This window comes from Brassica rapa, chromosome A08, assembly GCF_000309985.2.
Source record: "Brassica rapa cultivar Chiifu-401-42 chromosome A08, CAAS_Brap_v3.01, whole genome shotgun sequence".
In the NCBI taxonomy this organism is placed as follows: domain Eukaryota; kingdom Viridiplantae; phylum Streptophyta; class Magnoliopsida; order Brassicales; family Brassicaceae; genus Brassica; species Brassica rapa.
In genome coordinates this window covers 8,542,268-8,650,153 of record NC_024802.2, presented here as the reverse complement: position 1 = coordinate 8,650,153, position 107,886 = coordinate 8,542,268, and the positions used below count along the sequence as shown (strand labels likewise).

The 107,886-nt window shown below is 34.6% G+C and overlaps 14 protein-coding genes and 2 long non-coding RNA genes across 22 annotated transcripts; 11 read left to right on the top strand and 5 right to left on the bottom strand.

Moving 5' to 3' along the window:
* The first annotated feature begins 1,178 nt into the window (after positions 1-1,178).
* Positions 1,179-2,631, top strand: LOC103833792. 2 transcript variants are annotated; one of them, XM_033276588.1, is made up of 4 exons: positions 1,179-1,456; positions 1,760-1,960; positions 2,058-2,184; positions 2,258-2,631. In XM_033276588.1, the coding sequence occupies exons 2-4, from the start codon at positions 1,785-1,787 to the stop codon at positions 2,336-2,338; spliced, it is 384 nt and encodes a 127-aa protein (XP_033132479.1). In that variant the 5' UTR covers positions 1,179-1,456; positions 1,760-1,784; the 3' UTR covers positions 2,339-2,631. The 2 variants fall into 2 exon arrangements, with proteins under 2 accessions (XP_033132479.1, XP_009108101.1); XM_009109853.3 differs by having other exon boundaries at positions 1,227-1,456; positions 2,281-2,628.
* Positions 2,632-10,213: 7,582 nt separating this feature from the next.
* Positions 10,214-11,519, top strand: LOC103833791 (xyloglucan endotransglucosylase/hydrolase protein 15). The gene is made up of 3 exons (XM_009109852.3): positions 10,214-10,603; positions 10,678-10,871; positions 10,977-11,519. Exons 1-3 carry the CDS (start codon positions 10,328-10,330, stop codon positions 11,374-11,376), a joined length of 870 nt encoding a protein of 289 aa, XP_009108100.1. The 5' UTR covers positions 10,214-10,327; the 3' UTR covers positions 11,377-11,519.
* A 7,491-nt stretch (positions 11,520-19,010) lies between these two features.
* LOC103833790 (COP9 signalosome complex subunit 8) lies at positions 19,011-20,312 on the top strand. 2 transcript variants are annotated; one of them, XM_033276401.1, is made up of 6 exons: positions 19,011-19,089; positions 19,126-19,215; positions 19,295-19,374; positions 19,461-19,642; positions 19,722-19,829; positions 19,974-20,125. In XM_033276401.1, the coding sequence occupies exons 2-6, from the start codon at positions 19,132-19,134 to the stop codon at positions 20,111-20,113; spliced, it is 594 nt and encodes a 197-aa protein (XP_033132292.1). In that variant the 5' UTR covers positions 19,011-19,089; positions 19,126-19,131; the 3' UTR covers positions 20,114-20,125. The 2 variants fall into 2 exon arrangements, with proteins under 2 accessions (XP_033132292.1, XP_009108099.1); XM_009109851.3 differs by having other exon boundaries at positions 19,021-19,215; positions 19,974-20,312.
* Positions 20,313-20,521: 209 nt separating this feature from the next.
* LOC103833789 (UDP-glycosyltransferase 75C1) lies at positions 20,522-22,439 on the top strand. Its single transcript, XM_009109850.3, has one exon. The coding sequence runs from the start codon at positions 20,890-20,892 to the stop codon at positions 22,252-22,254; it is 1,365 nt and encodes a 454-aa protein (XP_009108098.1). The 5' UTR covers positions 20,522-20,889; the 3' UTR covers positions 22,255-22,439.
* A 5,404-nt stretch (positions 22,440-27,843) lies between these two features.
* Positions 27,844-32,251, bottom strand: LOC117127095. Its single transcript, XM_033276364.1, has 4 exons — positions 29,135-32,251; positions 28,956-29,055; positions 28,478-28,861; positions 27,844-28,391 (listed from the first exon to the last, which is right to left on the bottom strand). The coding sequence occupies exons 1-4, from the start codon at positions 31,720-31,722 to the stop codon at positions 28,122-28,124; spliced, it is 3,342 nt and encodes a 1,113-aa protein (XP_033132255.1). The 5' UTR covers positions 31,723-32,251; the 3' UTR covers positions 27,844-28,121.
* Positions 32,252-32,321: 70 nt separating this feature from the next.
* Positions 32,322-36,122, bottom strand: LOC117127099 (protein PELOTA 1-like). Its single transcript, XM_033276385.1, has one exon. The coding sequence runs from the start codon at positions 35,433-35,435 to the stop codon at positions 34,176-34,178; it is 1,260 nt and encodes a 419-aa protein (XP_033132276.1). The 5' UTR covers positions 35,436-36,122; the 3' UTR covers positions 32,322-34,175.
* Positions 36,123-43,428: 7,306 nt separating this feature from the next.
* On the bottom strand, positions 43,429-47,555 carry LOC103833781 (protein PELOTA 1). Its single transcript, XM_009109843.3, has one exon. It carries the CDS (start codon positions 46,275-46,277, stop codon positions 45,018-45,020), a length of 1,260 nt encoding a protein of 419 aa, XP_009108091.1. The 5' UTR covers positions 46,278-47,555; the 3' UTR covers positions 43,429-45,017.
* A 277-nt stretch (positions 47,556-47,832) lies between these two features.
* Positions 47,833-49,394, bottom strand: LOC103833788. Its single transcript, XM_009109849.3, has 2 exons — positions 49,157-49,394; positions 47,833-48,750 (listed from the first exon to the last, which is right to left on the bottom strand). The coding sequence occupies exons 1-2, from the start codon at positions 49,269-49,271 to the stop codon at positions 48,404-48,406; spliced, it is 462 nt and encodes a 153-aa protein (XP_009108097.1). The 5' UTR covers positions 49,272-49,394; the 3' UTR covers positions 47,833-48,403.
* A 540-nt stretch (positions 49,395-49,934) lies between these two features.
* Positions 49,935-52,022, top strand: LOC103833780 (probable glucan endo-1,3-beta-glucosidase A6). Its single transcript, XM_009109842.3, has 3 exons — positions 49,935-50,146; positions 50,241-51,596; positions 51,733-52,022. The coding sequence occupies exons 1-3, from the start codon at positions 50,101-50,103 to the stop codon at positions 51,768-51,770; spliced, it is 1,440 nt and encodes a 479-aa protein (XP_009108090.1). The 5' UTR covers positions 49,935-50,100; the 3' UTR covers positions 51,771-52,022.
* A 1,360-nt stretch (positions 52,023-53,382) lies between these two features.
* LOC103833779 (pentatricopeptide repeat-containing protein At4g14050, mitochondrial) lies at positions 53,383-55,452 on the top strand. 2 transcript variants are annotated; one of them, XM_018654001.2, is made up of 2 exons: positions 53,628-53,806; positions 53,881-55,452. In XM_018654001.2, the coding sequence occupies exons 1-2, from the start codon at positions 53,628-53,630 to the stop codon at positions 55,379-55,381; spliced, it is 1,680 nt and encodes a 559-aa protein (XP_018509517.1). In that variant the 3' UTR covers positions 55,382-55,452. The 2 variants fall into 2 exon arrangements, with proteins under 2 accessions (XP_009108089.1, XP_018509517.1); XM_009109841.3 differs by having other exon boundaries at positions 53,383-55,452.
* Positions 55,453-56,250: 798 nt separating this feature from the next.
* LOC103833778 (selenium-binding protein 2) lies at positions 56,251-58,738 on the top strand. Its single transcript, XM_033276380.1, has 7 exons — positions 56,251-56,524; positions 56,835-57,030; positions 57,124-57,583; positions 57,672-57,779; positions 57,872-58,144; positions 58,216-58,535; positions 58,599-58,738. The coding sequence occupies exons 1-6, from the start codon at positions 56,380-56,382 to the stop codon at positions 58,495-58,497; spliced, it is 1,464 nt and encodes a 487-aa protein (XP_033132271.1). The 5' UTR covers positions 56,251-56,379; the 3' UTR covers positions 58,498-58,535; positions 58,599-58,738.
* Positions 58,739-74,208: 15,470 nt separating this feature from the next.
* On the top strand, positions 74,209-81,417 carry LOC103833777 (selenium-binding protein 1). 3 transcript variants are annotated; one of them, XM_033276378.1, is made up of 7 exons: positions 74,209-75,963; positions 76,864-77,059; positions 77,147-77,374; positions 80,083-80,326; positions 80,457-80,564; positions 80,638-80,910; positions 81,003-81,417. In XM_033276378.1, the coding sequence occupies exons 1-7, from the start codon at positions 75,822-75,824 to the stop codon at positions 81,282-81,284; spliced, it is 1,473 nt and encodes a 490-aa protein (XP_033132269.1). In that variant the 5' UTR covers positions 74,209-75,821; the 3' UTR covers positions 81,285-81,417. The 3 variants fall into 3 exon arrangements, with proteins under 3 accessions (XP_033132269.1, XP_009108087.2, XP_033132270.1); XM_009109839.3 differs by having other exon boundaries at positions 75,465-75,963; positions 80,095-80,326; XM_033276379.1 differs by lacking the exon at positions 80,083-80,326 and having other exon boundaries at positions 75,484-75,963; positions 80,462-80,564.
* A 602-nt stretch (positions 81,418-82,019) lies between these two features.
* Positions 82,020-83,199, top strand: LOC103833787 (selenium-binding protein 2). The gene is made up of 5 exons (XM_033278039.1): positions 82,020-82,451; positions 82,540-82,647; positions 82,741-82,835; positions 82,954-83,014; positions 83,086-83,199. Exons 1-5 carry the CDS (start codon positions 82,020-82,022, stop codon positions 83,197-83,199), a joined length of 810 nt encoding a protein of 269 aa, XP_033133930.1.
* A 1,307-nt stretch (positions 83,200-84,506) lies between these two features.
* Positions 84,507-87,086, top strand: LOC103833776 (selenium-binding protein 1). The gene is made up of 7 exons (XM_009109838.3): positions 84,507-84,766; positions 85,112-85,307; positions 85,386-85,613; positions 85,718-85,949; positions 86,034-86,141; positions 86,211-86,483; positions 86,571-87,086. Exons 1-7 carry the CDS (start codon positions 84,622-84,624, stop codon positions 86,850-86,852), a joined length of 1,464 nt encoding a protein of 487 aa, XP_009108086.1. The 5' UTR covers positions 84,507-84,621; the 3' UTR covers positions 86,853-87,086.
* A 3,486-nt stretch (positions 87,087-90,572) lies between these two features.
* On the top strand, positions 90,573-94,994 carry LOC103833772. Of its 2 annotated transcripts, XR_626281.3 has the most exons (6): positions 90,573-91,300; positions 91,392-91,591; positions 91,678-91,767; positions 92,267-92,381; positions 92,457-92,538; positions 92,622-94,993. It is a non-coding gene; the product is annotated as an uncharacterized LOC103833772 (long non-coding RNA). The 2 variants fall into 2 exon arrangements; XR_626280.3 differs by having other exon boundaries at positions 90,584-91,300; positions 92,457-94,994.
* Positions 92,905-96,627, bottom strand: LOC117127110. The gene is made up of 2 exons (XR_004449892.1): positions 94,854-96,627; positions 92,905-94,019 (listed from the first exon to the last, which is right to left on the bottom strand). It is a non-coding gene; the product is annotated as an uncharacterized LOC117127110 (long non-coding RNA).
* Between the last annotated feature and the right edge of the window lie 11,259 nt (positions 96,628-107,886).

The window sequence follows — 107,886 nt, the reverse complement described above, 5'->3', positions numbered from 1 at the left end:
TTTATGCTAAATTTTGATATGTCCCTTCAAAGCTGAATTTTATTTTACCAAAATCTTTTATGCTTATTCATTTTAGATAATATATTATTGTATATACAAAATTCTAATATATTTTAATTTTAGACACATTTTATATTTTTAACATAAATAGTTTATATTTATGAAAATAAAATTTATAAATGTATCAATTTAATATACTTTTATCATATTTAGTTCAATATGATAATTGTATTTTAACATTATAATTAAAAAATAGATAAAATAGGATAGAATTTAATTTTTTTCATTTTATGAAGAATAATTAAATATATATTAATGCATAATAATAGTTCACTGCTAATTATGAAATTAGTGAAAATAGTTACATAAATTTTTTGAAAATTAAGATATTGTTAAAATATTTTTCAACATATTTATTAGAATTTTTAAAATATAATATAATATATATATACATATATATATATATATTTATATTTCAATTGAAAAGATATGACGATCATAGTAGTTACAGAGATTTTATATTATTGGCTTTAATTAAAAACAAGTAAATGTTTATACATGTATTATATAGTTTGATAATCTTATCCCGTCTTACCAACATATTATATTTTTATTTTTGAACATAAATATTTTATACTTATGAAACTAAAGTATATATATTTATCAATTTAATACAATTCTATCATACTTAACCCAATATAATAAAAAATTTTAATATGATTAATTATTATTATTATATAATTAATAGATAAAAATAAAATAGAATTGAATTTTTATTTATAAACGATAACTGAATATATTAATGTTTAATAATATTTCAAAAATAATTTCAAAGATAGTGGAAATATTTAACTATAATCTTTGAAAATTAAGATCTTGTTAAAATCTTCTTAAACAGATTTGTTAAAAAAATTAAATAAATATATTTATATTTAAAATGTAAAGATATCAAAAGATATTATGATTAAAATAGTTCAAAGATTTTCTATATTATTAATTTTAATATAATAATTTAATAAAATTTCTAAATGATGGTCCAAATTAAAAAAAAAAAAACATGAAATAAGTCATGATTTTTATTTGAATAAATAAGACGACAATATAATACGAAAATATTAACGCAATACAATTTTCACAAAATCCATTAGAGCAGAAAAGGAAACCGGGTTCGCATCACGTGACACTGATGTTTGATTGTATGAACTGAACGGTTATTTTATTGCTGGGTCAATGAACGAATCGAACATTGCGTTTTAGACTGTAAACCGGATCGGATATGCGGAATAACCGGTCCAGTCCAGTTCATAAACTTCTCCAGCCGCCTTGATCTCTCTGTTTTGCGATCGTGACTCTCAGGTCTTCTGAGGCTGTATGTAATAGCTTCGATCTCTAATTCATATTCTCCTGTCGAACTCTCTTCTTCTCTCTCTCTCTCGAGTCGCCAAGCCGTCCATAGGTATGCAAGTTTCTTAGTTTTAGGGCTTTTGCTTTTGATTCAATAGATGCTTTGTCCGACTTTCCAATGTCTGATTGGATTTTGCCATTGAGTCTCTCAGTTTCTGAAATTTGTTTCTTTTGTTGTGATTGACCAAAGCTGAAGTCAGTTAATCTGGTGTGTAGGTAATAACATTACATTTGTGTTGGATTAGGCTTTCATAATTAAACATTTAGGCAAATCAACACAAAGTATTATCTCCGCTCAATGCAAACTCTTCTTTATTATTATAGATGTCTTAAACTCTTTGAGTTTCACTTGCAGTCGTTTTCTTTGAGGCAATACAAAGATGACAACAATTGAAACAGGTCCAAAAACTACTCAAAAGCCATCTCCTCCTTCTACTCTCAAGCAGCCATCGTTTAAAAGGTGGGGAAGGAGACACCCTTTTGTACGATACGGACTTCCCATGATCTCTCTCACTGTTTTTGGAGCCCTTGGTCTCAGCCAACTCCTCCAAGGCAGGTCCGAGTTTTGTCTTCTTTTTTCATGACTAAGCTATATAATCTCTCTGAAACTAAAGAATTCTCCACATGATTGGTGTTTTATTTGGTTAGTTCAGTAAGGACATCGCAAAGGTGAAAGACGACCAGGAATGGGAGATTATTGAGACCAGAAAGGCTCTTTCTAGAACAGGGCCTGTCGATGCTTACAAACCTAAAAACACTTCCATCGAAGACGAGCTCAAGGTTGGTTACTTTTTATTTAACGCATAAAAGAAAAAAAAAAAGCTTTGATGAAGAAGACTTTAAATCTTGACAGGCGTTTGTTTACTCACCGTGCAGGCTATGCAAGGGAAGGTGGACATTAACTCGTACGAGTACAAGAAAATTCCAAAGCTAAACGAAGGCAAGTCCACTTAGATGTGTTTCTGTTTTAGCTTTTTAAAGAACTCTTCACATAAACTCTGTGTTAGTTTTGACCTTGCCTAAACCATTAACAGAGATGGGTTGATAATAATATTTGGTTGGGTTCATCTACAACGTCTGGATAACTATTACTTCTCTGCATGTATTCTTTTTATATACCAACTGCTTCTCTAACACTTGATTGTGAATTCATATTAGTTTAGGGTATTGTATAAGCTCGTGCTACTTCATAATGAATATATCAAAAAGACTAAACTTTTTATAGTATTTGACATGTTGAGTGCATTTTCTAATACCATGATACGATATGTTATGTCATGAACCATGATAACATATTACTTGTGTTAGTAATGTAATTTTTCTAAACCAAGATGTAAAGGGATCGTCTTAACTCTTAAACCTCAAATTGTCCCGTCTTCAATCTTATAGCCATTTCTTCTTCTTAAGAGTATTCATGCGCCTACCAGTAAGTAAGCATCACATCATTAATCTTATATACGACAATTTTTTTGATACAGAACATAAAATGTTTAAATAATACAATTGAAGATAAAGATTAGAAAAATTCTTTATGATAGTTTTTTTTAATTTTTTGACACAAAATAGCACTCGAGAAAAATGACCAAATTTTTTTTTTAATAAAAAGTAAAAATATATTTATATTCTAGGGTTAACTAATTTAAACTTGGAGTTTAGAGTTAAAAGGCTGAAGTTTTGATGATATGGTTTCAAATTTTAAAAAATATATATTAAAAATTTCAAAAAAAAAAAAGATGTTTTGCTCATTTTTTTTATTAAAAGCTATTTTGTGACAAAATTTTTGAAAAAAATGATTTGAGAGAATAGTCCCGAAGATTATGTAGTAGAAATCAAAAGTTTATTTTCAACGCTTCAGATCATTGTCTTTGTAAGCAAGACTTTTTATAAATAAAAAGTGAAACTAATGCTGCACAAATGCCATATTGAAATCTAAGTTCTAGAGTATATATATTCATAGAACAATATAAAACAAAACACAAGCTTCTGTGGTCTCATTTTGAAAAGCTAACATCGATTGCTCTTTATAATCGGTTTTCTGGAACTAAACTGAATTACTAACGTCCCGATTCCTGGCATATGATAAAAAGTTTAATATAATTGATTTTGTTATCTATGTTACTAAAATGCGTTTATTTTTTTGTCACACATTTGTTCTAAACTTCAAAGTTAAGCGCGTTTGAGCTAAAATAGTATAAAAATAGGTCAACTATATCGAAGTGAGCCGTGATATCGCGCAAGTGAAGCCAAAATACAAAGAAAGTTCATGTGATGATTGCACGTGAGAAATCATATATCATTGTGGATCATAAAACTCACACTAGGTATTATTTGGTAGTGATGTTAGTGATGTTTGTAAGAGATTAGGAAATACAATAATGTGGACAATGATATCCCCGTAACATAACGATGTAATCTGATTTTGATTGACAAAAATGGACTTTATTGATAAGGATTGAATTAATACAATGATAACAAAGAGATCCGGTTACAACAACTAAAAACTAAGAACAAAATATCGAGAATGAGAGAGTGAGAGATCGAAGTCGAGGGTAATGTGTTTAAGCTCTAAGGTTTTGAATGTGCGCTTCTCTTCTCTTCTCTCCCTTTATGATCGCTCCATTTTCCTTGTATATTAGCGAGATCTTCTCACGATGTTAACGGCTCCGAAAGCTTTGATCCTATATTTTAGGAGAATATTTTTCTTAAACCGATTTCATTCCTTCATGCAAGCTGTCGACCTCCCTTCCTGCGACCCTGCGACCACTTATCTGTCTAACGTGAGCGAACTCCGTGTTAATAACAGTGGGCCGGGTCTTTGTCTGAGTGGTTTATATTGTAGCTATTTGCTCCTATATTTCAGTTTCATGGAAATAAAATTGAGATTATTGGCTTACATGACCCTAAGTCCACTTCATATTAGCGGCATGCCTACACCCAAATCCTTTACTTTTCCTTCCCCAACTTACCCCTACTAGCCTCACGGCCCCTACGTAATAGACTTCTGATTTCTGTCAGAAATTGGACTTCAAAGGGAGGAATAAAATGTAATATGATGAGCATTGGTGTCCATTGTGTAGCTCGAGAACATGCGGCCGTCTGATGGGTTCCATGAAAAAGGCAACTGTCTGACACCTCTATTACACCTCTTCATCTTTAATTATATTTTTATTACATTTCTCTTTCTCATTCGAATCTCAATCTAAATTTTCCTCGGAACCCAATTTTCCGTCTAGAATGTTTGCCGCCGGTGAAAAACCCTTCGGTGAACAAGTGACATACATTCTCTGGAGTAACAACATACATTCATGAGAGTCAACACCAGTTTAGTTTTCCAAAGAATACTCACTCATGAAAAGAAACTCTTTGGTTTACTACTTCAAGTTCAGACAAGTGAACGTTAACTACACAATGTACCAACTCTTCTCTTATGTTTTAAAATCTACTTATCTTCACGATAGATTCATGAAGTATTGTTGATTGCTTCCATGTGCTTACAACTGCTGGTGATGGCATTTGCGGAAATAACTTTATCCTTTAGGACAGTGATGCAAAAGTATAGATAAAATGAAACCGTTAATATTTCAGTTTATTAGTTCATCAGTTATTTAGTTTAGATTAGTCAGCTTCCAGGTATTATTTTCATTTACATTGGCTGGTTGTTATCGATTGTTAGGTTGTATCTCAAATTTTAAACCATCAAGCTAGTTTGGGTATATGTGTACATGTTAAATTTCTCTTATACACGCTAAGTTTTCTGATATTAATATGGTAGACTGGTCGGTTATCCCAATAATGCTTGGCTATTTATCATCGTTATATCTTCTCTTACCAGTTAACATAATATAACAGTAGCTAACCCACTTGCTTAACCCTTCATCATTGTATGCAACTGTTATGGGTTTTTGTGGTAATGATCAACTACATTAGCCGACACACCGTTGAAGCCTTTTACTGTCTCACGGTGCATAGGAGCTCATCAATCTCCACTTTATTCTATGCAGCCGTCATGATTGTGCTCCTTCTTGAATCATATCCCATGCATTTGCATGGCATCGATGGGTGTAAAGCATAACCAACCCTGTTCTACCTAAAGCAGCGAAGCAGTTGCTAGTCAAGTTCTTCAGGAACTTGAATCTTCAATCTTAGCAACATTTTCCTACCTAATTTAAACTCTATGACCATGTACTCTTGCAATCTGTTATTTGGCACTCTTTAAATAAAGGTTGCGTATGCATGTATCTTGATTATTTTAAAATGTTGCTAGGTTACGTTGGACCTTCCTCGTAATTATATTTTTATTGGACTATTAATAATTGAATTTAAACAATAGATGATCTATTAGATTTATAGATATTATAAATTAAATAGATATAATTTAATGTTGTAATACTATACCTCTATATACTAAATATTTAAATATTTGTCGATGTTAATTTTTAAAATTATAAAGATTTTTTTAAATAACAAAAATAATATTATCTAACAATGATTAATCTTTACTACCTTAAACGAATGAAAACAAATTTTAAACTATCTAGTTTATTTTAAAAATTAAACAAAAACTAAATGTTTAATTATTTACTCGATAATATAAATCTATGAAGCGAAAAGTTTAATTTTTAAAAAACTTTATAAATTTGTGAAATGTTACACTATCTTTGAATATGACAATAAAATTATATTTTACTAATGTTTATATATATAGTTACGATTTTAATAATGAAATAATAATCCGAATATATATATATATATAATAAGAAGATACAAATACATGTAAAAGTTTGAAACAATTTATTCAATAAAAAAATATACAGTAAACTTATTATGTTTTAAAAATTGATAAACACATATATATTATAATATATACCAATTTAGAATTGAAAATAAAATATTTATATAAAAATAAATAAAAATAAAAATCTGTGCGGTTGCACAGATCGAGATCTAGTTATCTCTATTTATTTTACTAGGCATTTATAGAATATGTGTAAAGTAAATCAATATAGCTAAATGTATGCGGAGGTCCAATCAGTTATTTCACGTCTAGGCAATCTTTCGATTTGGACCTCCACTTTGAGTATGTAGCTCATTGTCTCAATAAAATTTTACACACTTCGTAAGCTTAAACTTATGGTCATCATAGGCTCTTTTTCGACTGGAAAATATAAATATTTTTGAACGAGTAGAATACGAATACTATAAGCTGAGTCGTTTCAGACTATTGGCAAGCTGATTATATTTGATTTCATTACTAAACGTACATTTATTTAGTAGAATATGCATTGGTAAGTCTTATAAAATCAATAAATCCCTATATTTATAACTAAATAGTTATAGTATAATGATAAGAAGAAGAATATGGGGCAAAACATAAATATGTTAATATTAAAAAAAAACATAAATATGTAGGTTTTAGATTTTTATTCTGCAAAAAAAAAAAAACTAAACTGGTACTACGTAGCCAGACGAAGATGAAATGCCTCACTCAAAAAAACACAGACTCAGATTAGTTCATCGATAATAACCCTCTACCAAATTAGTTGGACTTTGATCTTATATAGTTTCAAGTTAATTAAAATTCATAATATTTATAGATAATTAAAATTTTAATATAAATTTGATAACTATAACCCTGTTCAATTATTCTATCTGAACATATTGGATCCGATCCTGATAAAAAAAATATTATTGGTAGAATATATTATATATTACATAAATCATTTAATTATAATCTATTAATATGAATGAGATATAAATTTTTTTAAATAATAATAAAATTGAATTATTACAAGGAAATTATATTCAATATAACATTTGAAATTTTATTTAAGAAAATAATGATTGTTAGATAATTTAAATTCATTATGAAAATTGAGATTTGAATTAAAACATTTTAAAATCTTATCTAAAACAATAACTTAGATTTTGATATTGTAATTGATAAATTCTACCAAAATACGTCAAATTTACTATTTGGTATATTTCTAATAACAGTTTTGTTTTGCTAAATATTTCTAATAGTGATTTCAAAATACATTTGAAACTCATAGAATCAATAACACTAATTTTAAATATTTTACATTTTTTATTTTTAACGATTAAAAGTTTGGTGAAATAAGGCCAATAACAATACTTTAAATATACAATGTCTTTGTATAACATCGGTGATCCCAAAAATAATAATATTTGATGTGATCATGTATCTCTCTATTATACATACACATACTATGCGAATGACTTGCCAATTCCATGAATCTGCATGCATTTGGAGCTGAGAAGGTTTGATTGGACCACACCACCATATCCATATTCCTCTACTTGCCAGCTATCTATTCATTTATTTATTTCAGGAACCATATACTTTTAAAATTCCACAAAATCTTTTTCAATAACCAGAATGTGTTGCCTCTTTAAATGCACACATTCAAACAAAATCCACCGGTCATGCATGAAATTTTATATGCTCTAATGAATTAATACTCGCCTACAATTTACAATTTATCAATGGCTTCCCAGCTCGAATCGAAAGCATGAGGTATCGTGTTTTTTTTTTTTGTGTATACTTGATGTTTATTCAACAAACCTATGAAATGTTAGCTACTAAAGTGAAAAAATAGACTGCTAAACGGAAAAGTAAAAAAAAACGGAAATTTAAATAAATGTTGATTAAGGCCATATATAAGACGCTAGTTGTGTTTCCTTTTGTATTTTCTCAATACATTTGTTTTGAAATGTGAAGTGGGTATCGTTCTATTCTTGAATATACAATCAGCCTTATGACATTAACATGCTTAGCAAAAAAAACCAGCCTTATGAGAAGTTTTACTTGATGGGCATGCCCATGCGGGCTGGAAGATAGAGACCGAAGACAACCTTACGGCACAGTCACACGTGAAGAAGGTACGAGGGAAGTGATACGTGGCAAAACTTAGACAGAAAATAAACCAAAGTACAGAGAGACGCCATTTCCATGCCAGCTTGTCACTCCCATTATTTATTTGCCTTCTAGTTTTGTCCACTTTCTCATTTCATTATAACCTTTTTATAAGAAAAGAGAGAGTTCAATACAGAACAATGGGTTTGATTGATTTCAATTATAATGCATGGGAAAGCTCTACCAATCTGCAGAATGGAAAATCCGTAATTAGAGCCTGAAACAAGAGGCAGGACCTAATCATTTATGGTTCTCCATAAACATTTGTCCTCGTTTATCACTATACACAATGATTTATTATCCCCTTCCTTAAATAAAATATTTATTTGGGATTTGTAGATGTATCCGAAATACGAACTAAATTCAAATCGAACAATATGAATCTGCATCCGATCCGAGTTTTAAAAGTGCTTAGAAGTATTTTGTGTATATCGATACCCAGTAGAATTCAAAACTAAAAAAACTGAATCTGAAAATCAAAATTAGTATCCACAATAAGTAATTTAAATAAGAATATTTCACATATTCAGTTTTATAATCATTTTGATCCAATATGTCAAAATCTAAATCTAAAGAAGTATTAAACAAATCTAAAAGAGCATGGATCCAAAATATGTCTCATACAAAGTTACAAAATTATCCGAAACTGAAGAAGTATTAGTTGAATCCGACCAAAATATAGACTAATATACACAACTTGAATGGAACGTATGAGATTGAGCACAAAAATTAAAAAATAGGAAAATCTCGAAGACTCGATATATATCCAAGTGGCATGTTATTCCTACTAAACTTTCAAATTTTATGTAATTATAAATTTTCCTCTATAATTAAAAGAAAGATGTTATAAAAAGTTTTTGTGAGGTTAATATTTAAATTTCAATTAATGCATGTTATTATTTTAATATTAAAATACATATTATAATGTGAAATATGATTTGTAGAATTTTATTGGAAAATAAATAAAATTATAAAATAATTAAAACTAAACCATAAAAACAAGCAATATTATTGTGTAAAAATCTAAAATATCATTTTAATACAGAAAGAATTTAAAAGACAACGGTTTTGGTGATCCATTTCAATGTAGATTAAAAGAAAAAAGGTAAAAAAAAATATAAAAGACAAATGCAACGGTGGCTCGAGGTTTAATTGGTGAAGCAGAAGAGCTGGCAACAGCTTTCCACTGAGTGGTTACGTCGTACTCACCAGTCTAGTCACCAAGTACTTTCACATAATTTTTTTGTTGTCTTTCTTTTAGACAGCTTTCATTCTCTCTATTTTCTTTACATTATCAAAACTCCATTCATATCTTACTAGTAGGCTTTCACTAGATTACAGGAAATGCTAACGATGACTTTAAATAATGCAATAAACATTTGAAGAAGCCCTCAAAGAACTCCATAAGTAACTGGAATGGTTTCAAGTGTATCCTCAAACTCAGTCAATTCATTCACATGTACAAAATTTGCCCAACACTATGGTAGGTCAGTGGTTGATTAGTTCCCATTTTGAAGTCGTATGTGCAGCGTTCATGTATAATTTGTATAAGAAACATATCTAAAAAAATGACATGACATTTCAGAATATGAGATTCTTTATTCGCAATTGTGTAATTGATATGTAAACTTTGGGCTAACCGGTTGAGTTTACTACTACTCCACATGAAAATCCGTCATGGGACTTAATCAATACTTCTCATAAATTAGATCCATAGAAGAATAATGGACTTTGCATTAAACATTTGTAACAGTGAAATATAATATATTGAAAAAGATCAAAAATAAATCATAGAGTATATGTTTAAAAAAAAACGAACTGTGGTGAAGTTTAGCTTCCCGAGACTTCTGCAGGCTCCAGCTATATATATTCATATCCCCCTTCTCAAAAACCATCTCACACCAAAACATAAAGCTCCCATCATCTTATTTACTTTCAAATCTTACTAAATACACCCCCTCAACTTTCATTTCTACTATCAAAACCCAAATGGGTCAAAGCTCGAGCTTCACCACCGTCATGGTGGCTGTTCTGCTGGTAATGATGTTCGGTTCAGCCTACTCAGGCAACTTCTTCAATGAGTTCGACCTCACGTGGGGTGACCACAGGGGGAAAATCTTCAACGGAGGAAACATGTTGTCTCTGTCTCTGGACCGGGTTTCCGGGTCGGGGTTCAAATCCAAGAAAGAGTATCTATTCGGACGTATCGATATGCAGCTTAAACTCGTCGCCGGTAACTCAGCCGGCACCGTCACTACTTACTACGTACGTTCTCGAAACTTACACTGTTACAAAAATTTGAATAAATTCTTTCTAAATGTTGTCAATAAAATTTGCAGTTGTCGTCACAAGGAGCAACGCATGATGAGATAGATTTCGAGTTTCTAGGGAATGAGACAGGTAAGCCTTATGTTCTTCACACCAATGTCTTTGCTCAAGGGAAAGGCAACAGAGAACAACAGTTCTATCTCTGGTTCGACCCAACCAAGAACTTCCACACTTACTCTATTGTCTGGAGACCACAACACATCATGTAAAGATTCCATCCATCTCTCACTTCAACACTTTGTTTCTAGATGCAATGACACTACAAAAGAGATCTTGACTTTTTGTTGTTGTTGCTCTTCTCTCTGTGCAGATTCTTGGTGGACAATTTGCCTATAAGAGTGTTCAACAATGCAGAGAAGCTTGGTGTTCCTTTCCCAAAGAACCAACCAATGAGGATCTACTCGAGTCTGTGGAATGCAGATGATTGGGCTACAAGAGGCGGTCTGGTAAAAACTGACTGGTCCAAGGCTCCTTTCACAGCTTACTACAGAGGATTCAACGCTGCGGCTTGCACTGTCTCTTCAGGATGTGATCCCAAATTCAAGACTTCTTTAAGTGATAGTGAATTGCAAACGGCAAATGAGCTCAATGCATATGGCAGGAGGAGACTCAGATGGGTGCAGAAATACTTCATGATCTATAATTATTGCTCTGATCTCAAAAGGTTCCCTAGAGGATTCCCTCCTGAGTGCAGGAGGTCAAGAGTCTAATGAAAAACAATAAACATCCCATATGATTATGTGTCTGCTTGTTGCAGTTTCCTCTCTTTGATTCTAAATATTTGTTTCTTTTTTTGCTATGTTTCCATTGTACATTCTCGAGGTCAATAAATCTATTTCCTGCTTTTAAAATATAAACAACCGAATCTAACGCTTCAAATTACGAAGACACAAAGATCACAAACAAACATATGTAGTAAACATTTTAACAACCACTTCTTGTTATATGCAACTTGCTAAAATATGATCGCAAAGGGCTCTATTGACATGTGATACTTAGGGAATGAGCAGCTCTGCAATTCAGAGGTGCAATGTACTACTTAGGGATAGTATTCAAACTCATATCACAAATTAGATTTCTGGTTTCGAATTAAACTAGACAAGTAAGTAGTAAGCAAGTAACTAGCAGTAAGCGATTAAGAAATACGCTATACTAAAGGAAATTCACAAGTAAATCAAAATTGTAGAGAAATTAACTGTTAAGGGTTTATGAAGAATAATTATAGATCTCAAAGAACTAAAATCAAATCAATTAACTTTGGTTGCGGAAAGATTATATATTTATATAGTGTATATATATCCTAAATTTTTAACCAGTTAAGATAAGCATTAAGATCATGTTAAGTTCAATAAATCCCTAAACAATTTTTTTTCGCAAATATATATTTAGCTCATTCATGATTAATTCATGCAATCAATAACACTTTTGTTTCTACCAATTATCTCCTATGATCTAGATTTCAGGTTGTCAATCCAAATCTAGCAATAAGAACAACCAAAATATAAAATAACTCTACCAATTCAGTCTAACAATGCATCATTTCTTTGAAACCCTAAATCTAACATTCCAATGAAACACAAATCATAATCGGAATAAACTGTATTAATAAATAAAAGTAAAAAATTAAAGAGGCTGATTTTTTTCGGGAAAAATGCCAATTTCAACCCCAACAATTTCAGTCGTGCCAAATACAACCTGAACAAATATGCCAAATACAACTTCAACTCAATTATAATTCAAAAAAACTATCCGAATTTCTTAAAACGTGCATAAATCTACATTGACTCTAACATGAGTTTGTCAATCGTTAACAAGCTAAAACTACGTCTTTTTCATCCCGAAATGAACATATTTTTTTAAAAAAAATTAGATCAAAATAACGTCGTTTTAGCTTGTCAACGGTTGACTAACTTCTGGTAGAGTCAATGTAGATTTATGCATATTTTAAGAAGTTCAGGTAGTTTTTTTGAATTATAATTGAGTTGAGGTCGTATGTGGCACTGACTATTTATTCGGGTTGTATTTGGCACGACCGAAATTGTTGGGTTGAAATTGACACTTTTCCCGATTTTTTTCTCTAAAGAAGTTCTTACTTGTCTTTCTAAAGATCTATAAGATAAAATAAAGCGTAGCCTAAACAACAGTTTTTATAATAGTTAATATAGGTTAAAAAATGTCTGAGACTCATTTGTAAATAGTGATGTTCGTTTGGCAGACACAACTACCTGGAGCTGCGGCTATATTTTACATAAAGCTTGTTCGTTTGATTGACGCCGGTACATGCGGCTGTGGCGATAAAATTTGAACGCTGATTTTAAAAGCGTATGCGACTAAAATTCTGTGTTCTGCGTTAGAAACGTAATTTACACATTTGCCCTCAAAATATTTCATTATTTAACCCTAATTCCTAAATTAGACGCAGCCTCTTCTCCATCGACGCAGCATCTTCTCCATCGTTGCAGCCTTCGATCTCTCTCATCTCAGATTTTTGGGTTATCCTCTCAGGCTCTCACTCTCGAGTCTCGACCTATGGAAGTTGTATCTCTCTCGATGACCCTCTCAAGCTCACTCTCTCGATGACCCTATCAAGTTCACTCTCTCGAGTCTCAACCCTCTCAAGCTCACTCTCTCGATGACCCTCTGAAGCTCACTCTCCCGACGACCCTCTCAAGCTCACTCTCTCGAGTTTTGAGGTATGATGTTTGATGGGTTTCTTTGATTTGTTGAACTTGTAAGGTCTTATGGGTTGTTTCTGTTTTTGTTGATGCTTAGGTTTGTGTAAAGCCGTTGAGAAGCCTCTCCAGATTGATCAGACTGCCGTTGTTCCTCTCAAGCTTCCTCAGACTGCCGATGTTCTTCTCCAGCTTGCTCAAACTGCCGCTGTTCCTCTCCAGCTTTCTCAGTCTGCTGCTGTTCTCGAGGTCTGTTGTTTTGTAGGAACTGATGAACTCTTTAAGATCATTGACTGATTTTGTGTTATGATGTGTCTTTAAACTAGAATATGTTGTATTTGAGATTCAGATGTTTGTTGGTTTCTCTGATTTGCGATTTTTTTATGTTTTAAGGTTTGATTTTTGATGGGTTTTCTTGTTTGATCTGTTAATATTTATGGCTTCTAATTGACTTCTTCATTGGTACATCTTTGCTTCTTTAAATTCTTCTGAGTTCTTACTGACTTACCTATTTCAATTGTTTAGTTTACTAGCTTGTCACTTCTTTTACTTACTTAATTTGTGAAATGTCTTTGTACTTTAGATAGTAATGAAGACAAGTATTCATTGGTTCTATTTGGTAAATATTTGTTTGTTTATGCTTTATGGTCTGTGTCCTGCTTTGTTTTTATAATTGTTTGTTGCTACATTCCCTGAGACACTTGAGGCAGTTGTGATTAAGCTTTGGTTGGTTTTAGTTGGTAAACAGATTATGTCTTTGTTCATTTTTTATGATTTAATGATTAATTTGGCACTAAGTTTGGTGTGTTTTAGAATTGGCTTCTTAAGAAAACTAGGTTTGTTTTCAACTTTAGATGGAGGAGAGAAAAAAAAGAAATAGAACGAGTACATCAATGAATAAAATATGGAAACATAACACCATGGAGGCGTTTGAAGAGAGGTTTAATAGAGGATATCCCAATTGGAAGATTTACCAGAACAAGTAAGACAACTGTAGGAAAAAATACACCAAGTTTAAGAAGATGACTCACAATAGAAATGGCTTGGGTTTGATAAGATGGAAAGGATTGAGATGTCAGATAATTGGTGGAATGAACGCGAAAAGGTCAATTTCACTTATCTCTCTTATGTGTATTTTTAGACCTGCTATACTTCCTCTGTGCAAGTTTAGTTCAAGTGTTCCAGCTCTTATTACATAGTACTGATTGAATTGTCTTCTTTGTTTGATTTTTCTGCTATTGTGATGCTCTGATTTGTCTTCACATTTGTTACTTATGCTTTATTAATTGCAACTGCTCACTTTTCAGTGTTGTTAGTTTAAGAGATGATGAAATAAAGCTTTATATAACTGTTTTGAATTAGTTCCAGTTGCTTAAAAATGGGAACACAGTAATAGTGAGATGTTTAGGCTTTGTCTACTACTGATGCTACTGACTTACTTCTGTTTCTTTTTGTTATATAGGAGTGGTATGGGCTTAGAAAATCCGTATGCAAAGAGATTGCTAATATGGATATGTTTGAAGAGAAACTTTATGGTGTGGTAGTAATTGGACCTGAAAGAAGGAACGCTCAACATGGAGAAGCAAGTTTGAATTCTAGAGTGGGTAGAGATGATGGTGACGAAGCTGATTCTGTTGATATTCCAGCAACAGAGACTCAAGCACTCGAGACATAAACTTAGCCACAAGCTCAGACAGAAACTCAGAAACAAACTCAAGCTAGAAGTTCAAGAGCAAAAAAAAACGTAAATAGAAATATATGTCTGTAGACGCTTGTGTAAAACGGACTGAACCTCTTGAGGTGAAGAATAGGATAGCGGAACGGATGTCGGAGCGTGAACATGCCACTACTGTTGAGAATGTGTGTTAGAGATATAGAATGCATTGCCTAGAGTGAGACATTGGTCTCTATTGCCCGAAGCAGCAATTGGACTTTTTATAGATAGTGAAGGGAGCCGAAGGGGCATTATAACGTTTAAAATAGCTGAAGATAAGATTAAGTTTCTAGAGCTTAGGACCAAGATAAACGTGATAATTAACTAGTTTGTGAGTTTGAGTTAGTTGGAGTCTAAACCCTTTTGTGATCTTGGCCTGATCTTGTTTGCACTTGATGGAACTTGTTGGAACTTTTGGCATCTTTGTATGAAACTATGCCTTGCTGGAACTAGTATGGAACTTGTTGGAATTTTTGGTATCGCTATATAGTTTGTGATTTTATGAAACTATGCATTTTGTGGCTTGATCTTTGATTCATTTTTATAGTTTATATAAATATGTCTTGATCCTTGTTTATAATTGTTTTTATGGTTTGTTGATGCCATTGAACTGTCTTTATATATTGTGTGTAACTAATGTTTTGGTGTTGTGTTAAAACAAATATGTCTTGTGTAATAATATATATATGATGTGTAACTAATGTTTTGATGTTGTGTTAAAACGAATATGTCTTATGACTTCACTGTCTTAGTAATCCTTGTATTGTTGGTGTTATGTTTTGACACTCAATATTTTTATAGTGTGTGCATGTTATAGCATTTTGATAATCTGTTTTTGATGATGATGTATTCAATGTTTTGTAGATGGTTGAAAGATTGATACTGGAAGATGAGGATGGTGATTATGATGATGAACTTGGCTTGTTTGATGTCGTTAATACTGAGAGATTGAGTCATAGAACAGATCAAAGAGCATGATTGCGTCATGTTCAACAACTTATGTATGAATCTGATCAGCAATGTTATAACATTTTTCGAATGAATCAACGAACTTTTAAAGCTTTGTGTAAGATGCTAACTGAGCGATATGGATTACAAGAGTCTCACAATGTCTACATTGAGGAATTTTTTGTGATGTTTCTTGAGGTGGTTGATCAGGATAAGACTATGAGGGATATAGATGAAAGGTATCACGGTCATTGGATACTGTAAAAAGAAAGCTTGAAGATCTCTTAAGTGATCTTCTCAAGTTTGCAGAGGATGCACAAAACCACAATAAGACGAGTTTGCAAGAGTAAATCATGTTTTGAAGAATGATGATCGATATTGGCCTTATTTCAAAGATTGTATTGGAGCACTTGATGGAACTCATGTGTCGTTCCTCCAAGTCAAAATGCAAAAGCATATAAATGAAGAAAGTAAGATCCTACGATGAATGTTCTTGCTATATATAACTTTGATATAAATTTCATATATGCATATCTCGGTGTACCTGGTAGAGCACATGATACAAAGGTCTTTACTCATTGTGCGAGAAATGAGGCTTCTTTCCCACATCCTCCTCCTGGAAAGTATTATCTAGTTGACCGCGGATATCTGACCAGGATAGGGTATCTTGGTCCGCATCGTAGTATGCGATATCATCTTGGTCAGTTTGCTAGAGGAGGATCACCAGTTAGTGCCCAGGAGTTGTTTAACCAAAAGCATTAAGGTCTAAGATCACTGTTTGAGAGGACATTTCGAGTATGGAAAGCAAAATGGAAGATTTTGAATCGTAAGCATCAAAATATGGTCTGGTCAAATGGATTAAGTTGGTAACATCGATAATGGCTCTACACAACTTCATATGTGATTCACATCGGAAAGATTGTAATTTTGTGCAATGTCAAAGTGATGATGATGGAGTAGGAGAAGGAGAAGAAGGTGATAATGATGGCGATGAAGAAGAAGGTGATAATGATGATGGTGGTGGTGGTGGACATATCGTATATGAGTCGACCGGTGATAAGAACATCACAAATGAATATAGTAGATACAGTTTACCGTATTAAATATTTTAGTTAATGACTTGGTTTTTATTTGCTTATAACTTTGACTATCATTTAATATTTGCTTTATTTATTTAAGACTTATGTATTATTTAGCTTTTGTTTTGAGATAAATATTTTGATATATTATTTTTGTTTAAATTTAGCTTATGTTTTATGACAAAAATGTTGTTATATTTATATATTTGACAAAAAAAATATTATTAATTATTATAATATTTTATGGATGTAAATATATTTAAACTACATAGTATTTAGAGAAACACTTTTAGATAGTTTTAAAAAAATTTTTGTCACAAATATAGCCCATAAGAATCAAAATGACCAAAATGTTTTATTAAATAGATAAATATACATTTATACCCCTATGGTTAACTAATCTAGACATTAGGGTTTAGTGTTTAAGGGGTGGAGTTTTGGGGTAGGGTTTAAAATTTTTTAAAATTAAATTTTTTTTAATAGTCTCAGAAAAGATTTTCGAATTTAATAAAAAATAAAAATATAAATAAAAATATTTTGGAAAAAAACGTTTTTAAAAAATGAAATTTGAAACCATATAATTTGAACCTATAAAAATATTATTTTTTAATTTATATTTATATATCTAGGGTATAAGAGTTTTTTGCTTCTTTACTAAAACCTATTTTGGTCATTTTTTCATTGAATGTTCTTTTTGTGACAAAAACTTAAAAATGGTCTGTTTGAAAGAATTATCCTATTATTTATTTAAATACAGTTATAAAAATAAATTATGAATTAAATGAAAATAGCCGCAACTTTTGACAAACGAACAACACTTAGCCTACTTCCAGCGTCAGCATTAACATACGTCTATGAAACGAACAACAATCTGTGGTTGCGACTGCTTTTGCAAAACGAACAATAACCAAACGAATATAACGCAACTTCAGCCGCAGCGGCTGCTAAATGAACATCACTAATAAAGAAAATTTCTAGGTCAAATTGTAATTCTTGAAACTTTACTAAAACACATCAGGTTTACTTGCTCACACAGGGTGTCGACCGACACCAATGCTAGTGTCGATGGACACCGGCTTCAAGTACTTGCTTTTCTTGATCTTTTGAACATCAGTTTTTTTCAAGTTCCAAAGTGTTCCAAATTAGAGTTTCGATTTCGAAATACGTGGATTTAGGTTTTGGGAATAAGATTTAGAATTTAAAATCTAAAGTATTAAATTAATAATAATAATTTTAATAAAATATTTTTGGAAAAGGGGTGTAAGGAAAAAAGTTCGAAAACAAAAATTTTGAAAAAGGTTTTGAGTATTCTTTTTCCAAAATAAATAAAAAAATCGTTTTGTAATATTTATTTGTTTATTGAAAATGGGTACAAATGGTTTTTACCTTTTTAATGAAATAGTATTTTCATCTTTGTAGGCTCGGTCATAAAAACATTTTAAGTTTTTTTGGGGAGATTTGTCAATAAAACTAGAGCCTGATGATGAGGTACTGAAGATGGTTTTGCATACAGAGCTCCCTTTTCCTTGAAATCCGATTTATGGATTCTGAATCATAGATAGATAGATAATGTTAGAGATATTTAGTGCTAGGAAAGCTTATTTCAGAAGAAACTAGAGTTGGATGAGAATACAAATAGAAAAGCCTAATGATATTGAGAATGTCGAGCCATATATTTCTTTTGATATCTCTGATGACCTTTGCAAGTTGGTCATGATTCATGTGTTTCTCCAAGAAGGTGTCCATCAATGCCAGCTCGTATGGTTTCTCTTGCTTCTGTTGAACCAGGATCATGACCCGACACAGCAAGAATTGGTATATGCAAACCGTATTTTCTATACCCACGCCATGGTATTGGTTCAACTTTTTGGCGTGGTTTAAATTGAATTAGGATCGGTTTAAACTAACCGTATTGAAAAGGTTTTGAATAAATAAAACCTATAACCGCAGAACAAATTGTCTTTTTTTTTTTTTCCTTACAGTGAGTTTGTGAAGAACTATCGATCGTCCCCCCCCCCCCCCCCCTCGCCAATCTCCAAGAGTAAACCAGTAATGGATCTCTCTCCTGTTACCGATGCTTTAGCCGTCAAATCCTTTGATAAAATCGCCGACATCTGCGATACTCTCATGCTTCAGGTCCCAATTTTTTCTCTCGTTATCACTGTTTCTTTGGTGTTCGCTAGGGTTTCAATGATAATCCTTCCTTCAATGATAGGTTGCTGCCGAAGGAATCTCATTCCATGATGACTGGCCTTACGCAATCCATCTTCTCGGTTACTTCTACCTTGACGATTGGTCTGTTTAAATTAATTTCCTTCTTTGTTTATATTGTTTTTTTTTGTGTGTTATTGTGCTTGTTTGGATGATAAAAAATAATGCAGTGATAGTGCACGTTTCCTATGGAAAACAATACCTGCAAGTGTGAAGGAGAGCAAGCCTGAAGTTGCTGCTGCTTGGAGGATTGGTCAGAAGCTCTGGACACGTGACTATGCTGGTGTACATGAAGCTATCCGGGGTTTTGATTGGAGTCAAGATGCTAAAGATATGGTTGCTGCTTTCTCAGGTATGTATTATGATGATACCATTAGCTATCTTGAACTAAGCTGACAAACTTATGTAGCTGTGTTTGGTTTTGTTTGAAGATGTTTACACAAAAAGGATGTTTCAGCTTTTGTTGTCTGCCTACTCCACAATTACCATCCGTGATTTGGCTCTTTTCCTAGGGATGGCAGAAGATGATGCCACTACTTGTAAGCTTTCTTTTTCTGAAATTTCCTCGGCCTCATCAGTTCTACTTTGGGACAATACTCGCAATGTCATAGCTTAGATCAACCATCTTTGTTTCGGAATGAGAAATCTATAAGTGTATTTTTGTATGTTGGATATGTACACAGATGTTGTGGAGAAAGGATGGACAGTGGATGCAGCATCTCAAATGGTGACTGTGAAGAAGCAAGCGATTAAAAGAGAGCAAAAGGTGGATTCATCAAAGCTGCAACGCTTGACAGAGTATGTGTTCCACCTTGAGCACTAAACTCTCCTATTTGAGAGGGTTTTCAGATAGCGGAAAACTAAAAAGACCGAACTAGATTCTGTTTCAAAGTGACGGCTCTAGTAGTTTCAGTTTTTTTTTTTTTATTATGGGAGATTTATTTCAAAAGTTTGTAATCTCTGTTTTAGTACTGATATGATGAGCTGATTTCGGTGTTAAATTGATCTTCCGCATGCTAAAAGTAGAATCATCACAAAGACACTTCTCATCTTCCGGTCATACGAAGAGAATTAAATAACGACGCTGTTTATTAGGCGTTTTAGATTTGGTGAATTAGAAAACTAAAAAAAATCTATCCCCAAACAACACAGCACTACTTTCAGTTTTTGGAGAATTCACTTCACTAGTTGTAAATTTAACATGGTTTATCAAAATTAACACTAGATACAGTTTTTGTATTGAAGTAATCTCCCGTTGAAGTAATTAGGTCTGTTATAGTACACAATGGTCTGGTTGGTGGGTGTGGAGGTTGAGATATTATTTATATATACCTTCTTCTTACTTGTCGCGTCGGTTGGCTCTTTTACTCATCGTTCGTCAGAAAGAGACTTTTCTCAACCACCGGTTGTGTCGGAGACAGAACAGTGTAAAGATGATCAATTAGTTAGTCATAATCCTTTACCGTTTTTTATACTTAATCATTGATTAACTATATATCATTGTTTTGCTATAAATAGAGTGTGAATGTTTTAGTTATCTATAAAAGCCTTTCGTGTGTTCATTCCCCTTAAAACTTCGACATCCTCAAAACACTAAAAATGGCCAACTCGGTTAACGGTTGTAGTCATCGTCCTCACTACTTGATTGTAACTTTCCCAGCCCAAGGCCACATAAACCCCGCGCTGAAACTAGCCAACCGCCTCATCCACCACGGAGCAACCATCACATACGCGACCACAATCTCAGCCCTCCGTCGTATGGGCGAGCCACCTTCCACCGAAGGCTTGTCCTACGCTTGGTTCTCCGACGGATTCGACGAAGGTCCCAAGTCCTTCGAGGACCAGAAGAACTACATGTCCGAGTTCAAACGTCGTGGCTCAGACGCCCTGAGTGACCTCATCAGAGCCAACCTCGACGGAAACGCCGCCAAACACCCAATTACCGGCGTTATCTACTCGGTGCTCGTCCCTTGGGCTTCTACCGTAGCGCGTGAGTTTCACCTCCCGACCACGCTTCTCTGGATTGAGCCCGCCACTGTACTCGACATCTACTACTACTACTTCAACGCCTCTCACAGCCACCTCTTCGACAAAGAACCGATTAAACTACCGAAACTGCCACCCTTCTCCACCCGAGACCTCCCTTCGTTTCTCCAGCCGTCGAATGTGTTACCGTCCGCTCTTGTAACGCTGAGAGAACACATCGAAGCTCTGGACTCGGAGTCGAACCCCAAAGTCTTGGTGAACACTTTCTCCGAACTGGAACCGGACGCGTTAACCTCCGTCAAGAAACTCAGAATGATTCCGGTCGGACCGTTGGTTTCCTCTTCCGACGATGGTAAAGCCGATCTTTTCAGATCATCGGACGAGGACTACATCAAGTGGCTAGACTCGAAGGCCGAGAAGTCGGTGATTTACGTGTCCTTAGGCTCGCACGGGGACGGTTTGTGGGAGAAACACATGGAGGCGCTCACTAGCGGCGTGTTGGCCACGGGAAGACCGTTCTTATGGGTCGTGAAGGAGACGAAAGCTGAAGAGAAGAAGAGTTGTTTCGTGGACTTGATCAGAGGAGATGATAAAGGTCTGGTGGTGGGGTGGTGCTCTCAGACCGCGGTTCTGGCGCATCCCTCGGTGGGGTGTTTTGTGACTCATTGCGGTTGGAACTCGACTCTCGAGAGCTTAGAGAACGGTGTTCCCGTGGTGGCGTTTCCGCAGTTCGCGGATCAGTGCACGACTGCTAAGCTTGTGGAGGATGTGTGGGGGATCGGAGTGAGAGTGAAGGAAGGGGAGGAAGGACACGTGGATGGAGATGAGTTGAGGCGGTGTCTGGAGAAGGTGATGGGAGATGGGGAAGACGCGGAGGAGATGAGAAGGAATGCGGCGAGGTGGAAGACGCTGGCCGTTGATGCGGCGGCGGAAGGTGGACCCTCGGATTTGAATCTCAAGGGATTTATGGAAGGGTGATTTGCTTCTTTTTTAGTTTTATGTAAGATTAATAAAGAGTTCAAGAACTATGTGTTGAGAGATGAGGAGTGAAGATATGGTCTTTCTTCATTCTTCTCCAACTTTTCTATCACCGCAAATTTCAGTTTCTATCTTTTAAACGTTTTATATTATCTTATATATTAAAACAGAAGTCACAACTTTGATTCATGTATGATTTTTTTAAAAATGGACCCTCACTAGAAATTAGTTAATTCATTTATTACTAATAATATAGATTTATAATATATCATTCCTAATATAACATCCACTCCTAAAAATCCGGATGGGTTAACAACCTCACCTTGATTCATGTGTGATATTTTTATTCGGATCATTATTTAAAATTTGTATTAAATATATTTCTTTAATGCTAATATATAATCTTTTAACTACTTAAATCATAATATAATTTGATATCTTTTAATTTAAATATATATATATATAGATATATATATATATATATATATTTAATTTTCTTAACAAATGTGTTGAAAAACATTATAACAATATTTTAATTATCAAAAATTGTATTGTATATAAATATTTTCACTAATTTTGTAATTAGTAATGAACTTAATGTTATTATACATTAATATATATATATATATATATATATATATACTCAGTTATATTTTATAAAATGAAAAAAAATATATCAAATTTTACTATTTTATATTTATATCTATCATTTTAAAATAAAACATTGTATTTAACTAAATATGATAAAATTATTTTAAACTGATAAATTAATATATTTTATTTTCCAAACATTAAAAATTTATGCTAGAAATATAATATGTTAGTAGAACGGGTTAATTCATGTATAAATTTAACTTATCTTAAACTTTTATATATATATATATATAGTTATTATCTTAAATGAATAAACATAAAAAAATATTGATAAAGAAAATCTAGCGCTTTGAATTACGGATCAGGATCATAATAATTAAATAAAAATAATTTTAAAATATAATAATAAAAAATACCAAATATATGTGATGATTTAAAATAATCAATTAACTTACAGCATGAAAACTATCAAATTGTTATATATTCAAATTATTATATATAAACATTTAAATATATAAGTAACTTTATAAATATATTTTAATTATGTAAAATATATATAAAAACATGAAAATTAGTACCCGCACGGTTGTGCGGGTCCAAATCTAGTAGTGTTTAAAAAAGAAAAACCTTGAATTATAATTTATTAAGTAAAATGTAAAACCAATATTGCAAAAAGATTTACAGAAACCTGAAAAAGAAGAATGTATCAGTATGGACCCGGTTCGGTAGAAACGAACCAACCAATTTAAAACGGTAATATCACACTTCAAGAACTCTATTTCCTCCGACCGGCACTAAGATTTTGAGAACCGTAGATGATTTAGTAATAATTTTAATTCACAAAATTTTTGAGTCATAAACCAATGTTTGGCTGAATTATGCCCATGACCGATCCTGATTTCATTGTGTTTTTCTTGAAAATACCATCCTCCCAAAAGACGCCATGGAGATACTTGTAGCTTCATAAGTCAAACAAACTCTCAGCACATGTTACTCCACCTTTTCGAACTACATACTGTTGAGGATTCATCCTGTAATTTTGGCTTAACTCAATAATCATCTCAAGCCTAAACGAATCTAATCAATCACAGAGTCAAACAAAAAAAAATATAAACACACGAGATTTTGTTTATCCGGTGTTCACCGCACTTCTCCAATGTGGTGAAGCCGCTATACATCACCGGGGAGAGAAACGGTTTCTCAACCAATCCACTACAATCAATGTGATTACATAATGCATCACCAGAGGTTCACTCTTCTTCTTCCACTACAAGAAAACAAAGAGATTCTGATGGCCAAAATCGTCGGAAGTTCGTCGGAAAAGGCCTATTCCGACGCATTTCTGACGAAGGCGTTCGTCGGTATCATTTCGTCGGAAAAAAAGAATTCGTCGGAATTTCGTCAGAATTTCCGACGACTTTCTGACGAATACCGAGAAATAACATTCTGACGAACTTCCGACAATATTCCGATGCGGACACACGAGACTAGAGTTCATCGGAAAAACTATATACCGACGGAGACGGATCCTCCGAAGATTCCGACGAACTAAGTTCTCGGTAAATACCGACGGAGTCTGATTCGTCGGTAAATACCGACGGAGTATGACTCGTCGGTAAATACCGACGGATTACGATTCGTCGGTAAATTCCGACGACTCACCATTCGTCGGTATGTTCCGACGAATCATAGTCCGTCGGTATTTACCGACGAGTCATACTCCGTCGGTATTTACCGAGAACTTAGTTCGTCGGAAAATGTCAATTTTAATAATACGAATTAATTTTGCATTTTTATATATATTTTTTATATGAAAAATTAATTAATAAATAAATAAAATCTGAAATTTAAAACTAATAATATTATAGAATTTAAATTCATACAAACCGAAATAGAAAAAAAACATTCAGAAAATTTAAAATTCATGCAAAACGAAAGAAAAAAACATTCAGACAGTTTTAAAAAGCTGAAAAAAACTAAGAACTCGAAGACATCAAACGATCTAGCTTCTGCATTATCTCGGCGTTGAACTTCTTCTGGGATGCCAGCTCAGCAAGGATAGTGGCATTCTCCGAACGGATAGTGGCATTCTCCGAAAGGATAGTGGTGTTCTGCTCCTCCAATGCCCCAATCCGTTCATCTTTGTCATGTAGCTCCTCGAGAATCATGGGATCGGCATACGGAGCTTGCGAAGAAGACGCCGGATACGAAGAAGCACGGCGGGCCAACCCAACTAAACGGCCTCCTTTCCTTTTAGGAACCGCCTACAAAAATATTTAAAGTTAGTAAATATAGACAAATTAGTAATCGACATTATAAAAAAATATATTAATAAAAAAAATTACCTTTTCAACCATCTCATTTATTTGCAATAGGGACAAGTTGGTTGAAGCTCCCGTAGAATCGCCGTCATCAGAGAGAGGCTGAGATTGAGTTGCTATTTCAGCTTCCACCAAATCAACGACACCTTTGATCACGGGATCCTGAATTTGACCTGTCTTCTTGTTAGTGTGAGCCACCTTAATGAGTTGGAGACGATCAACGGGATTACCGTCATTTTCTTCGATCTAAAAAACCGCCATTATTAGCCAAGGAATATATAAAATATTTATTTAAAAAATATAAAGATAAATAATTAAAAAAAACTTACAAGTTCATCTTCCTTAGTAGACATAGAGCAAGCGCCGAGGTTGTGCACATACATACCTTTCCCGCCACGATCGCTCTTCCGGTTCTTGGAGTTCCTAGAAGACGTCTCTGCAGTTTCTTCCTTCTCCCAATGAGCTATCAACTGCTCCCACACCGTCCCGTTGATGAACCGTGGCCTCTTGTTCTTCTGCCAAACTGTCTTCCACGCGTTTATCTGCTTCGTATAAGAGTCCATGGCTTTTTCGTTGAATTTCTTACGGACTGTTTCCGTGAGATCGGAGTGCCAGTTGAACTCTTGCTACAAAACAAACATAATTTAATAAGTAAATATATTTTAAAAAATGTAAATACTTTAAAAAAATGAAGAGTTTACCGCAAACTGACGAAACCACAACTCTCGTTCTTCGAAAGGAATCACACTCCACTTTGAATATCCAAAACGAAGCATGGAGTACATCATCTGGTTGATGCTCCTGCTAATGCCATTTTTCGACTTGGTGAACCTTTAAAAAAAATACAAGTTAGTTAACAAGTTAATTAATGGAAAAAAACATAATACTACAAATTAAAAAAAATACTAACCAAGTGCTATGTCCTCGTCGTGGGTTGGGATGGAGAACCGGGAGATGCTCTCGACCTGGTTGTTGAACCAATAGATCAACTGGCATGACCCCCGGATCCTGTTGAGCAGCAGCGGGAGGGGCAGCGGGAGCTGGAGCGGGAATATATGCGGGAACCGAGTTTTGTTCGTGAGACGATCCCGATGCACGGGAACTGCTCACCGAACTACGTCGAAGACGGGCTGCGGGGCGGGGTACATCCTCGGACCTAAAAAAAAATTAATTTATCAAAAATCTTTTCAAACCATTTCTATTTTTAATGTTTTCATTTATATATTTACAAAAGGTTTTATAAACGTTTAAAAAAAACAACTAAATTTTTTATTATACATGATTTATATATATATTGTATACAAAATTATAAATTTTTATAATTACAGAAACAACTAAATTTTTTAAAAAACGTTTTATTATACATAGTTTATTACTGGAAATTTGTAAAAAATTATTAAAATTTTAAAATTTTTTATTATACATGATTTATATATATATATATGTATACAAAATTATAAATTTTTATAATTATAGAAAAATGTTGTTAAATATTTTTAAAATTTTTAAAAAACGTTTTATTATACATAGTTTATTACTGGAAATTTGTAAAAAATTATTAAAATTTTAAAATTTTTTATTATACATGATTTATATATATATATGTATACAAAATTATAAATTTTTATAATTATAGAAAAATGTTGTTAAATATTTTTAAAATTTTTTAAAAACGTTTTATTATACATAGTTTATTATTGGAAACTTGAAAAACGTTTTTAAAAATCAAAAAACGTTTTAAAAACAGGAAAACGTTTTGAATTTTAACAAAAACACAAAATAATTCCAAAAAAAAACTTAAACAACAATCCAAACAACAATCCTAACTTATATATCCTAAACTATCCATTCAATCCTAAAATTTTCAATCAAACAACCTAAAATCCGAGATCTAACTTCCAAAACCCTAAAAAATTGGGATAAAACAAGGTTGGGATGATTCTTACATGATTTGGGGTTTGGGGAAGATGATTGGGGGCCGGAATGGGGGCCGCCGGTGATGGGGGCTCGAGAACGGCCGGAATCGCCGTGAAAGGGAGAGAAATCGCGGAGAGAATTGAGAGAGAGCCGGAGGCGGAAATAACGAAGAAGGAAGAAGATGAGTAATTATATTTAACAATTCCGACGGATACGGGTTCGTCAGTATTCCGTCGGTATCATTAAATATATATCAATTGGCGGTCCGCGAAAATTTCACGCGGTTTGGTTTTCCCGGGTAAATTACAATTCCGACGGAATTAAGTTCGTCAGTATATTCCGACGGAATACTGACGACTCATTCCGACGGAATACTGACGACTTAGTGTTTAAGGGTTGGTTACAAGTTTCTAAAAGCAAAATCCAAATCTTTGATAATATATATAGTATTTTCATAAAGATTTAACAGTAGAAATGTTTTGATAACACGAATTTATACAACAACATTTTTTGTAGTGTAAGATTAGATGAATGTGATTGTATAAGTATATGAGTGTTAAGATGAGATGTTATGAAAACATGTGATATGCATACATAAATATTTTTATGAATTGTTATATTTGAACGGTTGCGATCTAATACTATACTAAACACTTATTATGTATTATTTTCATAGTTTTGGCATATAAATTTATAGATTTTTATGTTGGAAATGTTTTAAAAACACATGTCCTCGGTAATTCGTCGCAATATACCGACGACATCCCGACGAACTAACAGAGTTCGTCGTAATGTCGTCGGTATGTTGCGACGAATTACCGAGGACTTTTTAAAAACACATGTCCTCGGTAATTCGTCGCACTGTACCGACGACATTCCGACGAACTCGGTTAGTTCGTCGGGATGTCGTCGGTATATTGCGACGAATTACCGAGGACATCTCCAGACTTTCATGAAACTCTTTATCGTCGCTATCTCGTCGGTATTTTGCGATGGATTTCCGACGGACCAAATGGAAAAAAAAAAAAAAAAAAACTAATCCGAATCTTCTGAATCTTCATCAAACTCCCCAACCTCAGCTTCTGGTTCCGAATGTACAACAGCATCAAGTCCAAACTCAGTCAAATCCTCAACGAGTTCAACATTTGCCAAATCTTCAACTGCCTGGGCGTTGCTGGTAGACTCTGGTTGCAATGGTTCATCATCATCAGAAGTTCCATCCACTCGTCCTCTTGGGTTGATTTGCGTTACAGTGACCCATGGATCATCTCTGTACGTCACCCGAGGGTAACTGATGTAACATACCTATACATATCAATTATACAAATATTAGTAAAATATATAGCATTAATTAATTGTATTGGAAAAAAATTATGAATAGATTGACATACCTGATCAGCTTGCGAACCAAGAATGAAGGGATCATAGTATTGAAGTTTCCGCCGCGAATGAACTGATGTAACACCAAACGCATCAATCTTCACTCCTCTATCTGGGGTGGTGTCATACCAATCACAATAGAATACTACACAACGCAATCCAACCATTCCAGGAAATTGGATTTCCAATATTTCTTTTATGTTGCCGTAGTAGACATCGTCACCGGAAGAAGATGAAACACCAGCATCATATGTTGTCTTAGAATGACCTTTCCTTGTGAATGCATATCCTCGCGTACAAAATTTTGGATATGATTTGACCACATAGTTTGGTCCCTGCACAAATTCGCGTATCCAATCATCGAACACAAAACCTCTGGCCAAACCATCATTCACCTACAAATTAAAAACATATATGAGTGAAAAGTTAATTAGTTTATATTAAATTTAAACTACTCATTTGCATAGGGTAATATGATATATGACTCACATAACTACGAAGCCACACAGCAAATCCGTTATCTCTAAGTTGTTGAAGCTCATCTTCTGTTGCATGCCTGTGAGTCATACGCAACTCCGCCATATATACACTATATACAAAAATATTATCAATATGAAATAAATTTATTGAATATTAATCTAACAATGTAAATGAAAAAATATTTTTACCTCTCATATTGTAGAACATCTTCACAGTTGGTGAGCAAATATGTTTGCAAATGAGCGTGCTCAGTGTCCGTAAGTCTGCGCTTCGTGAATTTTCCGCTAAGTCGTCCTATTTCCTTGAACATGCTTGGGACAGTAACATGATATGTTGCTCTCTCCCCTCTGTCATCATGCCGAGCAGGTCTTCGGTGTTTTGTATGCACTTCTGGTGGAAAATAATTTTCAGCAAAGATTGCAGTTTCTTCATTGATCACCTGTGCCACTATAGATCCTTCCACCCTGCTTTGATTTTTGACCATCTTCTTCAGATGATGCATATAACGCTCAAAAATATACATCCATCTGTACTGCACAGGACCACCAAGTTCCAATTCTCTTGCGAGATGAATAGCAAGATGTTCCATTACATCAAAGAATGATGGAGGAAATATCTTCTCAAGGTTGCACATGCTGACTGGTGCGTTTGTCTTCAAATTATTAATACCCTCTTCAGTCACTACTCTGCTGCATAAGTCGCGGAAGAAAACACTTATCCCTGCAATTGCTTCATGAACATTACGTGGCAATAATGCTGAAAAAGCAAACGGGAGGAGGCGCTGCATAATTACATGACAATCATGACTCTTCAAGCCACTAAACTTTCCTTCGCTTCTATCAACGCAGTTCCCCAAATTTGATGCATATCCGTCAGGAAATTTCACTTTATCTGTAATCCAATCAAAGAACTCTTCTTTTCTAGCACCATCCAGCCGATAAATGGGAAAAGGGGCCGTACCGTTCTCATCAACGTGAAGTTCAGAACGATCACAGATATCGACTAAATCCAACCTTGACTTCAAATTATCCTTCGTTTTACCTTGGATGTTAAGGACTGTGTTCATCAGATTGTCGAAGAAGTTCTTCTCAATATGCATGACATCTAAATTATGCCGCAATAGATGAGTCTTCCAATATGGCAGATCCCAGAAAATACTCTTTTTGTGCCAGTTATGTAGCTCTCCAACCGCACTGACTCGAATGTTTTCATGTCCACCTACATCTGGCGTCCTTTCTGCATCAAAATCCCTAAACTGCTTCAACAAATTTTCCCCACTAACTTCCTCAGGTGGACCATCAAACACCTGCTTGTTCTTCGTAAACGAAGTCTTACTCCTGCGGTATGGATGATCAGGTGGAAGAAATCGTCTGTGACAGTCAAACCAACACGTTTTCCTTCCGTTCTTTAGTTGGAAAGCATCGGTGTCATCTTGACAATATGGACATGATAGCCTCCCATGTGTTGTCCATCCAGATAACATACCATATGCTGGAAAGTCACTTATTGTCCACATAAGTACTGCCCGCATCTGAAAGTTTTCTTTGCACGAAACATCGTATGTCTCAAAACCATGCGCCCATAGTTGTTGCAACTCATATATCAGTGGTTGAAGAAACACATCTAGTGATCTTTTAGGATGATCTGGACCGGGGACGAGAATTGAGAGAAACAAAAACTCTCGTCGCATGCACAAGCTCGGCGGTAAGTTGTACGGGGTCACGATAACTGGCCATAGAGAATACTGTCTTCCATGCTTTCCAAACGGGCTGAAACCATCAGTAGATAATCCAAGATAAACATTTCTTCTCTCTTCCGCAAATTCTGGATATGTTGACTGGAAATGTTTCCAAGCCTTCGCATCTGAAGGATGTCTAATCTCACCATTTGTGGAATGCTCTGCATGCCATCTCATTGCTTTTGCTGTGCGCTCACACTGATACAACCTCTTCAATCTTTCCGTCAAAGGCAAATACCACATTCTTTTGAACGGGATCGGAACTCTTCCCCTCGTCTCCTGATAACGAGGTTTCCCACAAAATTTGCATACATTTCGTGTCTCATCCGCTCTCCAGTAGATCATGCAGTTGTCAATACATACATCTATCACTTCGTACGGTAGTTGAAGACCGGCTACAAGTTTCTGAACCTCGTAGTATGAACCCGGTGCAAGGTTATCCTCAGGTAGAATACCTTTGACAAAATCAGTAATCGCATCCATGCATTCTTCAGCCAAATTATAGTCTGTCTTAATACCCATTAATCTAGTTGCAGATGATAAGACTGAATGACCATCTCTACAATTTTGATACAAAGGTTGTTTTCCTGCATCTAACATATCAAAAAATCTCCTAGATTCGGGATTTGGTTCTTCCCCTCTATAATGATCATGTACCATCTGCTCAGTACCTACACCATAATCTATATCCGTTCTAGGTTCTTCTAACCTAATATCAGGCTGAAGTTCACTAACAGGCTGAGGTTCGCTAGTACTACCATATTCATAACCAGTTTCCCCATGAAGGTACCAAACTTTATAATTACGTGAAAACCCTTTCATATACAAATGAGTCCAAACATCAAATTCTTTTATAACCTTATTATTATTGCAAGTAGAGCAGGGACATCTTAACATACCACTTTTTGCATCCGGTTGCTGTTGAACAAGCCTCATGAATTCTCCAATTCCTTGAACGTATTCTTCCGTAAGCAAATTAGTGTTGGGATCCAAATGAGGTTTATCCATCCACGAACGATAATAAGCTCCTGAAGACATGATTTTCACGGAATTGTTATGACTAAAGAGAAAGAAGAGAGAATGAGGTGTGAATGAGATGAATGAGGAGGGGTTGCATTTATAGGAAATTGCTTACGGATATCCGACGACTTTCCGACGGAATACCGACAGATATTAAGCATTCCGTCGGAATTCCGTCAGTATTTTCCAATCTCGAACGGCTATAAAACGGTCATATTTATTTGTCGGCAACGGTCACTTGGTTCGTCGGAAATTCGTCGGAAAATACCGACGGAATACCGACGACCGTAACGGTTATATCTTTTCATCGGCATATCGTCGGAAATTTGACGGAATATTCCGACGACTTTTCGACGACTACAACGGTTATATTGTTTATCGGAATATCGTCGAAAAGTCGTCGGAATATTCCGACGACCCATGTTTTCTCGGAAATTCGTCGGAATTAGCCGACGGAATTCCGACGACTTCAGATTTTTTGTTTTCGTCGGAAATCGGTCAGAATTCCGTCCAAAGTGTCCGACGGCTGTGTCGTCCGTCGGAATCTCCGTCGGAATTCGGCGTGTTTTCTCGTCCTCTCTCGGTTATATCCCTAACCCGAGGTACAATTAGAATCGAGGAAGAAGAACAAGTCTGTGAGTCTAGATACACTAAGACATATGTTCAGTGCTATAGTTATTATACGATAATTTCTAGTTGTTCCTCGTAGAGCAGGTCCTAAATTTTGGAGACCATATTCAAAATTATATATTCGGTTACTGTATTTCTTACTTAGACTTGGTGTTTTTATTTCAATAATAGTTAAGTTCACCCATTTACTAAACTCAGTTACCTTCAACACTTCCTTTTAATTGTGGTTTGGTCTAATTCCAAACTCTTTGTACTTTGCTTTAAACCATTCATGGTGAACCTTTCTTTGTACTTTATTATACGTCTATATGCATCTCTCTTGATACAATATAACCGCTTCAAAATATGTTACTTTTGTTTATGGGTTTGTCTACAAGTTTCCATGTTATAGTCCTATCTATCATCTGAACTTCTTCACTTATAGCATTACTCCTTGTGATACGATCCTGGTCAGCTCGATTAGTTCCAAACTGCATGGAGTCCAGTGAAAGGATTAGCTAAGCTAAAAGGACGGTTTCAAAGTCTTATTGGGATGATCATGAGGTTCCGGACCGAGATAGAGAAATGAATCTTGATACGGCTTGGAAACGACTTGAACAAGAAAGCTGCCAACCAATTGGACGAGTTTGAGAGGACGAGCTGATTGAATCATCGACGGTGAACTGGACGAACTTGCGCATGGAGATAAAGGTGCAACCAACGGGACGTAAACAGAGAGGAGATGAGGAGCAACATGTTTGAGCTCAGTCTGACCTATGGATATCAGTTTCCTCGTGCAAGCGGGCTTGAGGAACAAACCAATCAAGTCAAGAAGGTGCCGGATCAGACTAGAATTGAAGATGGACAAAACAAGATTCTTTCGGCCCAAAAAGAGGATAATCTCGTTCTACTTATTTCCTTGGTTGGACCAACAATATGTGCATGTCTCAATGCTTATCAGGAAGAATTTCAACACTTTGTTCAAGTTATGGACGAGCGCCTAGGAAGAATTTGGCTGAAAAAGACCTTATCGGTCCATGAAGATAAATGATCGACCACCATGGCCCATCCATAGTCTAACCACGTCCTTAAGTGTATTAGACTTTATTTTTGATGTATTTGGGTTCTATTTGATGTAGATTTAGTTGGTTTTGGTTTTGGAGTTTTTTTTTTGTAATAGAATTTGGACTTTCTAAACCCATTATGAGTCGGTTGGTGCTCTTAAACCAATTAGCAATAGGAAAATAAAAGTAAAAACAGTTCTAAGACATTAGATTTATTTTAAGAGGCAAATGGGTCTCTTACATTATATTCTAAGACAAAGTCCAATACCATCCACCACTTATTTGTAGGTTTCCGTTTATCCTATTCTTTTTTGGTTTTAGTGTTTAAATTTTTTAATATGACAAAAATCTGATTAAACTGACCTACACCAAACTGAAATAAGGAATATAGTTTGATTTTAGTTATAAACGTTATTTCCAGTAACCATTATACTTATATGATTTAGTTAAATACAGTATTATAAAGTGGTGTATCTATATGTAAACTAGATAATTTTCAAAATATTTTTTTCAACAATATCGTGCGAGCGAAACCAAAACATAGTTATATATCATGGAGATTGTATCAAGTAAACAAATCTTTTGAATCTCTAAGCACTGTTCGTCCACAAAATGAGAAAACATTTGGAACTCAAGAACTGAATGAATCAAATTCAAATCAATTTAAGCCATAACAGAAACGGTTTCAATATAATATCTAATTTTGTAAAACAGAATTAAAAAAAATTCGAGCTAGATCAAACTCCCTTATTCTAGTACTATAACTAGGCCTATTGTTTTCTAAAATCGAGAATATCGTTACATCTCAACGTCATCGAGACCTGGTAAAGGGAACCTGAGAAGAGCTGCAATTCCAGTATGCATTTCCAGTTGTTCACCTGAAACATGCATCGAAGAAAATATAAAAGCCTCTCCTCCTAATTTTTTCACCGACTCCACAAAATCCACATACTTCTTCCTTTCTTTCACGTCAGAATTTTTGAACAGCTCATCTGTAATGAGAAGTGTTTGGATTGCCTTTTGTTCATGAGCAAACTCCACTTGCTTCGGTCCGTAGCATGCCCGATATGGATCCTTTTCGAACATGGTGAAGAAATCCCTGAGAGCGTTCACCTCTTTCGATGCTTTTGTATCTTGGATCATCTTCATCACTTTGGGGTCACTCAGAACCTCTCCAAGGCTATGCCTATATCCGGAGTTTGCATGCACCAGAAGTATACGTGATTTGTTCTCAGTAATAGGTTTCAACTGTCTTCTCTCTGCTTCCAACAACAAGTGGCGATGAAACTGATCCTTTGTAAAGCCAGGACTTGCGATCACTACACACCGAACGACATTGAAGTCAACGTGTTTCACAAAGGCACGCACAACGTTCTCAAAGAATTTCTTCAACGCAGCCTCGTAACCAGCATGCTTACGATTAGGAATTGATGTTTCTATTGGTGCACCCACACTTTTGCCGACAAGGAAGATTTGTGCATGTCCTTCTTGCATTAGAACTACAGCTAAATCAGAACTGGAATTATGATGTTTTGCCTGGTTGAGTGTATCAATAGCCATTGAGTCCCATATTTTTTTCCTCAATAGGAAACGTCGTTTCAGCACGAGCTCCAAACTATGGTATGCACCAAGCGGTACGTGCTCGTTCTCAAGGATATTCGTCCCAAGTATGCGCAAAACACCACCGTCTTTGTCATAGTTTACCTCCTCAACTTGTACTTCTAGCTTCAGTGTCAGACGTTCAGACACTAGAGGTTTAGAGTCGTCAAGCTCAGCGTCTAAACGATTTTTAGAGTCACCACGTTTTTTAGAGCCTACAGGTTTTTTGGAGTCAACACGTTGATCAGAGTCAGAGTCTTCACGTTTAGAGTCAACACGTTCAGAGTCTACACGTTTAGAATTTCCTCTCTCTCTCAGAACCTTTCTCGATGTGACAGCCATTACACTATCGCCGGGGGCAATCAAGTTATAAGTAAACCAGAGATCATCCGAGTCCTCTGCCATCAGTTTAGCGCTTCCTGGTCCATCACGAACAAAATCCCTGCGGAGGATTCTCATATTTCAAGCTTTTTTTTTTCAAAACCAAGGAGCCTCGAGTGAAACTTTTGTTTTTGTAAAAGCAAATTATAATCTCTTTATATAGAGAGCATTCTTTAGGTTTTTTTTTTCCTGCTCCTGCTCAGTTTTGGTGTTTTCCTTCTCCGGCTTAGTTTGGTCAAAGAAAAAGGAAATTCCGTTTTCACTTTTTGTTTTCATTGGATAAATATTTCAATTTTTTTTTGTTTTCAAATAAAAACATGTAAAGTACAAAAAATTAAACGGTTCATAATAACCATAATCCCATCCAGTCTTCTATCCCACTTCAAACCCGGTTCAAAAATCTGTCCCAAATCAAAATTTTACAATTGAATTTATTATTTATTTTCTATACATTTTCCAATAAATATCAACCAATAGTATTCAACCAATTCAAATATTTTCAATTAATGTTTCTTAAAAGTATACAACTTTTTAACATTATTTACTAAAAGTATCTTAAAATTTTAGAAAATCTATCATTTTGGAACAAAAAATAAATGTAGAAAATCCTACTTTTAGGAACAGAGGGAGTATTTATCATTTTTATTTATATGTGAATTTTTGTATATTAAATTATATATAACAAATTTTAAATTTTGAATTTTTTTTTATATTTTTAGTTTGATGTAAGTATTTCTATTATATGTAACACAATTAACTAACAAAATATGAAGAATCAAGTACGAGATTTTAGAGTTATGTAAAAAAAAATATAATTATGTATAGAACATAAATTATCTTAGTTTAAAAGATCGGAATCTCATCTCGAATAAATTCAAGAAAAGAAAAAGTACTCCAATAACCTATTTAAAATATAAAACCCCCTTTTCAAAAAAAAAGCGTACTTAATAATATTTTTTTACGTGTAATAGTTGAAAACTGACAATTGAATATCGATCTAGAATATTATTTTAATATATTTAATGGTAAAATGTTAATTGTAATAAACAAATTTTGAATTTTGTAATATTATATGAATTAGAAGTCTTTAAAATCTAAAATCTATTTTATTAACATAATATATTTTTTATTCATTAATTATTTTGACGTTACAAAATATTTGCTTTAGTTTTATTTGTATATTAATTTTTTAATAATTTAATTTCTTTTTAAGTAATTTTAAAATCATCAAGAATGTAATATATTTAAAATTATTTATTTAAATATATCCAAATATGATGTCTCTTTTTTATGTGTGTTTGCTTCTCTAATTTTACTTGTTTTAGTTAAGTATCACTACAAGAAAACGTATCAGTAACAACGAAAATTTACGACGAAAATATTTCCTCGTAAATTTGCAAGGTGTTTACAACGCAATTACGACGAGACCAAAATTTGTCGTAAACTCCATGGAACTTTACGACGAAACTGTTTCATCGTAAAGTCCAGGTAAGTTTACGACGAAAGTACGTGGAAAGCGAAAATAGTCGTAAACGTTACATTGACATTACAACGAATCATGTTACCGTTATATTTAGGTGAAAACGTGACTTCAATGTGCTTTAACTTACCTAAACTCGTTGTAAAGTCGTTATAAATATTATGTTAAAACCTTGTAAAATCCATGTAAAACATTTCTTGTAAAATCGTTGTTATATTTCAACTATCCAACTCGAAAATTTCTCTATATATATGTCATTTCGCAAAACTCTCTTCCTCACAACACACAACTCTCTTCCTCACAACACACAAACGAAAAAAAAATCAGCAAAAAAAAAATTTCAAAAAAAAATGGTCGGTGGCGGTAGTATTTACGAGTTACAGAGTTGGATGTATTTGCACAAAGATTCCGACGGGAGGGTGACGAACGCATTTCTGAACGGGCTAGAGACATTTATGCACCAGGCGGGCTGTACACCGATCACACATGAAAGCGGTAAGATGTTCTGCCCCTGTCGAAAATGCAAGAATTCAAAATTTGCACGTAGTGAAACTGTATGGAATCATTTAGTAAACGGAGGATTTACACCACAGTACTACATTTGGTATCAACATGGAGAGGGTTATGGGGGAAATGAAGCTAGTAGTAGTAATAATAATTTTGAGGATGCTCATCATAATGAAGAACCGAATCATGTGCATAATGAATATAATTATCATCAAGAGGAGCAGATGGTAGATCATGATAGGGTTCAAGATATGATTAGTGATGCATTTTTAGAAACAACTACAACAATAGCTGATGGAACTGGAAATGTAGAAGAACCTAATTTAGATGTAAAAAGGTTTTATGAAATGCTAGATGCTGTAAATCAACCAATCTACACTGGTTGTAGAGAAGGTCTCTCTAAATTGTCTCTAGCAGCTAGGATGATGAATATTAAAACGGATCATAATTTACCTGAGAATTGCATGGATGCATGGGCGGAGTTGTTTAAAGAGTATTTGCCAGAAGACAACGTGTCTGCTGAATCTTATTATGAGATTCAAAAATTGGTTTATAGTCTTGGGTTACCTTCGGAGATGATTAATGTTTGCATCGACAACTGCATGATCTACTGGAAGGAAGATGACAAGTTAGAAGAGTGTCGATTCTGCAAAAAACCACGATTCAAACCGCAAGGCCGTGGGAGGAATAGGGTACCGTACAAAAAGATGTGGTACCTACCAATTACAGACAGATTTAAAAGATTATATCAATCTGAGAGGACTGTTGCGTCGATGAGGTGGCATGCTGAACATGTCCAGAGAGATGGTGAGGTTGCACATCCATCAGACGCAAGAGCGTGGAAACATTTCAACAAGGTACACGCAGATTTTGCTACAAATATTTTGAATGTCTATTTTGGGTTATGCGCCGATGGATTTAGTCCATTTGGAATGTCTGGTAGACAATATTTTTTGTGGCCGGTCATTCTTACGCCGTACAATTTACCGCCGGATATGTGCATGGAACAATAATTTCTATTTTTGACCATATTAATCCCTGGGTCGAAGCATCCAAAACGGTCTCTTGATGTTTTTCTTCAACCGTTGATAGAAGAGCTAAAGCAATTGTGGTCAGAAGGGTTGAGGACGTACGATTGTTCCTTGAAAAACAATTTTACGATGCGAGCACTTCTGCTGTGGACGATAAGTGATTTCCCTGCTTATGGGATGTTGTCTGGCTGGACAACACATGGAAGATTATCTTGTCCGTATTGTCTTGGATCGACGGATGCTTTTCAACAGAAGAATGGTAGAAAGAGTTGTTGGTTTGATTGTCATTGTCGCTTTCTTCCACTTGCCCATCCGTACAGAAGAAATAAGACATTGTTTCGGCACAAAAAAATTGTCAGAGACAGTCCTCGTCCATATCTCACCGGCCAGCAGATCGAAGCGGACATTGATTATTACGGAGCTTAGGTAACATTTAAGGTTGGAGGAAATTGGCATGTTCCTGGAAATATGCCTGATGGGTATGGTGTCTCTCACAATTGGCATAAGAAGAGTATATTTTGGGAGCTACCCTATTGGAAGGATCTTCTCTTACGCCACAATCTGGATGTCATGCATATTGAGAAGAACTTTTCGTAAAACATCATGAATACATTACTTAACGTCCCTGGGAAAACAAAAGATAATAAAAAGTCAAGGATGGACTTACCTGATATTTGCTCAAGAAGTGAGTTACATATCAAGAGCAATGGAAACGTTATTGTTCTCATCTTTCGGTTGTCATCAGAAGCCAAAACAACCTTGTTTGACTGATTGCATCGGAAGTTAAGTTTCTTGATCGTTATGTTTCAAATCTGTCAAGATGTGTTGAACGAGGTCAAAAGTTCTCCGGAATGAAGAGTCATGATTGTCATCTGTTTATGCAATGACTGCTTCCATTTGCTTTTGCCGAGCTCCTTCCAGCAAATGTCCATGAAGCACTTGCAGGAAATTATAAATTTATAATATATATACATATGTTATGAAATGTTATTAATTTGATTGCTTTTGCAATATACAGTCATCGGAGCATTTTTCAGAGATCTTAGCATACGTACGTTCAAGGAAGAAGTCATCGAACAACTTCATCAGAACATTCTGATCATATTGTGCAACCTGGAGAAGATATTTCCTCCTTAAATTTTTGACGTCATGGAGCATCTAGTTGTCCACCTACCGTATGAAGCATTGCTTCGTGGACCTGTTCACAACGGATGCATGTATCCGTATGAGCGACAGATGAAACATTTGAAGGGGAAAGCAAGAAATCTTGCAAAGGTAGAAGGTTCAATAGTTGTGGGGAGTTTGACACCCGAAACATCTAACTTCAAATCATACTACTTTGCTCCAACTGTTCGTACGAGAAAAAAAGTTCCTAGAAGATATGATGATGGTGGAGTACCGACATCATATCCAATTGATGGTGTTCCTGACATTTTCTGCGAAATTAGACGGTTTGGTGGTAAAACGAAAGAAGTATGGTGGTCATGTGAAGAGGATAAACATAGTGCTCACACTTATATTCTGCTCAACTGCGAGGATGCAATGACCCGTTACTTTAAAAGGTAAATATTTTTGTGAATGTTAATTATATGTATTGAAGTTAATTATGTATGACGATTATTTGTTTAATTTGCAGCATGTTTGTATCTCAAGTTGAAGAAGCAATACCAGAAATATCTGCGACTGATGTGGACACACGTAAAGATAAGCACTTTGTCAAGTGGTTAAAATCACAGGTACGTAATATATCTCATACATTGATTAATTAAGTAAGTGTTTTGATACTTTAATATTAATTATGAAAATCTGCTTTTTGTAGGTTGATTATGACGACCCATATTATCCCGTATGGTTTCACGAATTGGTTCAAGGTCCAGTTGCAAAGGTCACCACATCACCTATGTATTTCACACGAGGATTTACCTTTCACACATACGAGTATGGGAGACATCGGGCAACGAGTAACTATGGAATATGTGTGAAAGGTGAAACAGACTTTTAAGGGATATTGCAGGAGATTATTGAAGTGGAATTTCCAGGGTTATTGAAGCTAAAATGCATCCTCTTCAAATGTGAATGGTTCGATCCTGTTGTGAACCGAGGGATTCGGTATAACAAATTTGGTGTTGTGGATGTCGATTATGGGAAAAGATACAACAAATTTGAGCCTTTCATTTTAGCTTCACAAGCCGAGCAAGTTAGCTTCCTTCCTTATCTTCGGCTTCGAACTTCCGGGATAAACTCGGTAGCTGCTATCAAAATTACACCTCGTGGATGCATTATCGCTGGAGAAAAACCACCCTTGCAAGAAGAAGACGCTATCACTGAAGTTGAGGTACCAGAACAACCAACTGATGAAATCCTTTTGATCGACCCGCCAAACTTTCAATATGAAGATATTCCCGAAGATGCGACAGATGAAGCACGTAAAGACGAGTTCGAGAGAAGCGACGATGATGATTGTAATGATAGTGATGAGAACGAAAACGATTTAGAGTGATGTAATATTGATGAGAAAGAAAACGATTTAGAGTGATGTAATATATGTAACAAATGTTGTATTTCTCTATTGTAACGTATGTTTAAAGAAATATTATTTTTTTACCATCTTAATGTATGTGTAACAAATGTTGTTTTATATAATTTTTCATCTTTAATTTTTAAATTTTTATTTGGAGTTTTAGGGTTTAAGTTGGAGAAAGAGTAAGAAGTAGTAAAGAATAAGATATGATGTTAGATGATATGTGACTTTGGGGTTTAGGGATTTCATTCTCGGTGTTTAGGGTTAAGCGTCGTAAAATCCTTGTAAAAATAACACGGGCGTGGTAATTTTGTCGTAAATGAAAAAAGACGGATCTGGTAAATTCGTCGTAAATGAGAAAACGCGGGCCTGGTAAATTCGTCGTAAATGGAAAACCCTGGTAAACCTATTCAACGTAATTTTGTCGTAAACCGAAAAACACGGGCCTGGTAATTTCGTCGTAAATCGGAAAACACGGACCTGGTAGCTTCGTCGTAAATGGAAAAACGCGGGCCTGGTAAATTCGTCGTAATATTACGTCGCGTTTACGATGAATCGTTATCTATATAATGAGACGCCGAGAGCGAGGCTACCTCGTTCATTCCTCCCAAACTCCTTTGCTCTCCCTCTAAGGTAAACTCTCTTCTCTTTTTTTTTTTTTAAAGATAGTTTATGTGATTAATTAGTTAGGTAATTAGTTTAGGTTAGGTAATTAGTTTAGGTGATTAGTTAGGTGACGGAATACTAGTTTAGGTGATTAGTTAGGTAACGGAATAATTTTTTAATTATGTCGTAATTGATTTAATTTTTTTTATTTTTTTTAGATGGCTCCTAGGAGGAAATCAGCAGCACCTACTTATGTCCAGTTGTTTGGTGATGGTTCCGGTACATCTTCTTCCGGTCCATCATCTTCCGATGCAGTTCCAGACTCTCAGCCTTCTCAGTGAGTTGCTTGGAGTCCTCCTCCTCCACCGCATATGCCTCCACCTCCTCTTCCAGCAGCTGCACCTCAGCATGTCCCAGAAGGTGCAGTTCATCCGGATTTGCGTGTGCCTTCATATGCCCCATTCGCGAGATATACGGTGGAGGATTTGCTTGCCCAGCCTGGTCGGGAGGGTTTGGATGTTCTAGACCCCGATAGACCCCGAGGAACGTATTGGTAAGTTATTAATTTTTATTACATTAAAATTTAAATTATTTTTATTTTCTAACGGTTATATTTTTTTTTTCAGGTTTGGGGCTAACAACTGTGTTAGCCAGAGCGTTTCAAAGACGATTAAGGGTTATTACGACGGGGCATATCCGAACTGGAGCAAGACACCAAATCACGTTAAGATCACTTGGTTTTAATGTTTTGCGGTAAGATTTTTAAATTTAATTAAATTTTCACTTTTAAATATATATATATTTTTTAAATATTTATTATTAATTATAATTTCTTCAAAATTTTTGTGTTTCAGCAAAAGTGGCATTGGTCTTTTGGAATCACCGAGAGGGTGAAGGCGGAATTCGTTGCAAAGGCAAAGATCCGCCTCTGCAACACAGTCTCCGATTGGAAGGACAAGTGGGAGATCTACGGGTATGAGGAAAAGCCCACTGAGCTCACGAAGGATGTGTGGGATGGCCTCATCGCCTATTGGCAGCACCCCTCTTCGATCAAAAAGGCCAATTCGTGCTCGGCTTCTCGAAGAACGAAGGATAAAGATGGTCATTTGCCCATGCTTCACAGAACCGGGCAATAACCTCATGCAGGAATCCGTCTAGAAGCTGTAAGTTTTGTTTTAAATATTTATTTTAAAATTTTCAATTAATTTAATTTTTAATATTTAATTTAATTTTTTTTTGTAGTTCGAGAAGACGGGAGTCTAACCATCTCTGTCTGACCTATTCAAGATGACTCACGCCACATCCGACGGAGTTTTTGTGGATCCTGCATCTGAGAAACTCTTCCAAGCAGTGTCTTCTCGGATTGAAGAACGTGAGACGCAACTAACCCATGAGTCTCCCGATGGATTACACGTCACATTGGCCACCGAAGACGCCGACAGAATCTTCGAAGAGGTACAACTTAAAATTTTTGTTTACATTATTTTTAATATTTTAGCATAATTAACTATATTAATATATGTTTTAATTTTATAGGTGGCTTCTAAAAAGAAGGGCCGAATAGTTGGTATAGGCTCTGTTAACGAAGTTGCAAGTGCAACTTCGTCATACACTTCGAGACGGGATGAAGAGACTTCTCAGATGAAAGCTCGAATGGATAGCCAGCAGGTTCGTTTTGACTCTCTTGAGGATTTGCTAGACGTGATGGCCGTGGGAAACCCGATTATGCAGAGAATGTTGAGTGAGAGACGAGCCGCTCTTGAGTTTCCAGTACGAGATCCCCAAGAGTCCGATCCAACCCGTCAACAGCCGAGCAACCCCACCGACTACTTCGATGATATGTAGTTTTTTTTATATTTCGGTTTGTATTATGAATTTACATATTATTGTATGACTTTTAAATGCTTTTTTAAAATATGTTTTTTATTTTCATATTTCGTTTTAAAATTAAAATTATTTTAAATTCTGAATTTTAAATAAATTCAAATTTATATTACAAGTCGTTTACGAGGAAACCTCCGTTACGACGGACGTTTTACGACGAAATGTCTTTCGAGGTTAATTCGTCGTAACACACCGTTTACGACGAATTTACAATGACGAATTTACAATGTGTATTTCCCTCGTAAAAAATATGTTTTCTTGTAGTGGAGTCCAGTGAAGGGATTAGCTAAGCTAAAAGGATGGTTTCAAAGTCTTATTGGGATGATCATGAGGTTCCGAACCAAGATAGAGAAATGAATCTTGATACGGCTTGGAAACAACTTGAACAAGAAAGCTGCAACCAACTGGACGACTTTGGTGAGGACGAGCTGATTGAATCATCGACGGGTGAACTGGAAGAACTTTCGCATGGAGATAAAGGTGCAACCAACGGGACGTAAACAAAGAGGAGATGAGGAGCAACGTGTTTGAGCTCAGTCTGACCTATGGATATCAGTTTCCTCGTGCAAGCGAGCTTGAGGAACATACCAATCAAGTCAAGAAGGTGTCGGATCAAACTAGAATTGAAGATGGACAAAACAAGATTCTTTCGGCCCAAAAAGAGGATAATCTCGTTCTACTTGTTTCCTTGGCTGGGCCAACAATATGTGCATATCTCAATGATTATCATGAAGAATTTCAACACTTTGTTCAAGTTATGGACAAGCGCCTAGGAAGAATTTGGCTGAAAAAGACCTTATCGGTCCATGAAGATAAATGATCGACCACCATGGCCCATCCATGGTCTAACCACGTCCTTAAGTGTATTGGACTTTATTTTTGATGTATTTGGATTCTATTCGATGTAGACTTAGTTGGTTTTGGTTTTGGAGTTTCTTTTTTTGTAATAGAATTTGGACTTTCTAAACCCATTATGAGTCGGTTGGTGCTCTTAAACCAATTAGCAATAGAAAAATAAAAGTAAAAACAGTTCTAAGACATTAGATTTATTTTAAGAGGCAAATGGGTCTCTCAGATTATTTTCCAAGACAAAGTGCAATACCATCCACCACTTATTTGTAGGTTCCGCTTATCCTTTTCTTTTTTGGTTTTAGTGTTTAAATTTTTTAATATGACAAAAATCTGATTAAACTGACCTACACCAAACTGAAATAAGGAATATAGTTTGATTTTAGTTATAAACGTTATTTCCAGTAACCATTATACTTATATGATTTAGTTAAATACAGTATTATAAAGTGGTGTATCTATATGTAAACTAGATAATTTTCAAAATATTTTTTTCAACAATATCGTGCGAGCGAAACCAAAACATAGTTATATATCATGGAGATTGTATCAAGTAAACAAATCTTTTGAATCTCTAAGCACTGTTCGTCCACAAAATGAGAAAACATTTGGAACTCAAGAACTGAATGAATCAAATTCAAATCAATTTAAGCCATAACAGAAACGGTTTCAATATAATATCTAATTTTGTAAAACAGAATTAAAAAAAATTCGAGCTAGATCAAACTCCCTTATTCTAGTACTATAACTAGGCCTATTGTTTTCTAAAATCGAGAATATCGTTACATCTCAACGTCATCGAGACCTGGTAAAGGGAACCTGAGAAGAGCTGCAATTCCAGTATGCATTTCCAGTTGTTCACCTGAAACATGCATCGAAGAAAATATAAAAGCCTCTCCTCCTAATTTTTTCACCGACTCCACAAAATCCACATACTTCTTCCTTTCTTTCACGTCAGAATTTTTGAACAGCTCATCTGTAATGAGAAGTGTTTGGATTGCCTTTTGTTCATGAGCAAACTCCACTTGCTTCGGTCCGTAGCATGCCCGATATGGATCCTTTTCGAACATGGTGAAGAAATCCCTGAGAGCGTTCACCTCTTTCGATGCTTTTGTATCTTGGATCATCTTCATCACTTTGGGGTCACTCAGAACCTCTCCAAGGCTATGCCTATATCCGGAGTTTGCATGCACCAGAAGTATACGTGATTTGTTCTCAGTAATAGGTTTCAACTGTCTTCTCTCTGCTTCCAACAACAAGTGGCGATGAAACTGATCCTTTGTAAAGCCAGGACTTGCGATCACTACACACCGAACGACATTGAAGTCAACGTGTTTCACAAAGGCACGCACAACGTTCTCAAAGAATTTCTTCAACGCAGCCTCGTAACCAGCATGCTTACGATTAGGAATTGATGTTTCTATTGGTGCACCCACACTTTTGCCGACAAGGAAGATTTGTGCATGTCCTTCTTGCATTAGAACTACAGCTAAATCAGAACTGGAATTATGATGTTTTGCCTGGTTGAGTGTATCAATAGCCATTGAGTCCCATATTTTTTTCCTCAATAGGAAACGTCGTTTCAGCACGAGCTCCAAACTATGGTATGCACCAAGCGGTACGTGCTCGTTCTCAAGGATATTCGTCCCAAGTATGCGCAAAACACCACCGTCTTTGTCATAGTTTACCTCCTCAACTTGTACTTCTAGCTTCAGTGTCAGACGTTCAGACACTAGAGGTTTAGAGTCGTCAAGCTCAGCGTCTAAACGATTTTTAGAGTCACCACGTTTTTTAGAGCCTACAGGTTTTTTGGAGTCAACACGTTGATCAGAGTCAGAGTCTTCACGTTTAGAGTCAACACGTTCAGAGTCTACACGTTTAGAATTTCCTCTCTCTCTCAGAACCTTTCTCGATGTGACAGCCATTACACTATCGCCGGGGGCAATCAAGTTATAAGTAAACCAGAGATCATCCGAGTCCTCTGCCATCAGTTTAGCGCTTCCTGGTCCATCACGAACAAAATCCCTGCGGAGGATTCTCATATTTCAAGCTTTTTTTTTTCAAAACCAAGGAGCCTCGAGTGAAACTTTTGTTTTTGTAAAAGCAAATTATAATCTCTTTATATAGAGAGCATTCTTTAGGTTTTTTTTTCCTGCTCCTGCTCAGTTTTGGTGTTTTCCTTCTCCGGCTTAGTTTGGTCAAAGAAAAAGGAAATTCCGTTTTCACTTTTTGTTTTCATTGGATAAATATTTCAATTTTTTTTGTTTTCAAATAAAAACATGTAAAGTACAAAAAATTAAACGGTTCATAATAACCATAATCCCATCCAGTCTTCTATCCCACTTCAAACCCGGTTCAAAAATCTGTCCCAAATCAAAATTTTACAATTGAATTTATTATTTATTTTCTATACATTTTCCAATAAATATCAACCAATAGTATTCAACCAATTCAAATATTTTCAATTAATGTTTCTTAAAAGTATACAATTTTTCAACATTATTTACTAAAAGTACCTTAAAATTTTAGAAAATCTATCATTTTGGAACAAAAAATAAATGTAGAAAACCCGGTTCAAAAATCTGTCCCAAATCAAAAGACTCATTAAGGGGGGTTATTGGAACCAGAATTTGGAAAGAGTTGAGTGACTTTAGAAGTTGACAGATTTTTAAAAGTTTAGTAGATTTCACAAATGTTTCCTAATTTGTATCAAATATTTTGTATTGATTTCTATAGATTATTGTTGATTATTAAGAATTTGCACAATATAGTTTTTCAAAAAGTTTTTTCTTCTAATGTACAAAAAAATTTATAGAAATTTTCAACAATGAATTTCGATGAGACACTATTATATCATCGTTTGGTGTGTTTACATAGACAAATGCATTTTATAGTATTGGTTATTTGTGTTATGCATGGTTTGTTCTTAGTTATGTTGTGAAAATATTTATTTTTTATTTTCATACTACATGACTTATTTTTAACAGTCTTGTTTTCATTGACATTTTTTTTGAGACACCACTCATACAAACGAAAAATTAGAACACACCAAATACGAGACTTACCGACAAAGAGATCTTCCAAAAATCACATGTCAAACAAGAAAAATATATCATAAAGTGTGGGAATGTTTTTATTATGAGTAATTCTTGGGTTCACCCCCTAAGGTGAACCTCTAGGTTCACCAACCAATAGGATTTCATTATTTCAAATTTGATATCTTCTAAAAAAGGAAACAAAATATTGTCAAGTTATATTATGTTTTTAAAATAAAAAGGTAAAAAAAATAATAGTTACAAAAAAAAAGTTTTTTTTAAAAAAATATTGTTAACGTCGTCAGCAAAATACTAAACCCTAAATCCTAATCCCTAAACCCTAAATTCTAATCCCTAAACCCTAAATCCGAAACCCTAAATCCTAATCCCTAAACGCTAAAACATTCAAGGGTTTATGATTTTTGTGTTCAGTGTTTTTGATTTAGAGTTTATGATTTATCCAAGGGTTTAGGATTTACCCAAGGGTTTAGGATTTATCCAAGGGTTTAGGGTTTCGGATTTAGGGTTTAGGGATTAGGATTTAGGATTTAGGGATTAGGATTTAGGGTTTAGTATTTTGCTGACGACGTTAATAATATTTTTTTTTTAAAAACTTTTTTTTTGTAACTATTATTTTTTTTACCTTTTTATTTTAAAAACATAATATAACTTGACAATATTTTGTTTCCTTTTTTAGAAGATATCAAATTTGAAATAATGAAATTCTATTGGTTGGTGAACCTAGAGGTTCACCTTAGGGGGTGAACCCAAGAATTACTCTTTTATTATTGTGGGAATGTTTTTATTAGTACACAGATTTCAGAAATCTTATGAGTAGACATGCTATTTTCAAAGTCTAGCTTATGAGTAAAAATATAAAGAATTTAGTTCCCAATAACCATAGAATTTAATAGAATATCAAAATCAATAAAAACTAAACTTTTTGAATAACAAAAGATTTAAATAAAATTTAAAAGTGTTTAAACCAATAACAATGAATTTTGAAAAGAGTTTTAAAATTCATAAACCAATAACCATGGATTCTTAAAATTTTATAATTCTTTAAAAATTCTTAAACCAATAACCGCCCTAAGATAACAAATCAAAGAAGAACGAAGAGGTTATGGAGAAAGTCAACGCAAAAATAACCGGTCAATCAAAAACATAAAGGAGATCAGATCATTAAAAGAGGCATTGATGGTGCTAAATAGACACCATATATTAGGAATGGCAATTGGGACAACCCGCACCGCCGTGGCCCGCCCCGCTGCGGTCTCTATCTCTGGCGGATCTTTGCGGGTCAGCCCGCCGTAACCCGCGGTTCCCAAACCTCTACCCAAACCCGCCCCGCTTGCTATATAGGACTTTGCGGTCCGGCCCGCGGGTAGTGAAAATGCTGTCCTCATTTCTTTGTTGTTGCTTGACTCGTGTGGTGGTGGTTCATGTGTGTCTAATTTTGTAGTAAAGCTTCTCAGCACATCTAGTGACATTAAAAAAAAAAAGATAAGAAGGTTGGTTGTCAAGCTTTTTAATGAGACCAAACAAGTGGTATACAATGGGTGCATACCTCTCACAAGTTACGAGTTTTTTATAACCATCATCATCAAGCAACTTATAAGACAAATGACAATTAACAGTAAAACTTTTAAACAATTAACCGTAAAACTTTAAAACTGATAACTTCTTGTCACTAAAGTCTACAACCATCATGTTTCAAGTCAAGTAGTCAAGTCAAACAAACCAAACGAACTCTTGAACTCAATACTGTAACTTAGTAGCAGATTGTAAATTTGTAATCTAATTACAGTATAGAATGGCGAGTGATATAAATAACATGCAAAGATTTAACTTTAACTCGTGTCTACTGAGAGGAAGAAATCATATACCTGTATAGATGGTAGATGGTGGTAGATCGAGGAAGAGGTGATGAAGATAAGGCTCAGTGGTGACCTTAGTCGACGAGTGGAAGAGAAGGTTCAGAATTGCCTCCACAGTCGCCATTTCTCACCTTTTTCGTCGGTTAGCAGAACACCAAACGTCTCTGGTGAAGAAGACACGCGGGTCTCGAATGCCCCGCAAACCCGCGTCGACCCGCCCCGCATTGGCCCATACCCGAAATTGACCAACCCGCAAGACCCGCAATATCTCGGGCCTAAGATATCTAAGCCCAAACCCGCCCCGCAGTGGGACTTTACGGGCTTAGCCCGCGGGCTAAGGTCCCAATTGCCATCCCTACCATATATCATGCTTCCGATAGGGTATGTGCAATTGTGCAGTGGAAGTTCTTCCACCATTTCTAGCAAATATAAAAATATAAAAAAAATTCAAAAAGAATAAAGAGAAAGTAAAAATAAACAACATGCCAAACAAACTCTTTTTTTTCTTTACCTAGAGATAAGATTAAGAATATGATTTGTCATTAGTCTTCCCAACTCAATGTACTAAATAAAAAAAGTCTTCACAACTCACAACTATTATTAATATATTTTTTTTAAACTACAGTTGCCATTGTATTGATTTTATTTTTGTACAATTGACAACATGTATAAAAGTGATAAATTTGGAGAAAGATTGACTTGGTTCAATTTGAACCATCCAACCAACAATCTTTTAGCACAAAAGAACTCAGCTATATATGCTACAATTTCAGAAGAAACCAGAAGCCAAAAAGAAGCTATTATTGCATGACTCAATATTAATCTATAAGCTTCCTTCACACTAAACTTACACCCTACTCCTACTTAAATACGTCAATGCAAGTTCCACACAATTCCCACTCAAATCAGAATCTGATCACCACTAACACATTGCGAACCAAACACAGAAAGTCATGTCTCCTGTTGCTTTCTTTCTCTTCACCCTCATCTACTTTTCAAGTAAGTCATCTTCTTCATCAATAAATCAAAATATGTTATACATTTTTCCCTTTTATTTTCTCCCATAATGAACATAATTTTATTGGTTTTACAGGTTCATGTTGCTCCGCGGCTCGATACCAGCATCGACACAGGTACATGGAGAGGAAACTAATGATAGCGTTGGCAAGCAAGATTGGTATCAACTATGGTAGACAAGGAAAAGACATCCCATCACCTTACCAATCAATCAATTTCATCAAATCCATCAAAGCTGGTCATGTCAAGCTCTACGACGCGGATCCAGAGACGCTAACACTCCTCTCTCATACCAATCTCTACGTCTCCATAACCGTCCATAACCACCAGATCACTTCCCTCGGCACCAACCAAACCACAGCTGAAGATTGGGTCAAAACAAATATCCTCCCTTACTATCCGCAAACCCAAATCCGATTTGTCCTTGTCGGAAACGAAATCCTCTCCGTCCAAGACAGGAACATAACGTCCAATCTCGTACCGGCGATGCGCAAAATCGTGAACGCTCTCAGAGCTCATGGCATTCACAACATCAAAGTCGGTACACCTTTACCTATGGATTCTCTCCGGTCGACGTTTCCACCGTCGAACTCAACGTTCCGGGAAGATATCGCCGGACCGTTGATGTTGCCGTTGCTGAAGTTTCTCAACGGAACAAACTCTTACTTCTTCATCAATCTTCAACCTTACTACCGTTGGTTGAGAAACCCTATGAATACCAGTTTGGATTTTGCTCTCTTCCAAGGGGATTCAACTTATACCGATCCTCGTACCGGTTTGGTTTACCATAATCTCGTAGACCAAATGTTGGATTCGGTTATCTTGGCCATGACCAAACTCGGTTACCCACACATCCGCATTGCGATCTCCGAAACCGGGTGGCCTAATTCCGGTGACATCGATGAAACCGGAGCCAATATACTCAACGCAGCGACGTATAACCGGAATTTGATCAAGAAGATGACCGCAATTCCACCAATCGGTACACCAGCTAGACCCGGTTTACCTATACCGACGTTTGTCTTCTCATTGTTCAACGAAAACCAGAAATCCGGTTCGGGAACACAGAGGCATTGGGGAATCTTGCATCCCGACGGTACACCAATCTACGACATTGATTTCACCGGTCAGAAACCCTTAACCGGTTTTAACCCTTTGCCTAAACCGACGAACAATGTTCCTTACAAGGGTCAGATGTGGTGCGTACCTGTTGAAGGAGCCAAGGAGGCTGAGCTTGAGGAAGCTTTGAGGATGGCTTGTGGCCGAAGCAACACAACGTGTGCGGCTTTGGCTCCTGGGAAAGAATGTTACGAGCCGGTCTCTATTTATTGGCACGCAAGATATGCGGTTAGCTCGTATTGGGCTCAGTTCCGTACCCAAAACGTCGGATGTTATTTTAATGGACTGGCTCATGAGACTACGACTAACCCTGGTGAGTCATTTGTGCTTCTTCCTAAATTGGACAAGAATAACTCTACATATTGTCACGGTTCATGTGGCAGAGGAAGGATATCTGTGGATTTTTTTTGTGTGTGGAATGTATTGTAACTAAGAAAGCGTTTTTACAGGAAATGATCGCTGCAAGTTTCCGAGCGTTACTCTGTGAGGAAGAACAACTGAAAGAAATGGAAGATGAGTAAAAATTTACTCAATATTGTTTTTCACTATGCATTTTGTGCTTCTTGTGTTCTGAATGTTGAGAAAAAATAGAATAACTAATAAATAAAATTTTTGTAACAAAAACTGAAGACTACATTGTCCATCAGTTTTTGGGGTCAAACACTTCATAAAAGAGAAATTGTTTACAGTAGATAATTAACAAAACGGAGAAATTGTGTAGAATACCCTTTTCCGAGAATTTGTTTTTGTGTAACCCCACTTTTGTTATACCTTTCTCACTCACTCACACTTTAAACTTTCAAATTATCTAACTAACATTTTTAACAATCAGCATGACATCAAAATCATAAAAAACATTCAAGTCTTATTTGTGCTTCAAGTCAAAAATTCGTACGGTGCTATTTATTTTACCTATGAAATCGATGACCCGTCAATTTTATGTTATAAAAATATTCTAAATTTTGTTAACAAAAAAAAATATAAAATATACAGAATATATGAAAATTCAAAAAATAAATAAAAATAAAATTTATTTAGATATATTATAGAATAAAATTTAATAAAATTTAAATCTCAATAATTAATAAAATGAAAAAAATCCAAAAAAATAAAATATTTTTTTTGAGTTAAAAATTGTTTTTTTTTTCAAAATATTTAATAAAATTGCGATATATCTTTAATGACCATGACAGCTTCCGCCATATCACATATGACCATTGTTAGAAATAAATAATTCATGAAGTTACTACTCCTGTTTCGCAGCAGGATACAGATCTTCAGTTCATGCCCAAATAAAATCTAACTCAAGATCTTGATCAATTTCTGCCTCTGAGTAAAATAAAAAACTTATACTAAATGAGTATTCTTCCATATCTCAAGATATGAAAGGATTTAATCTAATTTCCGACTACGGAACAACCTATTTAAAGGGACCCAAATCTTTGAACATTGGATCGACTATTCAAAATATCAACCTAGTTAGGCGGTTAGAATTAGGTTTATAAACCCAAATTGTTGTAGTCATGGCTCTAAAGATCAATAGAACATTATTTTTGATCATTGTTCATTGTTATTATTTCTTACTTCATGTTTCCGCAGTACCAACAAAGAGGCTGCACAAATTTAACCTAATAGTTTGCCATTAGATGTGAATGTTAAAATGCTAGAAAGTGAGCATAATGAGCCGCATGCGGCCACCCAAGTCGAAACCGAGTTTTGAGACCAGATCACAGCTATGCAACAATAGATCACCGAGATGCATACAGCTCGGGAGAGCATCGCATCTACTGATAGCCCTGTACTCATATCCGAAGTCCAAACCTTGAGCCGCATGCGGCTTTTTTCTTGGTTGTTTGTGGTAACCGGCTAATCTTCTTGCCCTATTCTGGAGTATTGTCATACTCAAACTTGCAGCTAATCTTTTTTTTATTTTCTTCGGTTATTTTTTTTTCTTTCCGTTCTTTATTGATGTTCGTAAATTGTAATTGTATTCACTGTGTTTCTATTTTCTGCTTCTTGTTATTTTTGTAACTTTTGTATAAAAACAAAAATCTAGTATAAAATATTAAAATATAACATATTGTTCACAAAAATACTAATATATTAATTTCTCATTGATTTTATATTTATTTTTCTAATCATTTCTATAGCTAAGATCCATCAAATGAAGAAGTCAGAAATAAGCATTCACATTTTGTAAATCTAGAAATTTGTGTTAAAAACAGAAATCATTAATTCTGGAAACGAGAAGGCAAAAACAGGTGTTGAATGCTTATCCATCAGTATCTTCATCAGCTCAAGCTCTGCGCGAGGAACCGAACCCTAACCACTGCCAAGTCCCTCCATGCCCAAATCTTCAAGCTCGGGATCACTCAATGCATTCCTTTGGCCAACACCCTCGTCAACGTCTACGGAAAATGCAGCGCCGCTTCTCATGCACTCCAGCTGTTCGACGAAATGCCTCACAGAGACCACATCGCTTGGGCCTCTGTTCTCACGGCTCTTAACCAAGCGAATCTCTCTGTTAAGACGCTCTCGATGTTCTCTTCTAACAGTGGACTGCTTCCGGATGATTTCGTGCTCTCTGCCCTTGTCAAGGCCTGTGCGAACTTAGGCTCTATTCATCACGGGAAGCAAGTTCACTGCCGTTTTTTAGTATCTGAGTATTCTCATGATGATGTTGTTAAGTCTTCGCTGGTTGATATGTACTCCAAATGCGATTCACCTGATAGTGCTAAAGCGGTTTTCGATTCGATAAGAGTGAAAAGCACCATCTCGTGGACCGCATTGGTATCTGGGTTCGCTAAAAGCGGAAGAAAGGAAGAAGCTTTGGAGCTTTTCAGGAACATGCCGATCAAGAATTTGTATTCTTGGACTGCATTGATCTCTGGTTTTGTGCAGAGTGGTAAAGGGCTTGAGGCTTTCTCTGTGTTTACCGAAATGAGGAGAGAAAGTGTTGACATTTTGGATCCTTTAGTTCTTTCTAGTATAGTCGGCGCTTGTGCTAATATGGCTGCTTCCATAGCAGGGAGGCAGGTTCACGGTTTGGTTATATCTCTAGGATTTGATTCGTGTCTGTTTATTAGTAACGCGCTTATCGACATGTACGCTAAATGCAGCGATGTTATAGCTGCAAAGGATATTTTCAGTAGGATGCGTCACAGAGATGTAGTTTCGTGGACATCGCTTATAGTTGGAATGGCTCAGCACGGTCAGGCTGAGAAGGCATTGGCTTTGTATAGTGACATGGTGTCACACGGTGTAAAGCCTAATGAAGTCACGTTTGTTGGGCTGATATACGCGTGTAGCCATGTTGGTTTTGTAGCTAAAGGCCGTGAGCTTTTTCAATCGATGAGAGAGGAGTATGGGATCCGCCCGTCCTTGCAGCATTACACATGTTTATTGGATCTTCTTGGTCGGTCTGGACTGATTGATGAAGCTGAGAAGCTAATCCGTACAATGCCGTTTCCTCCTGATGAACCAACTTGGGCTGCTTTGCTTAGCGCTTGTAAGCGACAGGGGAAAGGTCAGATGGGTGTAAGAATCGCTGATCATCTCTTAAGTTGCTTTAAACCGAGAGATCCATCGACTTATATACTTTTATCAAACGTCTACGCAAGTGCTTCTTTGTGGGGGAAAGTATCAGAGGCAAGAAGGAAGCTAGGAGACATGGAAGTTAGGAAAGATCCAGGGTACAGCAGCGTAGAGGTTCGGAAAGAAACCGAAGTGTTTTACGCGGGAGAAACATCTCATCCTCTGAAAGAAGAGATTTTTGGGTTGCTTAAGAAGTTGGAGGAAGATATGAGGAGAAGAAATGGTTATGTTCCTGATACGAGTTGGATCTTACACGACATGGATGAGCAAGAGAAAGAGAAGCTTTTGTTTTGGCATAGCGAGCGATCAGCTGTTGCATACGCTTTACTTAAGGGTGTTCCGGGAAGTCCCATACGGATTGTGAAAAACCTAAGGGTTTGTGGGGATTGTCATGTTGTTATGAAACATATAAGTGAGATTACAGAAAGAGAGATTATAGTTCGAGATGCTACTAGATATCATCATTTCAAAGGAGGAAAATGCTCCTGTAATGACTTCTGGTAAGAGGTCCTGTGTTCTTTGTTGTAACATTTGTTTTTTTATGAAAATTTGATGAGATTTTTGAGGATTGCGTATAGTAATGATTGTCACAGAAAATCGAATTGTGTCCTTCAATAGAGACGACAAAGATGGTGGCTTCACTTCACATCCGTGACAGATATTATTAGATAACAACAAACGAGTCACTGTGTAATCGCACTAACTCACTCACGCACCAACTCACAGAATTTAGTAACGTGTATTTATTTATCAATATTTCACCCACCAACTCAGGAACATAGTAACAACGTGCACTTATTCAGAAAATATATAGTCTTATTCAGAACTAGAGTTAGCTATTTTTTAGAAATTGATTTAAAGAATAACTATCTGTGTACAGAAAGTTCGAACCGGAACACAAATAAATAATCTCTTTCACACCACCACTAGTGTAGACCATCAATGTTCTGAGATAAATAAAAATCTGTATCATGGTGTTTATATACAGAATCAAAATAAAAGCGGTAATTATCGACCTAAATATTTCATATTAATATATTTTCCTTGAAGATGGAGTGATAGATAGATCATAGATGAAACTATTATTCTGTTAAGAAGACAATGTAGTTGTCCTGGATACAAACATCAAGATCTTAGTACACGTGATTGTTGGCAATACAAAGTGCAGCTGCTTTATCACCGAACAAAACAACCAACTCACTGGCGAATATAATAACAAAGTTGCTACATGTTAGCTGATTAGGTGAAATGAAAAGTGAATTCTGTTTAAAATGTACACTTAAACCCTCTTAGCAAAAGTATAATAATAGTACTACTATATATTTGTGAGTATCAATTGGTGTCATATGCTCTATATATATATAGACATAAAGATAACAACGACACAAGTCACCATCGCGCTTACTCACTCCAAAAGCTTCCCATTTATAAATCTCACACTTGTGCTTGTGTTTGCGTTTAACTCAGATACGCCTAGCTTCACGACTTCCACATAATTACAGATGGCAACAGAGACTGTATTGGCGACGGCGGTGAGCAACGGCGTAGGTAAAGCTTGTTGCAAGTCCGGTCCGGGTTATGCTACGCCTCTAGCTGCCATGTCCGGTCCACCTGAAAAGCTCATCTACGTCACCGCCCTCTACTCTGGTACACATTTTATTTTATTTTCCTCTACTTCCAGTTTTTATTCAAAGTTTTCTTCAGTATTTTTGGACTTAAATTAATCTTACTTTTAACGTTAAGAGAACTCGGCAATGATTGGATTTGTCCATGTTCTTTATATATAAGTATATAATTAGTCCTAATTCACTTTCTGATGTGAGATTTTTAATTTTAAAAGTATGAATATTATACGGTCTAATATCTTATAATTGTTGAATAAATTTAACAAGAATGTTGAAAAAAATCCTTGGTTCCTCTGTATTTAAATACTTTTTTGAATTGGGTTTATAATTAGGAACGGGGCGAGAGCAACCAGACTACTTGGCGACGGTAGATGTGGATCCAAACTCACCCACATATTCAAGCGTCATTCACAGATTGAAAATGCCTTATATAGGCGATGAGCTTCATCACACTGGTTGGAACTCTTGCAGCTCTTGCCACGGTGATCCTTCTGCTAGTAGACGTTACCTCGTCTTACCAGGCTTAATGTAAGACTAACCTTGTTTGAGCGGCCTTTCCCTCCTTTTCCTTTACATTCTAGATCATTATGATCTAACGTTTTCTTTCTTGTCTTGATGAAGATCTGGTCGCATCTACGCAATCGACACAATGACTGACCCAAAGGCTCCGTCCTTGTACAAGGTTGTAGAACCTAAAGAGATTTCTGAGAAGACAGGATTAGCATTTCCGCACACGTCTCACTGCCTCGCCTCTGGCGACATGTTGGTCTCTTGCCTTGGTGACAAAGAAGGAAACGCCAAAGGGAACGGGTTTCTCCTTCTTGACTCTGATTTCAACGTCAAAAGCAGGTGGGACAAACCAGGGCATGCCCCAAAGTTTGGGTATGATTTCTGGTACCAGCCTCGGTTCAAGACGATGATCAGCACTTCTTGGGGAGCACCTAAAGCTTTCTCCAAAGGTTTCAATCTCCAGCACGTTGCTGATGGCTTGTACGGAAGTCATTTACATATTTATAAATGGCCAGAAGGTGAAATGAAACAGATTATTGACCTTGGTAATACTGGTCTCTTACCTCTCGAGGTAGTAACATTACTTCAACATGTTATATAAAATGTGAGGATCTGTGTTACCGAGGAATATAATGTAATGTTTTATGTGGTTGTTGCAGATAAGATTCTTGCATGATCCGTCTAAAGATACAGGATATGTTGGGAGTGCCTTGTCGAGTAATATGATACGATTTTTCAGGAACAGTGATGACACATGGAGTCATGAGGCAAGTGTAGTTTCTGATATATCTTCTTAAACTCTTTTTTTTTTTTGGTTATTTCGAAGCTATGATTTACCCTTAAATTGATTTTTTGGTAGGTGGTTATATCAGTTGAACCACTGAAAGTAGAGAACTGGATTCTTCCAGAAATGCCGGGGCTTATCACCGACTTCTTGATCTCCCTCGATGATAGGTTTTTCTACTTTGTGAACTGGCTTCATGGAGACATTCGTCAGTACAACATTGAAGACCCTAAAAACCCTGTCTTAACTGGTCAAATTTGGGTGGGCGGATTACTACAAAAAGGCAGCCCTGTAAAGGCGGTTAGAGAAGATGGTACCACTTACCAGTTTGATGTTCCTCAGATCAAGGTTTGTTTTACTTACAAAAATAAACATTCATTTGGGAGCACATTTTTCTTTAATATCTCGGGTATTTGTAGGGGAAATCTCTACGAGCAGGACCTCAGATGATCCAGCTGAGCCTTGATGGTAAACGATTGTATGCAACAAACTCACTGTTCAGCGCGTGGGACCGTCAGTTTTACCCAGAACTCATGGATAAAGGATCACACATAATTCAGATTGATGTTGATACAGAGAAAGGTGGTCTCTCAATAAACCCTGATTTCTTTGTGGACTTTGGTGAAGAACCTGATGGTCCTGCGCTTGCCCACGAGATGAGATATCCCGGCGGAGACTGCACATCTGATATCTGGATTTGAATTGGACCCCTAAAACGAGTAAAATTGGGTTTGACTCACTGTTATGTTTTTTTTTTATATTCAAACTCAGTGTTATGTTTTTAAGCAAAAAAAATGACTCATTGTTATGTTTTCCAGAGTGTAATAAATAAGAAGTCGCTAGATTCATGTGTTTTGAATCGACCAGAATGAAAAGTTTTTTTCTTCTATATTGTTGTTCTTAATCCGTGATAATAGAACCTCCTACGTCCCTTTCTTTTGAGGTTTGAGCATTACCAGTGGTGCAAGATTTAAATATAGAAATCAAAGATCGAAATCACTTCAAACACTTTCGTATTGCTTTAGAAAATAACTCAAAACTAAAGCTCAATCACTCACACAATCCGTAAGTTGATTCAACACCTTACACTTCAATATATAAGACTAGATAATCCTAATCCTATTAGTAATCACACTTTCAATATTTCCTATTCTCTTATGGATAATCATAACACTTCAATTTAGGATAGCTTGTGTTTTAAGCTATCTTTCAAGCTTAAACCAACATTCTCCCCCTTAAGCTTGACTTCATCCTCACACACTACTTGCATTCCAATAAGACTCCTCATCTCTTTAAAACGAACTCGGCTTAGGGACTTTGTTAGAATGTCGGCTCTTTGCATACTTCCCGGAACATGCTCCACTTCAATTGGTTCATTCTCGACGCACTCTCGTATGAAATGATACCTTCTATGAATGTGTTTACTTCTACCATGGAATACAGGATTCTTGGTGAGCGAGATTGCGGATTTGTTATCGACTTTTATTGTCACCTTCTTGCTTTCATGCCCCACGACTTCACTCATAAGTTCTTGGAGCCATATTGCCTGTTTCGCAGCTTCCGTAGCAGCCATAAACTCTGCTTCACAAGATGACAAGGCTACAATTTCTTGTTTCTGAGAACACCAGGTTATAGGACTGGTTCCGAGATAGAAAACATGTCCAGTTGTAGCTCTGCCATCATCCTCATCTACGTTGTGCGAACTATTGCTAAACCCTATTAGTTCTTCTTGTTCTGTTGCTTGCGAGAACCTTAAACCAAGAGAAGTCGTTCCGCGCAAGTATCTCAACACTTGCTTTAGAGCTGCACCGTGAGATTGTTTCGGTTCTTGCATGTACCTACTAAGCACACCAACGCTGTAAGAGAGATCGGGTCGTGTGTGCAGAAGATAACGGAGACAGCCAATACTCTTTCTGTATTCTCTTTCGTTGATACTCTGTTCTTGAGGCGATTTTGACAGCTTTGTATTCACGTCCATTGGTATGTGTATAAGATTGCAATCATTCATTCCGGTTTGCTCAAGAATCTTCTGAGCATATCGTTCTTGTGACAATGTAATTCCTTCATTGGTTTGTCGTACCTCAATGCCTAAGTAATAAGTCAATCTACCAAGGTCACTCATCTCAAACGTTCGAGCCATCTCTTGTTTAAACTTGATAATCGAACCCAAAGATGAACCTGTGACAAGAAGATCGTCGACATACACACAGACAACAAGCAAGCCTTTCTTTTCTTCTTTCCTATAGAGCGAGGGCTCTTTTGAGCAACGCACGAAACCTAGTTTCTTCAAGATCCCGTTGAGTTTTATGTTCCATGCTCTAGGGGCCTGTTTCAAACCGTAGAGAGCTTTGTGCAGTTTATAAACTTTTCCTTCCTTTCCTCTGATCTCAAATCCTTCCGGCTGAGTAACATAGACTTCTTCTTTCAGCTCTCCGTGTAAGAACGCTGTCTTAACGTCCAGATGATGTATCTCCCATTCCTTTGAAGCCGCAAGAGCTATGATCATTCTGATTGTCTCAATACGAGCTACTGGTGCAAAGACTTCATCATAGTCAACACCATGCCTTTGAACATATCCTTTTGCCACTAATCGTGCCTTGAATTTGCTGATGCTTCCGTCTGCGTTTCTTTTTATTTTAAACACCCATTTTAACCCAATAGTTTTGAAACCTTTTGGTAGGTCAACGAGAATCCAAGTGTTGTTCTTTTCGATTGAGTTTATCTCCTCCTTGCAGGCGTTCACCCAGACTTTGTGTTCTCTAGCCTCATTGTAATCATAGGGCTCGTTATTTATCACCATCAGAAGCCTTTCACACTCAATGTCAGCGAGAAGGACATAGTCATCAAGGTAAGAGGGTTTCGTGCTCACTCGGTTTGATCGCCTCAACTCTGGCTGCGGCTCCTCTTCTTCATTATCATCTTCTTCATCTACATTCTCTTCACCTTCATTATCACTTACTTCTTGAATATCCACTACCCTAGTTTCACTCTGTTTCAATGGTAGTAGTTCAACCTCAAACGGACTTTCTTCTGTTCCTTCTTCGTTGCTCCAGTTCCATTGTTTATCCTCTTCAAAGTGAACATCACGGCTCACAACAATTTTTTTACTCGTCGGGTCTAGTAGCCTATAGGCCTTAGAACCTGGTTCGGTTCCTAAGTGTACCAATACTCTTGACCGATCGTCAAGTTTCTTTCTTCCCACCTTTTCCGTTCGAGCGTAACATAGGCATCCAAAGACCTTGAGATGGGCGAGGTTTGGTTTCTTGTTTCGCAGAGCTTCATATGGTGTTGAGCCTTCGAGAGAACGTGTTGCAACTCTGTTAATTAAGTACGTTGCGTGTCTGACTGCTTCACCCCATAACTTGTTAAACGCCTCACTTTTCTCTTTTATCAATACGGTCCACATGTATCTTGAGAAGTCATCGATTAATACGAATACGTACCGCTTCTGTCCTGGTGTAGAGGGTGTGATAGGTCCACAAAGATCCCCATGAATAAGCTCAAGTGGATGTATAGCCCTAAATAAAGTAGCCTGCGGAAACGGTTTTCTTGTTTGCTTCCCAAGTAAGCACGATATACATGTTTCTTTCTCGAGGGTTATATCAGGTAAGCCATCAACGAGTTCCTTACTCATCATTGTCTTTATTGTTTGGGTGTTTATGTGCCCTAGTCGGGCGTGCCATCGTGAAGAGTTGCTTGTTGCAGAGACTTGTAGACATTGTACTATATCAGCTTGCAGAACCACTCTATACAACCGGTTCTTTGACCTTGCGCTTTTAATCATCAGGTATCCACTTTTATCAAATAACATAAGCATGTCGTTCTTCATATTTACCTCACATCCAGCTTCGGTAGCTTGTCCCAAGCTAATAATGTTGCTTCTTAATCCGGGTATGTAATAGACGTTGTTCAATGTTTTCTTCTCACCTCCGTCTAGAACAAATTTGATTGATCCTTTGCCTCTTATGTCAATACGAGAATCGTCTCCAAAACGAACCTTTCCTGTAACGCCTTCATCTAGTTTATAGAAAAATAATCTATTTCCACTCATATGATTGCTTGCTCCATTGTCAAGATACCACACATTCTCCAAGTCTTGTTCGAAGTCGCTTGGTTTCACTTTCTTTTCATTGAGATAAACTACTTCATGCATCATCAATTCATCTGCTTCCTGTGTCTCTTCTTCTTTCTTTTCCACGGTTTCTTGTAGTTTAAGCTTCGTATCAGGGCACTCAGAGGCATAATGACCTGTTTTATCACAAACAAAACACGTGATGTGACTCTTATCACGAGTTTGAACTTGCTGTCCTTGTTTGTAGGCTTCTCTCTGATTATAGAAACCTCCAGATCGTCCTCTGCCTCTTCCTCCTCTCCATGAACTTCGACCTCCGCGTCCTCTTCCTCTTCCGTACCCGTAGCTTTCTTGTTGATTCTCGCTGTTAGCGTACATTAGTTTTTCACGATCATCACTCTGCTCCTCCTCTTCTTCTTCGCTTATCCTTTCTTCATATGCCTTCAATCGTCCAACTATATCTTCAAAAGTAGTCACATTAAGATCCAAAACTTGCTCAAGAGATGCAACCATGTGAATATATTTTTTTCTTGGTAAACTTTTCAAGAATTTCTTCACAAGTTTTGGTTCTTCTATGATTAAACCAAGAGAAGCTGATTTTGAACTGATTTCTGTTAACTTGCCGACGAAGGTATCTATACTATCTTCCTCTTTCATCTTAAGCTTGTCGAAATCAGCCATGAGTGTCTGCAGTCGTGCTTCTCTTACTCTCTCGGCTCCGACATGGCGAACTTGTATTGCATCCCAAACAGCCTTGGCTGTATCGAGATGTCCTACCTGCAACGTTAAGGCTTCGGGTATGGATTGAAATATCAAAGCAATTGCCAGATTATTCTTCTCTTCATGTTTGCTTCCAGGGTCAATCGTTTCCCAAACCTTGTTAACTTTAAGGGCAATTTTCATCGTCATAGCCCAAACTGTGTAATTAGAAGCAGTTAACATCGGGAATATGGACGAAGGTCCAGTTTCCTTTTTACTCATCTCGGTTTCATCTTTTATGTCTGCCATGGCGTCTTGTCTTCTTCGTTATATCGCTCTCACGTTTTTATTGATTTCAATAGGAGGCTCTGATACCAAATATAGAAATCAAAGATCGAAATCACTTCAAACACTTTCGTATTGCTTTAGAAAATAACTCAAAACTAAAGCTCAATCACTCACACAATCCGTAAGTTGATTCAACACCTTACACTTCAATATATAAGACTAGATAATCCTAATCCTATTAGTAATCACACTTTCAATATTTCCTATTCTCTTATGGATAATCATAACACTTCAATTTAGGATAGCTTGTGTTTTAAGCTATCTTTCAAGCTTAAACCAACATTAAATACCAAATGAGTGAAGAAAAGTAGCAAAATAGAGTTAATCTTTATCTAAACTTCCTGACCCAAAGATGGTTTAGTAACTGTTTATGTTGTGCAAACCTTGAAGATTCCCTTAAAACTCTATAAGGTGGGTAGGCGCAATATTCATAAGAAACTAAAACAGAGTTATTTTTGAAAGAAAATGATTACAAACAGAGTTAATCAGATTTGTATTTGGACTCCACATAAGAAAAAAAGTTAGTCTATTCTAGATTTGAGATGAGAGTATGGAGGACCCATTGATTCTACATATTCCTGCGAAGTCAGTTCGACAGGATGTTCTGGTTGTTTATCCAAAATGACGATGAATGATTTTTATACAGGAACAACCTAAAGAGTAAGATGTGGGAATGTTGAAGAACCTAGTTGTATGGGAGGATATACCATTTATTCAGATTTTGGCCGTTAACCAATGTTCCTGAAGTAATAAGTTTTGTTGGAGTTACACAAAAAGTGGTCAATAACTCAATATAGAGTAAAATCATGTATTCTAAATCTTGAATCTGAGGCTATGGTAACTAAACCTATTGCTTGAAAATTTAAGTGCTATTCAAAAGATATGTCATCTTATATACCAAATAGTAATATGATATTTTGCGGTAACGAGAAACCAGAAATATCATTATATGCGATGTGATTATTGCCTTCGTTGTGGGGAAGCAGAATGAAAATTTTGAATGTTTTCCAACTTTACAAACCTGAGCACTATATTCTACGCTTTGATGCTCATTGGATTTTCCTAGTGCTAGTATTTATACCCACTTAGATTATCTATTCGAGAGAAAAATGATGGAGAAAATTTTATGTTTACCATTTTTATGTTACCACTTTTCATCTTTACCAATACTAAAAAGACATTTTTAAAAATACATTTTTCATAAAGTGACAAAATACTCTTATACTCTTGTTATATATCCCTTATATACTAAAGCACAAGTCACATGACCAATAAAATTGTGACACATGGCTTATGATTCAATATAATTTTAATATCAAAATTAATGCATTGTTAATATATTTAAGATTTTCCTCCGAAAATAATAAAGTTGCGTAGGTCTCTAAACCGTTCCTCAATAAATGCCACGATCCCCAACATTTTTCACGTAAATCATTTCTTATTTGTGCACTGAATTTTTTAATCATTTCAACAAATTTTCTTTTTACAAACCAGTCTTTGTTCCGACAGTTTCTTCGTATCTTCTTTCTTTATTTTTGAAACTTTTATTATTCAGTGCGTGTATTACTTTGCACGACGGGGTTTTCACTAAATTCCATAACCAGTTTGCAAAATCTGAGTTAACAAAAACACAAGACATCAATCTTTGTATTATTCAGTTTTTGAAACTGTTTTAGTTGCCGCAGACGTGTATGAGAAATCAAAGGTACAAGAAGAAGAAGATATGAGCAATAAAAAAAAAGGTTGGATTAGATATGTTTAGAGTAAAATTGGCAAAAGTTGAAGACGTATGGAATAGTGAGAGTTGCAGAACGTTTGCCATTCAGAATTCAGGTAAACAATAAGTTTTTTTTTTTTTAAATCGAATCGTTTTCTGTAGTTAATTTTGAAATTTGTCAAAGTTTTGTTTTATAAATTTACTAGGTTTTTAATAACTATCTAAAAACAAAAAAAAACAAAAATTAATATTTTTAGATAACACACTTTTCCCGTGAGACTCTTAAATAATAATTCAAGGATGCTGTTTTCTTTTTGATAATACAAGCTCAAAAACTGAGTTCACGCCATCTCCGAAAATTAGAAAATGATTATGAAATGACATTTTCGGATGTTAATCACATTTCCAAATTAATCATGTACATTTCTATATGTTTGTGGTTAACCAATCATAAATGTGTGTGTGTGTTTTTCTTTGAACACTGATAAATGTGTGTTAATAGTTTGTTTATGTATATTCATCTCTCTCTGATAAATCACAGTTATATTATACATGTAATATTAGTTATACATAATATTATTTTTTACAAAAATAAATTCCCATGCGCAGCATGGGGTAAATACTAGTATATAATAAATCATTATTTAAATAAATAAAAAATAAAAAACATATATTTTTTAACTTTTTTGAATTATACTTTTTCAAATTCAAACTTTTTATAATTTTTTTTTTACTTTTTTCAAAATTTCTTTATGAAACTCGACAATTATGTTTGAAACTATTTTTAAATTTTCAAGTATTTATTTATATATTTATTGAAATCCTAAATTTCACATTCTAAGAACTCAACCCCACTTCTCAACTCTAAACCCTAAGTCTAGATTATTTAACTCCAATGGTATAAGTTTTTTTTACTCTTCATTAAAAGTAGGAGTAAAAGTGATTAGTGTAAACATAAAAAAATGGTACTATGAATGTGGTATTTGTGGTAATTTCCCAAAAATAATATTGAACCTGGAATCAGAAGAGATAAAACTTGGTATTTCTCGAAACCTCACAGTGATAGATTATTTAAAAGAATCACAAGCGATCCTCTCATAATTTTATATAAGATAAAATTACTCCAAAAATTTGTATTTTAAAATTTTCATTCGAATAGAAGTAAGAAGCAATAAACAATAAACTTGTGTCATATAATTTTTGAATACTAGGAGGTTTAGAGGCAAACCCCCATACTCGAAACTATAGCATGTAATATTAGTTTTGTCTCAGCAGTTACGCGAACTGGAGACCTCTGATACAATGCCCAATATCTTTGAATAGAAGTAAGAACCAAGACGCTGACCGACTTGCAAACGGAACATAAACTAACATCTGAAGAACAGCCGAGCAGGACCCATAGAACCGGAGGGAGCGCCGAGGCTAGAGGAGAACAAGACGGAAGCACCACGAGCACAAATTGAATCGAAGCCATAGACGACTCTGAATCGACAGCCTAGTCGTGGCCGCACACATCAAACGAGAAGCTGCCAGAGACGACACACGACGAACCCGGAAGACCTCAGATGCACCATAGAGGTGAGACCTCGCCGAGACGCCTCACACAAAGGAGAAAGACGCGCCGTCAAGCCACTCAACCAGGACAACAATAGATAAGAACCGCCAGAAGAAAGAATAGATCCGGGACGGAGGAGCCCTCCACCGTAACCACGCGCCGTCAATCACAGAGTTTCGCCATAGATCTAAGAAAGGAAAAATGGCTTCGGACTAAACCCTACCCAAAGAACCGACTCCAACCTCCCGCCATTGCACACCAGCCTCCCAGTGTCACCAGAGGAACGAAACGACCGCCGGAATCGGCCTAGGCTCCTCCGCCGGCGGACGTTCGAGCTCCAGGGACAACCACATATCGGAGAGCGGCTAAGGAGAAAAAATGAAGCAAAGGAAAATGGAGAAACATGGAGGAGGAGAGCCCTTCGACGGCAAAGGAGAAAACGACCACCGGAGGCAAGCACTTCAAAGGACGAATACCAAGTCAACCAAAGAATGAAGTTAAGAGTAACTTCACCTGTTCAACGAGACATAAAACATTAAGACAAATCAAAGCTATAGCCAAAAACAAAAAAACACTCTCCAACCTCTTTTTGTTTGTTTATTCTTTTCCTAACAAGCTATTATATTATCCCCTCGGATATAATAAGTGCAGTCAAATCTATTTTCATCAATTCTTTCTTTAATTTTATCTCTCTGCCGATAAATTGTTTTTTCCAAAATCCAATCAAATCTTAATTACACTAAATTTTCATATTTGCAAATATTTCCATCCTAAATATAATATATTTAAAAACTATTTTCCGCGCGTAGCACGGCCAAAGACTCTAGTATGTATAGAATTTATAAATTCAATCACATCCCATAAATACTAAATCATAAAAAAATAATCAATAAACTCTAAAACTAAATATTAAAATATTTTCTATTGAGTGTATTTTTTGAAAATTAAGTATTTTAAAAGTTTTCTCTTATTATTATATATAATATAAAACTCTCTCAAAGATAAGACATGAGGAGGAAAACATTATTAAAGTTTGGGATAACGTGGTGAGGGGGTAAGAGGATGAGGCTGGAACAACACTAACACGTTTCAAGTTCAGTTCAGCTGATGCGCGAAACTAAATCACATTACTCCTAGATAATTACGTGAATATGGTTTTATTTTTCGGGTCCATTTGCAAATCCATGGATTTGGACATCTCCAAGTTAATAAGACAACAACATTATTAAATAAATTATTTTCAACATATGGAACATTTACAACTAGGCCTGGAACGGATTTGGTATCCGGGCAACTTTAAGGTATCCGGATCCGGATCCTTATCCGGCGGATCCATAATTTTACTATTTTTATCTGACTCCGGGGTTTTCGGATATCCGGATATCCGATATCCTTCTCAAAATTGTAATATCCGGCGGATATCCGGATTCGGATTTGGATCCTTCACAAAAATAAAAAAATAATATTAATATATATAAAATATTTAAAATAATTTAAAAAAATAAAAAAATAATGTTTTTAATTATTTCTATGTATAATATTAAAAAAATTACATAAAATTTTCATATAATTTACATATACTATTATAAAAATGAAAATATATTAAATAAAGTTCGTTTTTATATATCTATATATTACTATTTTTAAAATAGTTATTGATAAAACTTATGGATCTGAATATCCGGACTAAAAAATCAAGATATCTGAATCTGAATTTGGCTTTGACGGATCCAACATTTTACTATCCGGATCCAAATTCAACCATTTTGGATATCCAGGTTTTTGGATCGGATCCAGATCAAATCCCGGATCTCGGATAAAAGTCTCAGGCCTAGTTACAACGGTGTCGAAAGGATAAAAATAGTAGATTTGTCTGAGTTGAAAACCAAGAAAATATGGACCACGTATATTTTTAACCAATAAAAAAAAGGTCATGTGTTCCACGTTTTGGAAAAAAGAGAGCTTCCAGTCTTTTCTGAATGAAACAAATATAGATTGATAGAAGTGACGAATTCTACTTGGTTGGTAAGATGCCTTAAATATTTATTCCAGATAAATTATACTGTAGCAAATAAATATATTTGAAAAATATTTTTACCAAAATTTATTATTTTATGTTCTATTCATATAAACTTGGTTCAAATAATTTTGGGAACAATTTTGTTTTCTTAACTATAGTGAAATTATTTTTTAATAAACTATTATTTTTATAACTAAATATTTTTTTGTGTGAAATGGATCGAAAAAGTTAAAAATATATAATTTTATGATACTTACTTCTATTTTGTTTGATAATTGTTATTGATACATATTTATAAATATTGTAAAATATAAAAATATTAAGCTAGGATGTTAAATTTCTTAAAATAAACTTATTTTAAGATATAAATGAATTCTTTCAAATATGACCTAAAATTGTGGTAAAAAAATAACTTAAAAAATTCATTTGCCTTTTATTAAAGAAAATGTAATTACTTTGATTTTTTCTATATTTTTTTTAAATACTTGTTTTACTCGTACATTTTTATTTTCATCACTTATATATTCAATTTTTACTGTCATTGTCATCATAAATACTCAAATCACCATTAACAACTAAAACCAAGCTTTAAGTGCACCTAAAAAGGGAAATTGCCACAAATACCATTTCATAGTATTATTTTTCATGTCTACACTAATCACTTTTATTTTCACTTTTAATGGAGGGTAGAAGACACTTATGCACTAGAGTTAACTAATCTAGACTTAGGGTTTAGAGTTGAGGGGTGGAGTAGGGTTTTTGGAATATGAAATTTAGGATTCTAATAAATATATAAATAAATATAAAAAATATAAAAAAAATTAAAAATAGTTTCAAACATAATTTTCGATTTTCAAAAAAAAAGAAAAAAGAAATTTTTTTCGAAAGTTCGAATTTAAAAAAGTATAATTCGAAAACATAAAAAAACAATTATTTTTTATTTAGTTAAATAATAATTTATTATATATATATAGAACAAATGTGTAAGAGTCTTTCATTAGTATTTTTGAAAATGTTCCTTTAGTGGTAAAGATTAAAAGTGGTATTATGAAAGTGGTATGAAACGGAGAACGGGATGCCGATTACTACCAACCTTTCGTGAAAATCTGGTAGGAACTACACTTAATTGGTTTTCTTGGTTGGAGGCCAACAATAAATAACTCTAACCAACTCTCAGCTGTATTCATGAAACACTACTCGATGTTCATAGAGAAAGGAGCTTACGATACTGACCTGTGGGCCATGTCTCAGAAGGTTCCCTCCTTCATCGGCATATTCAAAACTATTCTCTCCAACATCGTGTGAGTGATGGTGCATGAATATCTGCATACCAAAATATCCTATGGCATGACTCACGCTTCAGTGAAGAATTCCTTAATAAGCCAGCTATCTTAGTGGATTCCCTCTACTGAGCTTCAAAGTATGTGGAAATTGAAAAAGAGAAGAAAGCTTTTACTGAAAAATGTCGCCAATGTCATCTCAAAAAGATAGGACAAATGAGGATAATAATTATGGGCGAAGGGGACGCAGACCAAATAGAGACGAAAATCCCATAGATCAGTCCTTTAAAGTAAGCGAAGAAGACAAATCCGAAGAAAACAAAGAGAAAGAAACTTCAAAATCACGGTCAAACTGACCCAAGTCGAACACATGGAACAAGAAAGACAATGAAATAAAAAAAACCCCGACAAATGGTGTGATTATCACAGCAGAGGAGGATATACCACTCAAGAATGTCACAATTTCAACCAAATTACACGAAGAAGTGTTGGGGGTGGATTTACATCCTCCCTCAAGGCCCATTAAGACAATGAATTAGACATACTTTGTTAGGAAACCCTAGACATTTCTCTTCTATAAATAAGTAGCTACCTCCTTATTAGAGAGGATCCTCTCTTTTCCACTTTGACCTAGAACATATCCTAAAAGGATTTTATACATTCTTTGATTCTATCTAAACTAGAAATCATTCTTGTAATGCAATCATTGATCAATAGTCTTTGGATGTTCTTTTTCTCATTTGCTTCTATGAAGATTTCTCCTAAACCTCATGAATCTAATCATTATCATTAGATTCTTTATTGTATGATTCTAACAAACACCACCAGCATAAACATCGTTTTTGGATCAAACAGTTGGCACTAGAAGGAGGGGACCAAGGAGAACTATCTTCAAAGCATATCGAACTTGGGAGAATCCAGATCTCTCTCTCGCGGTTACTCGGCACGGATCGCTCTATCTCGGTTACTCGGCACAGATCGCTTTCTTGCAGTTACTCGGCACAGATCGTTCCCTCGCAGTCGCTCGGATCGATCTCTCGCGGTCGCTCGACTCGCTCTCTTGCGGTTACTCGGCACGGATCACTCCTTCGCGGTTACTCGTCTCAGATAGCTCTCTCACAGTTATTTGGCACAGATCTTTCTCTCGCAATCACTCGGATCAATCTCTCGCGATCACTCGACTCGCTCTCATGCGGTTACTCGGCATAGATTGCTCTCTCGCAATTACTTGGCTCGGATCACTCTCTCGCAGTCACTCGGATTGCTCGCAAGTCTCGAGCATGACATGATACCACGAAGACACGTCCACCCGTGGCGATTTGATTGTGATGGTTTGTTCATGGCGGTACGTTCATGATGATGTTTATGGCGACTTATCTTTAGCTGTTAGTCGATTGACGCTTCATCCATGGCAACTTGCTCCGGTGGTTCAGAACACTGTCCTCACAGATCGTTCGCACAACCATCCTGGAGTAAGAAGTCTGATCGAAATCAGAAGTATGTCGATGACAGCTTGTCCGAGATGGTCTGTCTATGACACTTCATTTATGGCAACCTAAACATGACGGTCCGTTCATGACAATCTTCTGCGACATGGGTATGTATGTAGTGAGATCAATTTCGTCTCTCTCTCTACAAACTTGGGGGGCTTACTGTTGGGGGTGGATTTACATCCTCCCTCAAGGCCCATTAAGACAATGAATTAGGCCTATTTTGTTAGGAAATCCTAGACATCTCTCTTCTATAAATAAGGAGCTACCTCCTTATTAAAGAGGATCCTCTCTTTTCCACTTAAACCTAGAACACATCCTAAAAAGATTTTATACATTCTTTAATTTTATTTACACTAGAAATCATTCTTGTAATGCAATCATTGAGCAATAGTCTTTGGATGTTCTTTTTCTCATTTGATTCTATGAAGATTTCTCCTAAACCTCAAGAATCTAATCATTATCATTAGATTCTTTATTGTATGATTCTAACAAACAACACCAGCATAAACACCGTTTTTGGATCAAACAAGAAGGATGAGCACATTTCAAGGAAGCTATGCCAAAATCCAAAGAATTTATTGTAAAGAGAGATCGGTAGACCAAGAGCTCGGAAATACCATGACCACAAACCCAAGAAAGAGAGGTAACGTGATAATAAAAGGAAACCCCTTCTGTGATAATTCCGTATGAGCACTCAAGGGATATGGCAGGTAAGTAAATTATATATCCACAAAGACTAGAGAGATGGTAGAAGATGACACAATCATTGAATTCACAGACCAAAAGTGGAGAACCTAGACTGGCCACATAACAACCCATTGGTGATATAGATAATGCTGATGGACTGGAGATAATCAGGTCATTAGTAGACACTGGAAGGTCAGTAAATGTGATCTACAAAGACATACTGGAGAAGATGGAACTAACTAACCTTTAAATCAAATCATCTAGGCAAGCCCTTACAAGCTTCAACGGTTTCTCACAAAGTCTTTTTGGAACCATAAGGCTACCGACCTATGCCAGTGGAGTCATGTTGGACACTAAGTTCACAATCATCGACTGCCCATATATATATAAAATTATCCGTGGGACACCTTGGATATACACAATGAAAGCGGTTGCATCGACCTACCATCAATACGTCAAATTTCCAACAGCAGGATGTATAACCACCAAAAGAAGGCGAGGAAGATAAAAAGAAGTAGAAGGAGTTCAAAAGCTAAAAACACGGTTCATGATGAACCTCATATTTTGTAATAAAAGTGAACTACAGCAAGGCTTGATCCCACTTACGATACGTAGACAACCCATTCTGAGTACATATAATATATTAATAAAATAAAATTTCAGAACATCAAGTTCATTACGAGCTCCTTAGCTCTGAGTCAATACGAGCTCCCTAACTCTAAAAATAGACACAAGCTTCTAAGCTCTATCCTATAAATTCTATAAATCTATAAAGCCTCATGTCTTAAAAATTCTATAAATCTATAAAGCCTCATGTCTTAGAGCTCCCTCGTTCTTTACATCGGCACCCTGGCCAGGCAGTCCTATTTCTTTTGGGCTTCTCTCATAGGTTCCTTGGTGAAACGACACCCATGCCCGTGAAAAGAATCTTCTGAGATCACTTACCGTGCCCCCGCTCCCCCACCCCCTGGTAAACACTTGAGAAATACAAACCACCAAGCGTCCTAAATAACACTCAAGTGGATACAAGATAAGCCGAATTACTCGCACCCTTGGTTTTAAATAGCGTGTTGCGAACAAATGCGATAAGGTGCTCGACTCTCGCCAAGCGCCATGGCGAGGCAAGTCGATCGCCATGTGTAACACACATGCAAAACCATAATTATCTATTTCTAACGTTTAAGTCATGATAAGCCATTGATAGAAACAGTAAAGAGAAAACTAAAATACCAATTCCATTGAAAGCTTAAAAGTTTAAAGCCAAAACACCAATTCAGATGTACTAAAATTTAAAAGAGCAGAACTAGAAATCCTAAAACTCTAAAATTCTGATTCAGAGTTTTCCTTGATAAGAAAATATAGTATATGAGAACAGACACCTAACTATAAAAGAAAGAAGATATAAGCTGAGTGGATAGAATGAAGAACATAGAGAAAAGAGAAAGAAAGAGCTGATGAAGAACTTAGGGGTTGTATATAACTATAATATAGTAGAGTAGATTAGACGGTAGAGCTTATGTATTAAACCGATTAGTAACCAAAATATGTACAAACCAAGTTGGTTTGAGAGGGGAATCAGTGAGGCGTCGCTAGAACCTACTTATGAATAATACTAAAGCGCTCAATAGCGAGCGCCATGTGTACCTCGCCTGGCTTTCAGGTGTCAATGCGATGAGCACACCGCTACACCTCGCCAAGCGCCATGGCGAGGGAGGCGTTCGCTTTTTAAAACCAAGCTCGCACCTATTACCAATTCTGATATATTAAGCTGAATCTACTTCACACCTATTTTTGCCTTGAAATACGCCAGCCCTCCTGCATATGGTGCCGCTCATACATAATAACAAAAGTCTTGGCAAAAGACGATCTTAAACCTTAACGATAAGAAAAAAATTAAGCTGAAATGCTGAAATGTCTAAAGAAAAAAACTTAAAAGCCTCGTCATCCTTTATATACTAAAAGAGAAGCATTGTAATGAATGCATTCACACTATAATAGACACGTGACAACCTTACAATGATTTGATAATAAGTATGCTAATGCGTTTACACTATATTCATAAATGTGTTTACACTATGTACTTCGCAATTTTTTTTAATATAAAACACACATACATGGTTCCAATTAAACGCTGGATTTTTCGGTTCAAATAAAAATAGATAAAGAATCAAAAGCCGAACAATATATATATTATTTTTATTGTTTACGGATAAAGTTGAATAAAATATTCATAAATTTTGATTCGATTCGTTATTCGTTTTGATTTGAACCAAAAAATCTGGATATCTATAACTCTACAAAACAAATCAAATACTAAAATACAATATCCAAAAAAGAAGCAAATCACAAATACCAATATTTTTTGGAACATATATCTAATTCGATCTGTTATATGCATATATATACATATATGTAAAGAATTATATATATACACATTATATATATTATACTTTATATCAGTTTTAAATTAATTTAAAGAATTAAATTTATTATATTAGGTACTAGAATTTAAAAAGTTAAATAATGTTTTATTTTTGTAATAAAACGTTATTATTAAAATTTTAAATTATATTTTAAATTTTATTTTCTCTACGGATCAAATCAGATATTCTTTAAAATTTTAAAACATTTCGGATATCCGAGTCACCAAATACCTAGGTGGCTAAAGATTGAATGGACACGAATACTTTCATATACCCAAATATTCGATATGTGCCCACCCCTATTTACGGAAACAATTTTAGTAAATTAGTTATTTTTTGCATCATGTGCATAAATTAAAATTTTAAATTTAAAAAATATTTAAAACTAAAATTTTGTTAATATTTAAGATTTTATTATTTTTAGAAACATTTTAATTTTAATACTAATTTGATTGAACAAAAAATAAGATAAAATTAACAACTTTTTTATTTTAAATTTATATATTTAAATTAATAATTTTGGATAATTTTTTTTATCTATATTTTTGGGTAAAGTGTATTAGACCAAATTGTATAAAACAAAGAGAAACTTTTATTAGATTTAAATATTGTATAATTATCAAAAAATAATATTAAATAGTATTTCTAAAATTGTTTTATATTAAATGGAAACCAATGGTATTAGGATTAGAAATTCATAAGTTTTCATAAATTTCATAAAATTTTGAAGATTATTAGTATTAAAAATTGTATATTTACTTAGAAGAATTCAATAAACGCTTAGAAAATTTTAAAATATTATTATATTTGTATTTACATTTTATATTATTTTCTCTTAATAGTTTATGAGTTTTTACAGTTGCCCCAAAAAGAGTTATTACCATATTTTTAAAAGCTTAGGAAAAATATATATCAACACTAAATGTGAATGTCCTTGTTACAATTAATTTCAAGTCATATCAAATTTTGTAGCAATCCATATCATTTTTCCTCATAAAAATAAAAATGGTAATGACACATAAGAAAATTTCAAAAAAAAAAAAAATCACTTCTTAAATAATGGATAGGTTAATGGAGAATTTTCATCTTTGCCAATTTTTAGTACAATTATTCATGTTTACCAACATTAAAGAAATATTTTCAAAAATATTGTCTTCATTAAGTGAAAATGATTCTTATACCCTTGTTTTCTATATATATATAATAAATATTTTTTAATAAATAAAAACTTTTTTTGTTTTTGAATCATACTTTTTAAACATGAAAATGTTTTTTGAATTTCTATTTTCGAATTTTTATTTAAAATTTATTCTTAAAAATCGAATTTATTTTTTAAACTATTTTTTTTTTTTTTTATTTTTAAAAATTTATTAATATATTTATTAGATCTTGAATTTTCACATTCTGAAAATTTTACCCTACCCTTTAAGTATAAACCTTAAGTCTAAATTAATTAATTTTAGAATTATATAAATATATATTTTTATCTTTTATTAAAATGTGAGAGTAAAAATGATTATAAACATGAAAATTTGTATTATTTTCTTTTGTAACACATAAAAAGTAGTATTATGAATGTGGTATTTTTTACAATTTTTCGAAATAACTAGGAAAATTGATAAAAAGCACGTGGGTTTGCAATTCATGTGACGTTTCTTAAAACCACTACCACATAATGGGATCCCACCACATAATATATAACTACGAGATCTGATTTCAAAAGGCAGAGAAATGGCGACTGAAACTAAAGTGATAGCTCCGGTTGGAAGCGGAGAAAAAGGATGCTGCAAGTCAGGTCCCGGATATGCCACGCCACTTGCCGCAATGTCTGGTCCACGGGAAAAGCTCATCTACGTCATCGCCGTCTACACTGGTACACATTTCATCGTATTTGTTTCGTTTATATGATACACGTGCTTTTATACATTAAATAAATACGCAGATATTAGATTGACCTAGGATCAATATTTTTAAATCCGGTCTGGATGTTTAACGGATTATTCTCTGAGTCATCGGGTCATTGAGTCGATGGTGGTTCAATAGATTAATAAATTGTAATATAGTTATATATAAACAAAAATAACTTTATTAAGCAGCAAACAAATTAAAATTATATCAAATTTTATATGTAAGATATAGTTAAATATTTAAAATTTTCTTATGATTTCAATTTTTCGTTTCGTCTGCAGTAAAAAAACTTTTAATTTTTGGTATTAATTTTAAATACCAAATAAGAACTTTGGCTAAAAATAAGATAATAAATAATTAAATAAAATATTATGAAATTAACTTTTAAATATAAAATAAATAATTATATACAAACTTATAATAATTTTTCAATATTAAAAATAAAATAATAGTTTCATATCAATAAATTTTGGTTTTCTTCATTTTCTGTAAATAACATAGTAATTTTCTTTTATCAAAGTCTACAGAATCATAAATCTTGTAATTTCTTCTATTTTTGTAATATTAAAAAGTGCATGAAAGGTTCCATCAACTTTTTCTAGAAATGTTATAAAAATTTTTGAGTTTTATTTGGTCAACTGGTGTTGGGTCACAGATTAATACCATATGTTTGGGATTTTACTGAGTTTTATCGGATTTAATTAACGGTTTTTTTTTTGCTAAATCCAAACCGGATTATTTACGGGTCATTGAATTTACTGATTTGACCATAGATCCAGATTGGGTATGAAAATACTGCATAGGATTAAAATCGTTTATCAAACAAGTATAATTTCTTTTTGAATGGTTTGAATGGGATTTTAAGGAACGGGACGAGAGAAGCCAGATTACTTGGCAACGGTAGATGTGGATCCAAGCTCAGCAACATATTGTAGCGTCATTCATAGATTGCCAATGCCCTTTCTTGGTGATGAGCTTCATCATTCTGGTTGGAACTCTTGCAGTTCTTGCCATGGTGATGCTTCTGCTGATAGACGTTATCTCGTGTTACCATCCTTTATGTAAGATCTTTCAGCCTTTCCTTTTTTCCCTTAAGTTTCTTTCTTGAGGATGACACAGTAAATGTTTTTTTTTCTTGTTTGATGAAGATCTGGTCGCATCTATGCAATTGACACAAAGGCAGACCCGAGGGCACCATCTTTGTATAAGTACGTAGATCCTAAAGAGATTGCTGAAAAGACAGGATTGGCCTTCCCACACACAACTCATTGCCTTGCCTCTGGTGAAATCTTGGTGTCCTGTCTTGGGGACAAAGATGGAAATGCCCAGGGGAGTGGGTTTCTTCTTCTCGACTCTGACTTTAATATCAAGAACAGGTAGCTTATTAAGAAAATCACTCTATTTTAATTTCTTATCACTTTTTTTTCAGAAACACTAAACTATAAATCCAAGTGTTATAGTATTTTGATTGAATGTATTTTTGAAAAATAGTATACAACTTAGTATATTTCAAGTAATTTCTCTATTAATATCTTAGCACAACTCAATATTCCAAACCCAATTTTTTTCTTAATTTTTTATAATCACTATTAAAGGGAAATTCTAAATTTAACTCAAATTTAATACTATTTTCAAATTTACTTTTAAATGATAATATATTTTACAAATAACTTAAATTTATATGAGAAAAATAAAATTAACCTTCCTAAATTATTTATAAATATTTAAAAATGATTTATAGGAGCTTATAAACCCAACCCATCCACTAGATATTAAACCCTGAAAAATAATCACTAAACTATAAATCCAAGTGTTATAGTATTTTGATTGAATGTATTTTTGAAAAAATAGTATACAACTTAGTATATTTCAAGTAATTTTTCTATTAATATACCACTGTTTGCTTATTTGTTATTTTTTTAATTCTGAAAGTTTGGTGAAATAAACAGTCTCGGGCAGAAAATGCTATATTAGCACAACTCAATATTCCAAACCCAATTCTTTTTTCAAAAGTAATGCATAAAGTGGAAAACACAAAACTGTTTTCATTAAAAATAAAAATATTAAGGTGATGATTTTTGCATTGTTTTTAGATTTTAGTTTTTGGTTTTAAGTTTTTAATTTTGGGATTTTTAGTTTTTGGTTCTTGATTTTGAAGTAGATTTTAGTTCTCCAAAATCTTGAATGGTGACACCAGATTTTGGTTTTTGATTTTCAAACTAAAAAAGTTATATATAATGGAAACCATTAAAAATGTTATTATTATAATTAAAATAAAGAAATTTATTTAAAAGTTTTCCAAAATATATTTTAAAATAAAAAATAATAGCTATATTTTTAAATAATTAATTTTAAAACTCCAGAAAAATACACAAGTAATAGTTAATATATATATATTTTTAAAACTAAATAAAATTTAGTTATATTTCAAAAATATAGTAAACTCAATAAAGTTTATGAAATTCAACTTTTAAAGTACATATAATTGAGTAAAATTAATAATCATGTTTTATAAAAATATTTTAAAGATGGTACGTATAAATAATATTATGTAATTCAAATATTTTAAGATATAATGTAATAGATTTATTTTAAATAAAAACTAAACGACAATTTAGTAATGTGTAATCGTTATAACTAACAAATTTAATAAATTTTTATAATATTAAAGTCTGAAATATAAATTAAATAATTATAAAATTAATTTAGCTAAAATAACTCAAATAACTTAGTTGTTTTTAAAATATTGCTGTTGTGGAACTCAAAACAACATGAATATAATCATCCACCATTTGTGATTCTGAATAATTTTGAATTTTATTTTTAATTTCTTTCACTTAGTATTTTATTGCATAGTTTAATTATTTGTTCAAAATTACCTAACGAAAGTTAAAACGTATATGATCAAATATTTTTTGAGTACTGGGATGAAAAATAATTGGTCAAATTGTATATATATAATCACTTATTCTATACTAATAAGTATATTTTTTTGATAACATGATGCTGAAATGAGCGTATGGGAGTTGGAGAAAGAAGATATGATTTTTTTTTTAAATATGACTCAAAACAAAAAGTCAAACACAAAACTAATCCATGATTTTTTGAAACTTTCATTTGCCTTTTTCACCTCAAAACTTTGGATTATTCACGAAAATACCATTATTTTTTTCTTCGAAAATGAGTGTTTTACTCTATCATTCTCATCTTCATCAATATTTACAATATTATCATTGCCATAATTACACAACCACCGTAAATAACTAATTAGAAGTTCTTAATGCACTTAAACATGAACAACCAATCAATTTTCACTCCTATCTCATTTCTTATGCACTAAAACATCACTTTCACTTTCTCTCTATATCCATCAAAAAACTCCAAGATTTTGATTCTAAACTTTTTAAGGTTCATAGAGCCATTTAAGCTCATGATTCTGGATCATTAACAAGTAAGTTGCTTTGGTGGTGAAATTTTGTGTGGTTAGAGAAGTTAAGCAAGTTATCTCACTGGTTGAAGCTATGAAATCATTTTTTTCTCCGACGAGAATACTTATACGAAAGTCTTCTGGTCAATGCATATGTTAGTTTTCCAATTGAGTTTCTGTGAGTTTTTTAGAGACGACTTCTATGTAAGTCTTCCAACTTTTACGTGTTAACAAAAAAATCTCAAAAATACTAGAAAAGACTTCCCGGTAAGTCCTCTAGGATAAATATATTAGTTTTGCAATTGACCGGATTGTTTCAAAAATTTGACTTTTTTTTCTAGCATCTAAAATTTAAGTTTTTTGAGATACAATTGATTATACATCCAAACTCATCATCAAGATATTGATTTTAAAACAAACAAACAAACAAACAACATTTGAGTATTTGCCTAAAAAACATTTGAGCATTCGCATCCTAATATAGTATGCAGCCACAAAAAAGAACATATCACAAGTAAAAAAGTGTATATATCATGAAGGGATGGCCAGTGAAATTGCATATCAATGCCATGACTTGTGATGTAACATAGTGTTCTTGGGTAGACAAAAGGCAAAGTTTTAAGCATTAAAATGGACTTGATATGTATATTTTTTGAGGGGATTTCTCAGGTGGGAGAAACCAGGACATAGTCCCTTGTTCGGTTATGATTTCTGGTACCAACCTCGGCACAAGACAATGATCAGCACCTCTTTGGGAGCACCTAAGGCCTTCTCCAAAGGTTTTGATCTCCAGGACGTTGCTGATGGCTTCTACGGAAGTCATCTTCATGTTTACAGTTGGCCAGGAGGTGAAATGAAACAGTTAATTGACCTTGGAGATACTGGTCTCATACCTTTGGAGGTAACCTGTAGTCAAATATCTCACACAATCGTCATTTGCTTCTTCTTCTCGTCAGAAAACATAAATAAAAGGAAATAATTGTTATCAGTTTTATTAATCTTTTTAACTTATAATTTATATGTGGTTGCATATCAGATTCTTGCATGATCCATCTAAGGATATAGGATATGTTGGGAGTGCACTGTCGAGTAATATGATAAGATTTTTCAAGAATAGTGATGAAACATGGAGCCATGAGGCAAGTCTACTTTCTTTATCTTCTTCTTTACCTTAAACATATGATAACCCATAAATATTGAACTGGATTTTAGGTCGTTATATCAGTTAAACCCATAAAAGTAGAAAACTGGGTTCTTCCAGAAATGCCAGGGCTTATCACCGACTTCTTGATCTCTCTGGATGATCGATTTTTCTACTTTGTGAACTGGCTTCATGGAGACATTCGCCAGTATAACATCGAAGACCCTAAAAACCCTGTCTTAACGGGACAAATTTGGGTGGGTGGTTTACTACAAAAGGGTGGTCCTGTTAAGGCTGTTAGAGAAGACGGCGGTACTTACCAGTTTGATGTTCCTCAAATCAAGGTTTGTACCAAACAAAATTTAATCTTTTGGAGCATCTTAGCTTTTATTGTTTCTTTGCTATAATCTGTTATATTATATCTCGGTGTTTTCAGGGGAAATCTCTGAGAGGAGGACCTCAAATGATTCAGCTTAGCCTTGATGGTAAACGACTGTATGCAACAAACTCGTTATACAGCGTGTGGGACCGTCAGTTTTACCCTGAACTTATGGATAAAGGATCACACATAATTCAGATTGATGTTGATACAGAGAAAGGTGGTCTCTCAATAAACCCTGATTTCTTTGTGGACTTTGGTGAAGAACCTGATGGTCCTGCGCTTGCCCACGAGATGAGATATCCCGGCGGAGACTGCACATCTGATATCTGGATTTGAATATGATCCATAAGAAAAGATTTGAGTCAGTTGTTGTCTTTTGTAGTGTAATAAATAACTGTTTTCATCCAGACATAAAGCTTGTTCTTCTCTTTTGTTACTTAATCAAAACTTTCAGTTTATATTACGTCCATATCTTTTGAGTTTTGAGCATTTCCAGTGGTGCATGTTTTATGAATAAGTAGGGATTAGATGATAATCCGTGCGCGGCGTGAGTTTTTATACTAATGTTTATGTTTGTTCATTAAATGGTTTATCATTTTGCAATACTACAATCTTTATCGATGGTAAAATGACGATACAAATATTGGTCTTTTAAATATACCATCATTGTTGAAGAGTTAACTAACGTATTATAGCTCATTTTAATTATTCTTATGACTTCATGTGCATAAAAGAAAATTAACTTTTGGGGCTGACACAAATCATTAAAACCAGATACGCAACATGACAAAAGGAGATTAGGTTTTCTACTCTCGATTTTTTTACCATTGACTCTCTGTAAGTTATCATTTAATATTAAGATCTCAATAATTTTTCAATGAAGATTTTGAAATTAACATTTTTATATATTTTTATATATTATATAATTAAATTTATATGATATTAATATATATATATACATATAATATGCATATTTATTAATGACGCTTCATATCTACAGTAGATCATTATGCTCTAATGTTTTCTTTCTTGTCTTGATGAAGATCTGGCCGCATCTACGCAATCAACACAATGACCGACCCAAAGGCTCCGTCCTTGTACAAGGTTGTAGAACCTAAAGAGATTTCTGAGAAGACAGGATTAGCGTTTCCGCACACGTCTCACTGCCTCGCCTCTGACGACATGTTGGTCTCTTGCCTTGGTGACAAAGAAGGAAACGCCAAAGGGAACGGGTTTCTCCTTCTTGACTCTGATTTCAACGTCAAAAGCAGGTGGGACAAACCAGGGCACGCCCCAAAGTTTGGGTATGATTTCTGGTACCAACCTCGGTTCAAGACGATGATCAGCACTTCTTGGGGAGCACCTAAAGCTTTCTCCAAAGTTTTCAATCTCCAGCACGTTGCTGACGGCTTGTACGGAAGTCATTTACATATTTATAAATGGCCAGAAGGTGAAATGAAACAGATTATTGACCTTGGTAATACTGGTCTCTTACCTCTCGAGGTAGTAACATTACTTCAACATGTTATATAAAATGTGAGGATCTGTGTTACCGAGGAATATAATGTAATGTTTTATGTGGTTGTTGCAGATAAGATTCTTGCATGATCCGTCTAAAGATACAGGGTATGTTGGGAGTGCATTGTCGAGTAATATGATAAGATTTTTCAGGAACAGTGATGACACATGGAGCCATGAGGCAAGTAGAGTTTCAGAATTATCTTCATGACCATCTTTTTTTCTTTGGTTCTTGAAAGCTATGATTAACCATTAGTTTGATTTTTTTTGGTAGGTGGTTATATCAGTTGAACCACTGAAAGTAGAGAACTGGATTCTTCCAGAAATGCCGGGGCTTATCACCGACTTCTTGATCTCCCTCGATGATCGGTTTTTTCTACTTTGTGAACTGGCTTCATGGAGACATTCGTCAGTACAACATTGAAGACCCTAAAAATTCTGTCTTAACCGGTCAAATTTGGGTGGGGGGATTACTAAAAAAAGGCAGCCCTGTTAAGGCTGTTAGAGAAGATGGTACCACTTACCAGTTTGATGTTCCTCAGATCAAGGTTTGTTTTACTTACAAAAATAAACATTCATTTGGGAGCACATTTTTCTTTAATATCTCGGGTATTTGTAGGGGAAATCTCTACGAGCAGGACCTCAGATGATCCAGCTGAGCCTTGATGGTAAACGATTGTATGCAACAAACTCACTGTTCAGCGCGTGGGACCGTCAGTTTTACCCATGGTAAAAGATTTATATGTGAAATGAATGAAGAAAAGATTGGGTAACCAAGCAAACGCATGTGTTAGCTAGGAAATGTCCTTTTAGTGGTATTTCTTAACAATTGTTGTTCTTATACTCCCTCTTAGTTAAATCCAATTTTGTATGCTTGCTATGTTTCGAGCAGTATTTTTAAACCCGGACCGGGTTGAATCATGAGCCGAAAATAATTCGGGTTGGGTTAATGCCAAAACCCAATTAAAGTTGAACCGGTTAAAAACACATATTAAACCGTCAGAAACCCGGGAACCGGCGATCCAATGAACCGACCAAACCCCGGTTAGTATATAAACCTCGGTTAGTATATAAACCAAAATTTTAAAAAGTATATTTTGAAACAAAAAGTTCAGCTTCTTCTTAAAGCAAAAATATGATTTATTAAAGTTTAATAAAGTATTGCCTGTCATTTTTTTTTTACTTCTCTACAACTCATAAGTTACAAGATACAAGTTTAATATTCACGTTAAGATATTGTTTTTGTTTAGTTTTCATTTTGTTTAAATTTTATTTCATGATTATTTGTTTTGAAGACTTTAATAATTGAAACATTTACGTTTGTGAAATTTGTATTTCAAAATATATTTTTTACCTAATGTGTATATAATTTTTTACAGGTGATAAGGATTTAGAGTGATAAGATCTGAGAATAAATTTTAAATGTGATTTTCATATTGATTTTAGATTTGAGCTATTAATTTCTTTTTATTTTTGTTATATTTTGTTATATATAATGGCTATTTAAATATTTTATTTGATATGATCTATTTTTGTAAATATATGCTTATTATTTACAAAATATCATTAAATTTAGTTTAGTCCAATTAAATCCGATCGAACTACAATGACCATGACCCAAAACATTTTCTGTTCGCTAGCTGGTTCGGTTTAGAAGTTAATACAATTTTAAGTTTGCCGTAAAAAATAATACACCGTAATTAGACAGTTGCACTTCACAGATTCATTTTTATCTTCTTATTTTGTCAATGGACGAATTGCATTATTGTTTTATCAGCTTTTTGCATGGAGACGTATTTTTAATTCAGATACATCCTGCGGTCTGGTCAACACAACCTACAAATTTGGCAGTAGTTATGTATTAAAATACTACAAATCCAGTGTTTTCCTAGAAGATTTACATCTATAGTGACGCGGAAGATATTGTTTTCCGTCACATATCTTACCTTACACATACTTTTTGTAAGTAAAGATAACAACGAAAAGTCACAGCTAAAATATTTGCACTGACAAATCAAAATCACGTGGGTGTGTGTTTGCGATAAATTCAAAGGAGACGTGAAGCTTAACCACTACCGTATAATATTAAATTATATATTTAATAGATATATCTTGATTTCAGAGACACAGGACTCAAGAAAGGCAGAGATCGAAAATGGTGACTAATACTGAAGTGGTAGCTCCCGCGAGCAACGGCGTTGACGGAGGATGTTGCAAATCAGGTCCTGGTTACGCGACGCCACTCGCCGCCATGTCTGGTCCATCGGAAAAGCTCATCTACGTCACCGCCGTCTACTCTGGTACACTTTTGTTTTATATTTTCTTTTAACCTGTTAGAGATCGAACGTTTTCAAAAGTATTTTCAGACAATACTTTTAACATTGGTTGATGAATGATGATGTGAAAATCTTTTTAGTAGGTCCTACGGAATCTCAAAGATTCTAGATCGAAATCACCCCTTGTGATCTCTCTCTCTGTTTTCAGTTTCCTGATTAGATCTCTCTGTTTTAAGGATACATTTATGACTAAGAATCTTTCTTCTTTTCTATTGTCTGGTTGAATCTTACTTTTAAGATCTCTTTTTGATCCTACTGTACTTTGGTTGTGGATTCTTCTTTTTAATATTTTTTTTGTTGGTTTTGAAGGAACGGGACGAGAGAAGCCTGATTACTTGGCAACGGTGGATGTTGATCCAAACTCACCAACCTATTCAACCGTCATTCACAGATTGCCAATGCCCTTTCTTGGTGATGAGCTTCATCACTCTGGTTGGAACTCTTGCAGCTCTTGCCATGGTGATGCTTCCGCTGATCGACGTTACCTCGTCTTACCATCCCTTATGTAAAGTTCCTTCAGCCTGAATTCATTTAGTGTTGTTTAAGTTCACTATCTTGATCTTTCTCCTTGTTTGAATTAAAGATCTGGTCGCATCTATGCGATTGACACAAAGGCAGACCCGAGGGCACCGTCTTTGTACAAGTATGTGGATCCTAAGGAGATTGCTGAAAAGACTGGATTGGCTTATCCACACACGGCTCACTGCCTTGCCTCTGGTGAGATCTTGGTGTCCTGTCTTGGAGACGAAGAGGGAAACGCCAAGGGGAACGGGTTTCTTCTTCTTGACTCTGATTTCAACATCAAGAACAGGTCGCTTATTACAAAACTAACTCATTATGTTTTACTTTCTTTCTTGTCATTGTTGATAATAATAGTTACTCTAAATCATTATGGTTATTGGGGGATTATGTCAGGTGGGAGAAAGAAGGACATAGTCCCTTGTTTGGTTATGACTTCTGGTATCAACCGCGGCACAAGACAATGATAAGCACTTCTTGGGGAGCACCTAAAGCCTTCACCAAAGGTTTCGATCTCCAACACGTTGCTGATGGCTTGTACGGAAGCCATCTCCATGTTTACAGTTGGCCAGGAGGTGAAATGAAACAATTAATTGACCTTGGAGAGACTGGCATGTTACCTTTAGAGGTATACATAATTAATCAAACGTCTCATTTATATGTTTTCTTTCTTCAGACTAACATTAATAATCTTTCCCTGTTGTGGTTGCAGATTAGATTCTTGCATGATCCATCTAAGGATACAGGGTATGTTGGGGGTGCTTTGTCGAGTAATATGATACGATTTTTCAAGAACAGTGATGAAACATGGGGCCATGAGGCAAGTCTTCTTTCTTTTCTTGTTTTATTTCAAATGTATGATTAACACCTAGTACAAATTGATTTTCAGGTGGTTATCCAAGTTAAACCACTGAAAGTAGAGAACTGGATTCTTCCAGAAATGCCGGGGCTTATCACCGACTTCTTGATCTCCCTCGATGACCGGTTCCTCTACTTTGTGAACTGGCTTCATGGAGACATTCGTCAGTACAACATTGAAGACCCTAAAAACCCTGTCTTAACCGGTCAAATTTGGGTGGGAGGGTTACTACAAAAGGGCAGTCCTGTTAAGGCGGTTGGAGAAGATGGTAACACTTTCCAATACGATGTTCCTCAGATCAAGGTTTGTTTGTACCCAAAATATGAAATCTTTTTGAGGTTTTTAACATTTTGCATTGTCTTGAAACTGCTTCTTCTCTGGTAATTGCAGGGGAAATCTCTGAGAGGAGGACCTCAAATGATCCAGCTTAGCCTCGATGGGAAACGGTTGTATGCAACAAACTCGCTCTTTAGCGCATGGGATCGTCAGTTTTACCCGGAACTCATGGATAAAGGGTCACACATAATTCAGCTTGATGTTGATACAGAGAAAGGTGGTCTCTCCATAAACCCTGATCTCTTTGTGGACTTTGGTGATGAACCTGATGGTCCTGCACTAGCACATGAGATGAGGTATCCAGGTGGAGACTGCACTTCCGATATTTGGATTTGAGTTTGCAAATGTTTAAAGACTGAGGTTCTTGTGTTTCGTTTAAATAAAGTTTTATTAGTTGTTGAATAAAACGTGAATCCGTTGCTCAAAAAAAAAAAAAAAAAGAAGAATAAAACGTGAATCCAGACCATTTATACTTTGTTTGTATACTTGGACTCCTTGTGGCTAATAATGCTTTGTAATAAACACTATGTTTTTAATCGTTTTCTTTATAAATACCCCAGTCTTTAAACATTTCCAAACTCAAATCCAAATAATCATTAACAAATTGGGTTTGCTCAATTTGCTAATAAGTACTAGTTTTTATATTATACTAGGGCCAGTCCAAACTACTACCCGGTTTTTGTTTAAATTTTAGTTTTGATTCAATATAAGTATGTTTATTTTAATATATAAATTTTAGAATCTATTATAAAAATATAAGTAGCTATAGAAAAATCCTTACTAATAAAAGGGACCTTTTGAGGCTCCATAGAGCGTCCACATCAGCAAAAAAAATTCTCCCGAAAGATGACACGTGGCATAAAATATAGTTTTACATTTTAATATTACTAATTTTCAAAAATTATAAATAATATGAAACATACAACATAAAAAATAGAAAAACTACATTGAACATATGTAAAGTTACCATTTTTCACTTTAAAAAAAAAGACGGCTTAATTCCATAATGTAATACTACCGTTTTATAAAAAAACAAAAAACATTATATATAATTTCGAAAATAATAAATATATGTAAACATACAACATAAAAAAATAGAAATACTACATTAAATATAGAGTAATTGGCGTAGATACACTCATAAACTCATGTAATTTGCTATATAACCTTGAGGCTCCATAGAGCGTCCACATAAGCAAAAAAAACTTCTTCCGAAAAATGACACGTGGCATAAAATATAGTTTTACATTTTAATATTACTAATTTTCGAAAATTATAAATAATATTTAAACATACAGCATAAAAAATGAAAAAACTACATTAAACATATGTAAGATTACCATTTTTCACTTGAAAAAAAGACGGCTTATCTCCATAATGTAACATTACCGTTTTATAAAAAAAGTCAAAAAACATTATATATAATTTCGAAAATAATAAATATATGTAAATATACAACATAAAAATGGAAATACTACATTAAACATATGTAAGATTACTATTTTACATTTTTATTTTAAAAACTAATATGTAAACATACAACATAAAAAATGGAAAACAACATTAAACATATGTAAGATTACCATTTTTCACTAAAAAAAGACGGTTTATCTCCATAATGTAACATTACTATTTTGTAAAAAAAAACATTATATATAATTTCGAAAATAATAAATAATATGTAAACATACAACATAAAAAATGAAAATACTACATTAAATATAGAGTAATTGGCGTAGATACACCCATGAACTCATGTAATTTGCTATATAATCTTGAGGCTCCATAGAGCGTCCACATAAGCAAAAAAAACTTCTTCCGAAAGATGACACGTGTCATAAAATATAGTTTTACATTTTAATATTACTAATTTTCGAAAATTATAAATAATATTTAAACATACAGCATAAAAAATGAAAAAAACTACATTAAACATATGTAAGATTACCATTTTTCACTTGAAAAAAGACGGCTTATCTCCATAATGTAACATTACCGTTTTATAAAAAAAATTCAAAAAACATTATATATAATTTCGAAAATAATAAATATATGTAAACATACAACATAAAAATGGAAATACTACATTAAACATATGTAAGATTACTATTTTACATTTTTAAAAATAATATGTAAACATACAACATAAAAAATGGAAAAACAACATTAAACATATGTAAGATTACCATTTTTCACAAAAAAAAAACGGTTTATCTCCATAATGTAACATTACCATTTTATAAAAAAAGAAAAAAACATAAATATAACTATTTGACAATTTGTCCAGTTCTTCTATTAAACATTGCCGTTTTACATTAAAAATGGAAAAATACATTAAAATTTAAACATATATCTTAAAATATAAAATATAGATATTAACAAAATATAAAATATAAGAAAGAGAAATACAAAATATATAGAAAAATAAATAATAAGTAAATATTATAAATATATAAATATATAAATTATATATACAATAATAAGTAAATGCACAGTTTTCAAAAAAATGGAAAGAGTACATTAAATAAAATGGACATCTATCTTAAAATGGTAGTAAATTATGTAAAAATGAAAATACCACATTAAACAAAAAAAATATAGTTTTACATCAAGAAAGTCTCTATAAAACTCATTATTCTATCAACATCAACCTCACACTATCAAAAAAACTTCATAGCACTCGAGCAAAAAAATGGTTCCACCATCAAATATTGCCGTCCCAAAAACCTTTAATGACCTTGAAGGAGATTTTTTATAACAACAAACTTTTTGTTAGGTGGATTCATTGTTGGAAAACCCGCAACTTCCAAAAGCCAAACTTATTCATGGGAATTGAATTGCTTTTCTTAGACTCAAAGATATTCTTACAAATTTAAATTAATCTAATCCATAATTTTATTGTTAATATTCATACTAACTCTTTCATGATCAAACCATTACAGTTAATAACCATTCAAGCGTTTATCCCGAAACACTTCCTTCCTCGCCGAATCAGGTATTGGTTCATGTTGGTTTAGTATTGTTTTTGGTTTATTAACCGGTTTAGGATGGTCCTATTGTAAATATAATTTAAGATGGTTTAGCATATATTATGCTTAAAATAACTTAAATTAAATAATAGTAATATTATGCTTAAAATATAATTTTAGAGAGTTTTTAAATATAGTTTACAGCACATTATAGGGGATGAATTTAATTCATTAAATTTATTTATTACTTAAAACTAAGTTTTTTAAAAAACATACTGAGTTATAAATATCAATTATGGACTGGTGAGTATAACATGAAGACAAAACTATAAATATTTGATTTTCAAGATAAGAAATTCAGCTTTTATTCAGTTACTCAATATATAATATCTTAAATTATTTTTTTTTTAAAATATACATAAATTTATATATATAGATTAATCTTCCAAACTTAAACTATTATATTATATATGAATGATGTTTTTAAATAAAAATAATTTCTGATTAAAAACAAAAATAAAAACAACAAATTGTTATTTTCAAATAATGGAAGTAATTTACATTATACTATCATTTAACAAGTATTAGATATGTTTTGATATATCATTATTTTCTATATCCAGAAAACAATAAATTGTTAAACAGCAATATCATCTAGGTTAAGTATACGAACAACACAAATTCAAACATCAAAAAATATTTACATAAACATTATAATACAATAATTTAATCAAAAAATACAATTCAAAAAACCAATATTCAAAAGAATAGTTATATACTTAATATTTGAAAATCAAAGATATTTTTGCTAAAATTGTACTTACCTGGCCAAGGAGATCGACCATCTTTTTACGGATGGATCGATTGTTGAGCATGTGGTCGATCCGAAAATACTCTACAGTTTAATTAAATATCTAAAACATTTATTTCAACACTCAACGGATAGTTTTGCTAAATATGATAACTAGATAGCCAACAAAATTACAAAAAAGATATTTAAATAGTAAAAAATATGTTAATTTAACGTGTTAAAATTTAAAAATAAATTTTAATTATGACATGCATCTTAACATTTATATAAATATATATATCATACCTTAAATATAAATAATTTAACAATTTAAATTATAAAAATAATAAAAATCCCGGGCGTAGCCCGGGTTAATCCCTAGTCTTATATAATAAAGTTGGCTTGAGTCCCTCTTTATGCTGCCACATCATCAGTATGCATAGGGCATTTTTCGCCACGTGTCACTTCATTAAATTTTAAATGAAATCGATTTTTTCGTTCTGAATACCGAAACCCATTATGGGCTCTACGACAGCAAGACTTCTGTTTGGGCTTATATCATGTTGTTTTCTCAGGCCCAATGGTTTTGTGTGTGAGCTTACGATCCCTCTTCTGCTTCCTGTAATCCAAGATTAGGGTTTCTGTAATCGAAGAGCTTACCATCTCTCTTCCACTTCCTCGGCCAAGTAACTCTCGGGAGTTATGTCATTCAATGAGAAAACCCAAAAATCCCATGAACTCTTCTTTATTGCTGCCTTTATTTGTTGTTCAGTAGCTATCTTCAGCATCTATATATATTTTCGATATGGCTTCCCCGTTTCCCATAGTCTCCGCCTATTACTTCTGGACTGAAACTCTCAAACAAGATCTTCAAAAATGGCAACTTCCAGCTACACTTTTTCGAGTTGAAGACAGGCCGGTGAAATGATATTGTTCAGACGAGACTTCTCCGTTTTTGGGCGTCTCAGAATGTGAAGAAAGGAGGTCAATTGATGAGCATGGATATGCTACTGCTTGATGCCAAGGTATTTTTGTAACTGAGATCTTTTTTGATTAACTATGTTATTATCGAAGTTGTGTTCAAGATGTTGTCTGAGTAACCTACCTTCTTCTCAGGTGACGATGGTTCAGGGCTTCAGGCATCAAGAAATGTACACCGGCTGAACATCTTCTAACAGTTATTGAGTGACAAGAAGCAACCGAAACGTCTTTATGGAGATATCCGAAACGGTTCAAACCAATCCCAGTGGAGCACTTCAGATTTCTGAATTATGACCAACTAATGGTACGAGCCAACACCAATTCTGATTTACCAGGTTAGATTTAAATTCACACTTTTAATACTTCTCAATATACTACTTTGATACAAGACTTACTAGCTTTGGTTATATTTCCTCCATAGATATTGTTGGCCAAGTAAAGAGGACTAGAACTACATACAGGGAAGGAGACTCAGAGTACAACACATGATGATTACCATAAGCATCAAAAGGTATAAACTCACATACAGTTTTTTTTCTATTAAAGTTTAGCCAACTTTCTTTATTATTATCATGCAACTAGCTCGAATTCTTAAATATATAGTATGCCCATCTATACTGAAAAGTAATGTTCTAGCTGTCTTCACTATTTCGTGATTTGGTATTATATACAAACTGCTTTTGGCCCAAAGAAAGTCAACATCATATCATATGCACTATCATATGTATGTTTTATGGATAAACGTGAAACCATCTCTAAATAAAAACTGTTATGGTACAAGAAACCGAACACGTCGTCGTACGAATGCAGGTTCCAAATAATTAATGAGCATTATCTCTGTAGAACCCATACATTTGTATAGATTATACGTTCCTTTCTTAATTAAATAATTTGAGCTGTCATCCTAAATTATAATTTGATCTTATCTTCTCTAATGCTTCGAGCAAATATAGAAAGCAACTAGGTCTATGTGTCGACATGCATAAAAAATTTCGCAACTGTCGTTCCAGGAACTCAAATGTATGCCTAAGTGTGTTTGAAGGATTGGCGAAAGCTCTTGATGAAATGAGAATTTCTATTGAACCGAAGGTGGTGGTTGCCACAAACTTCAACCCTAAATTGAGAGTAAGCAATTAACCACCATTTCTTAAGCATGATATAGCTGGTCTTAAAATGTTAATTGACTCAAGTTTTTTTCAGGTCGGCTCTTCCTGAATGCAACCTCTCCAATCCATTTCTATTTTAATAATGACAGTGGTGCAGGTAAAAGTTATCTTGAGAGGTAATGACTTTCACCACTATTTTCTACATAAGGAGAAAACCTTAATAGTCCAAACCCACTGACTGAAAGCGGTTCTTATTTAGGACATGCGGCATTGGAAAAGGCTCGACCTCCAGCCCTATAAAATATGGGGGTGTTGAGAAGATTGAGAAACTAAAAAAATAAGCAAATCAATATATAAACATATTTAGGAACTAGATGTAACCAAAGATATAAAACTCCGCGCAAAATAAAACATCATTTGTTGTTACATAATATATACTATATATTATTATTTAAGGCATTATTGAAACTATTTATATATTGCTTTAAGATATAACTTTTAATAATTTTATCACATTACATTTGATTTGCAATTGATTTAGTTTGGAGATGGGTGTATTAATTTATTCTCGTGAAAATTAGTTATTGTAATAATATTAAAATCTGATAATCTTAGAAATAAAATATTAGTTATTTTTACCTTAGATTTTCTTCAACTATATAAAACTGAAATATAAATCAAATAGAAAAATATAAATATTTACTTTTTTCTTAATTTCTAAATTTAATAATTTTGTGTTCTCTAACAAAAAAATGTTAGTGGTCTTTTCAACTCAAACCAACAAAATTTAATAAAATTTACAGTATACTTTTAGAATAAAAATAGATTACATTTATAGTTTAGTAACAAAGTAAATTTAAATTAAAATATTTTAATATAAAATCATTTTAGTTTAAAATCACCCGCCCGTAGGACGGGACAACCCCTAGTATAAAATAATTTTAAATGATTCATTGTTTTTGTCTTATGCAATTCAAAAATTTAAGTATTCAATTTTTTTTGTTATTGGAAATTATATATAAGGTGAATAGCTGAATAAGAAAAAATTAATTAAATTTCAATTATGGTATTTAACTGGTTGAATTGTAAACATGTCTCATTATCTAAATATTATTTATCTTACTTTTATAAGTGTTTGAAATTTTTTTTGCCTTTTCAATTTTTTGTTCCACGTCGTCCAAAGTATGTTTTAAAAATTCATCAACTCCATATTTATTTTTCTCGTTTTTATAGACTTTAAAATTTTGAAAGTGTGAGAGTTGATAAAATATAATGCATGTATGAATTATAAAGTTCATGGCATACATGAGTACATTTGTTAGTGCTTCTTCTGGATAGCGAAATAAATATATATATAACATAAAATAACATGTTCAAGTATTAGAATTTATACGAAGCTTTTCCATTGTCATTTATTCTATAATTTTAGCAAACCAAGCTTTGGGATTTGATATTGAAGTAGTGTCATTGATATATTTGACAGACCAATTACTCGTATGAACCACTAAATTGCCTTTAATTGATTTATATATTGTATGAAACTTGCAAAAAATCTTCAAAACGCAAAAATTGTATTCCAACACTAACTACTTCCCCTCACGTCTCATGTGGCTTGACTCTTGCTACTTAGTTCACTACTTTCCTTACCCATGGCCATCTAACAATCTCAATCTCTGATTCGTTGATAATCTTCATCAAGTTTTCTACTACAACCTACATCTTGGGCCGTAGGTATCGTAAAGAGATCAGCAAGCTATCCAAACTAATGCTCATGCAGCTGCATGCGGAGTTATTGTGGAGCCATTAATCCTTAGGTTTGTTTCTCTCATTGGTTTGGGCGTCGGGTTATAATCTGGTTGAGCACAACACTGAAGCCGTAGGGATCCCTCTTTAACAAAAGATGGCCTGTCTGCACGTATGTAAGAGCTGCAGAGCCACATGTTTCAAATTTGTATAAAGTGAATGTGGATAAATATGAAAAAGTAGATATATTAAACGATTCATTTTTTTTTCATCATCTAAAACTATGTACACTATATCAAACCTACCTGAATACATCTTATTCTATAAAGAAAGGTTTGCTTCAATACAATTAAGGATAAAATTCTCACATACAAAACAATTTTTTTTAACGCGAACCAAATCAAACAATATGAAAGGTAAAATCGTGTGTGTGTAAAAAATTAATAGTTTAATATTCACTGAAGAACATTTGGGTTGAGATGAAGTAACAAATATAACAATGAAACTGATTTGTTACACTGAAACAATGACCAAAGAAAAATCATTTTGATCAATTTCATGACTTATAACTTTTTAATCAAAGAAATATTGATGTAGATAAGAAGAGACCACATATGGGTCATAAGTTTAATTTCAATTAAACTTAATTTAGTTAAAAGCCTATATATATAAAATTAGCTTTTTCTCTTCTTATGACAAGTAGAAACGATATTTGATGACATGTGTTCCCATGTATTTTTGTTTTAACATTTTAGGTCTTTTTTCTTTTACACTATTGCAATTTGGTTAGTATTTTCTAATTGTGCACTATTATTTTTCTCTCACTAACCATTATTATATGAAGTTTTATAATATATTTTATTAGTCAATAACATTGGAGATGAATAAAGAAAAAATAAAAAAATAAAAATAGATTTTAAATATTTTATTTATTCACAACTAAAAATAACATAAATTTTACTATTTTATTAATTTTCTATTATTTTATTTACAAATTATAATTTATTTTACTATTAAAAATCATAAAATAACTAAACTAAAAAAAAACTAGAGTAAGAGACATAATCTAAACTTAAATCTCCACAATCACAAAGAAAAAATAGAATACTATAGTAACACTTACTTAATAAAAGTCTGGAACACAAATGAACGCGATCAAACACCAATCCAAAACACACAAAAAATGATCAAAGAAAGAATAATCACCAGACCAAAGTCACCACAAAGCAGGAAAACACATGCATAATGCACAACCACCAGCTAAAAAGTATGAAGCACCTCACAGACAAAACAACCACATACAAGGAGCCTCATACCAATGAAGAACCAAAAAGCTCTGAATAGAAGAGACCAAAGCACCAAGAGACTAACTCTACAAACTTATACCAAAGGAAGCAAGAGAAGAAGAAAAGCAACATAAGGGAGGGAGAATGAAAGCCAACCACAGAGAAATCAGAGCTCAAGTTTGAGACAAGAAATAATCTTCCAAGCCCACAAAACATACGTGAAGGAAAACACTATCCAAACCTTGAGTGGTATATATATGAAATGAAGAGCCACTAGAGACGCAACCAGCGATGAAAAGTGCAACGAAGTGAGAGAACAAAGAAAGAAAAAAAGACTACACAAAATCAGCAAACTGTGGAGCCATCCTCGAGCTATGAAGAGAACATAAAAAGTCAGATCACCAAAAACCAAATCTTGAAAACCAAGACTAGCAGAGACTATCAACGGCAAGCCACCTACGAGGAAGACAACTAAACTCTGACCCAACCCAAGGAGATGTAGTTCCTAACATTAGCCAAATCTAAGGAAGAAGAGGAAAAATATTAACTAGAACAGTGTACAACATCATGAGAAACAACCGCACAACTTGGAACTCGTAAACCTGATCTACAACAAATATCAGATAATCTCACAAGAGAAGAAGAAGAGGAAAAATAAGAGAAACAAAGGTGAACTTTTTCCGGTGATGGTAAGAAACACCACATACCAGAAATGTAAATAAAATACATAGATGGTGTCAGCTCAAGTCAAAATATGCGGAGACAAAAAAAACATCTTAAAAGAATAATGTTTAATGTTGTTAAAAAAAGAATAATGTTCAACAATGTGAAAATATGAAATACAATTTTGACGCTGAAACCGTTAATATTAGAATCAACAATTGCTTAAATTCAAAGTTATTGAAATTCAATATGCTTTACATTAGAAGGTCAATTCACCACTAACAAATACTAATATACAGACAACAACACATTATTGAAAAGACGAATACATAATATATTAACCTATACCCTAATACTACATAACACAATAAAATATTTAATCATACTCTTCCACTACAAGAAAACACAAGTTTTACGAGGGCAGTTTTCCTCGTTACTTCGTCGTAAAAGCAGTGTTACGACGAATTAGCGAGGAAACGCGTTTCGTCGTTATACGTTTGTCGTAACGCATATATCCTCGCTAATTCGTCGTAAGTTAGCGAGGAAATAATTTCGTCGTAAAAGCGAATGAGGATATTTCGTCGTAAAGACCACGTAAAGATTCCACGTAAGGACGTCGCTAAGTTTCCTCGTAAATACCACGAAAAGCTTTCCTCGTAAAACCCACGTAAATAAATACTCGTAAAATTAACGTAAATACCTTGAGAGCTTTCCACGTAAAGAAAACGTAAAAACCTTGATAGATTTCCACGTTATTTCCATGTAAATGTTTCCTCGTAAAAACCACGTTAAGCTTCCACGTAAAGAAGCCGCAAAATTAGCTACGAATTTACTTCGTTTCATTATTTTATAGAAATATAAAAAATTATAATTATAAATATAATTTATAAATATAATTTAAATTATTAATAAAATTAAAATTCTAAAAAAATCAAAACCAAAATATTTTATATAGAAATAAGTTTTGAATTCATAATACAATAACCGAAATTAAAAAGAACTAAGGGTGGTCGTTAATTAATCGCCTCGTAGAATTCATCACTCCTCGCCTGAACATCCGCCTCGGCATGTGAGTCGTCGGTCGGTGACTGGCCTGGGATAGGATTTTGTTGTCGCATGGTCCTCAACAAAGTCGCCCATTCCGGATTTGTGGCCGCTACAACGTCCAAGAAGCCCTCGAGTCCACCCATACGAGATCGGAGCTGAGTAGACTCTATACGCAGCTGAGTAGACTCTCTACGCAGCTCTTCGGACTCCCTACGCAGCTGAGAGACTTCCTCATCCCGTCGCTGAACATAAGACGATGTCGCTCTCGGAACATCGTTGACGGAACCAATCCCCAACGTCCGTCCCTTTTTTTTAGGGACAACCTTAAAAACAAAAAATAAATTTTGTTAGTAAAAATTTAAAGTTAAATTAAATGAATATTTAAAAAAATTAAAATTTTAGAAAATTTACCTCCTCGTAAAGCTTATCCACTTCAGGTGTGGATAAGGTGACGGGTAATCCATCGGTGGACTGTTGGGTCAGCTGGGTCTGGCGTTCTTCAACCCGAGCAGCCAAATCGTTGTAGATTTGCTCGGACTTGCCATCTATAAATCGGCCCGCCTTGTTCTTGTGGGTCCTCTCGTAAAGTTGCATAAGAGACGGGAATTCTCCCGTCTCTTTGGCCTAAAAAAACATTTAAGAAAGTTGTTAATTAGAATATATATAAAAATATACTAAAAATTTAATATAATTAAATTTTTAATTACCATTTCCAAACGGACACCGGCGTGGGGTTTTTGGCCCGTAGTGTGAAGCATCGGCCCGTTCCCGTGCTCATCGACTGTGTTACGGGAGTTAGAGCAAGACTGGGCGATTCTAATGGAATCAGGAAGACGCCAATATCGGATGAGGCCATCCCAGACATCCGTGGTGAGCTCAGCGGGTTTGCCACGCTCATACCCCTTCACGATCCAGTCACCCTTCCAGTTGGAGACCGTGTCCAACAAGCGAACTTTCGCCTTCGCTTCAAACTTCTTTCTCACCCTCTCAGTGATCCCCAAGGCCCAATTATATTTTTGCTGTTGGAAAAAATAATTTATAATTAGTTTTTTAGAAAAAAATATATATATAAATAATAAAAAAATTTAAAGATATATATTTAATTAATAGAACTTACAGCGTAAATTTTGAACCACGTCTTTCTGACGTAGTGGGGCGTCATTTTCCAGTTCGGATGTGCCATGGAGAAGTAACCTTTTATCGTATCGGTTACGTCCGATGCAAGACATCCGTCAATCCCCCACCTGAAAAATACAAATTTAAAATATAAATTATTTTTTAAAGTTATAAAAGAATTTAAAAAGAATAAAAAAATAATGAAACATACCATAAAGTTCCGTCCGGTCGGTCGGGGTCGATGACTGGTAAACCTTCTCTGCCTGGCAGACGGAGAATGTCCTCTACGGTGTACTGCGAGTAAGGAGCACTCGGAGGCACCATCAAATCGGGATGAATCTCGCCCGCGGGCATCGGAGGTGCCGGCATCGTAGGAGGCACAGGAGGAGGAGGAGGCATCTGGGGAGGCACGTGAAGAACCGATGGTGCACTAGAAGAAGGAGATCCAATGACTCTCTGAGTGTACTGAGTCTCGGGGACAGTCTCCTGACCCGAAGAACCGGGAGCTGAAGAAGACGACGGGTCTAAACGACTACCCGGCTCACCAAACATCTCTCTGTAATGGGCAGTAAGTCTACCTTTTCGAACCTGAGAAAAAAATTTAATTTTTTAAATTTTCGTGAACATATACTTCCCAACATTATCCACCTAATCAACACTAAATAACATAAGATCCGTAAACCTATCTAAATTCCCTATACTAACCACCTAATCTATCCTAAACTAATCAAACTAGAGAGGAATTAGAGAGACTTACCATTGCTACGAATTAGGGAGGAAGTGGAGAGGAAGTAGAGAGGAAAGACGGAGCGAGCTCGCTCGGGATATATATAAGATTACTTGTCCTCGTAAATTCCTCGTAAACTTACGAGGAATTACAGAGGCCCGCGTTTTCAGTTACGACGAAATAGCGACGAAATACAAAGGCCCGCGTTTTCGTTAACGACGTTTTTACGACGAAAAGGGTTACGTGGAATTAACGAGTTAACCAGTTACGAGGAATTAGCGAGCCTTTATTTTCTATAAATACCCACAACTTTCCTTCTCAAACCACACACACAAACTCACAAAACACACCCTATCTCAAATCACACTCCTCACCAAAATACTTTTCAAATTAGAAATATTTGAAAAAAAAAAGAAGAAAAGAAGATATTAGAATTTATGTGGGTGAGACTTAAGTCTCGCCACATATAATTCCAGTATCTTTCTTTTTTTCTTTTTTTCTAGTTTTTATACTATGAGGAAGTAGCAAGTCCCGCTTTTCACCAATTTAGAAAATTTGGAAAAAAAAAGAAGAGAAGAAGATATTTGGAACTCATGTGGTCGAGACTTACGTAAGTCTCGCCAAATGTGATTCAAGCATCTTTCTTCTCTTCTTTTTTTTAGTATTTTTAATATTTTCGTCGTAATATCGTCGTTAGTTTACGACTCTTTTACGACGATTTTGGCTTACGTGGAATTAGCGTGCCCCGCTTTTTTAATTTCGTCGTAAAGTCCTCGTGGCCTTACGAGGTGTTTACGACGAAATCATCCTACGTGGAATTAAAGAGTGCCTTCTTCGTCATTTACTTTACGTGGTATTTACGTCAATTTACCTTACGAGGTGTTTACGACGATTCTTTCCTACGTGGAATAAACGAGTTCCTCCTTCGTCATTTACTTTACGTGGCATTTACGTCAATTTACATTACGAGGTCTTTACGACGATTCTGTCCTACGTGGAATAAACGAGGATTACGTCGTACATTCGACGTCAGGTTACGAGGAATTAACGAGCAGTACCTTTAATTCCCTAAAATCCGAAACCCCAAACCCCAAAACCCATATTCCTTATCTTCTACTTCATATATTCCAAACCCCATCTTTATTTTCATTCCAAACCACAATTCCCACATTTACTTATTTATAAAACAAACTCCCACAATTTCTTATTCATAAAACAAACTCCCACATTACCTTATTCATAAAACAAACTCTCACATTACCTTATTCATAAAACAAACTACACAAAATCAAATACATCAATCGGATACATCGACATTCTCGTCATCACTAGAAATATCATCATTTTCATTAAACTCGTCTTCTACAGCTTCGTCTGTGGCATCATCGGTAAGATCTTCGTATTCGTGATTATGCGGATCAATGAGATTGATGTCATCAACTTCTTGTTCAGGTTCCTCGACTTCATTTATCTGTTCTTCTTGCAATGGTGGTTCTTCTCCACTGATGATTCGTCCTCGAGGTGTAACTTTGATCACTGCTAACCAATTTATACCCGAATCTCTCATCCGAGGGTATGGAAGGAAGCTAACTTGGTCTGCTTGTGAAGCTAAGATGAAAGGCTCGAATTTGTTGTACCGACGTCCACCGTTGACATCAACTACACCAAATTTGTTAGACCGAACACCTCTGTTGACGACGGGGTCGAACCATTCACATTTGAAGATGACGCATTTCAGCTTCAGTATCCCTGGAAATTCGACTTCAATAATCTCCGTCAAGATCCCGTAGAAATCTGTTTCCCCTTTCACACATATTCCATAGTTACTGGTCGCCCGCTGTCTACCATACTCATATGTGTGAAAAGTGTAGCCTCGTGTGAAATACATCTGTGATGTGGTGACCTTTACAAGTGGAGATTGAATTACTTCGTGTAACCACTTAGGATAATCTGCATCGTCGTCATAATCAACCTGCAAAAATAAAGAGAACATTAAAATACAAATCATGTATGAAAAAATAGTTTGAGTTATAATACCTGATTCCGCAACCACTTAATGAAGTGCTGATCTTTCCTTTTGTCTACGTCACTTGTGGATATACCAGGAAATGTTTCTTCGACTTGAGAAACAAATAGGCTGTAAAATTAATCACATTTCATAGGAATGAATCTCTTGCAATTATATAATTAATTATATGTGTTTTGAAGTGTCCATATATGTTACCTTTCAAAATAACGCATCAATGGATCCTCGCAATTGAGTAGAATATAGGTGTGTGCACTATGAGCGTCTTGTTCACTCGATATTGTCTTTTGTCTTCCCTGGGACATTCAATATTGTATTCATGATGTTCTCAAAGAAATTCTTCTCTATATGCATCACATCGAGGTTGTGGCGCAGAAGAAGATCCTTCCAATATGGCAACTCCCAAAATATACTCTTCTTGTGCCAGTTGTGATGAACACCGTAAGAATCAGGCATATTACGAGGGACATGCCAATTACCACCCCAACGAACTGTTTCGTTAGCTCCGTAGTAGTCGATTTGTGCTTCAATTTGTTCTCCAGTTAGATATGGTGGAGAAGTGTCTCTCACAACCCTTTTGTGCCTAAACAAATTCTTGTTTCTTCGGTAAGGATGGCCAATGGGAAGAAATCGACGATGACAATCAAACCAACTTGTCTTCCTACCATTCTTCAGTTGAAACGCATCTGTCGTTCCATTACAATATGGACAAGCTAATCTCCCATGTGTAGTCCATCCAGACAACATCCCGTATGCAGGAAAGTCACTTATGGTCCACAAAAGCATAGCTCGCATCGTAAAATTCGTCTTCGTTGAACAGTCATACGTCCTCACCCCTGTTGACCACAAATCCTTCAACTCTTTTATCAGTGGTTGTAGGAAAACATCCAGGGACCTTTTTGGATGGTTCGGACCAGGTATCAATATCGTCAAGAATAGCAACTCCCGTTGCATGCACATCTCCGGTGGCAGGTTGTATGGCGTAAGAAAGACTGGCCACAATGAATATTGTCTCCCTGACATTCCGAACGGACTAAATCCATCTGTGCATAATCCGAGATACACATTCCGGCTATTGCTAGCAAAATCCGGATGTACTTTGTTGAAATGTTTCCAGGCTCTTGCATCTGATGGATGAGTCATCTCACCATCCGTCTGAGTATGCTCGGCATGCCATCTCATCTTTGCAGCAGTCTGCTCTGATTGATACAATCTTTTCAATCTGTCTGTAATTGGTAGGTACCACATCCTTTGGTACGGTACCCTATTACGTCCCCGTCCTTGCGACTTGAATCGTGGCTTCTTGCAGAATCGACATACTTCTAGCTTCTCATCATCTCCCCAATAGATCATGCAGTTGTCGATGCAGACATCTATCATCTCCGAAGGCAACCCAAGACTATAAACTAATTTCTGAATCTCATAATAAGAATCAGCAGACACATTGTCTTCCGGCAAATACTCTTTAAACAAGTCCGCCCATTCGTTCATGCAACTTTCAGGTAGATTGTGATCAGTTTTAATATTCATCATTCTAGCAGCCAACGACAATTTAGAGAGACCTTCTCTACAACCACTGTAAAGTGGTTGATTCGCCGCGTTTAACATTCCGTAAAACTTTTTTGCATCTATATTAGGTTCTTCATCTTCATCATGAGCTACGAATGCATCAGCTACCATATCATGAACCCTATCATAATCTACCATCTCCTCCTGATGGTAACTATGTTCATTATGCAAATGATGATTAACCGGTTCTTCCTGAAAATTGCTATTACTACTACTAGCTTCATTCTGATCATAATTATAACCTTCCCCATGTTGAAACCAGATATAGTAATTTGGCGTGAAACCTCTATTTATTAAATGCTTCCAAACATTTTCACGGTTTGCCAATTTCGAATTGTTGCATTTCCGACAAGGACAGAACATCTTACCACTTTCTTGGGCGAGCGGTGTTGAATCTGCTTGGTGCATAAATGTCTCCAGCCCCGCAAGGTATTCTTTCGTCACTCTCCCGTTAGCATCTCTATGCATATACATCCAATTCCGCAACTCGTAAATAGTCCCAGAGCCAGCCATTTTTTTTTCTTTCACGTTTTTTGTTGTTGGTGTGTTTAAAATGATGTTCCAACATCCATATTTATAGAAAATTTCGAATCTGGTAGTTGTAATTTTACTATGAAATTACGACGAAAATTAATTGTATGGCCAAAAAAAAAACGTGAGCCACCTACCAAGTTGGTGGATTCAAAATTTCCTCGTTAAGTACACGTAAAATATTTCGTCGTAAAGCACTCGCGAAATTTACGTGGATTTTACGAGGAAAAACTATTTCCTCGTAAAAGCCACGTCAATTTACATCGTCTTTACGACGAATATTTTTTGTCGTTAACTTACGACGAAATAACGATGCTTTTCTTTCTCAACGTACTTTCCTCGCAAAATCAACGTTTTTTTACGAGGATTATTTTTCCTCGTTAAACTTCCTCGGTAAAGATACGTTTTCTTGTAGTGTTCATAAATAAATACTGAACACATAATTACATCATCCAAAAACATCTTATTTAACCATAATAAAATAATATTTCACGCGAAGCGCGGACACCCCTAGTATTCTAATAGAGTCTTCCTTTTTCCACTACTGATGTTTTTTTTTTCTATTGTTGCAATTCGCATTCACCGTTACCGCCGGTAAGTTTTCCAATTTTGTGCTAGCATTATTCTTTTTTTTTGTGGTAAAAATGTAAAGATGATAGCTTTATTCTGTTCAGTTGATATCATTATTTGTGAATGGACAATGGTCACTTGATTTTTTCAATCAGAAGCAGTGTCTGATCTTTTTTAAAAACAAAAATCAACTCAATACAAAATTGAAGTTTATATGGAAATAAACCTTCATGCTTCATGAGTCATAAATAAGCACATGTATCCATGAAGCCAGCAAATAAAACATTGGGTTAAGGTTTCTATAAACTCTCGAACTCAGTTTCTTACAACTGCAAGTCAATATTTTTGTAGCACTTTCTTTGTGAACTTTACTAAATGTTGGTTCACAGATATCGGTCAAAGATTGCTTTTTGCAAAGTTGATTGCAATCATTAATTAGCCACTACCATGATTGAATAGTAAGAACACAAAGGTATTTCAAAAAAAGATAAGAAGATATAAATCAATCATTTTGCAAACCTAAAAGTCATATCAAAGTCTCTATACCAAGTTTCCAAAGCATACTTGAAACCCAAATATTCTTTTGTGTTTCACAATTTGTTTAACACTTCATGAGTTGCATTGAGTTTCTTTTTCATAATTCTATGGCTGCTTGTCCCAGAGGTAAATGTTAACGCTTCCTTACTTTGACTCTGAAGCAAACATAAAGAAAAATTTGGAAGTAAAGAAGATGACGCAGATTAACAAATAGATATGTAGGGGGAATGATGAATTTCAATTAGTGTTTCTATAAAGCTCTAATCTTCTATTTTATCAACTTGGTTTAATCATCCCTCATAGATGGAGTGATATATCCAAGAACTTGTCTCTTACCTAAAGCTCAATTTTTATAAGTTGATTCTCGCCTCATTGTAATCTAATAAAACCAGAATCTATTTCATTCAACTCAGAAGTGTCTTCTGTTGAGATAAACAGAAAAATATTAAGCAAAGAGTTTCAAGAAAATGTCAATAAGATGGCGACAAAACGTCAATAAGATATGTATAAACAGAAGTAAAGATTCTTTTAATCACCTCAGGTATGAGATCTAGGTGTAGAACACCGAGATGACAAAATGCAAACTCATATTTTTTTTTTGAATCATAACAGTCTCTGCGTCCTACTCATATACTTCCCACCTCTGCACATAAAACACACCACCAAGTTCAGTATAGCACATACAATCCTACGTCGGAAGTGTACTGTTCCCTTACCTTAAGAGTATCTATCGAAAAGCTCTCCTCCTTCACGTAGCCTAAAACAACAAATCACTTGCATTATCACTACATTCACTGTAGACATTATCAATGATCCTCATATGCATCATAGAAATGAGCAAGGTTATCATGACCAGACAAAGCTCTCAAGATCTTCATTTCTCTCCACACAACTACACAGATTACAAAAAAATCCAACAGATCTCATCATCATTAGTACAGAACCAGAAGACATTAAATCAAAAAGCACTAACCTTTGGTTTTGGAATAACTTTTACAGCAACTTGTAGTCCTTTGTTATCACCTTTCTTAAACTTAACCGTAGGTGTGTGTGTCCAAAATGGTCACGACCAAATTCATCACCAAAGCTCGTATCCAAAACTACTCCGCCTCCTTCCGCTTTGCTATATTCAGGGATCATCGCAGAGTTCTGCTTCACAAAGCCATGCCGTCTCGAGAGAGCAGATCTGATGTGTTTACCGGAGACGGAGAAGCAAACATTTGTTGCAGAATCTCTTTGGCTTGGAGTTCCCATTTGTCGCCAGAGTATTTTTGGAGAAAGGTCTGTCTACGGGTCCAAGACTCACCTTTTTATAGTTAGAGATCCACCGCTTGAAAGAGGGAAGATACATTGAATGAAAAATCGTGCTTAGAGTGGGTAGAAGGATTTAAGGAGGTCGTTAATGGCAATGTTCAATGCACCCTGTAACGGTTTTGAGATGAAGAAATCAAGTCGAAACGACATGATAGCAGCTTGGTCCAAGGATACGTCACCAAGATTTGTCTCACATCACCCTACCAAAACTCCATTGATGATTTAACTAAATAGAGCTCGAAAACAGGATGAACCCTAGAACTGGAGGATTGCCATCGTTGAAGACGATGAAGGTGACAATAGATCTACGCCATCATCTGTTCTTTCGAGCCGGACACAGTTCTAAATTCCACAGCCCAAACTCATAACACGCGGAAGAAGAAGCCCACTACGGTGAAGAATAAATGATACGAAGCGTTTTGCGTAAGTGGACATGTGGCGGCTTCTGAACGCGCGACTTTCCTATGTGAACTCCGACGTTGAGGCCTGTGAGAGAAGCAAACATGATTTTCTAATAATAGATAGATAGATTGTTATGATTATCATAGAACCTGACTCATCATCCATCACCATGATCAATATTTATAGTTTTTTTTGGTAAAATATTTATTGTAAATACTGCTAATATATATATTTTAAATAAACAGTATTATAATTTTTTCCACCATACATTGTAATTTGTATCTATATAAATTTGGAAATGTTTAAAGATTGAGGTTCTTGTTCACTTTCTTTCTTTCTTCTATATTCCACACAGCGCCTGTTTATGAGTGGTAAAGGCCCCACACAAAATCTGAGTTTTAACTGTGTAATTTTTAATAAAAAAACCAATAAAAAAATTTAGCCTAAAAAAATTGAAAAAGGCTTGGGTCCTAAGCGATTGCTTCTGCTGCGGGCCAGGCTTGTTTCCACGAAATACTTTGTTAACATTATACAAAAGGTATGAAACTTATTGGTTCTTTTTTATCTGAAAAGTTATCGATAGTTGGTAAATTTGCCAATTATTATTCGGCTTTACAATATTGTTTACATTTTTTTAAAAAAATTGTATTCATCAAAAAAACACGTTTACAACTAGTGCACCTTTGTGAATAACTACTCCTTACTCCTTTACAACTCTAGAATATAAACCCTAAGAAAACAAATTATTTCTATTCACAATCTAGCTCCAAACTAATATTGTAAAACTCCTTCTATACCTTTTCCTCCCTTTGTTCTCATCAGACTTAACTTATTACGGACCCCTTTCTCGATCAACCTCTGTAGAGCTGGTAGAGGCAAATGCTTATCATCATCCTTGATCTTATTTCTCTCCCTCCACAATGCATGGACCACAGCTTGAAATGCATATCTGATACAGAAAAGCTTCTTTTTTTCCATGGTCTGATCTGTAATCAAGAGTACTACGGTGTTCCAGTCATGTGTATGAGCACTACGCAAGATCCCTTTTACTAGATAATCCCATACCTGAGAAGAAAATGAGCAATCCATCGTTTACATTTTCCAATATTTGTTTTATAATGTCCAATGTTTTTATTTATTTATTTATTAAACTTTTTTAAAACTTTATTTTAACTTAACTTTTAAAACTTTGTTTATTTTATTTTACCGCAGTTGTTTCTTTTGGTTTTCAACCGTTGAATATGGACCGTTGCTTAACATATCAGCTAAGTAAGCGTACGGGCCGGCTACTTCTTAGAATCTTAAGTCATCGGCCCACTAGCATATTTTGGAATAAGGTTCTAAAAGAGAGCAATTTTAAGAAAGCATGTCGTAATCTTACATAGTGCATAGTCTGCACTGATTATATGTTACTAGATTCCTTCATTATATAAAGATAGATTCTCGTTTGTCATAATTTAAAACTGTGATGATGATGAAATCAACACGAGTTTTTATTTGTTTATTTTAGCAAGTAATATTTATTTGTACAAGTTCAAAAAAAAGAGTAATATTTATTTGTCACCCAGTTGTTAAGGAAAAAAAAAAAGAATCATACCTATTTTTTTAGAATCATACAATTTTATTCAAGAGTAAAAATTGAAAGTGTGCCAATAAATACAATGTAAAACGTCATTGTAGAACCTATCTTCATATTTCTTTTCCCCAAATAATGCCTAACAGCTTTATACCTAATAAAAGAGGATATAATACAATCAGTGAATAAATATAGAATTAGAATATAGCGCATCATTTAAAAATTGGAAACTTTAGCCGAAAAATGCAAGTAGTGAATAAATATAGAACTATAACTTATCTTTGTAAAAATTGACGGCTTATAAAAATACAATTAATGAATGGATACATAATTACAATATGGGGCATCGGCATCATAACTTTATCCTCCTAAAAATTGAGGGCTTTAAATTATCCTTCTACGAAAGTAAATGAGATT

Excerpts from the sequence above, each read along its gene's own strand:
- LOC103833792 (XM_033276588.1), top strand. The coding sequence starts at position 1,785 with ATGACAACAATTGAAACAGGTCCAAAAACTACTCAAAAGCCATCTCCT. Across the intron at positions 1,961-2,057 it reads AGCCAACTCCTCCAAGGCAG|TAAGGACATCGCAAAGGTGA; the intron begins GTCCGAGTTTTG and ends TGGTTAGTTCAG. Across the intron at positions 2,185-2,257 it reads CCATCGAAGACGAGCTCAAG|GCGTTTGTTTACTCACCGTG; the intron begins GTTGGTTACTTT and ends AAATCTTGACAG.
- LOC103833791 (XM_009109852.3), top strand. The coding sequence starts at position 10,328 with ATGGGTCAAAGCTCGAGCTTCACCACCGTCATGGTGGCTGTTCTGCTG. Across the intron at positions 10,604-10,677 it reads GCACCGTCACTACTTACTAC|TTGTCGTCACAAGGAGCAAC; the intron begins GTACGTTCTCGA and ends TAAAATTTGCAG. Across the intron at positions 10,872-10,976 it reads TGGAGACCACAACACATCAT|ATTCTTGGTGGACAATTTGC; the intron begins GTAAAGATTCCA and ends CTCTCTGTGCAG.
- LOC103833790 (XM_009109851.3), top strand. The coding sequence starts at position 19,132 with ATGGATCTCTCTCCTGTTACCGATGCTTTAGCCGTCAAATCCTTTGAT. Across the intron at positions 19,216-19,294 it reads GCGATACTCTCATGCTTCAG|GTTGCTGCCGAAGGAATCTC; the intron begins GTCCCAATTTTT and ends CTTCAATGATAG. Across the intron at positions 19,643-19,721 it reads TATGGTTGCTGCTTTCTCAG|ATGTTTACACAAAAAGGATG; the intron begins GTATGTATTATG and ends TTTTGTTTGAAG.
- LOC103833789 (XM_009109850.3), top strand. The coding sequence starts at position 20,890 with ATGGCCAACTCGGTTAACGGTTGTAGTCATCGTCCTCACTACTTGATT.
- LOC117127095 (XM_033276364.1), bottom strand. The coding sequence starts at position 31,722 with ATGTCTTCAGGAGCTTATTATCGTTCGTGGATGGATAAACCTCATTTG. Across the intron at positions 28,862-28,955 it reads CTGTGTGGCTTCGTAGTTAT|GTGAATGATGGTTTGGCCAG; the intron begins GTGAGTCATATA and ends TTTAATTTGTAG. Across the intron at positions 28,392-28,477 it reads TTGGTTCGCAAGCTGATCAG|GTATGTTACATCAGTTACCC; the intron begins GTATGTCAATCT and ends TGATATGTATAG.
- LOC117127099 (XM_033276385.1), bottom strand. The coding sequence starts at position 35,435 with ATGAGAATCCTCCGCAGGGATTTTGTTCGTGATGGACCAGGAAGCGCT.
- LOC103833781 (XM_009109843.3), bottom strand. The coding sequence starts at position 46,277 with ATGAGAATCCTCCGCAGGGATTTTGTTCGTGATGGACCAGGAAGCGCT.
- LOC103833788 (XM_009109849.3), bottom strand. The coding sequence starts at position 49,271 with ATGGCGACTGTGGAGGCAATTCTGAACCTTCTCTTCCACTCGTCGACT. Across the intron at positions 48,751-49,156 it reads ACCATCTACCATCTATACAG|ATGTGCTGAGAAGCTTTACT; the intron begins GTATATGATTTC and ends TAATGTCACTAG.
- LOC103833780 (XM_009109842.3), top strand. The coding sequence starts at position 50,101 with ATGTCTCCTGTTGCTTTCTTTCTCTTCACCCTCATCTACTTTTCAA. Across the intron at positions 50,147-50,240 it reads CACCCTCATCTACTTTTCAA|GTTCATGTTGCTCCGCGGCT; the intron begins GTAAGTCATCTT and ends TTGGTTTTACAG. Across the intron at positions 51,597-51,732 it reads TGAGACTACGACTAACCCTG|GAAATGATCGCTGCAAGTTT; the intron begins GTGAGTCATTTG and ends GCGTTTTTACAG.
- LOC103833779 (XM_009109841.3), top strand. The coding sequence starts at position 53,552 with ATGCTTATCCATCAGTATCTTCATCAGCTCAAGCTCTGCGCGAGGAAC.
- LOC103833778 (XM_033276380.1), top strand. The coding sequence starts at position 56,380 with ATGGCAACAGAGACTGTATTGGCGACGGCGGTGAGCAACGGCGTAGGT. Across the intron at positions 57,780-57,871 it reads ATGACACATGGAGTCATGAG|GTGGTTATATCAGTTGAACC; the intron begins GCAAGTGTAGTT and ends ATTTTTTGGTAG. Across the intron at positions 58,145-58,215 it reads TTGATGTTCCTCAGATCAAG|GGGAAATCTCTACGAGCAGG; the intron begins GTTTGTTTTACT and ends GGGTATTTGTAG.
- LOC103833777 (XM_033276378.1), top strand. The coding sequence starts at position 75,822 with ATGGCGACTGAAACTAAAGTGATAGCTCCGGTTGGAAGCGGAGAAAAA. Across the intron at positions 77,375-80,082 it reads GACTTTAATATCAAGAACAG|GGGATTTCTCAGGTGGGAGA; the intron begins GTAGCTTATTAA and ends ATATTTTTTGAG. Across the intron at positions 80,911-81,002 it reads TTGATGTTCCTCAAATCAAG|GGGAAATCTCTGAGAGGAGG; the intron begins GTTTGTACCAAA and ends CGGTGTTTTCAG.
- LOC103833787 (XM_033278039.1), top strand. The coding sequence starts at position 82,020 with ATGACCGACCCAAAGGCTCCGTCCTTGTACAAGGTTGTAGAACCTAAA. Across the intron at positions 82,452-82,539 it reads CTGGTCTCTTACCTCTCGAG|ATAAGATTCTTGCATGATCC; the intron begins GTAGTAACATTA and ends TGGTTGTTGCAG. Across the intron at positions 83,015-83,085 it reads TTGATGTTCCTCAGATCAAG|GGGAAATCTCTACGAGCAGG; the intron begins GTTTGTTTTACT and ends GGGTATTTGTAG.
- LOC103833776 (XM_009109838.3), top strand. The coding sequence starts at position 84,622 with ATGGTGACTAATACTGAAGTGGTAGCTCCCGCGAGCAACGGCGTTGAC. Across the intron at positions 85,950-86,033 it reads CTGGCATGTTACCTTTAGAG|ATTAGATTCTTGCATGATCC; the intron begins GTATACATAATT and ends TTGTGGTTGCAG. Across the intron at positions 86,484-86,570 it reads ACGATGTTCCTCAGATCAAG|GGGAAATCTCTGAGAGGAGG; the intron begins GTTTGTTTGTAC and ends TGGTAATTGCAG.